We start from the raw sequence: 122,547 nt of genomic DNA on the forward strand, positions 1-122,547 counted from the left end.
GGAGAAACCCTGAAAGCCGGCCACCTTAGGTGACTGTCAGGAATAACTGACTGGGGCATTTGCAGTTGAGCACAACCCTGCTGGGTCCCCTCCAAACCAGGAAGTCTCTCCCCAGAGTCCTTGGTGGGAGGCCCAGGGCCCCTGAGAGATGCTGGGGACCATCTCCCTCGAGTCTTTAGGCTGGATGCCAGTGGTGGCACCGAGGAGTGGCATGGACAAGGGGAGGGCAAGGGGGTACCCGGGGTTTAGCACTCAGCAGCCTCTGCCGGCATCCCGCCATTCTTTGGTGTGTGTAAAATGAGCTTGCCGGACCCCAATGCAGCGAGCTTCTCTCCCATATTCCTGGGCGGGCAGCCCTGGTTCCCGCTGGTCTGACTTTCTCCTCCCTCTGTCCTTGCTCTCCTGCTGCCTGTTCCTCTCTCTCCTGTCTCTCCTCTGTGCTCCATTTCTATTTCACAATGTTGAAGACTGAGACTGGAGGCTTTTCCCACTTCTAGGGGCCATATTATCAAATCCAAAAATCAGAAATTGGGCTTCGGCAATCGGACTGAATCTTGGAAACTGAGACTTCGCCGACAGTCCAGAAGACAAACCCTGTTTGACCGCGTGAGGACGTGGCCACGGATTTGCAGTAGCACAACCCAGACATGTGTGGTGGGCTTCCTGGTAGAATCGGCTTTCCTCACCGTGGTATGAAAACGGTTTCAAAGGGCATGCTCACTCCTCCTCTAAGCCACGTCTTTTTCTTCCTCCAAATACTGGGTTTCTAGAAGCCGTCCATGATTAACCAGCACCCGGCTTGAGTTTCTCCACGTCCTGTCAATCTTCAGAACTCAGGAGAACGCACCCCACTCACCAATGTGAGGGAGCATCACGTCCAGTGGATGACAAGAGCTACCGTCTTTCCCCGAAAATAAGACCTAGCCGGACCATCAGCTCTAATGCATCTTTTGGAGCAAAAATTAATATATGACCTCGTCTCATTTTACTATAAGACCCGGTATAATATAATATAATATAATATAATATAATATAATATAATATAATATAATAAAATATAATATAATAATATAATTTAATACCGGGTCTTATATTAATTTTTGCTCCAAAAGACGCATTAGAGCTGATTGTCCGGCTGGGTCTTATTTTCAGGGAAACAGGGTACCTACCCCTTGCTGAGTCACACTGTGGACAGCACTGTAGTAAGCACTGAACAGACATCCTGAAATTCAATCCTGACTGCACACCACGCATTAGACACCATTAGCCTAATTTTACAGATGAGGAAAGTGGGGGGCTCAAAGTAAATTGCCTGGAGTCCATATGGGCCCAGAGCTTCCGCTCTTAACTACTGTGTCATGAGCCCATAGAATCCCTGAAGAGTCCTCAGTGGCTCATTGGCATTGGTGTAATTTTTATTTAGGTATTATCGTCTAATTATCTGCACCCTAAAATACTGTTCCAGGCTTCCTCATGCCGTTCCTACATGGAAATACTGATGTACATCAGCTTGTGTTCATTTCATATACTCTGCATCTTTTTTGTTTTTGCAATCTAACAACTGTTTTTCGTATTTAAAACTTAAATGCATGTACATAGATTTAAAAAATAAAAAGAAATAAACATACCACAGGTGTTTGCCAACAAAGTCTTATAGCTGACAGTTTTCTAAAAGATTTAATCCAGAATTTCATGCAAATGAATTAAGATTTGAATATCTGTAGGCTGTGAAAACCTCTAAAATTCCAAGCCTACATACTGCAATGCTGGCTGCAGAGACCTCAGGCAAATGAACATGTCTGAGCTTTGGTTTTCTCATCTGTAAGGAGGGGGCATACTATCCACCGCCAGGGTTGTGGAGATCAGATAAGAGAATCGATATACAAAAAGCCCACCACAATCCTCATTAAACATCAGCACTCTTGTTATTTCCTTCTCCAGTTTCCTTAAATAAGGTATACACATTTGTTTGCATGTTCTAAGTTCTTAAAAATAAAACATTTAATTAAATCCATGTCATCTATATAAACAACACATATGATAAAATTATCTACTGTGCATAAAATCATTTGAAAAGAATGACAGAATAACTATCATCCGACATTTTCCTTAACATGATAAAGTGCCACAGTCTCAGTACAAAGTGACCTTAACTGCTTTGAAATTCTTTCCTTACTTTTACTACAACAAATCATATGGCAAAGGAAGACCTTCATCAGGGTCACGCAACTCAGAAGAAATTCTTTGGGGATATGTGCAGGCATCTTGGGGGATTTTCGAGGAAAGTCTCAGGAATTGGTTTTAATGGGGCTCTTTCCGCACAGGATCTATCCTGTCTCCCCATTTTTATGTCAGGTCCTCAAGAATGGGGACCACATTTTCTCTGTATCCCACCCCCAACACCCAGTCAACTCAAATCAACAAATACATTTGGTGGCGCTTATCCACCACCATGTCGAGGCATAAAGAGAATATAAAAGAAGCAGACATTGGGGCGGCCAGATGGCTCAGTTGGTTAGAGTGTGAGCTCTTAACAACAGGGTGGTTCGATTCCCACATGGGATGGTGGGCTGCACTCCCTGCAACTAAAGATTGAAAACGGCGACTGGACTTGGAGCTGAGCTGCGTCTCCACAACTAGATTGAAGGACAACGACTTGGAGCTGATGGGCCCTGGAGAAACACACTGTTCCCCAATATTCCCCAATAAAAATTAAAAAAAAAAAAAAGCAGAAATTGTGGTTCTATCTATGAGGCACGGATAATCTCGTTAGGCAATTTTGGCAGAGCTGAGTTATTTGAATATTATTGCTGGTATGTGACTATAAGTTCCAGAAAGCCCAGTAACTTTTAGAAGAGTATATGATACAATAGGGAAAGAGAATCCATTCATTCATATGTAAATAAATAGATCTGTATTTATTAAGTCTTGATATGTGCCAGGCAGTGGAGCAACAACAGTGAATAAGACTTGATCCCCATCTTATGGGAAAGATCACTATTAAAAAAATCAAGGCCATGGGTATGATAAGTGCTAATGGACGGGCTAGGACCTGGGGAGGACCCAAGGGAGAGCATAGTGGAGTCTATTGGCTGTGAGGTGGTAGTAGGGGTGGGTCAAAAAAGATCTTGGAGACGAGGCGATCCCTGGCAGTGTCTTCCAAGGTGAATGCTAGTCTGGTGGAGAGGGAGGTGGAGCATTGCAGAGAACAGCATGAGAAACTGAGGTGTGTGGCAGCATGGCGCATGAAGAGAGAAGAGGAGGTGGGGACAGAAGTGGGACAGAGAAGGTGGAGGGGGTACCAGATCACAAAGCAAGGGCAGAGTTTGGAGATAGATGTGCCTTGAGGTTAAACCAAGAAGAAGCGCACCCCTCCCACCCGCCATTCTGGAGTGTGCACCTCATCCTGAAGGAAAGGGGATCCACCAAATGGTTTTAAATAGGGAGGCACGTGGTCAGACTTGCATTTTTAAAAGATTCCGGCAGCAAGCATGACAGACAGAGAGTCTGCAGGACTGTCATGTGTAAGGATACCAGATGAGAAAGCGTCTCAATGGTCAAGACGAAAAACAAGGGCCCAAACCAGGGCAGTAACCGTGGGAAGAGAAGGGGAGGACGTTCCTGTGAGACATTAACTCCAGGAATTCTGAGCTGCCTTATCTGAGAGGTATCAGGAAGTGGTGACAGGCAAAAAAGGATCACTCATTTCAACTACAATTAGGAAAGTTCTTTCTTGTACACCAGGTGAGCACAAGGAACCCCCCTTTTACCCGTTGAGTCCCTCCTGTGTGATAGAGTGACAGCTGGTTATGAGCAGGCTCGAAACCCCTGTTCCATCACTTACTGGCGGGTAACTAAGTGAACAAACCTAGTACACACTCTCTAAATGCTAGGTGCTATTTTACTCACTTGGTCTCTCTTCTGATGGCCTAGCTTGTCCCACAGAGGTTGCTGAACCTTATAGTGGTAAAGATACTCAGACTTGGCATTTTTAACTTTTGTCGTTTGGGAAAGGTCTACATGAAAGGAGCAACCACCAGCCAGAAGCCAGGCAATTAGCACACCCTGATTCTGAACATGGCAGTATCCCAGGTCCCCTCTGCATCAGCCTCATCACCACCCCTGCTGTGAGGGCCTTGTGCCCACAAGTACACACACTTCAGACTGTATTTGGAAAGATGGATATATATATACACCGGGGTGCCAAAAAAATGAATACAAGTGGACACTTTGGTCAACGTTGCTTAAGAGTAGTTCGCCATAATCAGAAGTGTCTGGACGCTGATGGTAACCACTTTGAGCACCTCTTGTAATGGCAGAAGTCAAACGTGACTTGTATTCATCTTTTGTTATCCGTATATATTATTACAATTTTAATAGGTTTTTCTTCTCTTAAAATGTGTATACATTTTTTTGGCACCCTGTTCTCTCTCTGTTTCTGTCTCTCTGTCTCTCTCTCTATGTGTGTGTGTGTATTTTAAATTAGTTTCAGGTACAACACGACATGATTAGACATTTACACCCCTCACTGATCACATTTTTTTTTTATAAGAGGTCAGACATATTTGAAAACAAAGAGAATCTCCGTTTTTGTTCAGAAGAACAAAGGGGAGTATGACCTTGAAGATCCGTATAGGGGACATAATGTCTGTTCAGAGACATTAGGAATCTTTTTTTGATGACTAGAGTTTTTAAATAAACATGTGATATGAAGTTCTGTTGGTTACGGAGGAAACTGATTTCCTCAAAATCCTTTCTGGAAAGCAATAAACCTCTCTACACTCCTGAAGAGAGAGTTGGATTTAGACAAAATACTGTGCTTGTTTTGATTTGTTTTAATAAAGTGGCATTTCTCTCATTTAAATTCCAATTTCTTATAATAACAGAGGTGTTCTTCAGTTGTAAGAGTGATTTGGACCATATATGCATTTCCTGCAAACATTCAAAAGTGAGGGCCCAAAAACTCACCTACAGTGACAGAAATCACACCAGTGGCTGTGGATGATGGAGAGGCAGGAAGGGAAATGAAAAGGAGGATGAAGGAAATGTCTGGGGTGACGGGCAGGTTCCGTAAAGATACAGATGTAATGTACGGAATATAATGTATGCATTTGTCAAAACTCATGGAACTATACACTTAAGCTCTTTGCATTTTACTATATGTACATTGTACTTTAACTGTTTAGAAGGAAGGGAGGGAGGATTTCCAGTTAAACATAATAGACTCAGCCATCTTCATTTTATCATCTCTGCTGGAAATCCCACTAAAATAAGAGGGATGTATTAGGTATAAACTCATGAAGACAAAGAGACCAGGAGAGAGGACATCAGGGACAAGAGCGTCCATCCCATTTTTGAAGATGGAAAGTAGATAGAAGAACAGGAATTGCCAAAGTCGAGCTGAGCACGCTCCACCTGAAGAGCTGACAGAAAGTGAGATCCGCCAGAGGCTGTCTCATTCATCCTGAATCCTGGGAGCCTCAGGCCATTCCCAGGCAGGGATTGAAGACTTATGCTCTGGACTCTGGGACCTGGAGCTCCGTGGAAGGGCAAGTCCCACCCAAGCAGAGTGCTTGTAAGGAGATTTGGGGTACCTCAGCTTAAACATAAGTGGACAGACACTTATTTGGGGAATACCTCTGCCATGTAAGAAAGAAACCAAAGGAACAACCGGAAAAGGAACCCAGAGGAAACAGAGACAAGGCGAGGAGCAGCATAACGTATTTAAACAAAACTACAGCTAACGTTTTCAGAGAGAAAAGAGAACACATTACACCCATAAAATAAGAAAAAGAAATAGAAAACTAAAAATCAAAAATTGAAAATGCGATAGCACCTCATGGACGGCGTAGATGCCTGACCACTGCGCTGTACACCTGAGGCTGAAGCTGAATAATGCTGAGTGTCAGCATAGGGAATGGTATCAATGGAATTGTAACAGCTACATACGATGTCAGAGGGGTAGTAGATTGGGGGAGGGTGGCTATCACCTTGTGAGGGGTAAAATGTCTCACTATTACATTGTTTTGTAAAACCAGAAGACAGAAGATAAGAAATCAAAGGAACAATCCAGGAAGCCCAATATCTGACAAGTAGAAATGCCAGAGAGAACAGAGAAGAAAGAAATCATCGAAGAACCTATACAAGAAAAACTCCCCAAACTAGACATGAGTTTCCAGATTACCCAGATACCCAGACAAAGACTTAAAATACACTCTCACCAAAGCACATAATTGTGAGACTTTAGCACATCTGGGATAAAGAGAATATCCTAAAAGCTTTTAGAGGAAGAAAAACCGTCTACACACACACACAAATAAAAATTAGAATGGGACTCTCCTTCTCAACAGTTTCCTGTAAGCTGAAAAGCAATGGGACAACGCCTTCAAAATTCTGAGCAAAGGTGTTTTCCACATAGAGTTGAATGCCCATCAACAGTGTCTTAGACAACAGACATTTTTAAACATTTCAAAACATGTACCTTCTATGCACCTATTCTTAGGAAATTATTAGAGTCTATGTCACAGCACAAGTGAGTGAAACAAGAAAGAAAAAGATAAAGGATTCAGGAAACTAAGAATATAGGAAAGCAAGAAAAGGAAGCCCCACTATAGTACTTTTACAGCGTATCTAAGAAGCAACCCACCCCTACTGGAGCAGGGGTGAGGTCTTAGGAAGTAGGTAGGGTAGAAGGGAGGTCAGAGGCTGTCTGATATGCTTCTACAGTTGGGGGGGGCGGGGAAACTAACAAAAGGCTTATGACCAATCTGATGGGAAAAAGTACGTTTGGGTATATATACAACTGTACAAGTATGTTTATGTATGCAGACAACCATACAAGTGAAGGGGAAAAGCATAATTTTTAAGCGCCTTAGAAAAAAGGCCCAATCATTAACAATGTAAACACTAAATGTTGACTAAACTAAAAACTGTTAAAACAGTGTGAAAACAAGGGCAGAACAGTGAAAGTACTGTGAAAGAGCTAAATCCTCACCTACCATAATAGGAAGTCAATAGATTCTTTCTGAAATGGACAAAACTAGGAAAGCAACAGAAGCATAATATATGAAATATGGAGTTAGATAGATAGCAGAGGAAACTGCTAAAAGAGTTTAAAATAGTTGTTTTGGGAGCCTGAGACTAAGGAAAGGAGTTAGGTTAAGAAACTATAGTAGAAGTCTTTTGGTACCACTGGATTCTTTTCCAATTTGGTAAAAATAAAATACACATATTTTTTTAATTCTCAAAAAAAATTATCTTTTGATAATTCAGGAGAAATTCGTTCTGTTCTCCACTTTTATTAAATTATCCTTTTGGTTGGTAACTGAAACCAAGAGGCTACATACATTGTTCTTCCTTAAATACTAGGTTGGGCCAACCTGGTATGATGTGTATGAATTTGCGATTCCAAACACATGTGAAAGAAATTTCATATTTCTTAATTTTCTTAAATCTGATTCCAAACCCCATCTGTCTTGAAATTCAATCTCAGTCATTACTGAGCCTCCTATCCTCTACTTCAAGGTTATGCAAAGGTCCTGGGGCAAAGTATTCCAGGAAAGTTTTTTAGTCTTCAGTTCACACTGGCTTCCCCAGAGATGGCTGTTGTCTCAATCCATATGTTCCCAAGAAGCTGAGCGACCTGGTGGCTCCCACACAGAGTGGGGGCCGGGGTCTTGAGTGGAGTGGCAATGCTTAGGGGTAGCTATTTCCCTCTGAGGTCAGGCCACCTCCCTGGAACACAGATAACTGCAGTGGTAGAAGCCACAGGCCTCCATACACTCCTGCCTTGGAGAATCACTCCAGCTCCAGCCCTCCACACTTTCCACTCCACCTCAAGCCATCTAGCAAAATCTGCCTGACCAGCTAAGGCTTTCAGTAAAGACTGAAAGACTTTGTCTTCAAGCTGCTTCTGCTTTCAGCCTTTCAAGCACCCTGGGCTAGGACAACAAAGAGCCCGCCTATCTTGGAATAAGAGGAGGGAAGAATACAGAGAGCCACATACAAATTCCTGTCTCAGTAAACTACTCTGTCCCTTCGACCTGGAGAGCCGAAGGAAGGCCAGTTACCAGGACCTTTGCACAACAGACCCCAACACGTTTCTATCAAATATGGGAGACCCTATTTGTGGTCACAGAATGCTCACTAGTTCAGGGAAGTCCCACTCAGCTCAGGACTGTAAGAATTTAGAAAAGGGAGAGCTGGGAGGGGTTGGACTAGCTCCTACCTCAAATAGACCATCTTAGGGGGTCTCCCCTTCTCTTTCCAGCTTCCAGGTTTCATCTTCAACTTGACCCAGTCTCTCCTCAGCATCTCAGTCTGGAAGTGTCTACAAATTATGGTGTATGCTTTAAAAAGCTGAGTGGCACGGACAGCACTGGGGACTGAAATTAGATACCAAGAGTCCCCAAAGCTATAAAGAGACCCACTCACAGGCACTGCTTCTAGCACCAACTCAGCCCTCGGCCCAGTTTTCTTCTGCCAGCCACACTCGAGCTGAACCGTGAAGAGAACCCACAGAGGCAGCTGTGCTTTTCATGGCACACCAGCTTTTCATTCTGTTCACTACCATAAAGTGATGCTTTGCAATTTTTAAAATAACCTAGAAACAAACCCAGGGTTTTCTGCAAACTATTCAAAGAGTTAATGGCATTGTTTAATCACATATGAGAACATCCAGCCATCAGAAGAGAAGAGAGACACCACCTCGTGTAAAATCATTCCCGCATCCCTGAGGGGGGAGTCAGCCTGCTCCACGGCTCTGGGCACTGCTTTAAAGCTCCCCTTTACACACGAAAAAGGATAGCTCCCAAGCCCTTCCACCCAACAGAGAGTACTATCTAATACATTGGTTGGAAAGGAATTTGTTTCAGCATCTCCCAGCTGCCAAACAAAGGAAGTCACCCATGATGCGGTGTATCTAGAAGCTTTTAACAGAGGATCTATTAAAACTTGCTTGCCACCTTTCAATCCTTAGCTTTAAAAAAATAACCTGCAACAAATAAGCAGGAGCATTGTCTGAAGCATTAACACATTATTGGTATTTGTGCTAAAAATAAGTAAGATTGTAGAGGTTTAAGTAGCTCAAGTTAGATATTGGCTTTGAAATAATTAGGCATTGACTTTTGAAGGAAATCAAAATTTTAGGCAGTAGCAACCACATGATTACTTTTAAACACGAGGATAACATTCCATACTATTTACAGGCTGGAGGTTTCGACATTCAGCTAAAGGACTGCAGGGCCGACCTGACAGGTGGACGGACCTTCTCACTAACACTGACAAACGGCTCAGCTCTCTCCACTCTCAGCCCTCTCGGCCCCCACCTCTCTGAGGCCCAGGCAGCCTCTGCTGACACCTGGTGGCAGACAGCAGGAAGCCAGGACCAAGTTCAGAGCAGATTAACCTTGACCTAATCGGCTGCCTGCACATCTAGTCTGTGTAATGAAAGTTGGCTAGAACAGCAGGAGAGGTGTTTTCCTGGAGGAAGAGCTGCTCTACCAGACCTATAGATTAATGGCCAGGCGTTAATCAGCACCAGTGAAGAAGCCTGGGCAGGCAGCTAGGAAAGGCAAACTACCAAACTTGCCTTTGCAAGATTTTTCGTCCCAAAGATTATATTGTTTCAACAACCTCTGTACCACCTCTGTATCCACTCATTCTATCATCCCCACCCCCACTCCTGTTTTGTTTTGTTTTGTTTTGTTAAAGATTTTATTGGAGAAGGGGAACAGGACTTTATTGGGGAACTGTGTACTTCCAGAACTTTTTCCAAGTCAAGTTGTTGTCCTTTCAATCTTAGTTGTGGAGGGTGCAGTTCAGCTCCAGGTCCAGTTGCCGTTGTTAGTTGCAGGGGGCGCAGCCCACCATCCCTTGCGGGATTTGAGTCGAACCATCAACCTTGTGGTTGAGACCCCACTGGCCCATATGGGAATCGAACCGGCAGCCTTCAGCGTTAGGAGCACAGAGCTCCAACCGCCTGAGCCACTGGACCGGCCCCCCCACCCTACTCCTGTTTTAAGCAAACTATTCCCAGAGAATAGAAAAAGGGATGGCCTTATTCTTACAAAAAAAGGAAATTTAAATTGTTCTTCTGTTGTTCATTAACTCAGTCCTAATTAGGGAACAATTCCAACCAGAAGAAAGGGGACATGCATAAGAAACATCTGACAGATAATACACTAAGGGATAGTTGCATCTGAGGGCAAAGCCACTCAGGACAGGGAATGGGAAGGAAGGATTCTTGGAAAGTGAAAAATGAGTCCTTCCCTGGGTCCCAAGAACATTGCTGGTGTGTCGTTGGAGCTGACAGGTCAAGGAGAGAGAACTGGCAAGCAGTGGGAAATGCCTGCCTTGCAGCAAAAGGCCTGGTTCCACTGCCCCAACGTTTGCTGTGGGATAACCCCTCTTTCTGCAGTAGGCTGCACAACAGATCCCAACACATTTCTATCAAATATGGGAGACCTAAGACCACAGAATGCTCACTAGTTCAGGGAAGTCCCACTCAGTGTAACAGGATGAATACTTGTCCTTCTGTGTAACAGGATGAATAGTTTTCTACGTGAAACAGCAACATGACAATTCTCCCCAAAACAGAGTATGCATGTGCCAGGCACTGAGCTCGGTCATCTTACCAAAGCCTCAGAGCAATTCTGTGAGGTCAGCGTTATTATTCCCATTTAACAGAAGAAACCTGAGACCCAGAGAGGCTGAGCAGCTTGCGCAAGGCTGTCTGACTTCAAAGCCAATGCTCTTTCGTCCTCATCACGCTTGCCTAAAGCAAACACTGAAAGATAAATAATTCCAATATATGCAAAAGTGTACCATTTGCCTTTTTCAATTTGTAGAATTTTAAATGTCACCACAAGTTCACTTCTAGGTCACTTTTCAAAGAAGTAACTTTGCTTTAAGGCAAGTGGGCGGGGGAAATCCTGCTGTAATTTGTACAGTCGTAGAATCCACAGTTCAGTTTTCTATTCAGCTTTCCAGGGACAGTTCAAACAGAACGAATGACAATCTAGGATATTCTCTTGCCTATTGTGAATAACCACCACAGCACTTTTCCTGGCAGGTAAAAAAGCCATCTCAGGAGGCACAGGATGGCCCGCAGGCATACACAGGAACTGCACGGCAGAAAAGATCTGTCACCTGCACAGACATGCAGGTGTGGCAGCAACCAGACTCAGACCAATAGAAACAAAGTAACACTTCACAACTTTTAAATGTTAACATCATTTCCTCAATTCCATTTGAAACACAAGTGCAGTCAGGCTTGCTGACCAATTACACCAGAGTCTGTCTACATCAGTGTATACATCTGGGTGACGATTTTAAATAAAGAAGTTTCTGAAATTTATCTACTCTACATGGGTCTACTTTTCTACGAGAGGAGCTACAAGAATCTGTAAGGTTTTGCTTTAAAATTCAAATACAATCTTCAAGTCAGTGATTCAAGAAATATTTATGCGGGGCCAGCCCAGTGGCTCAGGTGGTTAGAGCTCCATGCTCCTAACTCTGAAGGCTGCCGGTTCGATTCCCACATGGGCCAGCAGGCTCTCAACCACAAGTTTGCCGGTTCAATTCCTCGACTCCCACAAGGAATGGTGGGCAGCGCCCCGTGCAACTAAAATTGAACACGGCACCTTGAGCTGAGCTGCCGCTGAGCTCCCGGATGGCTCAGTTGGTTGCAGGGCGTCCTCTCAACCACAAGGTTGCTGGTTTCGACTCCCGCAAGGGATTGTGGGCTGCGCCCCCTGCAACTAGAAAATGGCAACTGGACCTGGAGTTGAGCTGCACCCTCCACAACTAAGACTGAAAGGACAACTTAAAGCTGAATGGCACCCTCCACAACTAGGATTGAAAGGACAAACTTGACTTGGGAAAAAGTCCTGGAAGTACACACTGTTCCCGAATAAAGTCCTGTTCCCCTTCCCCAATAAAATCTTAAAAAAAAAAAAATATTTATGTTGGTCTATTAAGTGCCCGGCACAGTTCTACATACTGGAGACATTCTAATAGCAGGAGACAGACCAGAAAAGGATTTTTTTTCAAAGTAGAGTTAGAAGAACAGGGAGTGCTGCAGGGGCAGACATTTGCTCTTTTATATAGGATGAGCAGGGAAGTCTTCTTTAATGGTGTTTGAGCAGACACTTGAGAAAAATTAGGGGACAACCCACAAAAATAACTGGGAGGAAAGGCATTCAAGCAGAGGGAAGAACAAGTGAAAAGGCCCGGGGGTGTGAGTATGTTTGGCATGGACCACAAAGAGAACCAAGGCCAAGGTAGTTAGATAGTGAGAGGAGACGCTAGATGAGGTCACAGAGGTGGTAGGGGCTGATCACGTAGGACCTGGTAAATAAGCCTCAGTAGGACACTGGTTTTTCTCTCTGAGTGAAGGTTTTAACCTAAGGCATGACAGGATCTGACTTGTGTTCTCGAAGCACTACTGTGACTGCTGGTAGAGAACTGTAGTTAGGTAGGAACGGGAGCAGGGAGCCCATGAGGAGCCTACTGCAATAATCCATGTGAGGGATGGCGGTGCCTTCGACCAGGTGGTAATAGTGAAAAAGGTAAATGAGGCTGGACACTGGATATACTTTGAAGGTGGAACAAACAGAACTGGCTGATATTGGGTATAGGAGGAAGAAGAGAAATGACCCAAAGTTTTTTGGCCTGAACAAATAGACAATTAGAGTTCTTTCCTTTGGTGGAGAAGACTAAGGAGGGACTAGGTTTGGGGAGAAACCTCAGAAATTCAGTTTCTGACATGTGAAAGTCTGAGACATCCTATCCGCCACCTTAGTGAAGATGTAGAGTAGCTGGTTAGATGAACAAGTGTGTGACTCATGGGAGAGATCTGGGCTGGGTATAAAATTGGGAGTCCACAGCATCTAGTTGCTATTTAAAGTTGTGAGATGCATGAGGTTATCAAAGGAGTAGATATAATTAAAGAAGGCAGAGGACTGAGCTCTAGGCAGTCCAATGTTGAAAGGTTAAGGAGATGAGAAGACCCAGCAAAGGAAATGAGGACAAGTTGCCAGAGAAGCACAAGGAAGCCAAATACAGAAGATGTTTGCAAGAAGGAGGGTGCTAATTGGTTCTCGGTGTTAAATGTTTGTGATAGGTTAAGTGATTTGAAGACAGAAAATTACATTCCTTTGGCAACAGGGGAACCACTGGTAACTCTGTCTAGAGCTGTTTCAGTTGAGAGGTGGGGACAGAAGACCAACTGGAGAGTTCAAGAGAAAATAAGAGGAGAGAAAGTGGGGGAAAGAGGGTGTGGATAAAGAATTTTGCTGTAAAGGGAAAATGGGACAATGTTGTGGGAGGGTCAAGATGGAAGACATTGCAGCACGTTTATATGCTGGTGGGAATGATCTGGCAGTCAAGAGGGGAGATGTGATGATGGAGGATAGAGAAAACGTGCTGTAGGGATGCTCATGAGTACTGAAGAGGCAGTGGGGTGGATGCACAAGTGTAGACGTAGAAAGGAGCACTGCTAGCTCGCCACTGTCACTAGGAGGGAGACACGATGGGGGAGCATGAGCAAGCTATTTTGTGATGGCTTCTATTTTCTCAGTGAAGTGGGAAACAAGGATGGCAGCCCAGAGTGAGGAGCAGAGGAGGGATTAGGATTGAGGGCCTCGGGGAACCTGGAAAAGAGAAGAAACTAGGGAAGTGTGGAACCATAAGGCAGCGTTAGGAACTTAAGTGAGCTTAGTAGTCATGAACTAAAGCTTTGCCAGTCAGTATGTTTCTACCCAGCCACGTGCAGCTATTCCAGGCCAGGGGTGGAGAAGACAGAGAGTGGAATTAAACCTGGGGGTGTGAGGGTGGTAAGGGAAGTGAAGGTCTGTACACAGGAACAATGATGGAGGACCAGAGAATCTCAATTAGGTTAAAGAAAGGGACACTGAAAAGATGGAAGAGTGAATGAGCTGTAGGTCTGGCGAGGATGAAGAACTGCTGGAAGGGGCAGCAGAGGGAGCGATGGAAACACAGGAGGTAGTGGTTGAAGAATGGAGGCACGACACAGATTGTGTTGTGGACCAGGGTGTGGATACTGATGACAGCTATGGCTAAGGTGTGACTGTGGGCTAGGTGGCTGAGACAGAGTAGATGGTAAGAACATTGCAGTGGGCTGACCTGACAGGCCCCATGGTTCTGGAAGGCTTGTCTATACTGAACTAGGACAGAGTATGGGAGAGAGCAAAGTGAGCCAGGAGCAAGGGGGACTGGCATGGGGCCTGCAGGTGTTTGCAACAAGGGGATGGGGATGTGGGGGATGTATAATGTGATGGCAGGAGGAAGGGGCCACGATCAGGGAGTTAAATGAGGTTTTTGGGGTGTGCTTAACAGCATTTAACACTGAAAGGATTGAAAATGACAGCTCTTGATCCTTCTGGCTCTCGTTTCCCACCAAGTGAGAAGTGGGGGTCAGAAGCCCTCAGGGTCTTTGTCCTTATCACCTGCCTCAGTCCAGATAGACTCAGAGCCTCCCGAAGACTCTGGTCACTGCTTTGATTGACACAAGAATATCTCTATTGGTGGCAGCGTTTTTCCTGTCTTGGACTAATAGGAATGAGGCTAAAATCAAAAGCTTGGGTCTCCTAGGCAGCATTCCCAACATGGTTTGCCTTCACTTATTTCGATATGACATCATCTGGGACCTGAAATGGATTTTCTCCATCTTAAATCTCACTGCCTTTGAATGACATTATTTACTGAATAGGTGAAGTGCCAGAAGCACAGAACAGAGTGGGGTCACCCCTCTCTAAAAACCCACATTGCAGAGCAGCACGGCACATACCGTGGATGTTTCTTTTAAATCATGACACATTATATGATCGTCTCACTGACTAATGATCAAAAAATGAGTCTCCAAAGGCCATTATCCAAAGTCAATGTTAGTATCATAACCCAAAATGCACACTGGGGATGGGAGACGTGGTCTCACATCTGATTCATTGAACAACTGCAACTCCTTTCAAGGAAAGAATGACAAAAGGTGCACTCTCCTCCGCCACGTCCTCACCTCCCACAACTGCCAGGAGTGCCCAGTGAAAGGTCAAGAGTGGTGATGAGTTTCATGCTGTGGGATGAACGTGCGAGGTGGGTGCTCTCCCAGCCTGCAGAGACCCAAGACCCACCATTTTGATAGTAGAGTTCAAAATATTAACCTCAAACCAATTAAGTAACTATTCCCCTTACTTCAATTACCTTTGCTAATCTGAGTAATCGTGAGAGTTTTTTGTTAAGAGTGAAACTGCCAGTAACCAATAATTAGAGCTCTTCCCCAACACACATGCATGCGAACACAATGAGAAAAGAAGGAGGGATAAGTGTCCAGATCCTCAGACACTGTCATACTTGGATTTCTCTGCCCACCAGAGATGTGGATCAGCGATCTCAGACCCGCCGCTTCTCCTCACCCATGCGGGAAACTGGCAAGCCTCACTCTTCCCTCCTCTCTTCTCAGGAATCAGCAGCAGTTTTCCAGGGGGCTCAGGCCAGGCCACCTCTCGGGGACGTCCCATATACGTGTAGGCAAGAGAGCATCTCACCTCTCCTGCATGCATTTGGAAGAGGAAATAGAAGGGAAATTAACGACCTCTGCTGTGGCAAAAAGATCCTCAAACTCACATAAAATTAGGCTTCGCTACTTAGTGCCTTTTGGGCCTGTATGTCTCTTTGGCACAAAAAGAGAAAGTAAATTCTCTTCGAGTGAGAATGGCAAAAAAGCATGTCGAAGGAGAGCCAACCAGCAAAAATGGGATGCTGTCTCTTGGCCTGTGGCTGACAGCCTTCCTACCATGTTTCTCCAAGCACCTGACACCCCTCATTTTCAAAGACTGGCAGAATGTGGGATTTGAAGCCAGAGGAAACCTGCTTTTTGACTTACCAGATGTTAGATCTTGGGCAAGTGGCTCATGTCTGAGAACATCAGGGTTCTTGACTCCCAAATGAAGTGGATCCTGCCGCACTGCTCACAGTAGGCATTGTGAGACATTTCATGAGCACTTGCTTCATGCTGGGCACTGCCGACGACGTGTCCTGTAGGCTACGTCTCACTTGATCCCCCAAACCCAGTGAGGGGGGCATTATCTTCTCCCCTTCACAGAGGATGCTACTCATAGCTCTATTCAAGTTGACGACTTAAATGGGAGCATTTATAAAACACATGCAGTGTTTGGCACATAGTGGGGATTCAAAACCACAATGAGACTTCTCAATCATTATTTAAGAGAATGTAATGTTTTCAAATACATCAAATGATGTTTTAAAAATGTATGCTTAAAACATAAGCAAAATGAAATACATAAAATGTATGTTTAAATAATATGTGCACAGAAAAAAAAAAAAAAACTCTGAAAGCATGAACACCGAGCTATACAAAGGAGTGAACTTTGAAGAAGGGGATTTTTACTTTTTTACCCGAGTTGGCTGTTTTTAACAAGTAAATATTACTTGTATAACTTAAAATTCACCAAAAAGATTAGAAACAATGAAAAACATACATAGAAAAAATATCCTAGATGAAACATGCCAAAATGTTAATGGCAATTGCCTGATGGGTTTTTTTCCCTGCTTCTTTTACTTTCTATATATGTATTCGTTTTTACTAATTCTTAATGCAAATACATTTTCCTTGTAAAGTTAAACATTACACATAAGGCATTTTAACCACCTATACCTCCGAATTCTAGTCCCCAGATTCTTCCCCAGAGGTAATCAATGTTATCGATAGGTGTATGTTCTTTGGTGTAGATGTATATATGTGTATATGTTTATATTCATACACACGTACATATATACAAGTATATATACACATCATATATTATCATGTTGTGCTTTTTAAAACAAATAACATGTTTATGAATCCCTCTACAATTTCATCCATCAAGATGGCTCAAAGATCGTCCCATGTCAGTAAATAATATGGATGTCCCTCATTGTTTTAAGTTAAGCAGTAATCCAGAATATAGAGATATCATAGTTTATTTAGCTACTCGCCTGCTGACATCATTTAGGTTGTTTATAGTGTTTTTCTATTATAAGTAACACTGCAGTGAATTCCCTTATAAACGCCTCCTTTTGCAGGCATGAGAGACTTTCTTTGGGGCAGATTCTAAAAAGTGAAACTGCTGGGTCTGTAGAATATGCTCGTTTGTTATTTTAATAGATACCACACCAAATTGCTTGCCTAAGTGACTGTACACGAATTTATACTCCCATTGGCAGTGTAGGCACACATCATTGCCAATACTTATTACCAAAACCCTTTACTTTTTGTCAACTTGATGAATAAAAATGTACCCCATTGTTGTTTTCATTTGAATTTCCATGAATAACAGGATGTGCATCTTTTTACATGTTTATAAGCCATATATTTTTTTAATGAATTTTTAAATAAAATGTATCTATTTTTCCGTTGCATGTTTGTCCTTTTCTCATTGACTTATAAATAGTTCTTCATATATTCTGGAAACTAATTTTTTGTCTACTTTATAAGTGCAAGTAGTTTGTCTCTCAATCGTTGTGATTTTTTTAAAATCTAGTTTTTCATATAGATACATCAAAATTTAACATTTTGTGGTATTTGCATTTTGTGTTTTAAGAAAGCCCTCTCTACCCTAAGGTCATACATATAATTGTATTTTTTTCCAATAAACTCATTATCTTATTTTTCGCATTTAGTTATTTAATCCATCTGAAATTTTAGTGAACGGTGGGAAGTAGGACCCTTAATCATTTTTAAATGCCTAGCCAAGTGCTAAATAATATCCTTTTCTCCACTGAGGACATATACTACCTTTATTATATACTAAGTTTCCATATACATTGGTCCATTTCTATACTCTATTCTAGTCTATTGATTTTTTTAGTCTATTTCTGCATCACCAAGCTGTTTTAATTACTTTAAAATATATTTTGACAACTGGTGGGCAATCCTCCCCATTTTTTGTTTTTCCAAATTGATCTTGGCTATTCTTGCACATTTACTTTTCCAAATCAATCTTATTTTTCCCTTGGTTTTCTTCTATTTCTTTTTTTTTCCCCAAACACATCTATTTTTTTTAATTAAATTTATTGGGGTGCCAGTTGTTCAAGTTACATAGATTTCAGGTGCACAATCTATATCACATCATCTATATATCACATTGTGTGTTCACCACTCAGTCAGTTCTCTTTCCTTCACCATATATTTGATCCCCTTTATCAAACGAATCTAAAAATCAGTTTTTCAAATGCCAATATAAATCCTTTGGGATTTTGATTGAGGCTTGCACTAAATTACAGATTAGGTAAAAATCTACATCTTTAGTACACTAAAGTAGTAAACATGTAATATCCTTCTCTTTATTTAGGTCTTTTAAATCCTCTAATAACATTTCTTTTATAGCTTTTGTGCACGCTTCATTTTAGGTTCATTATCAGAACCCCTGAAGTCTCTCATCAGTTCTCATAACCTGTCAGTTGATTCTCCTGCAATCATACTGTCAGCATAAATGTTTTGTCTCCTCCTTTCCCGTATCTGTGGTTCTTCCTACTTTTCTTACTGTATCCACTGCAATAAGACCTGCAGAACAATTCTGAGTAGTGCTGGGGAGAGTGGTTATGAGGTCCTCTTCATATCCAATAGGTTTGCTTAAACACTTCTCCAATAAGTAGTTTTCTGGGTAACCTTCATCAGGTTAAGGCCTTCTGTTCTCAGTTTTGCCTCATGCATGGCGCTGCATATCATCAATTGCTTTTTTGGCATCTGTTGAGATAAACAATTTCTTTCTTCTTTAACCAATAGATTTTGTGAATTACATTGACAGGTTTTCTATAATTTGGACCAATTTCCATTCCAGGTAAAAGCCCTTTATAGTCAATCTATTTCTATTTTTGATTTCTACACCTATGTTTATAAGTGAAACAGCCTATATGTAACTTTCTAATAAGAAAAGTAACTACACACCAAAACAAAAATTATGTCCATGTTCTTGCATTATTCATTACAAAGAAAATATACAGGTAAAGATATGCCTAATTTTTCTTAAAAAACGTAATTTGAATGTTTACAAAATGAACAAATGGAATATACTTTGACCTGTTCTACTTACTAAATTCCCTATTTAGGCTACTGCTGTCACTGTCAACCAGTCACTCACTCCAGCAAGAAACAATGAAGTCTCCACACCTCCTTCTCCTATGTCTTCCACACCCAGCCATTCATCAAGTCTCAAAGATTCTACCCATCATTCTGCTGCATCTCTCTACTGGGATATGGTCAAGGTCGGGATTTTAAGACAGACCTGGCTCCAATCCCAAAGCATATTACTGCACTGTCTTGGGTAAATTACCTCTCTGGGCCCCAATTTCCTCATTTACAAATAGGCACGATACTGTTACTGTAGGCAGAAAGAATAGGGCTGCAGGGAGAGAGGGGGAGGAAGGGATGGAGGAGGGGAGGGGGAACAAAGGAAGGAGGAGATGAGATCATCCTTAAGAAAAAATGAAGCTATCAGACCAGCCAGAACTAGGTTTCAGCATCCGAGAGCAGTTCCAGGACACCATCTTGCCACTTTGGGTGAACTTTAGCGAATTATAACGGATTACAATATTATTAGCATTGCGATTCAGGAAAATCTCCACCCATGTCATCAGGACAGTTCCGACAGAGCCAACCAAATAAGGACCAAAACCCCTCCTCCCCACGAGAAGGAGAGGTCAGCGAGAACCCCCTAGGAATGCCTATAACACCACCCGTCTTGAATATTTTGTGTCTTCATTTTTTTTTTTAATTTTTTATTTTTTAACTTTTATTTAAGTGAGTTTTCCCAGGACAGGACTCATCAGCTCCAAGTCAAGTAGTTGTTTCAATCTAGTTGTGGAGGGTGCAGCTCACACTGGCCCATGCGGGGACCGAACCAGCAACCCTGGTGTTATGAGCACCGCGCTCTAACCAACTGAGCTAACCAGCCACCCACCATTTGCGTCTTCATTTTAAGTGTAATAAATTCCCAGACCCCACTTTTCGTCAGGGCAGCTGCTCTTCTCCAAGCCTGCCCAGTTTTGCCATCTTGAGGGTGTACTATCCTTTTTAAATCTACTGGCTTATTCGGTGCACCTTTGAATTCTTTCCTGCAACAAACACCAAGAACCCGTTTTCCGGCAACAGTACTACCAAGACCGAAGAGTTGGGGTAAAAATTAAATGAGAAAATATATATAAAGTACCTAACACGATACTGCCATCTAATGCATGACCAAATGTTAACACCATCTCAAAAGGGTCTGTCCTCCTCTGCTGTGCCCTAGCCCAGGCCTTCCAATCTCCACCTGGTCTATGACAGCTGTCTTCCAGCCTGTCTGCCATCTGGGCACTGCCACCAAAGCTCACTTTCTAAAATACAAACCTAATCATGTAATTTACCTGTTTCAATCTTTCCACTGGCCCCTAGATCAAGCTGCCTCTCCTTAGCATGACTTACAAGGCCTAGCTCAACCACCCTCTGGTTTTATCTTCCTCCACTCTATTCCAAGTGCTTTACACTCCAGTGTAGTGAAATCTACACTTTCTATTGAACATCCCACGCTCTTTCACAGCGCTGTGCCTTTATATAGGCTGTTCCCTCTTTCTGAAAGCCTTTCCCTTATTTTCCCCTAAGCAAAAATTCCTATTAAATCTTTTAAGATAAAGCTCAACTGGTACATCTTTTAAAATAAAAACTAATCCCACACATATTACCCCATCATCAATGGTTCCATTGCAGTTTTCACTGTTATTAAAGTTACTTGCTTATAGGTCTTTCCCCACTCATTGGGCAAAAACTGTATCTTATTTTATTCTTTATTAACTCCCCAGAAGCCTCTAGATCATGTGTGCATTCAGCACTTTTTAATGAATAAAACAATGAATACATAAATAAGATTTCTTTTTAAAATAAGCCTCTAGTAAATCTTTCAACAAAGCAAAACATCTTCTGATTACGTTAACCAGACTTTCAAAACGAGTTTTTAAAAAGAATGGTTTTCTTATGTTAGCCTCTAACACAATGAAACCAATTCACCCTACTGGCAATTTGAAGGGTTCATGGAGTAATTCTAGAGCCAACTAACTTCGCTAGGAGTTCTGATTCAGGACATGCTGACTGACAGGCTCCTTTAAACTACGACTCTTGAAGCGCTGGTAGTCAGCCATTATTAGGAACTGAAAGTATTATTTTGAGAGAATGTCTCCCATGATTTAGACTTGTTCTCAATGAACAATTTTCTTCCAGAAGTGCAAACATCCTGTTACCTTCCCTCTCCAAATAAATGAGTTTGGTTCTATTATAGTTTGCTCATTAATTCAGGAAACACAACTCAGAAAAAAAATATTCCGGCCATGTTATTGTGTAGGCTGAAATACTGAAAAGAAAAGAAGAAACTCTCTTATATCAGGTAACTTCCTTAAAATATACACAGTTTAATTTCATGTATGGTGGTAAATATCACTGTGAGGGAAAAAAAAAAATGGCACTGATAGTCATAAGAGATTCACAATCGCTTCTAGCCAAAGATGGTAACAGTGGCTGTAATTAGAAACGATGGAAAAAATACAAAACAAACAGAATCACCTCAGTCTTAATAATCTTTTTAAAGAATCCAATATGCAAATCGCCAAAATAGCCCCTAATTTCAGGAAAACAAATTATGGCTGAAGAACCAATATTCCATGATGATTTCTGAATAACTGTTTCTTCACTTAACAAAAAAAATACACCATTTTCTCATAAATAAATATTTTACAACAAGAAAGAAAGAAAAATGAGACCTGCAAAGAGAGAAAATACCACAGATTTTAATTCAAACAGCAGAGGCTGGGATTAATTTTTAAAGTTTATTTGTCAATTTCAAAACTTACTAGTGGAATAAAGAGCTTAATATAGGTACACAAAAAGGAAGCCCCTTTGACTTGTCACCAGGATGAAATGGGATTAGCTTTGTAGTTCTTATAATCTTCTTCACAGAAGAATGCAATTTCAGTTTCATTAGCTGAAAAAAAAGAAACAGAAAATAGAAAAAAATGTTAACGGAAAATTGGATTTTAAACAAATATGGAAACCCATATTACTTTGATTCAGTTCTTCAGATACCTAAAGTGAGAAACATGATTTGTTTGGTTTCACATTTTACCAAATCAACAAAAAGTGTAAGTTGTAGTTATAAGAATCTAGAATTCAAATAATTTACAAGTAAAAAGAAGAAAAGAAACCAAAAAAATTAAAAACAAGAATTAACACAAGAATCTGGTTTTCAGGAAATCATAAAATTGCTCGTTTACAGTCCCCTTAACGGTCCTAGAAAATAACAAACCTTTATTTTTTTCAAATTCGCTACTCAATTACTGAAGGAGGAAAAACTATTTTTTCCTCTGAAATTAGCCTGTAGGTATAATAATTTAATACTCAGAGGATCAGTAGAATATTTTACAGATCACTTTACATTCTCCCTCATGACCCATCAAAATATGTGTCTGAAGAAGTTAATTTTTTGCCTGCTTATGATTAATTCATGAGGCTTCACCAATATGCAAAGTGAAAGACACAAATTGGCATCTACCGCAATACCTTCAAATACCTCTAATTATTCACAGGGGACATGGCGCAGCTAAAGGACCCACAAAGGTTCAGAGCAGTCACAATTCTTTCAACCTAGCAGGTCAAGGACTCTGTCTTCTAAAACAATAAGTCAGCAACATTATTAATTCAGACTGGAGACAAATCTGATGGAAAGCCTTCCAATTATTAAACATGCAATTCTTTAAGGTGTTGCGCCAACAAGTTCCACATTTGTTTTTTAAATTAAACCAGAAGTTAATACAGTCTGCTTAGCTTTTACAGAAAGAGCAAAAGGGCCTTCAGAATCTCGACAAGAAAACAGACAAGATTATTTGTAACGAATACTGATCACTCAATTAACATATCCTCTAAAAACAGACAAGTAAAACTCTTCAAGACAAATAAATAGGATAACAAGGAAGGACACCAAGGATTACCACTTCATTTACAACTCTCATCTCATCATTAGAGTTTGTCACAAAAGAAAATGAAAGACGTAGCATGACATTTCATTAAAAATGCTTTTGCTGGTTTTAAGAATATCAAATTTAATGCTTCTCAATCGTAAGTTACCCATGCTCATTATAGAAAATATTGCACCTTCAAGATTCAGTGAAGATTAATCTTGATGAAAAGCAGATTGCAAACTCTCATCATAATGAGTCTTGAGGGGCGTTGGGGAGCATACAGCAGAGAGAGACTGGTAATCAGTGAGGAGGGGTACTTTCAGTTAATGTACAGTTAAACCGTATCAAAGAAAAGCATTTAAAAGAATGGGTAAGAGGAACCAGGGAAATACTGAGTAAGAGGCTGCAAAAAATCCAATATTCAAAGATAAGATATTTTGAGATCTAAACTTTATATAAAAAGCTCCTGGGGGATTCCTTTTTTGAAGGGAAGCAAGACCAAAGGTAGACTTACATAATTTGCAAGTGATTCTATTCATTTCTGTAATGGAGAAGGAGCAAAAGCAGCCTGTTAATAATCACAACACAAGGTTTTCTCTACGACGTGCTATTTACATACAGAACTTTACACAGCGGTTTGCTCACACAGCAGTTCGCTCCACACACACTAACCATAATTACAATTTTCACTTAATGGCAGCTGACATTTATCTGTACCCCTTTTGACCATACAGCTCTTCAGTACAGTAATAACAGGTTTGGAATAAGCTGACGTAAAGAAAGGACTGACAAAGCATTTTTGTTTTGACACAGAGGTTCTCTTGGGTCTAATTAACTTATAGATCAATCCATTAGTTACATAAAGTATTTATGCCATCTCTTATGATACTGGCTCAAAATGAGATCATCTAAGATAAAGATTTTACTTTCAGATGAAGGCATTTTTTTTCAGGAAAAATAGATTGACAAATGAGTTAAACTCAAATACTTCAGGTTGATAAAAAATTTCACACTTAACAGATTGGAAAACAACACAAAAGTTAGTTACTCTGACCACTCATAAGTAAGACATAAAATGGATTTTAAACTGTAGTAACGTGGTCGTCAAACAGAAATAAAATATAATGTTTTTTTTTTAATCTGTAAACCTCAGTTGAAAATGTTTGAGAGAATGATTTCATGAACTTACATTGCAATCTACTTGCCAATTAAAATGAAAATGAATTACAAAAGATTTCCAAGACCTCTACATAATCACTCTTTCCCCCATTATCCCTTACATTCTTGCTTCCCAAATTCTATTTCAAATGGCTCCGGATGCACCCTCAGGAAGTCTACGCGTGGGTCCCCTAGGGCACCTGATTTTAAATTAAATGCGCTGCAGGCGACAGTGCACTCAAGTGCACAGTCCCTGGCTTGTGAGTCTGAAATGAATGTGCAATCTAAAATCCAATAAATACATTGCCAGTTCATCCCCCTTCGTCTTACTATCAAATGAAATCAAGTAAGAACCCTCCAAATACATCTGTGGATTATTTTAATACTGACTTTCAAGTTTAATGAAATGAGCACAAGCCAGGACATTCAAACTTTGGATACGAAAGGAATCATTTTATAGTGTTTCCAAACAGGTCAGACATACCCACACACCTTTAACAGGAAAATAATAAAAATGACTTTAAAAGAATATAAGAAAAACCAATTATAAACGTAAAATCTCAAGAAAAATTAAATACAATGTACTTAAACTCCTCAACTAACGTGTCTCAATAAACTCGCCTATTGCTGAGGGTGGACTGCATAGTTTCTAAGTCTCCAGCCTCAGACTAGTCCACACCAGAGTAGAAGGCAGAGTAAGTTCTGTCTGATAAAAGAGCCCGACACCTACACTGAGGCTTTGTGGTACAGATAAAGACCAGGACGGGCTGTCATGTGAGAATAATCGCAGATTATTGGCAAAAATAGTAATAATAAATACGGGGGCAGTTCACAGCAATTTGAGACCAAAAGGACAGTTTCACCCTCTCTCTCTCTCTCCTGCCCCAGGAATATATCCTATCATTTTAAGTTTCACAAAATCCTAACCTGCAAATCATTCAAAACTGTGCTCGCCGCTCAGTTGCCTTTCTAAGTTTTCACCGAAGGAGGTCAACAATTCAGAGAAGACTCCCCAATTATTGGTGCTTTTTATTTCGTATTTGCTCCAAGTGTTGGTTTTAGATCAGCTGGCAAAGAAGATTTCAAACCACAGTTTAAAGAAAACAAACAGTAAAATAAATGTGACCTTCGACAGGACACAGGCCTGTGATTTTCATGACGGCAAGGGGAGGATAAAAAGTGAAAAACAATCTATAGGAGGTTCGTTCTGACCCCTAGCTCTGGAATCCCAAATTCCCCAGGCCCTTTACCACCTCCTTTACCGAGTCCCAGACTATCTTTTATCATGTGAACATGAAGGACAGTTAACGTTAAAACGCTGTCAAAGGAGGAAAGCATGAACGCCCCAAGATACTACCGTGTTTCCCCAAAAATAAGACCTAACCCGAAAATAAGCCCTAGCATGATTTTTCAGGATGACATCCCCTGAACAGAAGCCCTAATGCGTCTTTTGGAGCAAAAACTAATACAAGACCCGGTCTTACTTTCGGGGAAACGTGGTATTACTCCAAAAAGAATAGGATAGGGACGGAAACCTTAAGGAAACACAAATCAAACATGATCCTAATAAAGAAATGGGAGGCCAGGTATCCTACAATATTAGCTGTACATATGAGATAACCAAAGGTGCCAGGCACAAAGACGGGGCTTTCTGGCTGCGGGCAGATGACAGGAATGGCACGCAAAATGAAACCAAACCACGGCGGAGGTTGGGATTATTATAGGATCAGGCTTGACATGAACTCCTCCCGCAGACTAACACTTAGGGTTTGGCCCACTGTATTTTGTTTTACAATTTTTTTCAATAAAACACAACTGGCTTTAGAAGAGTTATCCTGCCACAGTCTCTTTCCTAAACCAGAGAGGATTCAAAAGATGTAAAGAGATCTACAACGTAGAAAAATGAAAGACATAAAACATCACACACACACCCAAAAAAGAAACTTAACATGCAAATTTATTACTTAAGGAAATTAGTCCATAAAATTACAATGGTTAAAAACAAGGTAATAATCTTTAAATTATAAGTAACACTTCTAGGTAAAGCCTTCTTCCTTCCACAAAGCAAATCTTTTCACTTAAGTATTTTAGCACTAAGTCCACAAACAAAAACTTCCCACACGCTAGGCAGAATACACAATTGGGATCTGCAATGCAGATAAAAGGCCAGAACAGGGACTGGAGAATTTCTCTGTGAGAAAAATCTTCAAACAAGTTTGTTCCCCTAATTTCTCCCCTCACAGTCTTTCTTTTCCTTTCATGAATTTTGCAGAAAAGTCATAATGATAAATTTGTTACATTGGCATTATTCCCATGGCAACTGGCTGTGATAGCAGAGTGACAGCTCCACAGCAAGAGCAAGTGGTAAAAAGGGAGAGAGTGATGACTTGGAATTTTTCTCTTAAACCTCTTAAAAACCTAACTAGACACGGCACCAAAGAAGGGAAAATTCCCTAGAAAAATCACAGACTTGAAGGATGATTTTTACAGCCCTGCTCCCACTTAGAATTATTTGTCGCTCTCCAGGGACCATGACACCTCCTTCCCCTGTGGAACAGGCTTGTTCTCCAGAGCCCACCAACACTGCTCTAGGCAGGAGTGGAACGGGCAGAGGAGGAAATCGTTCCTGGCAGGGAGTGAAGCTGCCCCTGGCCAGGGCTGCAGGCCTGCCAGGCGAGAGGGCAGTGGAAGTTCTTGGACCACCCCGAAACTACTGGAGAACTTGTGAACAGTACCTCATTTCTATCAAAGGTTTATGGCCTGAAACAAGAAAGATAAAAAAGGGGATTTGATTCTCACCTTGATAAACGGTTCATTACATGAATCTGAAATGAATGACAATTACACCAACAACTCAGTATTTTAATCAATTCAAAACATTTGCCAATTGCCTCTCCAAAATGGTTTCCAAATAAAATAAGGATTTTTGAAGACCTCTGCAAACATTCTTCCAGATGCTTTCATATACTTTCTTTTACTCAACCCTTATGACAACCTTCTGAAATGGGTTTAATTATTCCTATTTTGTTTTTTATAGAAATCAAAATAGAAGTTGAAAGAGGCTAAATGGCTTAGAGATTGTCACAAAGCAAGTTAAAATGCAGAGCATTTGTTAAAATCAATTCTCTCTAACTTTAGGACTTCATTCTTTAAAATGGATTCCTTAATTTACAAGTAATATATGTAAATTGTAGGAAAAAATTTAAATTACAAGAACAATTAGCTAATATGGAGAAGAAAGGAAAAAAAACCAATTTCGGGCAATGCCACCTCCCAGAGAAACCATTTCTATAATTTTGGCAACTGATCCTTTCTCCCTATATGTGTAGAGACATGTAAATATATACATTTTTGAACAATAATGGTATCACACAATATATTCCATTTCCAGTCAATAAATAAAGCCCTACATCAGTGATTCACAAACAGGAAAGGTGAAAGAGAACACTGCCACCCTTCTGCAGGCACTGTCACAACCTCACAACAGTCACAGAGCTTGAGGAAGCATGCTCCTGTTGGCGTGGTAACAGATACGACAGCACGTTACACTTGAGAACACCTTATTGGTTGAATTGACTGACAGAAAGTTAGAGGTAATACACATTCCCAATAGCAGTCCGGGATGTGTGCTAGTCTTACAATTATTGCTGGTCCAAGGTCACTCAGACAGTAAGTGGCAGACTCAGGCTGTGAACCCAAGCACTCTGGCGCCAGGCTCTAATTCTTAACCATTAGACTAGTATACCACATACAACAGTATCTATTTTCATGTGCATTTCTCTTATGACTAATAAGGTTGAATTATTTTTCATATGTTAGTTATTTCTTCTATCAGAATTTCTTGTTTATCTTTTTCATACTAATTATTAGAGCTCTTTATAAAGTCAGGCTAATAGCTTTTTATTTGTCATATATGCTGCAAATATGTTTTTCATGGTTTATTGCTTCTCCTTTAATTCTGTTTTGTTTTTGTTTTTTTTCACTTTTTGTGGTCAAATCTATCACTTTTCCCTACTTTATGGCTCTATCATCAAGGTCTTGCTTAGAGATCTCTTCTCCTCCCCAACATTATAAAGCTATTGAGCTACATTTTTTTAATTTTAGGCTATAACATTTAATCCACCTAGAAGTTATTTTGGAATAAAGACTGAGATAAGGATTTAAACTTTATTTTCCCAAATGCTTTGGCAAAGGGCCCAACATCATTTTCTGGATAATATATTCTTTCCCCACTTATTTGAGATGTCAAAACTTTATCATATTGTGAAATCTTACTTTTTTTAATTTGCTTCTGGATTTTCCAGTCTTTTCCGTGGACCTGTCAATTCCTACACGAATACCACTCTGTTATATTCATTATAGCTTTATGCTTTAACAACAAGCAGGGCTACCTCCAGGGCCACGTGCCTCAGTAACACGGGAGCCACCTGCTATAATAATAGAATAGCATTCAAAGAAATAAATGCCAAAATAAAAATTGTCTTTTCAAATAACAGCAATCCACCTTATGTATTCAGAGAATAGTCAATCAAGTATTCATAATATGGAAAGACACTAAATCTAGCAAATAATATAGAAAAACACAGAAAACAAGTCTAAGATTTCTCACCATGTTATTTAAAATCCTATTTAAATTGGAAGACATGTCAGGAACTCATTTAGCCACATGTATCACTCAAAAGTGAATTCCTAACATATGTGATTAAAGTAACTCAACAGAACACCTGTCACAAATGTAAGGCTTCCTAACGAGTACTCCTTAACCAGTACACATAAAGGATTATAAAGCATGCCTCGTGCTGTTTCATTAGCGTCACCGACCACAAAGGCATGTCAGAAGCATAATGCTTTCAACTGCTCACACCTCTCTTAAAATCTCCACTCCTCCTGCCAGATAATCTTTAGGTGTACATGTAGGTAGAATTAGAGTGACATCTAATGGTCATACAATATGTCACATAGCATTTCTTTAAACTAGAACTGCATGCTTGTGCCAGGATGAGAGGCTAACTCAGGTCATTTTTCAACGGCACACACTAGGCTCCTATGTGAAATCCCAGGACTTAATCGGCCCTGAGGATTTGGACGACTAACAGAACCATGCCGCACGTTCTGCAAACCACATCTCACGTCATTATTTCACATCAGTTCTACCAGGTCCATTTCTCGCAAACCATCAACTCAAATGATGCTGATAAGAGCAAGTAGGTTATTAAAGGCGTCCTAACCTGTCAATCACTTAAAATAAGCTTCAGCAGAATTCTGAGCATAACTTCTGAAAAGCACTATTTGCATTTGGAACACTTGGTGAGCAGCTATCCACTGCCCTCTGTCAAGTGATCAGAATGTCTATCATTCTTGGCCTCTTCCTCTGAATAATCATCAGGTAGTGCAAAGAGCACCAAGGGTGGCATTTACTTTGAGGTGAGTTATCCCAGTGTCATCAGCCAGACGTCACCACGCAGGCCAGGACAGCCAGTGCCCCTCCAGCACCGCACCGCACTCTTTCTCACCGATTCCAGCTGCCTTCAGAGTGCTGTCTTCTTTCATCAGGAGTCTGTCATCCTCTTCCAAGCTCAACACAAGTTCATTTGTCTAGAAAGAAAAAAACCCTGCATTTTATTAGTACTTAGATGTGTTTCATATTTGGTAAGATTTCTCAAAGACACAGTTACTTAAGGTTGTAGCAATAACCTACGTCATGTTCTACTCCCACATTGCAAGGAAAGAAGGGAACAGAATGAGTACCTACTAAGTGCGCACAGTAGGCAGAGCACAGGGCAGACAGTGTGATAGCACAGAGCTTTGGAGCTAGAAGTGGGGTAAAATTCAGTCTCCACCAATGTCCAGCTGTGCGGGCCCAGCAAACTATAGCCTCTCTAAGACTCAGTTTCCTCATCTGTAAAAAAGGGGAAAAGAATACGTCTTCTCTACTCCTTGTGGTGAGGATGAAAGGAGGTGGAGCATGTGAAACCCTCACTCAGCAGTGGCAGGCGCACAGAGAGCACTCTCTGCTCGTTGTTACTGTTCTGTTGTTGCCACCACCACCATCGTCGTTGTCGTCGTCGTCATCATCGCATCCTCACGATATTCCAGGAGGAATCAGAGAGGTTAAGGTACGGCCCAGAGTTCATAGCTGGTAAGTCATGGAACTGAGGTCGGAGCTCTGACCAGTCTGACCTCCGAGGGAAACAAGTTTACCTTGACGGCCGGAAGTCCACATATCTAAACACTTTGCCCTAGCAATTAAACAGTTAATGCCATGTCACATGAACGGTAATTTCTCTGTGTGATTTGGGGCAGGGGTGGATGAGTTTGCTCTGCAATGATATTTACAAATCCAGGTACACATTATAAATACAGGAGAAAATTTTGAGTTGCGATCTGCCTCTGAATAGCACACAGAGGGGACCACCAGCTAGGCACACAGTACCACTTGTCAACCAGCACGCAGCGGTGTAGCAACGTCTTCTATTTCTAGAATATGGCTGAAAGGGCTCTGGGCAGCCCAAACAGAAGGCCCAGAAGCCACGCTCCACAGGGCCCTACTTCACTCACCAGGAAGCACAGGGCACACTCACCTCCACAGCACACAGATTGAAAGGGAAAGAAACTTTATTGAAAAAAATCATTTTAGTATCGGTAATACATATGCATGATACAAAATTCTCTAAGCACATGTGGCTGGAGAGTGAAAATAAGTCTGCTCCCACCTCTGTCCACCAGCTACCCGCTTCTCCCCCAGAGAACCTGTACCAATTCCTGTGTACCCTTCTGCAGACTGTCTCCGTGCACGCTCATGCAGGCAGAGATGTGAAATAGTTGCACTTTGTGCTGTGTTCTAACACCTTACTTTTTTCTCTTAACATATAGCTTAAAATCTTTCAAAATCAGTCTCAGAGCTGCCTTGTAATTTATCAAGGCTGCAGCATATTCCATTGAAAGAACAGATACACACACACACACACACACACACGCACACACACTCCCTACTGATGGGCATTTAGCTCATTTCCAACCTCTTGCTACCATTAACAACCCTGCAATGAATATCCTTATATCATTTTGCACATGTACAAGTTTTATCTGTAAGATAAATTCCTAGAAGTGGAATTGTTGGGTCAGAGAGTACTTGCAATTTTTATTTTGACAGATATTGAAATGCCTCTCCAGAGAAGTGGTAGTAATTTACATTAACACTACCAATCACTGAGAGTACCTGTTTCCAATACTCTTGCTGATACGTTCCATTATCAAAACCTTCTGATCTTTGCCAACCTAACAGGTACAGATTAAGTGTAGTCTTAATCTGTATTTATTTTATTATGAGTAAAGTTGTGAATATTTTCTGTTTGTTAATGAACTAGGAGCATAATTTTTTAAATAGAATTATAGAATATCATTATCTACTGAGAAAATTAGGCCTTTTCTGTAAATTAGAAAATTTTCCCCGTTTTCATTTGTTCCTTGATTTTTCTTATAGTGTTGTTTTAAAGAGAAGGTGCTGAATGTTTCGTAAATAAATTAATTAGTAAATGCAATAACATGTATCAATCTTTTACGGTATCTGGGTTTTCTATCATACTTAGAAAGACCTTCACTCTAAGATTACTATTACAATTCCATGTTTTCATCAAGTATTTTATTAATTTCACTTTTTAAACTTTAAATTATGAAAAATTTCAAACACGCAATGTATACAGAATAGCACAATGAACCCTCCATGTATCCATAACCTGGCTTGAACAAATCATCCACTCACATTCAATCTGTTTCACCTCTATCCCCATGTATGGGTTTCATTTTCACATTTAAGTCATTAATCCAATGGGTATTTATTTTGGCATAAAGAAAAGGATATGGATTCAATGTAACTGTTTCCTAGATGTCTACCCAGTTGTCTCAATAACACTTATTAAATCCTCCATAGATTTGAAATGCCATATTTACTGTAAACTAAATTCCCATATATAGTTAGGTCTATTTTTGGACTTTTAATTCTATGCCACTGAACTAACAATTCATGTGACAGTACCACACTGTTTTAATAACCATAGTTTTATAGTATGTCTAATACATGCTAGGGCTAGTCACTCTCATTTCTCTCTTTTTCCTGACTATTCCTCATTATTTGTTTTTTGCTCATTAGTTTTATAAATCAGCTTCTTTAAGATATCCAGACAGCCTTTTTATTATTATGGCAATGGGAAGAAATTTCTGTAGATACCTGGTAATTATAATTAAGAAAGTCTCTAAACCTAGAAAATTGGGGAAATGGGGAAAATGACTTTTGTTAACATGTTCATTAAGATACAGGAGTTATTTTAAAACTCTGTCTTTGGCTGAGGCCCTGCAGATGGGGAACAGAAGATGGGTAATGAGAAAAAGGTCTGGGAGTTGGATAAGGCACAAATGAGGGAATGAGGGAGAAGTCTTTCTGAGATTTAAAACTGTTTCTTTAAAAATATATTGACCCCTTTCTTTATAGAAGTTGAAGAGGAAACTTGAAGAATTATCTCCAGATCTGCACTTAACTAGAAGTGCTATGGTTTAGATGGAAGTTTAAAAAGCCAGATTCCAGAAATATTCTAAGTAATTTAATTTGTTTGGGGAAGCCTCCTTTTTGTTCAACTGGAAAAATAAGCTCTAATTATATACTACTCTAACATGCCAGGATGGAACATGTGTTTTAAAAATAAGAAACAATTCTATTTCCAACTATAGGAGGAAATTTTCCTTATTTAAAAATAATGCCACAATATTGATTATTTGAACATTATGAATTAGGTCTTCATGAGGATAAAAGAATAATTTGCTAATTATTCCTTTTAGGGAACATGAGCATATGAACAAGTCCAACAAACTAAAAGTGCAACATTGAATGGAGAATGACAGGACACACTCTACAACCTTTTCAAAGAGCATACTGCTTAATTTTAACTTTATTTTATATTTACATATATATTCCCCTCTACAATAAGACGAAGTTTCCTATTCTCCACATTGTAGGGACAAGGTTGTAAACACTCCTGGCCCGGAGAAGAGAAAATGATGGAGTCTGGGGCCACATACAATGGAGAGATTTTCTAGAATCCATACAAAGAGCAAATTCCACACCACAGCCCCAAGCACAGTGAACACTAATTTTTAAAGCATCTGACAGTGAATACTGTTCAAGTCGTACATACAATCTTGGGTATAGAAGAAAATTAAATTACTGGAAAGAACCAGCCCTTCCAACACCTTGATTTTAGCCCACTGCAACGGATTTGAGGATTCTCTCCTCCAAAACAAGAAGAGAATAAATGTGTGTTGTTTTAAGCTACAGGAAAAAAAAAATTTTTTTAAGTTACTAATTCATAGTCAACAGACATACCCTCATGCTGTTTTCTTTGTAACCTCTGGTATACATTTATTTGAAAGCTGATTAAGTTTATGGAGGACATCTATGACTAGAGAAGAGAGTGAAATTAAACACATTCACAAATAAATACTTCGTTCAAAAACTGTTATGGAAACACTCATGAATGAGGCACTGTGCTAGCTATTGGAGATATGAAGAGTAAGATACGCTCCCTTGTCCTTGAGTAGTTTGTACGAGGTGTGATCAAACAATATGGTGAATTTTTAATTTAAAAATAATTATTACAATAAAAGACACAATTGCCATTAATCCCCCTCAAAATACTCTTCCTCGCTTCAAACACACCTATTCCATCATTCTTGCAACTTTCTGAAGCAGTTCTGGAAGTCTTCTTTTGTGAGTGTCTTTAGTTGTGCTGTCATGGCTGCCTCGATGTCCTGAATCATTTTGATATTGGGGAAGAACCAGAAGTCACACGATGCCAGATCCAGTGAATAAGGTGGATGAGGACACACCGTAATGTTTTTATTTGACAGAAATTGCCATATACCAGAAGTGATGTGTGACACAGAGCATTTTCATGATGGAGGATGATTTAAGGCACACTTAAAAACACAACTTGTCTCAACAGTAGCTCACACCCAACTGACTGCACTGAACAAGTTGAAACTTGTCACACACTGTTACTAAGGTTTGACGCGCTGCTTCCTTTATTGAAGATCCCTGCCTGTCCACTGGATGGTACTCGGCAGCAACATTTACCGTACGTTGTGATTACAACGGAAAGGCTCCGTGTCACACTTTGCTTCTGGTATGGCAATTTCTGTCAGATAACAACATTACAGTGTGTGCTTACCCACCTTATTCATTGGATCTGGTGCTGTGCGACTTCTGGCTCTTCCCCCAAGTCAAAATGACTCTAAAAGGTAAACGTTTTTAATTGATTCAGGACATCGAGGCAGCCACAACAGCGCAACTAAAGATACTCAGGAAAAGAGGACTTCCAGAACTGCTTCAGAAGAGCAAGAGCAATGGGATAAGTGTGTTTGAAGTGAGGGGGAGTATTTTGAGGGGGATTAATGGCAATTGTGTCTTTTACTGTAATAAATTTTTTTAATTTAAACATTCACTGTATATTTTGATTATACCTCATATAATAGAATAAGATTACTGCTATAATGAGGAGTCAATAAAAGTTTATTGAGATTCAAGGAAAAGGATCACTCTCATCTGTCTGTATAAGAAGTGAACCTTTTACTGAGGCGTCATAAAGAAATTACTCTAAAAAAAGTAACAAAGCAGATATGTAAACACCCAATAAACAGTTCTCTTTGGGGCAGGTAAAACATTGTTAGGATGACAGGCCATGCACTCTGTGGAACTAGGTTTGTTCCCTAGAGCCACTGCCCTGGGCCTTCTCTTACACACACAGAGTCAAGCCAGAAAAAGCAGGTTATTTTTATTTGCTTTTGGCTTCTTTCTTCTGGTACAGAATTAAGAAATCTAAGTATACTGAACCTACACCTAATAAGTGACTTCCTTCATATGTAACATGAATTTACCAAGTTTTATGCTTATTATATGTTAAACATTTGCTTGATATATAACATGCAGGCCTTAAAAAAAATTAACACTTTTTTAAAGGATCTACTACTGACAGGGATATGACTTAACAGTTTTTTGTTTTTTCTTTAATGGAAAAGTAAAGCTGTGAAAAGAGTACTAGTAGAATAAAAAATGCGATTATGATGGAAAATATTTTAGAAGTACATGTCTTCATTCATTTATTCACTAAGTCCTCCAACACTGATTACTTGCTATGTGCCAGATACCATACATATGAAACATACCTTTGATTTATGTGCTTGATGAATAATCTTTAATTTATCTGAAAGAAAAAAACAAGTTGTCTTTTTACAAAGATTATTCTAAAACTTCATTTCAAATTATTAAAGTGAGATGAAGGGGAGGTGATTATGAAATGGAGAAATTTAAGTCCCCACCTTCTGACCAGGTTCTCTTAAAAATCTAGTATACAGTAAAAGAAAAATTACTTTTGCATATCATTAAAATTAAAGATCACTGTGGGAAGAGATTTTGAAGCCTTGGTCTTTGACACAAACTGTATGCATGCCATCACCTGAGGTCAACTCAGCACATTTTCCTTAGAATAGAAGACAAGACCTTACTCTATCCTGTTTTTTGGAGTCACTAACTGCTAGGATTAGCAAATAATATTTTTTAAATTGTCTTAAATTAAGACAGACATTAACAGAAACAGTTCCAAAATATCTACTAATCTCTCTCAGAATAAATACAGTGACAGGAGGCCAAATGACCACACTGAGAAAATTGTTACTACTTTCAGAATTCAAACAGGATCCCAGATCACCGGTAATCTGAATAAATTGCTAATGCACAAAGCGGACCAATATCTGCCTCCAGGATTTCAAACACCACACAGGCTTATACCATCTAACCTGCTTTATTCAATCCCTCCTTCACTCCTCCTAATCTGTTTATCTTGAAGTCACGCTACACTGTGCTTCAATAAGTAATTTCTCCACATTGGGTAAAATTCTAACTCTGCCAACAGCCAGCTCTTAATTATGTAACAGACATAGCATTTCACAGGTTTAAATTCAGAAAATTTCCAATTCTTCACTCAGTTTTATTTAACCATTTAATTAATTATGTTTACATGTATGTATTATTATAATGTGAACTCTTAACCTTAAACTAAAATTCATTTCTATTAATCATGCTGTTTGATTCAATAAGGAATTCCAACAGGGAAATGAAATGAAAGGATCTATTTAAAAAACAGACCTTGATTTAACTATATTCTAATAATACAGAAGAACAGGGTACCTATCCAGTTAAGAACTAGCATTCTGAATTACCCATTATTTTAAATAATCAACTTTCAATTATTTATTGCAATTCTTAATGCAGAGTCAGCCTGCTCCTAGAACTCTACGTGTTGTTAAGAAATAAAAATAAATCTAATCTAAGTAAACTATGCACATTAGAAATGTAAATATGCCACAACTGCTAAAAATAAACGTATAATGTAGACAATAAAATAAAGTAATGTGGCTTTTGCATTATCTACTATTCCGAATTACCCATTACACTCTTTTTTCCACTATAGATACATACTGGTTTACTACTGGAAAAAAGTTAGAGAAGCCTACAGTAGTTTTTGTTGTTGTTTTTAAATAAAAGGACCTTGCTCAACATCTGTTACAATCAACCTGCAAAACTGGAGTTTGATTTGATCTTACCAAATAGTCATCATGTTCTACATATTTTGCTAATGAGCCTTTAAATTAGAAATATCTTTGCTAGCAAGATCTGCAACCCCACAATAAGAAGGCTACATTTTTTTAGCAGAAAATAAATGCTTTGAACAGAAATTTTCACCAGATTTGTCTCTCCAATAGAAATTGGTAATAAGTAGGAAAAGCGTAAGAAAGGATAAATGACAAGCTAGTAAAAGGTGTTGTATTAATGTTCCTTTCTTTGTTAAATAATATTTCATTTGTTTTTATTCTGTAATAAAATCTCCATTATTATTAGAAACAACATCTGTGTGTATTGTTTCTTTAATGCAAATTCCCCGAGGAAAGTGACCTCATAAAATTAAAAATAATATCTTATATTTGTGGAGTATTTAATTTGCTCGTATGTGCATTGATTAATCTCACACAGCCTTAGGAAACGATGGGACTAGCAGCCCTGCACTACAACCGACATTTATTATACACGTACACAATGTCTAGGCAATAAGGATTTAAAAATAAGACAACATCCCGTGCTGTAGGAATACAGTCTGCTCAAGGTAAATCAATAATAGATGCAGATGCCAATTAAATGGGAGAAATACATTTATAAATGAATGAAGGGCTCTGAAAAATCTCAGACTCTCATTGGCCTGGCTGAGAGAGCCAGCTCTTTGTCCAAGAGCACAGGAGACCACATCTAACAAAACTGAAATTTGACTCTGTGCCCTTCCCACTCCCCAACACCCAATGTACCACTCCCATAGGGCATGTAGCAGTACAGCAGGACGATGACAGGTGAGAAAGCAACACTTGGGCCTTTCTTAGTGAACACAAAGCAGCAGATTATTAAAGAGCCAAACTCAGGCCTGAGTCACTTGAAGTCTGGCAAAACCCTAGTGCTTCTCTAATTTCTTCACAGATAAATAGACTCATTTTTTTTCTGCCAATTCCTCTAGAAATACTGAGACGAAGGGGTGATAATAAGGTGAAATAATATAAAAGGCACATTATCTACCATGATGATTAGCAGTCAGATATTCTGATGCTTTCATTACCTAAAATTTACCTTTCAACTTACATGGAACACAAGTTTGAATATACACACAAAAAGTGCAAAAAGGGAACCATTCTAATGTGAAATGGCTCTTGTAGGTTGATTCAAGTTTAAGGTTATATCTCAAGGCCTGAAAGCCAGAATTGAGGTTTCATATTTACTTACTAATGCTTTTTATTCTTTTCTCTTAACAGTTAGTATGTAAATTCTTTAAGTCCAATAAGTCAAAGTACTTTCCACTCAGAGCCATCAACTTCTGCTTGACTACTCCTTATAACCTCCCAATTAGTCTCTGGATATTAAAATGCATACACACGGTGAAGCTTGTCATTTCAAAGAATTTTAGGTCATAAGTTGCTCTACCAAATGGGAACAGAACTAAAAGCCACTCCAAAAAATGATCTAAGCTAATAAAATATTTATACGTTAAACTGTCTGCACCAATTAACAGAAATATTTATTAGGTGCGCCACAATTCTCAAGAGAAGTCTCAAATTCAACGTTTGGTGAGTCTCACTATGCTGAAGGTTTAATAACCGTGACATCTTTATAACGAACAGGGAAACACAGCTTCTTGCCTTATTACTACACGTTAAAATCAACAACCGCAACATAAAAAATTCCTATATAACATGCTCAAGTTACTGATATTTAAAATGTTAAATCTCTTCTTTTAATTCCTAGTCTTTAATCATTTCTCCTTTTCTGATTACCTGGCAAATAAATTCATTTTAGACACAGTTTGCCAAACATGTTATTCCTCACAAATAGGGCCACTTCTGTACACTGTTACAATTTACTTTAACAACATATTACTAGAATTCCTGTATTTCTAAATAAACTTCCATATTGGTTTTTATTTACAGATAGCAATTTATTTTTGAAAACCAAATTTAAATTCATACTAACACAAAACTAATGTGAAGTTACACTAATATGTTTTAAAAAGAATAAGAAAAAATGGTTACCATATTTATAATTTCTGAATGGTGGTGGCAGGCTGGTCCTTAAAGGAATATCTATAAGAAAAGATTATTTTTATTATAAAATATTCATATAGACACGTATAGTATATGCATCGTCTTTTGGTCTGTTCTCCTATATCTCCCAAGTTACTTTGAAAAAATTGACAGGACACAAAATGAAGCTAACATGCTAGCAAAATCCAAGGGTCATCTAAAACAATAGAATGACTGATAAGATGTTGAGCTGTTACTAGCTGAACTAAGAATTCAGTGACACTATTAAATGAAGTGGCATTTTATTAAACATAATCGCATCTACATACATTTAAAATACATAGTACAGGGCCAGCCCAGTGGCTAAGGTGGTTGGAGCTCTGTGCTCCTAACTCCAAAGGCTGCCGGTTCAATTCCCACATGGGCCAGTGGGCTCTCAACCACAAGGTTGCCAGTTCGATTCCTCGAGTCCCGCAAGGGATGGTGGGCTCCGCCCCCTGCAACTAAGATTGAACACGGCACCTTAAGCTGAGCTGCCGCTGAGCTTCCGGATGGCTCAGTTGGTTGGAGTGCGCCCTCTCAACCACAAGGTTGCCGGTTCGACTCCCGCAAGGGATAGTGGGCTGCGCACCTTGCAACTGGACCTGGAGCTGAACTGCGCCCTCCACAACTAAGACTGAAAGGACAACAACTTGACTTGGAAAAAGTCCTGGAAATATACACTATTCCCCAATAAAGTCCTGTTCCCCTTCCCCAATAAAAAATATCTTAAAAAAATATATATATAAATAGTACATGTGTGAGACATTATTTTCTATCTAGTTGATGTTCGTTTATCATATAAATCTGAGAACCCTTTGAGGGTCTTTGGCCAGTAGTGGAAACTAATGATCTAGAACAACCTTATTACGCTTACCAAAACTCAGATAACCTACACTATAACTCAGCAAAGAAAGCAAAAACAGAATAAACATTCTGTTTAAAACAGTGTTCCATATACCAGTATTAGTTTTAATTAATAACATCTGAGCTACAATCCCTACAGATGGCAATTTGTAACACATATAAAAATAACATATGCATATAGCTTTGACCTAGCAATTCCACTTGGAGAGTTTATCATATATACTTTGCACACTCATATGTGTGTGTGTGAAATGACATACATACAAATGTACTAACTTTAGCATTGTTCAAAATAGCAAATGCTTAGGAAAATTCAAATGTCCTTAAGTGGGCATACTGGTTAAATAAATTACAATATGCTGAAATAATGAAACATTTTTCAACTGTAAAAGAACCCAAAAAAGGAGAAGCTCTCTACTAGTATGTTAAGATCTTTAAGATATGTCAAGAGTAAAGAAGGCATAAGGCAGAACATTATTTTTAGTAAGCCACCTTTTGAGTAAAAAGGAGGAAAAAGAAGAATGTATGTCTGTAGTTGCTTATACTTTGATGGGAGGAAGCACGCTGCAAGGGTCAAATAGAGAAAGACATGGAAGGAGACTTTTCACTGTACTCCCTTTTACATTTTGATCTTAAAACTACATGAATGTTTATCTACCAAAGAAAAATTTTTTTAAAAAAACCCACAATCTGAATTAAGAAATGTGTTTTTTAAAGTACATTTGCCTTTTAGAGGTCAAACACATGCTAAAATTAAAACATAATTTATTCATTTATGTTACAAGCATTTAAAGTAGCTACTACCAGATATTTCAGGAACAGCATCAATAAGAATGTTTAAATATGGAACAGAAACCTCCTGAGATGATTCAAATTTACACGGGGCCAGCCAGATGACATAAGCGAGAGAGGTGGGTCAAACAGGAGAGGGCTGTTATGTCTGAGAGCATATACCTGTAGACCCCAAGAAAGAAGACACCCACCAAGATGGGCTCCTAGTGGCTAATGGCTCAAATTTAAAAGCAGAGCCTAGCAGTCATTTCTAAACGGGCCTCTCACACAAACCACACTTCAGGGAGAAGCTTGTCTGCACTGTGTTCCTGCCATCTGAGGCAGCCCTTATAAAGCAGTTCTGGAATTATATTTCAACCAATAGGACTGAGGCTTTCCCCATCCAATCAGAGCTGCATGGGTATACCACCCCCACCACCCCCATCAGCACCTTCACTGACCAATCAGAGCAGCTCCATTCTGACCAAGCAGGACAGTGCCTTTTGGACCAGTCAAACTGAGGGGATTTGGAGTCCTTAAATGCTGAGGACAGACCAATCAGGAGCCAGGGACAAGGACTTTTGTCTCTGTAAGTCAGCTCCCCTCTATCTTGGGGAGTGCACCAAAGACTGAAGACTGTTTCCTGCGTGGGGCTGAAACACTGAAGACATCTCTCAGGATCAGAGCACAGCAGAGCAGAGCAGGCTGGCATGGCACATAGCAGGTCAGAGCAAAATGGACCGGAGGAGCTGGTGCAGACTGGAGCAGAGCAGGGCCGGTAGGTCCCAAGGCCTTCTAGCCCCAAGGCCACGTCACAGCTGTGCTGTTCCACAACCGAGCTGCTTCACAATTGAGCTATAATGTGAGGGAGCTGTTCCACAATGGTGCTGTTCTCAGTTGAGCTGTTTGCATTGAATAAAGTTTTCTTCTTCACTGTACCCCAAACTGGGGATTCATGTTGAATTGGTGCCAGCGACTATTGGTTGACACACCCCATTAAAGGGGGCTGCTGTCATTCAGTTCTAAATGGTTGCCTAAAGACAAATGGAAATGCTACAAGTCTGGGGTTTAGGTGAAATTTTCTGACTTTTAAAACACTATAGGCCAAAGAAAAACTCTCAAGTCCAGATTCTTTTGCCCTACCCTCATTTGGCCTATCAGAGCACAGACACTTCATTTTATTCTTGTTTCACATTCACTTATGAATTATGGTCCAAAGAATTATCAATTAAACATCAGAAAGGAGAGTGAAATCTGTTTAATTTATTGCCATTTATATTTCCTGAACTGGATAATGAACGCCCCTGATGAAAGGGGTGAAGTAAAGAATAGATGGTCCATGAAACCACTGTCATTTAGAAATGTCTATAATCGAAGAAATCAAATCATTGTGTTACGTTCAATTTAGACTTCTGAGAGGAGAGAGGAGAATACAGAGCCCCTTTTCTCCTTCTTCCTTTGGGTCTCAGCTCAAGTGTCACGGCCACAAAGAGGCCTCACTGAGAAACCCGCTAGAAGAGGGGTCATCTCCTCTTACTATTTCCCTCATAACGGTTTTACAATTATAGTTTTGTCTGCTTACCTATTTTGATCTTTATTCCCTATTAACTCATATATTCCTTGAGATTAAGACACTATGGCCCGTCTTCTCCAAACCTACGACAGTGTCAGGCATGTAATACATTAATAAATACTGGTTCCAAGAGGGCACAGGGACCACAATCTACTTTCTTCATTGTGTTGCCAGTACCTAAAAGAGTGCCTGGTACATGGCAGGTGCTCAAAAATATTCATGAAGGAACACAGGTAATTTAATCCCTTCAATCAGCAGTTAAGACCACGGAGGCCCCAAGAAGGCAATTGGTCAGCCCACAGTGTCAAGAGCTAGGACAAGCATCCGGCCATCCTGAAAGCAGTCATCTTCTGCAGTGGCAGAAGAAAACAAAGATAAAATGTTAAACACATTATGGTGAGATAAGAGCTTTAGTGGAAATACATGTAAAAATGCTTGAAGAGAAAAAGGACAAACGCTTCCTTATGGAAAAAGCAATTTCCTATTTTGCACTACCACAAATAAGGGCAATGGTATTCATACGGGGACATACACAAGTACTTGCATTTCACCTAGAAGCTGGAAGGCTAGTTTGTATGGGAGGTGGATGTTTAACTTTTTAAGAAATCGCCAAATCAAATTCCAAAGTGTACCTTTTTAACATTCCTGTTATCAGCACATGAATGCCAGTTCTTCTGCAATCTAGCCAAGAACTTGATTTTTAATTCATAAAACTTTTTAATTTTGGCCATTTTAATGGGTGTGTCATGCTCTCATTGTTATTTTAGTTGTATTTCACTCAAGAGTAATGATGAGTATCATTGAATGTGCTTATTTGCCATCCATGTATCTTTTTTGGTGAGTGTTCAAATCTTTTGCCCACTTTTTAATTGGGTGTATGTCTTATTATCGAGTTGTAAGTTTGGGTTTTTATTTTTTTAATTATTATTACTATTCTAGATTCAAGTCCCTTGTTGGATATATGCTTCACAAATATGTTCTCCAAGTCTGTGGTTTGCCTTTTCATTTTCTTGAGTGTATTTTGAAAAGCATAAATTTTAAATTTCAGTGAAGCCCAACTATTTCTTTTATAGTTTGGGATCATTATTCTGTATTTGAGAAATTTTTACCAAAATCAAAGTCTCTAAGGTTTTTTCCTGTTTTCTTTCAGAAGTTTTATAGTCGCAGCTTTTACATTTAAGTCTTGAGCAATTCCAAGTTGCTTTTTGTGTACAACAGGAGATACGAGTTGGGGTTCATTTAACAGCATATGGATATCCAATTGCTCCAGCACCCTTTTTGGAAAGATCACCTCTTCTCCCCAAAATGCCTTGGTCAAAAATCAGTTGAACAGGGGCCGGCCCAGTGGCTCAGGCGGTTAGAGCTCCATGCTCCTAACTCTGAAGGCTGCCGGTTCAATTCCCACATGGGCCAGTGGGCTCTCAACCACAAGGTTGCCAGTTCAACTCCTCGAGGCCCACAAGGGATGGTGGGCAACGCCCCCTGCAACTAAGATTGAACACAGCACCTTGAGCTGAGCTGAGCTGAGCTGCCACTGAGTTCCCAGATGGCTCAGTTGGTTATGGCTCAGTTGGTTGGAGCGAATCCTTTCAACCACAAGGTTGCCAGTTCGACTCCTGCAAGGGATGGTGGGCTGTGCCCCCTGCAACTAGAAAACGGCAACAGGACCTGGAGCTGAGCTGCGCCCTCCACAACTAAGACTGAAAGGACAACAACTTGACTTGGAAAAAAGGCCTGGAAGTACACACTGTTCCCCAATAAAGTCCTGTTTCCCTTCCCCAATAAAATCTTAAAAAAAAAAAAAATCAATTGAACATATATGTGTAGGTCTATTCCCGGACTATTTTTCAATGATATAGATGTCATCTATGTATCAATACTACATGCACTATCTTAACTGATATAGCTTTATAATAAATAGGAAGTCATGAAATCAGATATGGTGTAATTCCTCCAACTTTTTTCTTCTTTTTGTGATTTTGACTATAGGTCCTTTCTACTTGCCTTATAAATTTTTTAATAAGTTAGAATAACTTATTTCTAGACTTTAGAATACGTTTGACATTATCTAAAGGGGAAAAAAAGCCTGCTGACTTTTTTTTCCTAATTATTTATTTATTTATGTTAGTGGAGAATATTGGGGGACAGTGAGTTTCTCCAGGGCCCATCAGCTCCAAGTACTTGTCCTTCAATCTAGTTGTAGAGGGTGCAGCTCAGCTCCAAGTCCAGTTGCCGTTTTCAATCTTTAGTTCCACTATCCCATGGTGTTGAACTGGCAACCTTGTTGTTGAGAGCTCCTGTTCTAACCAACTGAGCCATCCAGCTGCCCCTCCAGAAGCTCAGCAGCAGCTCGTTGTCTTCAAACTAGTTGTAGAGAGCGCAGCTCACTGCCCCATGTGGGAATCGAACCGGCAACCTTGTTGTTCAGAGCTCACACTCTAACCAACTGAGCCATCTGGCCACTCCAAGCCTGCTGACATTTTGATTGGGATTGGAATTATACGTCATTTGAGGAGACATGGCATCTTAACTATATTGAGTTTTCTGATCAATGAACACAGTACATCTCACCATTTATTTAGGTCTTTTTAACTTCTATGTTTTAGAGTTTTCAGTGCAAAAGTTTCACACTTCTAGCAAATGTATCCTAAGTATTTCATATTTTTTTGATGCTATTGCAAATTTTTTTTCAGTTTCCAACTGTATATTGCTAGTAACACAATTGATTTTTGCATATTGATCTTGTATCCTACAACCTTGCTAAGCTCAGCTTATTAGTTCTAGTAGTGTTTTTATAGATTCCACAGGATTTTCTATATAGATAATCATGTCACCAGTAAATAATGACAATTTTACTTCTTCCTTTCTAATATGGATGCCTTTTATTTCTTTTTCTTGCCTTAATGAACTGACTAGAACCTCCAGTGCAATGTTAACTAGAAGTGATCGTTAGCTGACACCCCTACCTGATTCCTACTATTAGGAGGAAAGTACTTAATCGTTCACCATTAAGTATGATATTGGGTGTCAGTTTTTCATAAATATCCTTAATGAGGTAGAGAAAGTTCCTTTCTATTCCTACTTTACTGAGAGTTTCTAACAGGAATGGATGCTGGATTTTGTCTTCATCTACTGAAATAATCATATGGGTTTCCTTTCTTAATCTATTAATATGATGAATGATATCATTTGACTTTTGAATGGTAAAGCATCCTTGCATTCCTAAGATAAACCCCACATGGTCATGATGTACCTTCTTAAATACTGTTGTAGTTGTTTTGCTAAAATTTGGTTAAGAATTTTTACACTGCATGAAAGTTATTGGTCAGTACTTTTGTCCCCCCTTTCTAATTACTTCCTCTGGTTTTGGCATCAGAGAATGAGGTCTCAGAGAATGAGCTGAGAAGTATTCCCTGTTCTTTAATTTTCTGAAAGAGTTTCTACAGAATTGGGATTATTTCTTCCTTAAATGTATGGTAGAATTTACCAGTGAAGGCATCTGGGACTGGTTTTCTTTGTGGAAATGTATTTCAACTACTGTTCATTTTAAAATACTACAGAATGACTCGGGTTGTCTGTTTCTTCTTTAGTGAGCTTCGGTAGTTTGGGTCTTTCAATGAATTTGTCCACTTACCTAGGCTAACATATTTATGGCCTAAAATTGTTCAAAATATTCTATTATTATTCTTTTAATATCTGTAGAAAACCTGCAGTGACGTAACAACTCTCATTCCTGATACTGAAAACTTGTGTCTTCTCTCTCACATGCTCTTATTTTGAGACTCTGTTGTTAGGTGCATACATATTTAGGATCATTATGTCCTCTTGACTAATAAATGCTTTATCATTATAAAATGATAGCTTTTATCCCTACTAATATTCATTACTCTGAAATCTACTTTATATTAACATAGTCACTCCAATTTTCTTTAGATTAGTATTAGCATGGTATATAACCTTTTCACCCTGTTAGCTTTAACTTATTTTTTACCTTTATACTTAAAAGTCCATTTCTTGTAGGCAACATATAAGCAGGACTTCGTGTCATATCTGCCTTTTAACTGGGGTGTTTACACCATTTACACTTAACGTGATTATTGATATGGTTGGATTTAATTCTACCACTTTGCTATTTTTCATTTGTCCATTTGTTCTTTATTTACTCTTCTATCTTTTTCTGGATTGACCATTGGACAGTTTTGTTGGCTTATTAGCTGTAACTCTTAGGTTGTGTGTGTGTGTGTGTGTGTGTGTGTGTATGTGTGTGTGTGTGTCTTCTTTAAAGTTTGTGTGAACATCTTTAACTCACCAGTCTACCTGCAAGTGATACCGTGTTTCCCCGAAAATAAGACCTAGCGGGACAATCAGCTCTAATGTGTCTTTTGGAGTAAAAATTAATATAAGACTGGGTCTTATATAACATAATACAAGACCGGGCCTTATATCAATTTTTGCTCCAAAAGACGCATTAGAGCTGATTGTCCAGCAAGGTCTTATTTTTGGGGAAACACAGTATTATAACACTTCATATGTAGTAAAAAAAAATCTTACTACAGTTTGCTTCCATTTCCTTCCTCCCAGCCTTTGCTCTATTGCTGTCATGTATTTTCCATAAACCTCACAACACAGTGTTGTTTTTCTTTAAATGGTCAAATAGCACTTAAAAATATCTTTAAAAGAAAAAATGTACTTTATGTTTACCATTTTTAGTACTCTTTATTTCTTTGTGTGCAGATTTCCATCTGGTATCACTACCATTCTGTTGGAAAAAGGACCTTTAGCATTTCTTACAGTTCAGGTCTCTTGTCTCTGGTGATAGACTCTTCCCGCTTTTGTATGTCTGAAAAGTCTTTGTTATGCCTTCATTTCTGAAAGATGGGAAAAGAATCCTAGGTTGACTTTTTTTTCAGTACTTTAAAGATGTGGCTCCACTATCTCTGTCATACACTAATTCCGATGAGAAGTCTACTGTCATTTTCATCTTTATTCCTCTTTATGTAATGTGTCTTTTTTCCTCTGGCTGTTTTTAAGATTTTCTCCTAATTACCAGTTTTAAGCAATTTCATGCAATGCCTTGGTGTACTTTTCTTCAAGTTTCTTTCTCTAGGGATTTGTTAAATTGCTTGGATATGTGGGTTTATAGTTTTCACCAAATTTGTGCAATTTTCAACCATTATTTCTTCAGACAGGTCTGTCCCAGTTCCTCCTGTCATGGCTTCCAATTACATGTATATTTGGCTCCTGGAATTTGCTCCATACCTCCTTACTGCTCTATTTATTTTTATTTTATTCTTTATTCTCTCTGTGCTTTACTTCATATAGTTTTTGTTGCTATGGTTTTTATCCCCCCCTTTCTTCCGCCTACCCCCACTCCGGTTCAAGCCGTTGTTTCTCAGTGTAGTTGTGTAGGACACAGCTCCCTGGCCCCTGCTGGTGTTATGAGTCTTGAGTGTCCCCCCCACCCCCACTGAGGCAGTCGGTCGTCAGTCAGCAGCTCAAGGCAGCTCTCACTGGCCGCCGGCCACTCACGCTGGCCACCAGTTGCTCATGGCAGCTCACAGTAGCCCGCGGCAGCTCATGCAAACCTTCTCACAATCTTATGGCAGCCCATCTCACAATCTTAGCTGTAGAGGGCGCAGCTCACTGGCCCATGTGGCAATCAAACCGGCGACCTCGGCTTTAGGAGCACAGTGCTCCAACCACCTGAGCCACCGTGCTGGCCATGTTTTCAAGTTTACTATCTTTTCCTCTGCCCCATGTGATCTACATGCTAATTCTATCCACCTCAGAGATTGCATTTTTTCATCTCTAGTTCAATCTGTTTTTTTTTTCCTTTGTATCTTCCATCTTTAATATGTAGATTATATGGGGCCCAATCTTTCCTCTACCTTCTTGACCATTTGCAAAGTAGTTACAAAAACTGTTTTAATTGTCTTTGTCTACTAGTTCTGTCATCTGCAGCATTTCTGGGTTGGCTGCAGTTGATTGATTTCTCTCCTAATTATGGTTAATATTTTCTTGCTTCTTTGCATGACTGGTAAATTCTGATTTGATGCACGATGTTGTGAATTTTACCTTGTTGAGTGCTGGACATTTTTGTGTCACTATAAATACCCTGAGCTTTATTCTGGAATAGTTAAATTACTTGGAAACAGATCCTTTTGAGTGTTGCTTTTGAGCTTTGTCAGGTGACAGCAGAGCAGAATTTACTTGTGTTAATTTTGCCCTACTATTGCAGAAATACCCGTCTAGATACTCGACCCAATAGCCTGTGAATTGCAAGGGTCTCCACTCTGGCTGGTGTGCGTAGAAACTATCGCCAGCCCTTGATGATCTCTGAGCATTTTGCCTTTAGGCTACCTTTAGGAGGTTCTGTACCTGGCTTCTGGTAGTTTCCTTACACACTTATGCTGATCATATTCAACTGATGACTCATACTCCCCAAATCATCCAAGATGCTCTGCAAATTTCAGAGCTCACTCTTTATACAGCTCTCTCCATCCCAGCACTCTGCCCTTTGAACTCTCCAGGCTCCACTCCAGACTGCCAGCTCTGACTCGTAAACTCATGGAACTTGCCAGGCAACTGTCTGGATTCCCCGCCCTGCTCTGTGGACTACACACTCTCTGTAGCACAATCATACAGGTCACCTGTTTGTTTCCCCTCTTCTGGGGACCCCTGTCTTGTGCTACTTGATGCCTAATACCTGAAAACCATTGCTTCATATATTTTGCAGAGTTTTTTAGTTGTTTCAAGTAGAAGACTAAGTCCAGTCCCTGTTGCTCCACTTTGGCTGAAAGCAAAAATCTTTGGTATATCTATTATAGTCTGGAAATTATTTCCCACTTTGCACTGAGTTTTTCTCTCATTTTATGTTCCCCCTACCCCCAACCCCTTTGAACTTAACTTTGGAATCTAATGAACTTTTACCGAAGAATTCAGGATGTCAGAATTCTGCAAAAAAACAATTTAATATTTCATTATTGGAACGTTCACAAGAAGGTAACCACTAACTTTAGTCATTCATTTAGGTCTCCAAAGAAGGGATCTATCGAGAAATTAATTATTAGAAAAATAAGACAACTTAATAAATATACTGCTGGCATTAGGATGCCACAAAGGAGTCTGAAATGTTAAAACATTTGAATATAAAATGTTTGAATATAAAAATCAATAAAGTCTGAAAATTATTAAAATATCAATGGGTTATAAAATAGTTCCTCACTTCACAGTAAAAGCTCTAAAAATAGAAGCGGTACAGTTTGTAACTTATTATGAGATGCTGGATCTACATGTGAAGGCTTTTAGGAAAGCACAAACGCCTAAGGAAAAAATTTACTCACTCAGGGGCTAATTAGTATTGGCAAGAACACCAAAGACCAAACCTCAGAACAAGGTGCCAACATTCTAACCTGAGAAGGGGTTCTACCAGATGTTATAGTAAGATTTTAATGTTAAGCTATAGCAGGACGCTTTTTACTTTAATTGTGAAATAATCTAAACATTAAAAAACATAGAGAAAAAATTCATTTAACCCACCAACCAAATTTAACAAATGTTAACATACTATCATAACTGCTTCAGATCCTTTACTTTTTTATTAAATTAAACAATATGAATGCAGCTGAAACCTCCTTTCTGTCCTTCCCTAATCCCTTCACCCCTCCCTTTCTGCAGGTAATTCCTAATTTAAGTTAGTACACTCTCTTCATTGTTATACTCTTATTCCGTAAGTCATAGCCACAGAGAATAGAGAATTATTTGGTTTTAAATTTATAGAGTTAAGTATTTAAACTAAAGAATCTACAGTATATTTTGTAGTACAAACAAGAGAGCATTACCTCAGCACTGTTGAAGGAATAGTCCCTTTGTGATAAGGTGATAATGTGCTATGACTTTGCTCCTGAGAAGTATTCCTTTCTAAAAAAGAAAGGCATCAAGGAAGTGCTTCCTTACAGAAGAATTCCAGATAATAAATATAGAGGGAATCATAGAGTAGGGAAAAAAATCACGATTTTACGACACCAATGATTCAGGTATAGATCATTCATAGATGCTAAAACCATTAGAAACAAGATACGCAAATAGTCTGAATGTTTATCACTCCATACACCACTTATTAATTAGAAAGATACTTTACAATAGAGAAATCTGGTAGACAGCTTCTTAACCAAATGGTTTAAATCTATATCAATAATGCAACAAAGTGACATCAAATGCCTCCTGAGGAGAAACCACCTATATCAGGGGTCAGCAAACTATTTCTGTAAAGGCCAGCTAGTAAATAATTTAGATTTTGTGAGTCATAGTCTCTGTCACAACTACATGCAGCACACATGATGTGTAAACACATGGGTGTGGCTGAACTCCAGTAAACTTGATGAAAACAGAGGCAGGTCAGATTAGCCCACAGGTTGTACTTTGTCAACCTGCAACCTACAAAGTAATCTTGCCAAAAATGTTTAACCTGAATCAAATCATAAGAAAAGAATCAGACAAACCCAAATTGTGGGATATTTTATAAAACTCTATCCTAGATTTTCCTTTAAAAAAAAAAATCAATACAATTAAAGACAAAAGAAGGTAGGGGACTATTCCAGATTAAAAGAGACTAAAAAGACAAGACATAAAAAGACAGAGGGGAAACTTAAATGCATGTTTCTAAGTGAAAGAAGTCAGTGTGTAAAGGATTCATATTGTATTAGGTTGGTGCAAAAGTAACTGTGCTTTAAAAGATTAAATTGCAAAAACCGCAATTACTTTTGCACCAATCTAATATGATTCCAATTATATCGTATTCTGGAAAAGCAAAATGATAGAGACAGGAAAAAGATCAGTGGTTGTCAGAAGCTTGGTGGGGGATGGTGAGTAGGTGACGCACAAGAGATTTTTAGGGCAGTAAAACTATTCTGTAAAACTATCCTAAATAAAACTATATTTAGGGCAGTAAAACTATGACATTGTAATAGTGGCTACATGACATTCATTTGTCAAAACACATAGAACTTTACAGCACAAAGAGTGCTGTAATCTATGCCAAGTACAAAAGAAAAACCCTTTAGTAGGTCAGGGGATCCAGGAAATAATGCAGATAGTGACAAAGGATTCTAGCTGTATTACAAATGTATGAAACAACCTTACTAAGAGAGGGTGGACGAAAAGGTGTTGATCTAAATAACTTTGGCAATAAACAGATTTTTGTAAGATTAAGGAAAAAGGAAGTGCACAAAAGTACTCTAGTTAATATCAGGTTTCTTCCCACAGGATACCAATGAACAACTCTGATACTGCTACACATATCTACGGAATTAACAAGTAAGTAAATGGATGGAAGATGATGGGACCAGGTTTCCCACTGTTTGCATGAGAATGTACAGTTAAGCAAGGGGATGAAGCTAGAGTGATCCAAGCGATGATGGATTAGAGTTGGAAACATCAGTAAGAAGTCTTGTTTAACATACAGATATAGGTAGTAACATGAAAATATTTATTCATATGTCTAGATACACAGGTTGATGTATTTCCTTGCTCTGTCAGCTGAGAGGGCCAAAAAGCAATGACACCCCAGCAGTAATGAGCACACCTGGCACCCCAATGTTGGTTTCTTTTTTCTTTTTTTTTTAAAGGAAGTTTTTTGGGTTTTTTTAAGATTTTATTGGGGAAGGAGAACAGGACTGTATTGTGGAACAGTGTGTACTTCCAGGACTTTTTTTCCAAGTCAAGTTGTTGTCCTTTCATTCTTAGTGGTGGAGGGCGCAGTTCAGCTCCAGGTCCAATTGCCGTTGCTAGTTGCAGGGGGCGCAGCCCACCATCCCTTGCGGGAGTCAAACCAGCAACCTTGTGGTTGAGAGGACAGACTTCAACCAACTGAGCCATCCAGAAGCTCAGCAGCAGCTCAGCTCAAGGTGCCGTGTTCAATCTTAGTTGCAGGGGTGGAGCCCACCATCCCTTGCGAGACTTGAGGAATTGAACTGGCAACCTTGTGGTTGAGAGCCCACTGGCCCATGTGGGAATCGAACTGGCAGCCTTCGGAGTTAGGAACATGGAGCTCTAACCACCTGAGCCACAGGGCCGGCCCCCCTCCCCCATGTTGGTTTCTAATGCCAATTTCCAATAAAAGGAACCAGGGCTCCTTGGAGAAATGACTGATTCTAGGACTGGGGCAGGAAATACAGAAGATGAGCTTGGAACATCTTAAAGTACCAGAAAGTAAAAAAGAACTAAAAAGACACATACACATACATACACACACCGCAAACACATGTCAAAGGGGCACAGAAGCCAACTGAAAGAGTTTCCAATGGCCAAACAGAAAACAATTTGAGCAACAAAATAAACGAACTCTCTCACGCAGGAGCACTCCAAGTAAATTACATAAATATCCCACTCATCCCTCCCTGCTCCTTAACTGTGGACAGTGCAGAGTGACTTCCTTCCAAATGGTAGGGGACAGGTTTCAGTTCAAGATGGTGGCATAAGAAGACCTTAAACTCACCTCCTCCCATGCAAACAACAAATTCACAGCTACACACGTAATAAGTTTCCTCTGAAAACTACCTGGGACAGGCAAACAATGCTTCCAGAACAAAAGATAAAAGAGACATCTCGAGAAGGTAGGAGAGGCAGAGACACAGTCTCGCCAGGGACCTCACCCCAGGTGTGGTATCCTGTGCCCAGGAGGGATACAAAAAAAATTATGGAACTCTCCCTTGAGGAGTAAAGAGATTGTGCCTCACACCAGGCACCCCAAACCTTGGATCCGGCCACAGTCAGATATGCCCCCAAAATGTCTCGTTTTGAAAATCCATAGGGACTAAGTCCCGGAGAATCACAGAACTGCAGGGAAACAGAGAAACTGCTGTTAAACGGCCCACTTGCCCTGAGACCCAGCACAAAAGCAACAGTTTGAGAAGTGCCGAGATCGTAAATGAGAGAGACCCACTTACTAAACTTAGAGCAGCTACTGGGGAGGCAGGGACCTACTGGGTCTTTCTCTGGAGATGAAAAACTGGCAATAGCACTGTTGCAATCTCATTCTCATTTGCTGGTGACGGAGCTGGCACGCACCATTTTGGTGCCCTCCCACTAGCCTGCTAGCACCAGTGGGTGTGCTCTGTCCCCTCACGCCACAACTGAGCTAGGCAGTAGCTCAAGCCGCGCCTACCTGGCACAGCGTCTACACCAAAACCGGATCAGGCGAGTGCCCTGCGCTCCGCCCACGTATTGCAGCAGCCATGCTGTAACGAAGCCAGGGGAGCACTCTGTGCTCTGCCCTACCTGCAGGCCAGTCACACCACAACTGAAAGGGGCAAGTGCCCCAAACCCCTCCCACACCACACAGTAGCCATGCCACCACCGGTAATGCGAGCGCTCGCACGCAGCCCTTCTGCACGACAGCCACACCCCAGCACAGACAGCGGATGCACACAGCTCACACTAGGGGCTCCCTGGAGCGCCTGGCTCTGGGGCCCAGAAGAGACGCTGCTTCTGGGACCCCTGGATCATCTCCTACACAAGACCACTCCCTCGGGACTGGGAGAAGTAGCTGATTCACCTAATACACACAGATGAACACACAGAGTCAGGCAAAATGAGGAGACAAAGGAATATGTTCCAAACCAAAGAACAAAATAAATCCCCAGAAAAAGCCCTTTATGAAATGAAGATAAGCAGCCTACCTGATAAAGAGTTCAGAGTAATGGTCATAAAGATGCTCACCAAAGTCGGGAGAAGAATGGACGAACACTGTGGGAACTTCAACAAAGAGACAGAAAATATAAAAAATGCCAAACAGAAGTTATAACTACATTAAAAAAAAAATACACTAGAGGGGTTCAACAGCAGACTGGATGAAGTTGAAATATGAATCAGTGAGGCAAAACAATGGCACATCCAGACAGAACTGCAAAAATAGAAAAAGAATTTTAAAAAGTGAGGGTATCTTAAGGGACCTCTGGGACAACATCAAGAGGACAAGGAAGGGCATTACATAATGATAAAAAGGCCAATCCAACAAAATATTTACAAACTCACCTTTGTAAATAGTCACACCCAACACAGGAGCACATAAATATATAAAGCAAATGTTAACAAACCTAAAGGAAGAAACTGAAAGCAATACAGTAACAGCAGGGGACTTGAACACCCCACTCATAGCAATGGATAGATCATCCAAACAGAAAATCAGTAAGGAAACATCAGCCTTAAAAAACACTTTAGGGGCAGCCGGTTGGCTCGGTTCGTGAAAGCGCAGTGCTCATAACTCCTAGGTTGCCGGTTTGATTCCCACATAGGCCAGTGAGCTAAGCCCTCTACAACTAGATTGAAAAAAAAACAACTTGACTTGGAGCTGATGGGTCCTGGAAAAACACTGTTCCCAAATATTCCCCAATAAAAAAGAAAATTCCCCAATAAAAATAAACACTTTACACCAGATGGACTTAATAGATTTATAAAGAACATTACATCCAAAAGCATCAGTATACACACTCTTCTCAAATGCACATGGAACATTCTTCAGGATAGAAAAATGTCAGACCACAAAACAAGTCTCAATAAATTAAAGAAGACTGACATCAAATCAAGCATCTTTTCCAACCACTATGGCACGAAACTGAAAATCAGTTACAAGAAGAAAATTTTAAAAAACACAAAAACGTGGAGATTAAACGACATGCTGCTGAACCAATGGATCATAGAAGAAACCAAGATGGAAATCAAAACACACCTAGAGACAAATATAATAAAAAGAGAAATATGGCATGCAAAAATCTGTGGGATACAGTATAAGAGGGAAGTTTACAGCAATATAGGCCTACCTCAAGAAACAAGAAAAATCTCAAATAAACAATCTACCTTTGCACCTAAAGGAACTAAAAAAAGAAGCACAAAGCCCAAAGTTAGCAGAAAGAAATAATAAAGATCAGAGTAGAAATAAATAAAACAGAGACTAAAAAGACAATAGAAAAGGTCCATGAAACTAAAAGCTGGTACAGCCAAAGACAAAACTGATAAACCTTACCTAGACTAACCAAGATAAATAAGTAAATACAATCAGAAATGAAAGAGAAGTTATAACTAACACCACAAAAATGCAAAGGATCATAAGAGACTCTTATGAACAATTTTATGCCAACAAATTAGACAACCTAGAAGAAACAGAAAAATTCCTAGAAACATACAATCTTCTAGGACTAAATCATGAAGAAATAGAAATCCTGAATAGATAGATTACTAATAAGGAGATTGAATTAGTAATCAAAAACCTCCCAAGAAACAAAAGTCCAGGATCAGACAGCTTCACTGGTGAATTCTTCCAAACATTTAAAGAAGAATTAACACCTATCCATCTCCAACTTTTCCAAAAAAAAAAAAAAATTTGAAGATGAAGGTGCCAGTACGTACAGATCCAAGGAATGGTCCTAAGACAAAATCTACTTCTGTAAGCAGAGGGCAGGAAAAGACCGAAGAAATATGCTGGCCACTCTCGCCTGGTAATTAAGAGTTTATTACAGGAAACTTACATATGACATATGTCTTGGGCTGCAAGATGGAATGGATCCTCACTCCAGTAGGCAGGTGCCAAAGAATTAACTGATAAAGAGGGAAAATAGTCATTGGTACTAGTATATGAATACCACCAGGTAAGGGAAATGACTTTACATGCTTGACCAGGTCAAGACAACAACCTGTTCCAGAAATAGCACATAGTAGGAGACAAGGGAGGGGGCTCATTTATATCAGAATGAACATCAGTTACGATGAGACAGTTTCAAAGGGAGAGGTTGCAGCAAGCAATCTCCATTCTGGTCTGCGTCCAGCTCACGGGACAGACCGTGGTCATGTCATGGAACAGTCTCTCCTCCACAGAAAAAATGCTCCCAAACACATTTCACCAAGTCAGCGTTACCCTGACAGCAAAACCATACGAGGACATCACAAAAAAGAAAATTACAGACCAATATTCTCGATGAACATAGATGCAGAAGTCCTCAACAAAATATTACCAAAATGAATTCACCAATATATTAAAAGGATTGTACAACCACAATCAAGTGGATTTGGTGGGTGCAAGGAGGTTTCAATATCGGCAAATCAATCAATGTGATACACATTAATAAAATGAAAGAAAAATCATATGATCATCTCAATAGAAGCAAAAAAAGCATTTGAGGGGGAAGCCAGATGGCTCAGTTGGTTAGAGAGTGAGCTCTGAACAACAGGGTTGCCGGTTCGATTCCCGCATAGGATGGTGGGCTGTGCCCCCTGCAACTAAGATTGCAAACTGTGACTGGACTTGGAGCTGAGCTGTGCCCTCCACAACTAGACTGAAGAACAATGACTTGGAGCTGATGGGCCCTGGAGAAACACACTGTTCTCCAATATTCCCCAATAAAATTTTTAAAAAAAAGCATTTGATAAAATTCAACATCCAAAATTCAACTACCCAAAGCAATCTACAGATTCAATGCAATTGCTATCAAAATTCCAAGGGCATACCTCACAGAACTAGAATAAGTCTAGAATTTATATAGAACCACAAAAGATCCTACATAGACAAAGCAATCTTGAGAAAGAAGAATAAAATTGGAAGCGTCATGCCCCTGATTTCAAACTATACTACAAAGCTACAGTAATCAAAACAGTATGGTATTGAAACAAAAACATACACACAGACCAATGTAACAGAACTGAGAGCCCAGAAATAAGCCCATACATATATCGATAATTAATATATAACATAGGAGCCAAGAATTTTTAGTATCCTAGAAGTACATGATCCTAAAACAGAAGAAAAGACATTAGGTAAAAACTAAGGAAACCTGAACAAACTATGGAATGGACTTTCGTTAATAATGCATCAATACTGGTTCATTAATTGCAACAAATGAATATAAGATGGTAAAGGGAAAACTGTAGTGGGGAGCATTAGACATAAATACATAAAATAAAAAGTTATAAAGAAAATATTTCTAAGTTTCTAGTATTCACCCAATAAAATAGACTGTTTTACAAAGTAACTTATCACCAGGAATAACTTTGAATTGGAAGGTTGGACAAAAATTTCCACAGCTTCCCTCTTTTTCACAGGTGAAATGATTTGATATTTAGAAGCAAGATCTGAAGTATTACAAAGTATTCAAATGCTTCCAAATCAAAGAAAAATTGAAATGTCTTATAGATAATTGGTTTGTATAGTATTCTGAATCTAGAGAAGTAGTCATCTATACAAGGTACTGTTACCGAGTGACAGGCCTGCAGGGCCTGCCTGAAGGTCTAAGAGGCCTAACTGAACCTCTCCCCAGCTCTAAGTCTATCTCTGAGAACACTAACCGGTTGAAAACTTATCAAGACTAGCTGAAACCAACCAAAACAAAAATGACGGTCTAAATGATCTCCAAAAGATTTTAAAGCTCATTATAATATAATCCTCATGCTAAATAACACACCTACCAGCGGCATGACTGTTGACAACTTCATGACAACAGTGGAAGAGACCATAAACGAACAAAAACACGGTGGAATCTTGATTCCAAGAGAGATCCGCTGCCCCTTTTCCCCAGAAAACACATGAATATTCCTCCTACCTTTTTACCTAAATCTCCCCTTCATTTCTACTATCCTTCCTTTCCACTGCTAAGGGATGAGAAGTTGATCTGAGAGCTGGGCTCTAGCATCTCCATTCTCTGATTAGAGAATAAATGCTTGCACTGTTAACACTCACGTGCGGTCTTGTAATATCACTTTGTGACAGCGCGGGGGGCGGGGGGGGGGGGGGGGGTTGGGTGCGTAAGGGGAAGAACCCTGCTTGGGAAAAGGGGACTTTCATCCCCTGGAAACAGGAATATATGGTTTGTCTGTGATAAGAACATCTGATTAACATCCATTCTCCATGTGTCGACAATAGGTTTATTTTATTTATTTACTTGTTTATTTTTTATTTATTATACTTATATACTCATATATGAGTACAATGTTACATTTATACAATTTTAGATTTTAATGGCATGATACTGTGGTACAGTGATTCTCATTGGAGAATGCATCAGATTTAACCAAAGTTTCTTGGCTGAGGGAGAAATACATACAATTGTGTCAGGTAACTAGGTTAAGCTATAGATAGCAAAAAGTGACTATTAGAAAAGAATAATTAGAAAAGCAAGAAGGCATTTAAAATAACCCCCAAAAGATCGTTCATCACAATATCTGTGTGAAAAATTCACTATGCCACAATGTCAAATCATCCTTCTAGCTTTCAACGTTCAAAACGCTAGAGCAAGATGAACAAAACTCAAGGACTCTTTTGACACTGAATGAATCCACTGACTTCAGAGATCACACTTAAGCAAGTGAGAAAGTAGAGAAAAATAAAGCAGCAAGTTATGTAGTGTTTAAGAGTCCATCCTGTACTGCCCGGGGTGAAAGGCAGCTTTGCCTTTCATCAGCCATGTAATCTCAGGCAAGTTTCTTAACCTCTCTGTTCCTTAAGGGATTTTTTACCTGTAAAATGAATGTAGAGGGATGTTGTGAGGCTGAAATGAGAGAATCTAGTTAATGTTCCTAGCACAGTACATGATACATAGTGATTTCACTATGATGTTTACTTCAAAAATTCCTCAGTATGAAACAGTTTGCTCTTTGTTACGTCCTCAGTTCATGAAGGTAAAGGTGTGCTCCATCCATCATTCAGAGCTCCGCTGTACCTCAAACCAGATGACAACGATAGGCTTGGGCACAGATCCCACAACTCAAAAAAGTCTGTACCCCAAAAGTTTACTTTTCAGCCTGTGGAACACATTTCCCACATGTAACAATTGCATTATTACTAACACAGGTGAAATTATTACTAACACAGGTGAAAGATGAGACTGAAAGGCAGGACTGAGCAGCTATAAGATTGGTGCAAAAGTAATTGCGGTTCAACAGGTTAAAAATAATTGCCAAAGCCGCAATACCTTTTGCACCAGTCTGATAGGTGCGCTCTGTACCGCGGCGCTAAGGGGCAGGCGTTCTACGGCTCCTGGGAAGAGAAGAACACAGTGACCCTGGGGAGAACACCTCGTTCCCTGCCACTGCAACAGCGTGGAGATTACATTGCATTCTCAAGGACTTCAAGAACCACCTATTCTGCACTGTACCAAGAACGTCACAGCACTTACAGGATTGACACAAAAACACCCTAACACATAACGCACATAAAGATTTGAAAAGAAAAAATGTAGGGATTTGTTATTTCAAAATGCAAATATGATATCCTTTCAAAAGTGGGACACTGTAATCGGTATTACAATATCTTAGCACCACCTCTCAATCTCCCCCTAACAATTAAAAACACAGTAATAAAAATATATACTCTAATGTAAGCCTGTAGTTACTTTAAGAAATAATTATGTTCTTCTAATGAAATCTTTTATAGTCACTACCAAGTACACTTGGCTAATCTGCCTTCTCTATGGGTCTATGTAATTCACTCACTCCCTACTCAGGTAATACACATCAGTAAAACGACCCAAAATTAAAAAAAGAAAAAAAAGAAAAGAAAAAAAGAAAGAAAAGGTGCAGGAGAAGAGTTTAGAAATTTACAAAGTCCGTCAAGAAGTAAAACATCAGGGGCCAGCCCGGTGGCTCAGGCGGTTAGAGCTCCATGCTCCTGACTCCGAAGGTTGCTGGTTCGATTCCCACATGGGCCAGTGGGCTCTCAACCACAAGGATGCCTGTTCGACTCCTGCAAGAGATGGTGGGCTATGTCCCCTGCAACTGGACCTGGAGCTGAGCTGTGTCCTCCACAACTAAGACTGAAAGGACAACAACTTGACTTGGAAAAAAGGTCTGGAAGTACACACTGTTCCCCAATAAAGTCCTGTTCCCCTTCCCCAATAAAATCTTTAAAAAAAAAAGGAAGTAAAACATCAAGGATTCAGTTTTAGAAGTTAGCTATACACACTTATGCTGCACATATATCAACCAGGATCTTGGTTTCCCAATACCATTCTCCAGTAATTGGATCAGAGCAAATGCCTGATCCCAGGATTGGGGCAGGGAAAGAATAGGATACATCTGGAACACCTGGTTGTACCAAAAAGTAAGGAGGTGCTCAAAGAATGATGAGGTCAGATTTAAGGGGGTTACCTCAGGCCAAAACAAGAATAATTAGAGCATCAAAATAAATAATAATCATAAAGAATTATAATCCTTTCAATAAAATAAGCATCCATAAGTCCACAGTGATATAAACAAGTGTTTAAATAAATGGATTGGGGCAGGGCAGAAAGCTCTCCCTTACTGTAGAAAAACAAGTAACTCATAAAAGAATGATGGAAGAAGAAAAATCACCATTTGCCAATCATAATTGATTCAGGCAAGAATCATCAAAGATTGTTAAACTAGTAAATGAAAGTATAAGAATAACAGGATATTCACATACATAGTCTCAGAATATATCCATACAAGCTACTTTTCAATTAAATTGAAACTTACAGAGGAGAAACCTGGCAGACACCACCTTAACCAACCAAAATTCCCACAGCCAGTAATGGGGCTAGTGGACGGCAGCGCTTCCTGGTATATGCACTGAGAAGTCAGCATCACTTCTATGATTTCTCTGCCAAAAGGCGTAACCTAAATCCAATAGTGAGAAGACATCAGAAAAACCCACCTGAGCGGCACTCTACAGAATAACTGGCCTGTATCATTCAAAATTGCCAATGTGATGAAATACAATAAAAGACTCCAGACTGAAGAAATTAATTTCAGGTTAAAGGGACTGAACTGTGGGGAGCCATAATTTCTTGTTATTCTGTAGCCTTGCAGACTGGCTCAGTTTATGGTTAACTTGTTTTAGCTCTTAAGGCATTGTCTCTGCCTACACCTGGAGGGTGCTTGCAAGCTGCTGAGGAATGAGGTGGGAGTGGCCGGTTCCCGGACACAGAGGACTGATGATTATCAGGGTAATTGGTGGGCTTTGTCATTGAGAAAATGACTTTGGGGAAGTTTCAGTGATTTTGTAGTTTCTATGTAGAAGTTAAAAATTTACTCTCAATGAGGTAATGCACACTCGTGATTGTTAAGCTGCACGTACACAGGTGGTATAAATTGGTAAAGGAAAGTAAACTCTGGGCTTCAGGATCACTGAAGACCGGCCGCATCATCATATGTGTGAGTGTCTTTTTTCATTCCCACTCCCCTTTTCAGGAACTGTTCGATTTGTGGCGGCTGGCTCGTCACACTTGGCGCCCGGACAGGGACTGAATACGGGTGGAAACAGTGAGGAACACCGCGTGGTTAGGATCCGGCTCATATTGAAGAGCTTATTTCATGGATGCGCGGTGAGTAAGGCACTGTCCCCTCGGTCGAATGAATGTGTGAGTGAATGGTAGCTCCACGACTTCGTGTTACGGAGCTTGTTTGGGCCCTAATCTGAGGTTCCGGTTCTGTCATCGCCTTTGTTAAGACAGATTTGGTCCCGAGAGGGGCACGGCCAGACGGGCATCTGCTTGCTTTTCTTTGTTTGAAAGAAGGGCCGAGTCAGGGAAAAGGGAAATGGGTCACGCTAGCAGCAAGGACCTGTTTGTTAGAGGACTTAAGAAGCTACTCGCCGCCCGAGGCAGCAGGGTGAGCAGAGAACAATTAGGTAAATTTTTAGAATTTGTAAAGGAAGTTTGCCCGCGGTTTCCAAATAAAGGTATCGTCAGCTTGGAAACTGGGAAAAAGGTTGGAGAACAAGTACAAGGCTATTATATTGTCCAACGACCTCCGCGGGTCCCTATAGAAACATTCGGGTTATGGACTCTGATCAGAGATTGCTTAAATCTTAAGCGTGAGAGCTGTAGACTAGAGAAAATAAAACAGGCTGGAAATAAAAAAATTCTTTCATCTGCCGCCTCTCCGGAGGAGAAAGAGGAGGGGGAGAAAGTCAGGTATGCAGAGGGACTTGCTAAGCACAATAAAGAGCTGGGAGAAAGGGAGGGGGCTGATTACTCCGAGGAAGCTCCTATGCATAATAAAGAACCTGTTAGCCAGGGACAATTAGTCGAGCTCAAAGTTGCTGTGGGTGAGAAAAATTGTCCTCTGGATCCCCAGATTTCTTTAAGAAATCAGTGGGATCCTTGGGGTAAAGACCCCCCCATAATTAGTCCTTCTACACCGCCTCCTGAGGAGCCCCGTAAGTGGGACCCTCCGCTGCCACCACTGCAGCCACCGATTTGGGACATGTTTACTAAGCCTCCGCCAGGTTATGTTAAGCCAGGTTCAGATTCTGTTGTGCGCTCCCCTCTTCAAATGGCTTGTGAGGAGGCTCGCAAGCAGGGGGAGTCTACGGAACAATTTGGAGTATATCCTCTTATTGAAAGAACTGATCAGGCAGGAAATGTGTTTAGAGAATGGAGACCTTTTCAGTGGAAGCAAGTAAAGGAATTAAAGGAAGCTTGCGCACAGTACGGTCCTATTGCCCCTTTCACCATGGCAATTTTAGATGCTTTGTCCAGTGAGGCTACTCCTCCAGAGGACTGGAAGAAAATTGCTCATGCTTGCCTTTCCGGAGGCGATTATCTCTTATGGAAATCAGAATTTTATGAAAATTGTAAAAAGAAGGCCAATGAGAATGCCTTAAGACAGATCCCTATTACTTTTGATATGCTAGCAGGAGAAGGCATGTATGCTGACCTAAGAAATCAAATGGGATTTGCGCCAGGCGCTTATGGCCAAACTGCCACAGCAGCTAAAGATGCTTGGCGAATGCTGCCTGACACCTCCCGTAAGGAAGAACATGTTTTTCAAATAAGACAAGGTGCAGATGAGCCTTTCCAGGAATTTGTGTCTCGCCTCAGCACAGCTGCAGGACGGACTTTCGATCTGTCAGTTGCTACTCAGTCTTTCATAACGCAGCTTGCCTATGAAAATGCTAATTCTGTTTGTCAAGCGGTTATTAGACCGTTTAGAAAAAAAGGAACTTTATCTGATTTTATCCGTTTGTGCTCAGATGTGGGACCGTCTTTTTATCAAGGTATAGCTATAGCCGCAGCTATACAAGGAAAATCTATAAAAGAAGTAATGTATCAACAGGCAAAACTCCATGCAGGGAGTCGTTCTGGGGCTTGTTTTACTTGTGGAAAATTGGGACATCGAGCGGCTCAATGCCCTCGCAAAGCCGAGCCCGAGAATTCAGCAGCTCCCACAAAAAAGCCGCCAGATATATGTCCTAAATGTAGGAGAGGAAAACATTGGGCCAATGAATGCAAGTCTAAGACAGATAAAGATGGAAAACCCATCCAGGGAAACTGGGTGAGGGGCCAGCCCCAGGCCCCGAATCAACAATGTTATGGGACACTGCAAATTCCGGAGCAGATACAGGGACAAAAAGGGAACGGGTCCCTGAGAGAAAATACATCACAGATTTATTCAGGGCCACCTCAGACAGCGCAGGATTGGACTTGTGTTCCACCACTGACATCGTATTAACTCCTGAGATGGGAATACAAGCGTTGCCCACAGGGATCTTTGGGCCATTACCACCAAAAACTGTAGGTTTATTATTAGGAAGAAGTAGCACTACTATAAAGGGGATTCATGTTTCCCCGGGAGTTATTGATGAGGACTTTACTGGAGAAATTAAAATTATGACCCATTCACCTTTAAACATTTCAGCCATACCTGCTGGGACTCGCATTGCTCAGCTAATCATTTTGCCTCGTATAAAAATAGAAAAAAATAGACAAAATCAGAAATGTGGAGACCAAGGATTTGGTTCTTCTGATGCTTATTGGGTTCAGGAAATAAAAGGAGATAGGCCAGTTTTACAGCTTAAAATAAATGGGAAAAGTTTTCAAGGGATTGTTGAACGCACTACTGGCACATTAAAAGTCAATTTACAAAAAATAAAAAAGGGGGAGTTGTATCCCCTGACGCCCCATAATTACCTGTCTCATTCTCTCTTTATTCAAAATTTTTTGACCTTGGATGCCCATGGTAAGAGTGCTGCAGAGCGCTTTTGGCATCCTTCTACTGCCACTCAGGCTTTGGTCAAATGGAAAGACCCACTTACAGGCTCTTGGCAAGGCCCAGATCCAGTCCTCATATGGGGCCGAGGGCATGTTTGTGTTTTTCCACAGGATGCAGAGGGCCCTCGGTGGCTGCCAAGACGATTGGTGCGACATGTGGACCCTCTACCTGCTGATGACATTGATGACCCTCAGCAATGCAGAAGAAGACCAGACGTATTGGGCCTATGTTCCTGATCCACCAATCCTCCACCCTGCTGTATGGGAAGGTCCTGAGATTCCAGACTATGTCAATGACACTCACGCCCTAGGATTGCCTTCTGATGGACACATAAAACAACATTTGGAAAGTTTTGTAAATCAGGCACTCCCTGCAGTCAGGTGACTGATTTACAAGACGGGACTAGAGACTGGTCTAAGAAATCTGTTAATGTATCTGCTTGTGTTCCTTCCCCTTATACACTTTTGATTGGAAATATTAATGTACCTTTTGTAGGAGTTCAGTTTATGGAAGATGTGATTCAGAGTAAAAAAGTTAAATCTTATTTAGAATGTCATTCAGAATATCATTGGATATGTGTTACTTCTAAAAGGTATAATAATAGTCAATATGATTGGAATCGGGTTCGTTTACATCTTCAAGGAATTTGGCATGATGCTAATGTGTCTTTAGATATGTTTCGGCTTCATGATGAAATTCAAAATATGAGAGAAGCTGAACCCTTGAAATTTGATGCAGCTCAGGCTGCTTCTGAGTTTGTTGATGTTCTTAGGAATGCTATGCCATCTATGCCTCATATTACCCATTCTGTTATGATTTTTCTTACATTGGGCATCTGTGTCTGTTTGGTTCTGTGCCTTCTCCCCATTCTTATCAAATGTTTCATCAGCAGGATGTTAGACTTGCGAGCCGACATCCATCAGCTTGAACTTAAGACAAAGCCCTGAGCCTTCCTCCCCAAGCATTCAGAGGGACAGGATAGTCAAAGACGGGTTGTACTTAGGCACCGCTTCAACACCTAAGACAGGGCTTGTATTATAAAATATAAGTTCCAAGGACGGGTAAGTTGAAGTCGGCATCCCGAGACACCTAAGTCAGGCGCTGTCACCTCGCCATCCTAGCCGGATGGGTTTTGCTCCTATAAAATAAAAAAGGGGGAGATGTGGGGAGCCATAATTTCTTGTTATTCTGTAGCCTTGCAGACTGGCTCAGTTTATGGTTAACTTGTTTTAGCTCTTAAGGCATTGTCTCTGCCTACACCTGGAGGGTGCTTGCAAGCTGCTGAGGAATGAGGTGGGAGTGGCCGGTTCCCGGACACAGAGGACTGATGATTATCAGGGTAATTGGTGGGCTTTGTCATTGAGAAAATGACTTTGGGGAAGTTTCAGTGATTTTGTAGTTTCTATGTAGAAGTTAAAAATTTACTCTCAATGAGGTAATGCACACTCGTGATTGTTAAGCTGCACGTACACAGGTGGTATAAATTGGTAAAGGAAAGTAAACTCTGGGCTTCAGGATCACTGAAGACCGGCCGCATCATCATTTTGTGTGAGTGTCTTTTTTCATTCCCACTCCCCCATTCAGGAACTGTTCGATTTGTGGCGGCTGGCAAGTCACACTGAACGTATGACCTTGTTTTCTTTTGTTACAAAAAGACCTTATTGGGGGCCAGCCCGGTGGCTCAGGCAGTTGGAGCTCCGTGCTCCTAACTCCGAAGGCTGCCGGTTCGATTCCCACATGGGCCAGTGGGCTCGAGTTCCCGGATGGCTCAGTTGGTTGGAGCGCATCCTCTGAACCACAAGGTTGCCGGTTCAACCCCCCCCAAGGGATGGTGGGCTGTGCCCCCTGAGACTAGCAACAGCAACTAGACCTGGAGCTGAGCTGCGCCCTCCACAACTAAGACTGAAAGGACAACTTGAAGCTGAATGGCACCCTCCACAACTAAGACTGAAAGGACAACAACTTGACTTGGGAAAAAAAAAAGTCCTGGAAGTACAAACTGTTCCCCAATAAAATCCTATTCCCTCTCCCACAATAAAATCTTTAAAAAAAAAAAAAAAAAAAAAAAGACCTTATTGGGACAATTAAAATTGCAATAAAATCTGCACATTAGATAATAGCATTGTTTCAATGTTAAGTTCCTGGTTTTCATCACTGTGCTGTAATTCCTTGTGTTTAGAAGTACACACTGACATATTTAGAGGTAAAAGGGAATCACATCAGCAACATACTTCTAAGTGGTTTGGGGGAAAAAAATGTGAAAGATGAGTAAGAGACAAAAGGAGGAAGAGAAAAAGGTGGGGGTGAGGGATAAAGAAAATATAACAAAATGTTGACATTTGGGAATCTGTGGAAAAACCATCCAGGAATTCTTTGTCCTCTTTTCGCAACATTTCTGTGTCTGAAATTATGTCAAAGTAAAAAATAATAAGAAGTTGGATATAAAGTGACATATTTGTCAAAACTCATGGAACAGTACACTAAGATTTGTACATTACATTGTGTATAAATTACACTTCAGTGAAAATAATGAATGCTTATTCTAGATGTTTTATCAAATGTTGATGATTAGAACACTTCAACAATTAAAAACAGATGTTAGAAACCCACCAAGGACCTATCAAAATGAAGCTAACTTCATGCCTACTGTTTTCAAGCTCACAGGGATACACTGGCACCAGCCAGGCTGGTCGTCGTTTCTGTGCCCACAGGGACCAACCGCTCTCACCACTTCCTGGTTGTACAGACAGAGGCCCGCCACCTTCCTGCCACACTCCCCGTGAGGTCCTGGGTGTGCTCAGCCAGGTAACACACTTATCTTATTAATCAACCTCCAAATGCACAAGCCTATTACCAGCAAACCTAGACCTTAAACTTTTTAATTAAAAAGAGAGAGAGAGAGAGAAAGAGATAGAAGGCAGACATGGTGTAACAGCCCTCATGAGGGTACACACGGCTAAGTGAGCCCTGGGGAGCCACCCCTGCTGCTGCCAAGGCCAGCCCAGCACATGGCTTACAACCTTGATTAATACCTTTCAAAGTATTTTTAACAGATGACGATCAGTGTAATAACCAACCACTTTTTCAAACTATTAATAAGACAAAATGACCAAGGTGTCTCATACCTTGCTTTAGAAATACTATAAATTCCTTTACAGTTTGGTCCAAATTAACTCCGTGATATACCACAGGTTTGAAATTGCGATGCTCAAATGAACGAATGAGGCGAACTGTGATGGTCACTTCTTCGGAAGCCATGGAAAGAAACTCCTGCAGCAAGGGACACGAGAACAGGGTCAATAGCATCAACTCACAGTTCTCCACAAGCCTGCATTTCCGCCATCAGCCCCTCTCTCCCACACTGTCTGACAGAGTCCCCACACCACGGCCAGGTTCCGGGGTACACACAGGGGGCCCACGGTTACTTCCACTATGACATGGACAGTTCTGTCACTGCTGTTCTGATGTTCTGGCGGAAAACTGACAGAAGGACACGGAAGATGAACACCAGTGACATGTTGCGGGAGATGTATGAGGACAAGTGGGGGTTGCCAAACACAGATACAGGGCATATACACATCCGCTTTGCATTGCTATGCCAGTGGTCTCCTCACTGGGCCCTGGCAGGAAGTATGTTTATAGCGGAGTCAACTTCAACAGGTCGCATTTTAATTTCACAAATGCTGGCAGATTTCAGTGTTAATTACCATGTTTCCCCGAAAATAAAACACAGCCAGACAATCAGCTCTAATGTGTCTTTTGGAGCAAAAATTAATATAAGACTCGGTCTTATATTATATTACATTACATTATATTATATAAGACCCAGTCTTATATTATAGTAAAATAAGACCGGGTCTTATACTAATTTTTGCTCCAAAAGATGCATTAGCGCTGATTGTCTGGCTAGATCTTATTTTTGGGGACACACAGTATATACCATCGTATTAAACATCTTTCACACTATTGTTTAATGTATGTTTATTTCATCCCTAAACTATGTGCTATGTGCCAGGTGTTAATGTTATCTCATTTAATTCTATCACCAAACCATGAGTTATAGTCATTTTAAGAATGAGGAAACAGACTCAGAGAGATTGCTCAAATTGCCCAAGGTCATAAAGCTGATAAACATGAAGCCAGGATTCAAGCATCAATTTATTCCAAAGTCCATGCTCTTTCTAATATACTATCAGAAAATCACCCCAAGTTATTTCCTCCAAAAAAAATCTGCAAAGTTGCCAACGCGTTAAAGATACAATTATGGTATAGTACTAACTAGCAGTAACTACTTCATGCTACTTTCAGCTTACATACAACTTTCAGCCATAACAACCTATGAGTACTAAGGAAACAATACCTGTAATACTAATACACATAAGATGTCCAACCTCACTATCATCAGAGGAATTCAAAATAACAATGAGATAGATCACTTATCAAAATGACAAAAAGTCTGACAATACCTAGTCCTGGCAAGAGTGTAGAACAATGAGAATTTAATCAGTGAAGGTGGGCATCCAAATGGTAGTACTTTTGGAGATGACTGGCAATATTTAGTGAAGCTGAAGATATACATACCTTTCGATCTAGCAGTTTCATTCATAAGTAGGTACCCCACGGAATCTCTCTCCTATGTGCACAGAACTGTAAAAGAACATTCATAGTGACATTATTTAATTGCAAAAACTGGAAACTAAATGTCCATCAAAGGAGAAGAGATAACTGTGGATAGTACAAGCAATAAAAATGGACTGGAACTATACACATCAACACAGATGAATCTTAAAAATATTATGGTGAATGCAAAAAAAGCTAACTGAAGAATCCGAGTACACTACCATTTATACAAAGTTCAGAACCATAGCCCTTGTTATGTTATGTTTAAAAGGAGATAATTAGTTATCTCTGAGGCAAAGGAAGAATTATGCAAGTAGGGAGAAGAACACAAGTGCTTGATTATACTGGTAGTATTTTATTCTTAGGCAGGATGTTAGATATATAGATAGCATATTATATTTTATGCCTTTTAATGTGTCTGGAATATTTCATAACAGATACCAACAAGCCACATTAATTTGGCCTAGAAACTCTCTCCAAATCATAGAATGCTTAAACAAATATTTTACTAGGTTTGAGAGAATATACAGCACATTATGTATGGAAATCAAAGGTTCAAATTGGTTTTTTTTGTTTTTGTTTTTTTTGCTTTTTTTTTTTTAAAGATTTTATTGGGGAAGGGGAACAGGACTTTTATTGGGGAACAGTGTGTACTTCCAGGCCTGTTTTTCCAAGTCAAGTTGTTGTCCTTTCAGTCTTAGCTGTGTCAGGCGCAGCTCAGCTCCACGTCCAGTTGCCGTTGCTAGTTGCAGGGGGCACAGCCCACCATCCCTTGCGGGAGTTGAACCGGCTACCTTGTGGTTGAAAGGATGCACTCCAACCAACTGAGCCATCCGGGAGCTCAGCTCAGCTCAGCTCAAGGTGCCGTGTTCAATCTTAGTTGCAGGGGGCAGAGCCCACCATCCCTTGCGGGACTCAAGGAATTGAACCAGCAACCTTGTGGTTGAGAGCCCACTGGCCCATGTGGGAATCGAACCGGCAGCCTTCGGAGTTAGGAGCATGGAGCTCCAACCGCCTGAGGCACCGGGCCGGCCCCTCAAATTGTTTTAATACATAAAATAATTTGTAATTATAATTAGTATATACTATTTATAATTAAATGAGTGGTACCTAAGGAACTGAATATTTGCCCTCTAATAAGGTAAGGATTTACTTTATAATCTTGTTTAGTGGTTAATGAGCTTAAATTAACGTATCTTTTGATAATCCCAATATTAGCTACAACGCTATTTGTTATTAAGTCTGGTTTACCAGGTTCCTCCCAATTTTGATCCTAGAATCTACAACATAGTAGCAGTTCAGCAGACATCTACAAAATTACAATTAAAATAGACTGAGGCACTTGATAAAGAATATCTCTTTGGTTGCTAGAAGGGATGGAAATTGGGAGGATGAGTGAGAATGATGAAGCGAATAGGAAGTACAAATTGGTCATCACAAAACAGTCATGGGGATGTGAAATACAGGACGGGGAATACAGTCAATAATATTGTAAAAGTTATGTACAGTGTTCGATGTGTACTAGACTTATAGGGGGATCACTTCATAATTATCTAATGCCTAACCACTACACTGTACACCTGTAACTAAAATAATACTGAATGTCACCTATAATTAAAAAATGTATAGTCACGGGATGTAAAGTATAGCATAGGGAATATAGTCAATGGTATTGGAATAGCTATGTACAGTGTCAGAGGGGTAGTAGACTTGAGGAGTTATCACTTTGTGAGGGGTGTAAATGTCTAATCACTATGTTGTTTTGTACACCTGAAATTAATTTAAAAAATTTTAAAAATGTACCTCTTGAGAAAGGGGTATTATAAAAGAATTCTGTATTTCAGAAGCAGTTTTAACAGCTGTGTTAAAATTACGACCACTTCTTCCTCCTCACATAGCCCCCCAAAACAACAAAGACGCCCTCCAAAACACACACACACACACACAGGCTGGAGGCTAGAATGCAGTCCCGGTCCCCACAGAGGTAAGAGCTGGACAGATCTAACTTAAATGTCAACTCTACCTCTTAGCCACAACACACACTGGAATCTCACGTAGTAGGAGCTCAACAAATAGTTGCTGCTTTTATCATCTCCTTAGGATAAAATAGGTTTGGGCATAAAGACAGCTCATATATACTAGATCCCCAGGTACAATGAAACAAATCACAAACTTCTAGCCACGGAGGCCAGGCAGGTTCACTCACGCATGCCTTATGAAACTGCTTTATAATTTATAGGTGTGTTTTTTTCACTTAATAAAAAGCTGCCCAAATGTTATACTTAAATAGCTGAGGTTTTCAATTTTCTTTTTAAAGATTTTATTGGGGAAGGGGAACAGGACTTTATTGGGGAACTGTGTACTTCCAGGACTTTTTCCAAGTCAAGTTGTTGCCCTTTCTATCTTAGTTGTGGAGGGCGCAGCTCAGCTCCAGGTCCAGTTGCCGTTGTTAGTTGCAGGGGGCGCTGCCCACCATCCCTTGCGGGAGTTGAAGAGTCAAACCAGCAACCTTGTGGTTGAGAGCCCACTGGCCCATGTGGGAATCGAACCGGCAGCCTTTGGAGTTAGGAGCATGCTTGTCCAGGGCCATGGAAATGTTTGAGGCTGGGGGCGGGGGCGGGGGGAACCTTATAGCTCTAGAATGTGAAAATTTTGAAAAATCAAAATTAACATTTAAGTAAATACCTACAACACATAACATTTCAACGGCAACTCAGCTCTACTCATAATTATATATATATTAGATTTAATACAGAATACTTGTATATTTTATATGATTTAGGGTGGAGATTTGAAAAGTAACAGTGCTTAGGGCTTAGGAAGCTCTTTAAATCTCCCTGCCTGAAAAACCTGTCTGCCTGGTACCTTCCCCAGCTCGTTTGGGATAATGCAGGAAAAGTCACATCCAAAGCAAAGCAAAACGTAACAACAAAGAAACAAAACAAAACTCTCAGGTCCCTGAGTTACCAGGGCATCGTCCGAGCCCAGAGCCCAGTACCCTCCCAAGATCAGAATTCCCTGGTCCTTACAAGTCAGTTCGGAGCTGGGTTTTAGGGCCCAGGCTCCGGCAGTGCACACAGGGGAGGTAGGAATTCAGCATGGAATGGTCAGGGGAAGCCAGGACAAGCCGCATGCCAGGTTCCCCAGCAGGCCTACTGCTCTCATTCCCAAACTGGCTCTTCTCCCCACGGCCAAGTTCCAAGCTGAAAATGGGAAAACCAGCGGGGATGGGCTCCAGAGGGCAAAACTAGGCGCAGTACACAGAAACTCAGAGCACAGCATTATGATAAGCACGCAACATGCAGACTCACAAAATACTTGATTATTGACTTTAGATGGATCTCTATCGGCTCAAACAAAAAAAAGGAAGGTAACTACAGCTGATTCTGGTTATTCGCAGTGAATGTAACCTATAAAATGGTTCCAAACACTGAATTAACGAATACTGAACCACTGCTCCTAGGGAATTACAGGGCTAGGTTCCCCTGAGTTTCTGGTCACAACACTGTCACCAACAGATCAACACGTAACCTTGTCTTATGTGTGTTTCTGATTAGAGGCACCTTATTTGACATGTACTGGTGATTCGTTACCATTAAACTCACAGCCAACAGCATTGTAAGTCAAGCCCTAACAAGGCTTATCAAATACACATATTTTCTTCGTAAGGCACAGCACATCAGCACTATGCCTAGGAGTCGTTTTAAACAGCAAAATCACCGACAAAAAGCCTGGCACGACACAGCACCAACTGGCCATTTGTATGTAGTGTGAGAGCTGGAACAAGGAGGCAGCAGGTCGCCTTGTTTGACCTCAGCTGGGAACGTGAACTTCGTCCATTCCAATTTTTCAGTGCTCTACACAAATCAGGGAGTGACCGAGAAAGTGCCATCAATGTTGCTTGTGGGATTACAAATAACTTTTAGTGAGTAGGCAAATTCACAAATAGAGTCTGAGAATAATAATTGACCAAAAGAAGTTTCAAATGTACATGTGCCTTCCAGTATTTGAAGAAAGCATGTTCTTGACCTTTTTGTACAAGAATGGAATCCACACTGAGCTAAGTATTAGAAGCTTGAAGTGCAGAAAAGCACTCACCACTTGGGCAGTTAGCACTCTCTAACTGCCTGGCAGAAAAATGCACTGGCTGACCTTCCTTCCTGTAACAGGTAGGTTTCTGGAAGTGGTATGTATAACTTGAATTTTAACAGTCTCCTAGAGTAAATCATTTTAACTATTTTCTAAAGTTATATCAGCTCCCTAAATGTAAGTACTATAACATCACAATTGTCATCAAGTATGCTTTAAAGCTTGTCTTACCCATGTGAAAAAGGTACAGCTTTCAAAAAAGTAATGTTCTAACCACACACACAAAATATGTACGTTTATTACTCATACTACATGCTTAATTTTCCTCCAGGTTTAGAAACTAATATTACGGGACAAAGAGTCCATTCACTTTCCTTTGGAAACAAATCAATAAAAAGAAGCTAAGAAATACAGTTTATTGTTCTTTTATGTGAGGAAACTAAACTGGCATAAATGACCAGGTATAAAAGTAGGAAAAGCGGGCAACCAGTTAGCTCAGTTGGTTAGAACGCGAGCTCTTAACAACAAGGTTGCAGGTTCAATTCCCACATGGGAGGGTGGGCTGCGCCCCCCCCACCTAGATTGAAAACGGCGACTGGACTTGGAGCTGAGCTGCACCCTCCACAACTAGATTCAAGGACAATGACTTGACTTGGAGCTGATGGGTCCTGAAAAAAACACAGTTACCCAATAAAATTTAGAAAAAATAAAATAAAATAAATAAAAGTAGGAAAAAGAGTACTGCTGAGATGAAAAAATTACTGAATATGTAAATGATACTCAAATTATACCTGAATGATTTTGAGTAAATTATCCTATTGTACTACTAAATAACATCCAAATATGTAATTAAAAGAAAAAAAATGTTGTTTAAGGCCAGAGGAGGAGGAGGGAAGAAATCTACATTCCATTTATTACTCTTCTTAAAAATACTGAGCACCTAGCATGCTGCTAAGTAAGTGAATGATCAGTGTTCCCCTTTTAAAGAGAAGTTAACCTTGGCAAATAAATAACTTTATGTAAAATTTCTAAATTAAAGTTCTTAAGAATGACAAAGTATAAGCAAGCCACATTTAAGACTATGACTAAAAACGAAATGTTAATTCCATTTTAATCTATTCTGGCCTACTTCAAAAGAATAATTTTCTAAAATGCTTAGATGGAATTATAAAAATATTCTAAAAATAGGTCTCAGTAATAATGAAATAGCAAAAGCTGGTCGTTACAATAAAAAGAGAATAGTTAACAGGAATTTGCTTTAAATTTTTTCAAAAGTGTAATTTTTAAAATATGAAACTAGGTATATATTTGTAAACAAGGTCCGTGTGAGGATTAAATAAATATCTGAAAACCTCCTGGCCTTTTTTCCCCCAAGTATTCAGTTGTATGATTAAAATCAAAGCACTATTATATTAGAAAATTCAGTTTATTCATCTTTCACTGACATAACACTTTTGAGAAAGACATCTTCAATGGATTAATTTAGGAATGATTTTAAAGTCTTTAACAACCATTTTTTTAGACAGGTTAAAAAAATAGGGGCGGCCGAATGGCTCAGTTGGTTAGAGCGCGAGCTCTGAACAACAGGGTTGCCGGTTTGATTCCCACATGGGATGGTGGGCTGCGCCCCCTGCAACTAGACTGAAGGACAATGATTTGGAGCTGATGTGCCCTGGAGAAACACAATGACCCCCAATTTTCCCCCAATAAAATAAATAAATAAAGCCTTACACCTTAAGTATTTAGATAGCACAGGCACAAAACAAGTATTAGCTAAATCTGATAGCTGCACACATGCTTCTCTATGCTGTGACTGTTTTATTGCATGATGACTGCCCTTTCCTGAAGAAGGGTCATAATCAACTCTAATAAATAAACCACTGATTGCTGTTCACTCTGAGGATACCACTCACTGACAAATCAACACCTACAATCCCAGAGACCTGCTTTTGTGACCTTTAATTTGGGTCAAATACACAAAATCATGATTTGTTTTCTCTGGTCAAGGCAGGTAAGACGCTCAGAGAACTAACTATTGTGGACAGTTGAGTTCTCCAAAGGGTTAGCGATTTCACCATTTGGAAAGAATATTTCACACACAGTTTCCTTCTTCAACAAAGTATATTGACTATAAATTCGATTTTTCTTGATTCACAATCATCAGTGGGAATGTCAGCCTTTGTCCAGTGTATTGAGAAACAATTTATGGGTCTCTCATGCTTCTCCGCCTTATGAGCAGAGGTGCTGGCTGCCTTAGTTCTGAAGTATCTTTTCAAGGATACCTGTATAGCAAACAGCCTAGGAACACTGAGCTATTGTACCTCTCCAGAGTTAGAGGGCAGATGTATTCACTGTCCAGTATAATAACAATAATATCTCCCTCAGGGCTAAGGTTGGGCAGGTTTGCTTGGATGACCTGAACTCAGGTCCTACAGCTATGGCCTTACGGGACAAGAGGAAATAACGCAATCTTGAAACTCACACTGCTGACGGTGCTGTAAGCAGGAGCCTCAGGTCTTCTGCCAGCACCCAGCACACGGACAGGCTGACTCGTCAGCTGTCAAGTAGAATAAAACCTCAGACTCTCCACAGTTCCTGCTGACAAGGATGGGATGCTGTCAGAGACATGGCTTTCTGGAACAGAGAAGACAAAGGTCCCGTGGGCTTAAGGAATATAAGAAGTTTCCCTGGGACGTAGCAGCAAACATTCTGTCCAAGGGATGGGTGTGGGGAGATAAGGGATCATGAATCTTCAGAGGATGAGCAGCAAAGGCAGGACTGCAACAAGCTGCCTGATGGGGCTTTGGTCGTTGTCACTCTCCTCAATGAGGCAGCAAGCCCCCTGGCACCAGACGGGAGACACTGTGGCTGCAGCTGTTACGGAAAGGAGTCCCCAGAGCTGAAACAAATGTCAGCAGGAAGGTTCTAGAGCTTTGGGTGACGGAAAAGTTCATTAGGCGGAGCCATGAACAGCCACCGGCCACTTGAAACTAAAAGTAAGTGTGCTGTGCTTACTGGCACGGGGCTGTCCTACCCTTCGCAGCCCCTCTGATTCCTCCCTTCAACCGCTAAGGGGGCTTTAAAGAGGGCGATTAGGAGGGGGCCGAGGTCCCCCTGTCCCCAAGAGAGACCGAAAGCCGTATGCACCCAGGTATGCTGGGGAACTTCAGGGAGGGGAGGGACTCAAACTTTTAGGGCTCTGTAAATACAGACAGCCAAGTCACCATGCTACCTGGCCCAGTGTGGGGAGGGTAGTCAGATTCAGCTAATGGGGGTCTGGGCAGGATTCCCGCTGGGGAAGGATAACTAACATGACCTAGTGGATGGGGCCCTTCGGGCCAATTCAAGTACTATTTCAACATCTGAATGCGTAAATTATGCGTTATATATATTAATATTTATACTTCTCTGTCCATAGTGCCAGGGGAGATCCCTCCCCATTGGGAAGAGTTACAGGTAGAGAAATACTAGAAGGACAAGCTCCCCTATTATTTGTCACCAGTGGATGAGTCCGGAGTTCACGTAATTGCCCCTACTCTCCAATGTCCATAGTTTTCAATACATAAAAGATGTTCTGTTCACAGGCAAGTCAGAAGGCGCACTCGCTCTCACGCTCTCTGACTGTGCTATTATCACCAGCAGAATCCAGGGCCCTACTTGCCAAGTCAAGTTCCTTGGGACTGTGTAAGTGCATTCACAATATCCAATCCCTTTGGCCACTAAGGAACAGCTAGCTCTTCCGCCTCCCATCACCAAAAGGAAGCATAGCACCTTGTTAGGCTCCGGGTGCTGGAGGCAGTATGGCTCTGCGCCTTGCCAGTGTGGCTCTGTGACATGTCAGTGTGGCTCTGCGCCTTGTCAGTGTGGCTCTGTGACATGTCACTGTGGCTCTGTGACATGTCAGTGTGGCTCTGTGACATGTCAGTGTGTCTCTATGACATGTCAGTGAGGCTCTGTGACATGTCAGTGTGGCTCTGCGCCTTGTCAGTGTGGCTCTGTGACATGTCAGTGTGGCTCTGCGCCTTGTCAGTGTGGCTCTGTGACATGTCAGTGTAGCTCTGTGACATGTCAGTGTGGCTCTGTGACATGTCAGTGTGTCTCTGTGACATGTCAGTGTGGCTCTGTGACATGTCAGTGTGGCTCTGCGCCTTGTCAGTGTGGCTCTGTGACATGTCAGTGTGGCTCTGCGCCTTGTCAGTGTGGCTCTGTGACATGTCAGTGTGGCTCTGTGACATGTCAGTGTGTCTCTATGACATGTCAGTGTGGCTCTGCGCCTTGTCAGTGTGGCTCTGTGACATGTCAGTGTGGCTCTGCGCCTTGTCAGTGTGGCTCTGTGACATGTCAGTGTGGCTCTGTGACATGTCAGTGTGGCTCTGACATGTCAGCGTGGCTCTATGACATGTCGGTGTGTCTCTATGACATGTCGGTGTGTCTCTGTGACATGTCGGTGTGGCTCTGTGACATGTCAGTGTGGCTCTGACATGTCAGCGTGGCTCTGCGCCTTGCCAGTGTGGCTCTACGACATGTCAGTGTGGCTCTGTGACATGTCAGTGTGGCTCTGCGCCTTGTCAGTGTGGCTCTGTGACATGTCACTGTGGCTCTGTGACATGTCAGTGTGGCTCTGTGACATGTCAGTGTGTCTCTATGACATGTCAGTGTGGCTCTGTGACATGTCAGTGTGGCTCTGCGCCTTGTCAGTGTGGCTCTGTGACATGTCAGTGTGGCTCTGCGCCTTGTCAGTGTGGCTCTGTGACATGTCAGTGTGGCTCTGTGACATGTCAGTGTGGCTCTGTGACATGTCAGTGTGTCTCTATGACATGTCAGTGTGGCTCTGCGCCTTGTCAGTGTGGCTCTGTGACATGTCAGTGTGGCTCTGCGCCTTGTCAGTGTGGCTCTGTGACATGTCAGTGTGGCTCTGTGACATGTCAGTGTGGCTCTGACATGTCAGCGTGGCTCTATGACATGTCAGTGTGTCTCTATGACATGTCGGTGTGTCTCTGTGACATGTCGGTGTGGCTCTGTGACATGTCAGTGTGGCTCTGACATGTCAGTGTGGCTCTGACATGTCAGCGTGGCTCTATGACATGTCGGTGTGTCTCTGTGACATGGCAGTGTGGCTCTGTGACATGTCAGTGTGGCTCTATGACACATCAGCGTGGCTCTATGACATGTCAGTGTGGCCGGGCTGCAGTTCAGTCCCCAGAATGCCTTTCCTAGCATGCTTCTGGTTCACAGACCATAAGGGATATTCTTTCCTGAGAGTCAGAGAACAGAAAGGGGCAGTGACCACTTTGCAGCATGCATATTCTACAGATGTAATTAAAATCCATAATCAGTTGACTGTAAATTACTCAAAAGGGACATTTTCCTGGGTGGGCCTGACTTCATCAGTTAGAAGCCCTTTGGGAGGACTTAGGCCTTCCCCGAGCAGAGACTCCACACCGCAGTGGGGGCTACAATTGCTCTCCCTTCCCCTGGACCCCCTCCTAACTGCTGCCTGGGACCACGGGCTTCGGCTGGTGTCTGGGGGGTCCAGCCTGCCCCTCACCGGCCTTTCCTAACCACCTGCCTCCGGACCTCGGATGTGTTTGGCCAGCTCCCTTGATAGAGTAAGCTGACTCTTTGCATGGTATGTGCGTGTGTGTTTTATGTTTTGTCCCTATCGGCCCTGCTTCTTCAGCTGAACTCTGACGCTACAATCCTCACTTGGACCTTCTACTTGGTCTTTTATACTGGCAGCCCCACAGGGTAGCACCCAGAGTGGTGACAAAATCAAATGCCTGCATGGAGAGCTGTCCCGCAAGCTGCAGCATGTTCTCTCCCTTTGGGCCCCACAACCTTAATGGGCCCTTTGGGGTACCAGTCTCTGTGGCTGATGATTTTGCCAACTACAGCCTCTAGCAAAGGGAAGCAGCCTGTCCCCGGAGGCGCCCCTGGAGATGTGGGACTCCCGGTCCCTGGATGCTATTTTTGGATTCAAGAGCCCAGGTCACAGGAGAATGACCACTCGAGTACAGTGCAGGCCCAATGGGGGACATAATGGGCTTCTGTTAGTTTTGTAAAGGTCCCTTCAGGGAACAGTTGTTAATTAGAAAAAAAGTGAAATTATAACTATTGGAATGGGACACACAGATATTTGGGGAGGTGGAGGAAGAGAAACCACCCCGGCATCTACGGGGAGCACAGTGTGTGCCCCAGAAGATAAGGGTGGGGAGGATGACTCGTTAATGACCTTGTCTTTCACAACTGCCCCCGGAACAGTCCTCAGGAAGCAAAATACCCTGGAGAGGGTCCCCCAAACTGGTGTAAGCACCTTAAATGTAACTGACGCCTGAACCTGCCAACCCAACAGATGGCTCTGTCTACAATACGATCAGCATCACCAACAAGTCTCTCAGAAACAGGTACCCAGCTTCTGTACCTCTCATGCACAACACCTGTCGGCACCTCCAGGTATCTTCTCCATGCCCCCCTAAAGCCCCATTCCCACAGCCATAGCACAGGCATTCCATAGGGCAAATGCCACTCAGCTGGTAGCAAAACAAACAAGAAGGATTCGACTGACTGCCCTCCGGCAGTCCCTCCAAAACCAAGATCTAAATGCAATGATACACACTCAAGTGAAAACCCTAATGACAATCGAACTTACTGAAACTCATTTTTAATGGTCAAACCAATAAGTATCTGACTTGGCTTCTTAAGAAGAAAACAGTCCTGCTGTTAAATTTGGTAGGGAGTAACCTTCAGCCACAGGAAACAGTTTTCAAATAGCCAAAACAGAACTAATATTCTCTGGAAGAGAATGAGGAACAATGACTCTTTTTTTCAGCTTTAATAGCCACAACTCTAAGTTATAAATTCAGGATCCATGGTAATTCAGATAAAATAACAATAAATTTTAAGTGGCACTGTCCTATACTTCCACTTCTGGAAAGATGGAGTTGATGTACTTTTCCCTGTACCCTCTGCTAAGTACAACTAAAAATCCTGGACATTACAAAACCAACATAAAAAGGTCTGAAAGGTGGCAGACTGGCTAGGGACGTCGAGACCCGAGGAACGACACCGTGGTGAGGTCCCTAGGTTTTCATATACATCAGACATGAAGCTGATGAAGTCGGGAACCTGTACCCTCCAACAGATGCAGGGGGGAAAAAAGCCTGCACAAAAGCCTGCTCTCCCTGGCCACAGGACCAGGCAAGAGGCAGCCTAGTGAGACAGAAAACTTTTAGATAATAAGCACTCTACTCCAGCCAGAAATCACAGAAGAAACTGTGGCCCCACCCACACTAGCAAAGGTGGAGCTAGAGCCTAGATTTCCACTTTCGCAGGCTTTAATGAGGAGCCCCCCACCCCACCCCACCCACAGGGTGATGTCAGAGAAGGCAGCGTAGGGAGCTGAGCAATGAGCCTGACCCCAATCCCAGAGTCAGTGGAGACCACCTGGGAGCTCGGCTGTCCACCTCCACCAAAAGTAATGCAAGACCCCTTCCCCTCCACGCTGGGCGGGTGCTGAGCCTTTAGCAGGGTTACTCCATTGTACTGCTACCTTGCCATCCATTCTGCTTGGCCCGTCGGCCTGCAGGGACCTTAAACTGACACTGGTCCCTCATGCAAGCACATACCCTAGATAGCAGCCTGCAGAGTCACAAGCTGATAGAAGTTCCTGATCGGAGTCCTCAACAGCCCTTGTGATCAACAGTTTCCCCTACCTTTCAGTGCCTTCCCCTGGGGCACCCTTTAGATAAGACCCCCATGGGGCTGGGGCTGACAGAGCCCCTCACTTGTGGTTTGAATTGACCCATCAAGCCTTAGCCTAGAAACCCCAAAGCACTCCGCCCACAGACCCTAATACAGGCACGCAGCCCAGGTCCTGCCACGCTCTCTGCACTCTGCCTTGACCTCACGTGTCGCCCCTGAAGAGTGCCATGTACCTCCTTCAGGACTTGTGAATAATAACCTTCTCTACTTCAAATTCTCTTGCAATCTTCGATTGAGCTCAGCATCCCGCATCCTTTGCTCCATTTAACCAATGTTAATTTAACTAAGTCATAACAGTGTCAGAGGAAGCCTGGCAGTGAGTCAGGACTTTCACAGACACCCATCCATAATGAGGCCACCCTCACCTGCACCCAGTGTCTGTGGAAGACATGAAGGAAGCAGTAAAGAGGTACTCGTGCCCCTCCCAACAGAGAGGTATCCTGCAGAGGCCTCGCGGGGATCAGAACTCCCACCCGACCTCAGGTGTCAACAAGGACCAAATCAAGAACCTGAACTTCAATCCCCACCTATAGTAACAGGTCAGCAGCTCCCCTTCCTCTGTCAGAGGGGTACCAGAAAAAGTCACTAAAATAGGATATTTAAATAAGTTCAAGTTTCAGAACATAACACCCAAAATGTCCAGGTTTCAACTGAAAAATCACTCAGCATACCAAGAACCAGGAAGATCTCAACCTGAATGAAAAAAGGCAATCAAGTGATGCCAACACCAAGATGACAGAAATATTAGAATCATATAATGAAAGTTTTCAATCATAAAAATGCTTCAATGAGCCATTACAAATATGCTTGAAATAAATGAAAACTTAAAAGGCGTCATAAAAGAAAAGGAAGTTATAAAGAAACAAATTTTAGAACTGAAAAATACAACTCTGAAATTGAAAAACTCAATGAATGGGCTCCAAAGCAGAATGGAGGAAACACAGGAAAGAATCAGTGAACTGGAAAACAACAGAAATTACCCAACCTGAACAGCAGAGACAATACTTAAAAAATAAATAAATGAACAGATCCTTAGAACCTGTGGACTATAATAATCCTGTCATTAGAGTTCTGAAAAGATAGGGTAAAAGGTAGGGTTAAAAAAGAAATAGCTAAAAACTTTCCACATTTGGTAAAAGATAAAACCCTATAGACTCAAGAAGTGAACCCCAAACAGGACAAACCTAAAGAAATCCCCTCCAAAAATCTTGAAAGCAGCCAAAGAGAAAACAAATTCAAATGACAGTAGATTTTTCATCATAAATCATGGAAGCCACTGAAAGTGGCACAACATTTTTCAAACGCTAAAAGAGAATAATCATCAATCCAGAATCCTATGCCCAATAGAAATATTCTTCAGAAATGAAGAGGAAAACAAGGCATTCTCAGATGAAGGAAAACTAAGAGAATTTGTTAGCAGCACAACTACCCTAAAAGAATGGATAAAAATGTCTAAACAGAAAGAAAATAATAAAAGAAGAAACTTTGGACCAACAGGGTCAATTCACCAACAAGATACAGCAATCCTAATGTGTATAAAAACAACAAAACTATTAAATATTTGAAGAAAAAGCTGACAGAATTGAAAGAAGAAATAAGACAAACCCACAATTTCAGTTGGAGATTTCAACAACCCTTTCTCATCAATTGATAGAATAACTAAAGAAAAAAGCAACAGGAATATAGAACTCAACAATACCATCAACCAATAAGGTGTAACGGACATTTATAGAACATTCCACTAACAACAGCAGAATGTATATTCTTTTCAAGTGCCTACAAAATACATACCAATAAGACCACATCCTGGGCCATAGAAAAACACATAACAAATTTAAAGAAGTGGAGCGGCCAGTTGGCTCAGTAGTTAGAGCGCAGTGCTCTAACCTCAGGGTCGCCGGTTAGATTCCCACATGGGCCAGTGAGCTGCGCCCTCCACAACTAGATTGAAAACAACGATTTGACATGGAGTTGATGGGTCCTGGAAAAACACATTGTTCCCCAATATTCCCCAATAAATTTTTTTAAAAATTTAAAGAAGTGAAATCATACAGAGTGTATTTTCTGACCTCAATGGAATCAAAACAGAAATGAAAAACAGGAAGATATCAAGAAAATGGCAACACTTGGAAACTAGACAAGCAACTGCTAAACAAACTCTGGGTCAAAGAAATTAAAGGAAATTTAAAAATACACTGAATTGAATGAAAATAAAAAGTACAACATAAAATTCGTGGGACATAGTTAAAGCAGGACTAAGGGAAACTTACAGCATTAAATGCATACATTAAATAAGAAAAAAAAATCTCAAATCAATAATCTAAGCTCCCACTTCAAGAACCTAGAAAAGCAAAACAAACCGAAAGCAAGCAGAAGGAAAGAAATAATAAAAAACAGAAATCAATAAAATTGAAAACAGAAAGACAATAGAGAGAAAAATCAATGAAAAAATAACTGGTTCTTTGGGAAGATTTTTAAAATTTGACAAATCTTGCACAAGATTGGAAAAGAAAAAAGAAAATACAAATGACCGATATCAGCAATAAAACAGAGAATATCATCACAAACTCTGCACACATCATGAGGGTAAAAGGGAATACTATGAACAAATTTACATATGCAAATGTCACAACTTAGGTAAAATGAAACAATTTCTTGAAAAACACAAACTACCACCACTTACCCAATATGAAACAGAAAATTTGAATGACCCTGTGTACCTATTAAGAATATTGAATTCATAATGCTAAAGCTCCCAAAAAAATAAATCTCCAGGCCCAGAAAATTTCATTGGGGAATTCTACAAAACACTTAAAGAATTAACATCAGTTCTACAGAATCTCTTCCAGAAAACAGGAGAGAAGGGAACATTTTCTAATTCATTTTATGAAGCTAGTATTTCCATAACAAACCAGACACTTGATAAACACATTATAAAAAAGAAAACGAGGGGCGGCCGGTTTGTTCAGTGGACTTGTATGCTGAAAACTAAAACTGCTGATGAAAGAAATCAAAGAAGATCAAAATAAATGGAGAAATATACTGTGTACATAGATTGGAAGACTCAACATAGTAAAAATATCAATTCTCCCCAAATCAATACACAAGTTTAACACCATTCCTACCATCACAGCAAGATCTTTTGTAGACATAGACAAGATTATTCCAAAATTTATATGTAAAGATAACTAGAACACCTAAAATAATTTTGAAAAAGAAGAATCAATTTACCCAATTTCAAGACCTATTATATAGCTACAGAAATCAGGACTGTGTGGTATTGGTGGAGGAATAGATGCATGGATCAACAGAAGGCAGAATTCAGAAAAAAACCACATAAATATGCCTAGCAGAGTACTGACAAAGGTGCAAAGGCCGTTCAATAGAGGAAAGATGTCTTTTCAAAAAATGGTTCTGGAGTAATTAGATACAGGACAAAAACAAAACAATGAATCTCAACCTAAATTTTACACCTTATTTAAAAATTAACTCAAAAAAAATGGATAATGTTAACTGTAAACCACAAAACCTTTACCAAAAAAAAAGAAAAAGAGAGAGAGAGAGAAAAGTACTGAACGCAAGATGCCTTCATAAGGTGCTCATTATTCCTGCCCATAATCCTAAGTATTTCTAAACAGCAAACAGGCAGCACCTGACCGGTGAATGACCGATTTACGTTTAAGTAATTCTAAGAAAGCCTCTTCCCTTGATTACTACGAGGCAGTACAGAACTCGTCCCCACCCGGACCCCCTGCTCCCAAGCCCTGGTCTCCCTGCCTCACCTCTGCCCAAAGCACCACCTACCATGTTGGCGGGACAGAAAGAGGACAGGGGAAAGGAGAGGATCCTACACTTGTGTGACACACACACACTCACTCTTCTCTCATGCACAATTCCTCTGAATCTGAACCCCCAAAGAAAGAAGAGAATGGCACAGGGGAGGGACTGGTGAAGACCACCAGCTGCCAGGCTCCTCTCACTACAGTTACACTTTCAGAAAAGGAAAAGAGACAAGGGAGCAGAAAAGAAAGGGGGAAAGGAAAGCAAAGCTATGCTGTATTCTCATCCCACGTCCTCAGCTCTTACCTCCGCCTTCACAAAACAAAGGCCCCCAACTCAGCTCACCTCTCTCCGCTCCTTTCCCAGGAGCATTTCCCAAGGGCCCCCTTCCCTTTAAAACACACAAGTCTCCTCCCAGCTTTGCTGGAGCCAGGCCTTGGGAGTCACATTCTATGAAATCAGAAAATAAATACCGACTGAATATAATTCACCAATTGTTAATATTCTAACCCTTGCCTTCTAATAAAGCTTTGCTGTAACTGTAGTCCATTTTTTAATGATAGGTTACTTTTAGAATTAGAGGTTTAGTTTATACCAAGAAACCTAATATTAAACTACTATTCACACCCACTGGGCAATAGCTACTTTCCCTGCTGTTACAATATATCTTGCCTGTCTGGCTTTACACTGAGACCCAGGAAGTAAAGCCTCTTGAGCAGTCAAAATTGGAATCCCAAGAATGTGAGGGTTAGCTGCTTTACTCCAGCCCTGTAGTTTCACATTCAGTTCTAATAAACTTAGTTGGTTTCCAAGTTCACGGGTAATGAGAAGGAATACATTTCACAGAGAAAAGCACTGCCATGCGCTCACCCACCATTGGCTGAGTGCCTAAGAAGTGCCAGGCCCTTGGAGACAGGCATCGACCAATATACTGTGATCCCTACCTCCCTGCCTTATGTAGAGTGGGCTCAGAGAGGACAAATGCAAATACAAATGACTGTAAATAAAATAATTACAAAATGTGACAGTTGCTAACAAGGATATAAACAGAGTTGAGGAACTTGTACTCTCTCAGGATACGAAGCGCAATTTCCTTTCCAACACTGTTGAAATCCAGAATAAAACATTGCATAATTGATTGACCCTCAATATACTCTAATTTTTTTTTTTTTAAGTTAAATCCTAGATCCTGGCTTGTTACCCCCTCCTTATGTTAAAAGCAGAATGCCATTCCAATCACCTGGAGTAGAAGTAGTAAGTGGAGGGCTTAAGGTAGCATTTCCATAGGTGGTGATTACCAAAAATGGGTCACTGAGAAGTGAAGCAGGAAGTAGCCTTCAGCTACTTGGAAACTAGGCGTAGGGTGGGCCCTGACAGACACTCTTCCTTCACCTTGTCAAGATCACTTAGCAAGCACCGTGGTCCCTGGGATCTATAATCCTTACTAGTTGCATACTTAGTTGCTTTGGGCAACTTTTGTAAACTCAGGTGGCACAAAACCATATTGTGGAAAGCGGGTTTTTTAGCAAAGTGGAGTATATTTCAAACAAGGAACCAACAAATCAACCCCACTTAAACTGGAGACTGCCAAGTTAATTTAAAACACTAATCTCGCTTTCTACAATATTTAATTCCAGTCTAAACTCGATCACACCAACCAATCTTTGAGGAATATTTTTCAAATTATATTATCAGAGGTACCTAATCTTTTCAAAGATGCCAAACACAATAACCTAATGTCAAAACCTACTAAGAGATACCGCTGACTGCAAATCTGACCCACAGAGGGAATCTGAATTTCCATCAAGAAAGCTGTAAGCCCAGAAGCACCAAATAATGGAGCAAAAGTGAATCCAGGCTTCATCTGGGCCTCAGAAGGAAAAAAGCAGCTCTGAATTGTCATTTTGGAAGAAATCTACATTTCTTACAATTCAAATATAATTTCTCCAAATTTAACTCCAAGACTTTTGTTATTTTGCTTGGTTTGCTTTGTCAAACAAAATTATTTCATAGACTAAAGATTCTAGATTTGTTCCTTGTTACTGTATCTCCATGTCTTCCCATAAAAGCCTCATCTACATTAAGTTAGTAGTCGGAAAGCTTCCACCTGGCCTTTCTTTCTAAACACTGCAGCTGTAATTGGGGGGAGAGGGGAGAGAATGGGGTTTGAGATTTGTAGTTCAGTCCTCGTTACAAATTAGGAATTGGAGAGGAATGATCTCTCTTTTTTAATGATCTCCAGAGAATTTTCCATCAAGCACCCCCCTGCACCTAGCTCCTCCGTAACCACCAGGAAATTCTCCCCTTAGTTTCTTGGGCTCCGTTCTCAAACTCCCCCATCTACCTGTGCTGCTCCCCTCTGTTCCAATGGAGAACACCAGCCTTGCAAAGACCCGACCCCTCAGACTCATCGTCCTCTGCTCTAAAGGCTGTGACTTCCAGTCTCACTCAGAATTAAAGTCCAAGTCCCTATAAAGACCAAGCTCTGCATGATCTAGCCAGCCTGCCACCTCTTTAGCTCTCCAGCCTCATCCCCTTCTACTCTTTCCCTCACTCCTTGCTCACATCCTTACACTAATTTTCTACCTGAAATGTTCCTTCCTCTCCTTTGGAGGCTTTCTCCAATGTTACCTCCCCCTCCACCCCCACCTCCCCGTGTAAAACTATAAACTTCCAACTTCTTAGCACCCTAACACACTTCCTATTTAACCTATTTTATTAACTATTTTCCCCAATCTAAGTTCAAGGAACGCAAGGATTTGTTTTGTTCACTGCTGTTATCCCCAAGGCCCAGAACGGTGCAAGTCACCTGACAAAAGTTCAGTAAATATTTGTGAATGAAGTTAAGATTCATTCACTGAAGGAATGTTTGCTGGGCACCTGGCTCGGGCCAAGATGGTTCAAATCAAGACAAGTGAGCCACTATCCCTGACTTGAACACCCCAGATGGAGAACTGAACCACAAACAAAAATGTGCAATACAAGGCTGGAAACTGAGGCCACGTGCAGACATGCCAAATGCTCAGATTGAGAGAGACCTCGGCTTCGCCTTTCTGGGGACCAGCCCAGCTCCCCACCATCGCGCCGTTCTCCAGGGATATCCTCTCCGTAACCGGGACCGAGAGGTTACTCGTCCAGAGGTGCTACTTCCGGCCTCTTCACGCCGGGCACAAGATTTAACGACACAAACTTAGGTCTCTACTCTTCAGCCTCCGCCCCCTCTCCTTTGCTCCAAGGCCCGCTCCCCACAGCGGCCTGGGACTGAAGCCCGCTGGTCCCAAAGCACTTTCCCCCGAAGTGCTCCCTACTTCCGCGGTCCCCACCTGCTCCCGACGTCCCCTTCGGCTCCTCTCTGCGCGAGCGCGAGCGGCCCCACGTGGGATCCGGCTAAGTGGGCAGTGCTCAGAGACTGACCACGCCCCCAGAGTAGAGCAGGTTTCTGATTGGCTGCCCCTCGCTCGCCCGAGCGAAATTTGGGAGGCTTCTGACTGCTCCTCTAACGGCGCTGCCAGTCGACTCTTGTGCTACTGCTTCTTCCTCGTCGCCGCTTCCGCTGGCTCCCTGGAATTCTTGCAACCAACCCTGCCGGCATGTCTCAGGTATAACGCGTGCCCAGCCTGGCTGCGAAAGTGCAGCGGGGCGGGAGGCCGGTGCGGGGACCATTCTGCGGGCAGAACTCCGCAAGGTCTTTCCCTGCTTGGCTCCGCTTTTTCTCCTGGATCCATGCCCAGCCCTGACTCTGGAGAGAGCCTTGTGAGGGCAACTTGGCGGTTTGGGACTCCCAACACTGCTACCGACCCCGCAACTGCTGGGAAGTTGCCCGTCCGGTGGACTTCGCGGAGAAGCAGGGATAGGGGTCGGAGGCGAGGGTCCCAGGTAGAAAGATGGGAAGTAGAGAGTTGCGTGGATTGAAGGAGCAACGGTAATGAGTGCCCCGTCCGGAAGGACTAGACAGGAATAGGGGCACCATGCGGAGTGCGGAAGCAGGGAAGCAGTGGCTGAGAGCTTGGAGGTCAATGAAAGTTGGGGCCGAGTGTCCGGCGTACGGGAAGGAGAGAGTGCGCCTGGGGAGGAGTGACTCAGAGGCCTTTCCCTCCCTCGAATGTAGACGCTGTGTAGGCGGACCTCTGGCTCCTCTCACCTCTCACCAGTGCGGCACTGGGACAGAGGTTGGCGCTGGACGCCCCAGCCCCAAGGAAAGGGGGCTAACGAACTCGGGCCACTGACCCCGATGTACTCATTCCCTGTCCCCTTCTGAGCTGTTTCACGCACGCTGTGCGCCACTATCACAGGTCAGGGCTTCACTGGGACATCAGCCATTCCCCAATCTGACCCGGGTGTGGCCGGGCAGTTTGCCATGCTGCTTTTCCTGCTGAGTATACTTCCACTGCAGGCAATCTTTGCCTGCCTCCGTCACCACTGTATTTCCAGTGCCTGATACCTGGGAGAGTTGAGAGCTCCCTATACATAGATGTTTATCAATAAGTGAACCAATGTGCTTCCCCTCTTTGTTTTGCTGAATCTTTCTAGGTGCCCTGTTGAGAGAGGAGGGGGCACCCTCGGGGGTGGGGGGAGTGCTGCTTTTCCTCACCTACATTGCAGGAGGAGTGCTGCCTCCCCAACCCGGCCTCCCCATTACTGAGCTCTAATCAGGCCTTTCCTCTCCCTCACATTTAGGCCGAGTTTGACAAAGCCGCTGAGGCTGTTAAGCACCTCAAGACCAAGCCAGCAGATGATGAGATGCTGTACATCTACAGCCGCTACAAACAAGCCACTGTGGGTGACATAAATACAGGTATGCTGAGATAAGTTTGGGAGGGCCCCTGTTCACAGCAGGCTCAGCAGCCTTGATTGGTGCTGGAACTCTTAATCAGTGGGAATCTCACTCAAAACCACCCAAGGTCCTACTCTTGGGTGGCGCGTGGTGATGTTTCATGATGTTCCTGGGGATTATGCTGGGAGAGGTTCCCCAAAGATCATGTTCCTGGACGGGGTTCATAGACCCTGTACTTTTCCTGGTATCTTGGTAGCTCAGGTAGCAGAACTAGTTTTTTTAAATCCTAGTTTTAGAAGGACTTTACTGATTGTCAAGAGCATCTCGCATCTACTTGGGAAGACGCATAGGCCCCAGCTGGGAAGAGACTTGCTCCAAACTCGCAGCTCAGTACTAGGTATCTTTGTTGAAACATACTGCTTCCACCCCAGATGGGCAAGATCAAAGTCTGGAAGCACTTGGCAGCCAAGCCAAGCCCAATATCAGGAGCCGAGAAGCAGCTGGCTTCTTGGGGCAGGTTAGAGCAGTTGTGCTGAAACAGTTCCCGCTGACCATTTATTCCCTGCCAAAATATCTTGGTACAGATTTTGAGACCATAGTTTTGGACTACCATATTCTATAATACTGCCTTTCCTGCCCTGGCTGGTTTTCATTCTGCTCCAAAGTCCCTGAAACTTGTGTATGTACTGAGGCTACAGCAGAGTGCAGTCCATGGCAGGACAGAAGGAAGTCACCCCTACCCCTGTTCAAGAGGGTGAGCGTGACCCCCAATTCCTTTGTAGTTGGGGTGGAGAGTAGAGCAGGTGTGTTGGCTGCCAGCCAGCTGGAAGCAGGAGAAGGTGCCAGATCAAACTTGGGTTCATAGCAAGGGCTGGGGTGAAAAAAGTCTTGTGGCAAAGGTGAGTTTTACACTGGATTTATAAACTCTATCCTCCCATGGAGGGGAAGGAGAAATAAATTGGGGTGGGGGGGACTAGATCAGCCAAGACGCTTTTCTGCCAAGCAATATTTTCACAGAGTCTGGCCTCTGCCCTGCTTTCACAGAAGATAAGCACGCTGGCTCGGGAATCGATCGCTTCCTGATCGGGGAGGTATCAGCACCCCCTAGGACTGCATGGTGCAGTACAGTAGCCACTAGCCACGTGTGGTGGTTATCTGAATTTAAACTGAAAATAGTTCAAATTTTTAAAAATCAAAAATTCAGTTTTCAGTTACACAAACCGCCATCCTAGGTGCTCAGTTGCCACAAGTGACAGGTGGCTCCTGAATTGGACAGCACAAGTTACATTTCCATCGTCGCAGAAAGGGCTCTTGGGGTGTGCTGCTGTAGGATTTGGATATGCCACTGCAGGTACACCTCCCAGGTATCCCAGAATGCTTTCCTGAAAGCACTTGGGAAGACTCAGTGTTCCTCAGACACGGTGGTCCAGGCTTTGGGCACCACGATTGCTCCCCTTGCCTTTGTTCTCAGTGTGGCAGTAAAATCGTCAGCAGGGAAGTAGTGTGTTTCCCAAGTGCCACTGATAACAGGTCTGTAAGAATTAAACCATGATATAACTTAAAGAAAACTTGCCGTCAGGGAAAACCTCCCACACATCAACAAGAAATAGACTAACAATTTGGTAAAACGATGGGGCAAGGATATGAACAGACGATTCACAGAAAAGAACACCCAGGTAACCGATAACAAAAATGCATGAAGGAAAGAAATGGGGTGGGAGGGAAGGAAACTTCATAGTAGTCCCCTGTGTAGCATCTGAATTTCAAGGCATATGCATGGATGTAGTACTTATTTTCTAATTACACTTTTTAAAAGGAGAAATTTGGGGGTTATTTAACTTATAAGACAGTATTCCCTAGTAATGGGAATAGTTTTCCTCCTATTTCCTCTAGGTTTTAAGTTTGGATTTCTATATACTGTTCTAGGCCCATTTAACTCCATGACAGAGAGTAGATGGAGTAGATGTAATAAAAGGTGTCTTTCATGGCAAGAAAGTTGATAACGTTCTCCATTAGAACGCGAAGCGGATCTGATGTCTTTCCTTTTCTTGTTTAAGAACGGCCTGGGATGTTGGACCTCAAAGGCAAGGCCAAGTGGGATGCCTGGAACGAGCTGAAAGGTAATTGTTCTACTCGGCTTCCTGAGTTTGTGAAGCCCAGTAATGAAACACTCTGTATTAGGGGTGATTAAAGGGGTGAAGAAAGAAAACAAAGTGCATGAGGCACATGTTGGAAACCAGGTTGACCGGTGTCAGAATGGAAAAAAACTGGGCCACCTACTTTTTTTCCTAATGTCATTTCTGCCTTTTCCAAAAGCACCATGTCTGAGCAGTGTATCATCTGGAGAGGATGAGCTGGGGCTAGGCCACTGAAAAACAGATTAGAAGGTGATATAGTTGGCAAGGGCTTTCTATATTTATTCGGAATAAGGGGTGGTTCCCTTCCCATACCTTCCTCTCCCCCACAAGGCCAGGCAGTAACCCCGTAGACCAAGCAGCTCTCCCACTTCCCTTCCAGCCAGAAAGGCACAAAAAAAGAAGGGAATGAGCTAATGCATGGCAAGTTTCTGGCACCTCACAGGCTCAGTGAATGGAGCTATTATATGCTAAGCAACAGCAGCCAAGAAGTGTTTCAGCTCCTACTAAATCACGTGCCACCTGTGACAGTAAGACCCAAAAGTTGGCACCAAAGTGCCTGCCAGCTTTTGTGTTCTTGCTAGCTAGTTTCTGAATAAGCCCTCTGTCTTCCTGCAAATGAGAAACCCTTCAATTCAAAAAGGGCCAGAATACAATAAAAACACTCCTAGGATTTGCTAAGTAACTAGAACGGGAATGCCTGTCCATTTTCATTGAGCATTTCCATACCATCCTCGGGCCCCATGCTCTCCAGTGCTTTAGAACGTGCTCCAATTCCCGGCAGGTATCTCTCCTTCGCTATGGCATCCAAGAAGATAGATGTTGCTCTCTTTCAGGGATATAGTCAGTGTCCCTTGTACAGCAGCAAGAAAGCAAAGATTTGCCTTATTACCCTCTAAAAGCCAGCTACTTTTGCTCAGAGTTCTCAAATTTTTTTCTTATAACTTCTCTCTGGGGAGAAGAGGGTGCCAAGCTTTGCTTTTTCACTGCCAGCTTATCAGCTCTGGGAGACAAAGCTCAACAGAGAAATGCTTGATAGGCCAAAGCCAACCCTGAGAGGCAGCAGGACCGGTAAAGTCACCTGGCTCCCATGTTAGAGTTTCCTGCCTGTCAAGAGGGCCCAACCTTTCTCCCGAGGCTCAGGTTAAACCACTCACTCATGACAGGGGGTGCCTCACAGTGCCAGCAGGCCAGTGACAGGCCGCAGGACAGCCCTACACACATTGGTTCAGTGCTCTATGGAGCATTCGCTGTTGGCCAGACTCTTCAAATACCTCAAGTCAAACCCTGGCCAGGTCTCTGAGATGTAGTAAGTAGGACCCCCCACTTCACAGGTGAGAAACTGAGCCTCAGAGCGTGTTAAACCAGGGCTGTCTGGGTATCTAAAGATGCTGCTTTTCTACCATGCTGCTTCTCTGACCGACAATCCGCTTGATTCTTTACAGGGACTTCCAAGGAAGATGCCATGAAAGCTTACATCGACAAAGTAGAAGAACTAAAGAAAAAATACGGAATATAGGGACTGGATTTGACTGCCAGGCACGCATTTCATCTAAACTGATATTATGCCTTGTTTTTCTAATACTGTGGATGAAGTGAAATAACAGAAATAACCTGTTAACCCGCTTCCTCAACTCTGTCCAGGGTGTGGCTCTAACAGATGAGGGGCTGAAATGGTTACTGACCTTGCTGACTAGTTTTTATCTGTAGATCAATTAAAAGTGCATTTGTTACTTTAAGTCTTTGGCAATCTGGTTTCTTGAAATAATTTACTCTGTTCCGATCTCACTTCCTCACTTCCTTTTTCTAAAGATTTTCTCTGGATGTGTTTGAGCTCACCCTCCACTGTATTCTGTGGGAGGTGTAAGACAGGTGGTCCCACCTGTTCCGGGCCAAGGGCACTCGCCTGTGGGGATGTAAAGGGTCTTCTCCACTTCCTTCTCCCTCCCAATTCCAGCTGCACCCATCAGGCAGGCTGGCTGAGGCTTCAGTCTGCAGGTAATTCCAGCCCTCTGTCAGAAACATTGCAGGCCTCCTGCACAGAGGAAGGCAAGATTGATGAGTGTGAGGTTTGTCTCAGGTCTAACCAGTCCATGGTTACAGAGAAAATGAGCAAGGGTAGAAGCCCCAGTCAGGAACGAAATGTGCGTCTGCGGTAGGGCCCACAGGGTGCTTGGCCACGGGCAGGTGGGCCACCAAAAACGAGTGGGAGAGAGATCAGGACCCAGGGTAGGCCAGGGGTTAGGCTAAAGAGAAGACCCTGGAGCTTGACCCTGGAGAATGTAGTTGCTTAAAAGTAAGAAAGAAGGGCCGGCCCGGTGGCTCAGGCGGTTAGAGCTCCATGCTCCTAACTCCGAAGGCTGCCGGTTCAATTCCCACATGGGCCAGTGGGCTCTCAACCACAAGGTTGCCAGTTCAATTCCTCGAGTCCCGCAAGGGATGGTGGGCTCCGTCCCCTGCAACTAAGATTGAACACAGATTGAACACAGCACCTTGAGCTGAGCTGCCTCCCAGATGGCTCAGTTGGTTGGAGCGCTGCCTCTCAACCACAAGGTTGCCAGTTCAATTCCTCAACTCCCACAAGGGATGGTGGGCTGTGCCCCCTGCAACTAGAAAACAGCAACTGGACCTGGAGCTGAGCTGCTCCCTCCACAACTAAGACTGAAAGGACAACAACTAGACTTGGAAAAAAGTCCTGGAAGTACACACTGTTCCCCAATAAAGTCCTGTTCCCCTTCCCCAATAAAATCTTTAAAAAAAAAAAAAAAAAGTAAAAAGGAGGAAATGAGATAGCTGTCAGATCCTGCCTGCCAGATGTTTCCCTTCAGTCTTTTCCATAGCCCTGCAAGGGAGATAATACTTCTTGCATTTTTCAGGTGAGGGTGCTGAATGCTGAAAGGAATTCAGGAGAAGCTGTCTGAGACCAGTCAGCTCCCAGTTCTTTCCTCCAAAGCCCGTGCCCTGGTCTTAAACATAGTTCAGCCTCACACCAGAAGAACACGGACCTGAGCATTACAGAGACTCGCCCAAGCTCACTCAGCTGGTGAATAAACTAAGAACGAGCACTTCAGTGTACATCTCCCTGGTTCAGAAGCCTGGACTCCCCAGGGTGGCTTCTCACGCATGACCAACACTGTAGTGGGAGAAACGGGAACAGCAAGGAGGGCAACTGTCTGCTGTGGCTGGAGTATGGCATCCCCTCAATGTAAAACGGGCCTGGGTCGTGGAAAGTCTTAGTAACCAAGTTGTGAAGTACAGAATGTCATATAGGTGATGAGGGTTGTCAGCTTCTGAGAACAGGGATTCCTGCTGTCCAGCCCAGCCTGCCCGTGGAAAACTCGCCCAGCAGCTCAGGTGTAGACAGGGAGTTCGTCCCAACAAAGCAAGGGGGTCAAGGCCCAGACATGCGGCCCAGGTGAGGTGACTTCCTGAGCAGCAGTGTCATTTATGTGAGAGTTAGTCTTTCCCGGGTGCTGATGTGACTGAGGACAGAGGGGGCAGGAAGCCTTGCCCTGCTCTCCCCCCACCCAGCTCCACTGCACCCAGACTGCCAAGGTCACCAACCTCAGGCATCTATGAGCGCCAAGGAGGCAGAAGGGAGCCACAGACTCTCACGTGTCCCCATATCTAGGTCACCTCCTTCGTTTAGTCACTGGCTGTTTCAGGAGTAAATCAAAGGAAAAACAACGTTAAATGAAGTCCAAGGAGTGGTTTTTGTCCAAACAGACCTGGCTCCAGGGTCAGGCCAAGCACATTTGCCCAGAGGGTGGCAGTGAGCATCAAATGAGGTTCTGTGAGAAGCTCCTGGCATCGAGTGGGTGCCCCGCGTGTGGCACTTCATCAGTTTTTCTCACACCAGCTTTCAAACCAACGCTTGTCCCCGGCACATCCCTTGCAATATCTATGGGAGTCAAGGACCAAGTACAGGAGCAAATTATCACTCCTTCGGTAACACCGGAGAGGGTGTAAATAAGAGAAGCTTCTGCCCTATTTCTAGCTTGTGAAAGGCAGCCAGGGCCTGTAGGCGTGTGCTCAGGCACCATCGCTGCCTCACTGCTGGCCCGAGTCAGAGAAAAATGGGCCTCTGCCTAGGGGAGCCCTGATAAAGGCCGTGCCGTGCCGTCTGCTGCTTGACTGACCCTGCTAAGACTGTGTTATGATACGGGGTAGTTCTCCCACAGAGGCGGACGGGAGAGAACCACGGTGGGAGTGAAAAGCTTAGATCCAAGGCCCATCCGCCCACCACTGGTGTGGCCTCTGATTAATGGTTGTCATTTGCTGAGAACTTGCAGGGCCCCTCTCCCACTCAGATTCTTTTTGTGGTTCTCGAAGTTATTCCTATGGTGCCTTGAGCTGGGCGTTACCACTCAATGCTCATTATTCAAATGAGGAAATTAAGGTTCGAGCGATAGGAAGTGGATCCAAACCCCGGGCTCTCTGGTCAGAACGGCCCTGCTCAGCCCCTTCGCTCACGTTCCCTCTCTGACTACTGGCTGCCACCCAGCTCTGTATCTCCACAGCCCGTCAGCTGATGAGGTTGACCCCATCTCACTAAGCTAGCGTAAGAGTCTCCGAAATCCCTTGCCTGCTGTACAACTCCTTCCTGAAGAGGGGCTTGGAAACACAGGTCACATCTCCAAGGGTGAAGTGGGGCCCTGATGAGCTGTACTTTTTTGAGCACCTCAGGTCATTCTGAGGCTCTGCCAGGTTTGGGAGGGGCCCTTGTCACTCACTGGAAAGTAGTGGTACCGGTTTCTCAGAAACTAATGGTAGTGTGATGTTGTGAGAACATGTCCCCCGTCGCCTCGGGGTCTGTGCCTGCTCCCATGGCTCTGCAGACGTCCATGGACAGCCCAGGGGTGTTTCACAGGGTGTTACTCGGGAACACATGAGGCAATGGGGAACAGGGTAGGACACAGTCTCACCCTCCCCTCTGTGGGGCGCCCACAGTATCCCTGTGGTACTTCTTACACCAATCGGCTTTGGTGACAGACTTACCTGTGAATCCCGCTTTGGTCTCTCAAGTGCTAAGTCACGTATCTTCTTGGAGCCACATTTCCTTCATCCAAAAAATGTGCTGATAAAGTGAGTAAAGTTTTAAGCACAATAGTTAGCAAACAGCAACTTGCTAGCAACCTGGAGATCTTTCTTAGGGTGCATAATTTACACTCAGTATTCCCTCCCCACTACCTGGACACGTCTTGGCCTGGAGCCACAGAGTGGTCTGCTCTCCACTTTGGCAGTGCTCCAATAATTTGGGGATCCACCATGCGAGTAAGTGTGGGTTGTCCTAGAATGTTCTCCCCACAGCAAAGTAGTTCCAGGATCCAAAAGCCTGGGAACCAATGCTGTAAATCAGGAGCAAACATCTCGTGGGACATGGAAAGGCCACTAATTACAAGCCCAGCGTACATCGACTTGGGGCACCTTATGTCACCTCTGTAAGGCTCTGTAAGTTCCTTCATCAATAAGATGGGATGAGTAGAAGGGCATGTGTCCAGTGTACATAGGAAGGAAAGGCACAGGGGGGGAAAGAGAAGGCCCTAGGGGTGGCTGGCTTGACAGAAGTCAGGCTGGGAGGTTGAGAGGGGGTGGTTTAAGCAGCCAGGTGATCAAAAGTGCTTAAATTTAAATTACAGGTATTTGGAGTTGAGGGTGAGCCAAGAGAAATACCCAGAGGAGGCGAGCTATAGTGGAGTTATGCCTTTGGGACCTGGGTCAGGGCAAGATAACACCTCTGCCCTTGGCAACTCCCACGGAAGACAAGCTCAGAACTTTTTTCCCTTATTTATTTGTGTGATTGCACATGACCTCTTTTTTTTAAATAATTTTTTATTTTTCAACTATTTTCAATAGTTGACATACTTATAAATGCACTTGTTTTTTTTTAAAGAGGGCGCAGCTCACAGTGGCTCATGTGGAGATCGAACCAGCAACCTTGGTGCTATCGGCACCACACTCTAACCAACTGAGCTAACTGGCCACCCCCATGACCTCTCTTTTGAACAGACTTGGGAGAGTTAAGAACAGACCAAAGAATAAGCAGAGCCCCTTCAGGATAGATGGCTCAGGTGCCATCCTTGCCTGATGGAGCTGGGGTACCCTCTCTGCACTACGTCCTGCTTTGCAACACCCCCCCGTCTTGGATACAACTCAACCCTTAGAAGACCAGGAATCGGTCAACCTACAGCTTTTTGTTATGTTTTATAATTTTTGCTAAGTATCCTTGCTAAGTAATAAATGTACATGAGTCGAGATTGCAAATATTTTCCTTTTCCTGTAGCTGTAAAGATAACCCCACAAAGCCTTTCCAGGGTGAAATACCAAACATCGCTGAGGACTCTTTTGCACTTAGGGGAAGAGGGTAATCTCAGGTAGACTAAGGGTGTGACTTGTGGGGCCCCAAAATGCCCTCCTGTAGTTGGTTGAATTGTGTCCCCCAAAAAGATATGTCCAAGTCCTAACACCCCACATACCATACCTGTGGATGTGACCTTATTTGTAAATAGGATCTTTGCAGATGTAATTAATGTAAGTATCTCAAAATAAGGTCATTCTGAATTTAGGGTGGCCCCTAATCCAATGATTGGTGTCCTTAGAGAAGAGAGGGAGATCTCATTGAGGCACAGAGACACACAGAGGAAAAGGCCAAGTCAAGATGGAAGCAGAGATTGGATTTACGCAGCTATAAGCCAAGGAGGGCTAAGAGCTGCCAGCAACAGCACAGGGAGGCATGGAATAGATTCTCCTCAGTTCCCAGAAAGAACCAACCCTGCCAATACTTTGAATCCGGACTTCTGGCGCCCAGAATGGAGGGAGAATAAATCTCTGTTGTTTTAAGTTACCCAATTTATGTGATTTGCTATGTCAGCCCTAGGAAATGAATATTCCTGCTGAACCCTGCCTGTGGGCTGGTCCCTTCCACTAGTAGCCCTTCTTTAGAAGTAAGACCCCGAAGACCTTTGTCAAGTACAAATGTGACACCATTACCTGGGGGGCTCTCTTGTGAATATGTGATTGGGTTCCTCTCTGTGAGAGATCAGGGGTCTTAAAGGAACCAGAGCACAGTTTTAATGGAAATCATAACAAGATAGAGCTTGGGTTGACGCCAACGTGTCCACACTGACCAATCACCCACCAACACCAGGCATTAGCAGTCAGTAGATGTGCCAAAAGAAAGAAAGTGGGGACTGCAAAGTGGGATGGGGTGATGGGGCAGATGACCTGGGCCCTTAACACAGTTTTGCCCAAGTGTGGCCCTGCAGGACGCTGCCAATTCATCAAGCCACATGTTGGGCTGGAAAGAGCATGGGCTTTGCACATAGATTCAAATTGAATCACAGCGTGGCCACTTTTGGTCTTTGTGACTTTGAGCAAGGTTCTTATTTTCCCTGAGCCTCAGATATTTTATCTATAACATAAAGATAATCTCTAGGTTGCACAATTGAGTGAGGATTTAATAAATGTCTAATACACAAAAGAAAAATGAACACATGATAGCTATTATTAATCAACAAAAGACTTTGAATAAAGAATGAATCAATCTTTTTAGGGCTTTAAGATTTAAAAGGTTCTGTTGAGGTAGCCCAGACTTTTCCCCAATCTTAAATTGTGTATCTTTTGTGCTTATGTGTGCTTAGACCAGCCTCCCTTCTTTTGAGAAATAATTCCTCCCAGGAATAGCCTGGGGAATTAGCCCATCAGAACTCTAGCGTATAGGAGGAATCATTGTTCCTGAGGGTCCCTGCATGAAAATCCTAGGGAAGAATGATGGCTTGGGTTACCAATCCCATGACCAGGGGCAGGGAGCACCTTGATTGCCAGGCCTCAGTGGAAAGTTCACCCATCCTCCAGAAACTTTAGTTGTAGGGACATTATCAGCTAGAACTACTTGCTGCCATTTTTCCCAGCAGCATGGAAGAAGCTATTTGCTGTCGCAGTTGGTGTCAACATTCAAAGAGAAGCAGGAACAAGACATAGAAAGAAACACAAAGCTCTGCAATATTATCTGGGTTCTGGATTCAGCTGCATAAGATGCCAGATCTACTCCTGGGCTTTTCATAAATGTGAGCCACTGCATTTCTTTTCATACTGATATGAGTTGGCTTCTTGCCATTTTCAATACAAAGAATATAAAACAGTATCCTTAACTCTTTTTCCTGAGTTGGCCAGCCTGCTGGGTGTGGTAGTCAGATTTTTGCTATTATAATCTTCTGTAACAAATAATTCCCAAAGCTCTGCCTTATAAAAATAAGCATTTATTTCTCACTCATGGGTCTGCAGCAGTTCAGGTATGATCCCGATGGACTTCCACGAGATCAGCTGAGCTTGACTCTAAGTTGAAGTTTGGGTTCAGGTCTGTTCCACATATCTCTTCATTCCTGAACTAGCAGCTATCTTGAACATGTTCTTCTCCTGGAAGTTTGCAGAAAGTTCAAGAGGCCGAATCAAGATGTCCACACACATTCAAAGATTCTGCTTGTGTTATGTCTGCTCACATTTTTCTTAATCAAAACAAGCCTCAAGGTCAAGGCCAAGTTCAACAGGACAAGGATGTTCACTCCACTTACTCCAATGGAAGGCACTGCAGAGTTTCATGGTAAACGACATGGATAAATAATTCTGTTATAGGGAGGAAGGGAAAAATTGAGAACAATAATCTAGAGAAGAGAATAGGCTTGGGAGCTAGGAAGTCCTAGGTCACAAAATACCTCCACTACTCATTCCCGTTGACCAAAGGACCAAAGGACCCCTTCGTCCACGAGGGTCATCCTCTCCAACTAAGTCTCTAATTTCAGAAGAATATACATGGCGGGATGAGGGAGGTAAAGGACACCCAAGCAGGCATGATAGAGGGAACTCCAGCAGCCATATTGAACCATGAGGGGAACCTAAGGATGGAAACATAAAGATAGAAGGATCCCGATTCCTGGCAACTCTGAAGAATTGAATTATCCGTGGGCTGCTTAGCTGAAGACTTCTTTCTGTAAAAGAATAGTCCCTTGTATGTTTAAAGCACCTTTGTTCAAGGCACTGTTACTTGCAGCCAAATGCAATTCCTAGGTGATACAAGAACTGTGATTAGTCAGTACTGTGTCCATATAAGGCAAGTATGGTAAAATCCTAGTGTACAGGAACCGGGATTCTGGAACAGAAACTACTGCATTTATCTGAGGGTCTCAAAAATTTGATGTTCCAGGAATATAAAAATAGAATACAAATTTGGGAATTCTTTGGAGTAAGAAAAATTTCTTAAATTTGGGTTGTGAATACATATTTCAGTTTGTGTTCCATTAGCCTCTGAACTTGTCTATATGTTTAAGTATTTTTTTTTTAAGAGTGGGAGGAAAAGAAAATCACTTTAGTACTCCTCCAGATCAGGTGGACATAGAGAAGAATCTTGCAAAACTCCCCCACTGGTGAGGGGAGTGGTTTGATTTACACCACTGCAGGCAATTGGATGGTTGTTCCCAAGCCTTTACACTCTCCCTGTAATGGAATTTTATATCCGTGCCCTTGCTGAGTCCCTTGAAGACCCTCCCAGTAGAATGGGTGGAGTGTTCACCTCCACCCCATTAACACTGGGTTTGGTCATGTAACTTGCTTTGACCAATGAAATGTGATGAGACATGATGTAAACAAAGGTTGTAGACGTGCTGACTTGGCTTGGTTTGCCCTCTTGTACTTCTGCCACATGCCATGAGGAGAATATTCCTGAGAAGCAGCTGTCCCAGGTGGATGCGAGACAGGTAGAACACACCTGAACCTAATCCACAGCCTAAAGTCAAGACCAGTCAATCCCAGACAAGCATAGCAGAACCACTATCAACTGAAGACCTGTGAGCGAGACGTAGATGAATAAATGTAAGCTTCTGAGTCTGGGTCATACAACATTTTCGTAACAGACATTTATAAGGGGATATTTGATGTTTTTGCCTGCCCAGCATCCCTTCTCCTGTTCTACTGATAACAATTTCTTTTTCATTTGAGGAACTGCCAAAGGGTAGTTCTGGTAGGCTGCCGACACAGTACCTCATCCCAGAAGTGTGCATGAGTCCATTCAAGGCCGTAGGAAGGAGGAGGAAAGGAAAAAGAGCACTCCTTCCCTTCTAAGGATCTGTGGTAGACAAACTAATGGCATCCCAAAGATGTCCACATCATGATCCCCAGAGCATGTGAATATGTTAGGTTACATGGCAACAGGTAATTAAGATTGTTAGCCATCTGACCTTAAAATAGGGAGATGATCCTGGATTATCCAGATGGACCCAATGTAATCACAAAGGTCCTTAAATGTGGAAGGAGAAAGGAGAACAGTCAATGTCACAGTGAGGTAATCTAAGAAAGACTCCACGGGTCATGGCTTTGAAGATGAAAGGAGCCATGAACCAAAGCATGTGGCAGCCTCTAGAAACTGAAAAAGGCAGGGAAACAGATTCTTCCCTGGAAACTCCAGAAGGAATGCAGCCCTGCTGACACCTTGACTTTAGCCTAGTGAGATCTCTGTCCGATTTCTGACCTCTAGAACGGTAAGACAATAAATTTGTGTTGTATTAAGCTACTAAATTTGTGGTGATTTGTAACAGGAGCAGATGATGCAGGGTTATAGGAAACAAATACAGGATCTGTCCCTAAACAACCACATACATCTCTGCTTACATCTCATTGGCCAGAATTTAATCACCATCCATGCCTCGCTACAAGACTGGGCACACTGTCAACTCAAATGAAATTGGGATGTCATCAACAGGGGAAGGGGAGAGTGTATATGGGAGTGTATTAATATATTAGGCAGGTGACAACCTAAGTCACAGAACTCCACTCCTTGAGCCACAGTGATTACCCAAGCGTGGGCATGTGACTCAACAGACTCGCTCTGACATGCAATTTTATTTGGACACCGGAAGAAAAATGTTATCTGTTTGCTATGTAACAAGTCACCCCCAAAATTAATAGCTTCAGATAACACTAATTTCATTATCATTCTCCTGGTTCTGGGCTTGATTAGGTAGACTTAGATGGGTGGCTCTGTTCAGGATGGCTCATGGGGTTGCAGCCAGGTGACGGTGGGGATGGAGTCATCTCAGGGCTCCCTGACTCAGGGGTGTGGTCGTTCGTGCTGGCTGTCGGCCAGAACACCTACACATGGCTCTCCATGTGACTTTGGCACCCCTCACAGCATGGTGGCTGAGTTCCCAAAGTGTCTGAAGAGACCTAGGCAGAATCTGCATCCCCTTTTGTAATCTAGCCACGCAAGTCACATAGTATCACTTCTGCCATAGTCATAAGCCCAACAAAATTCAAAGAGAGAGAACACAGACCCCAGTCTTGATGGGAAGAATATCAAAGTCACATTGTAGGAAAGACCTGTGGGATGGGAGACGCTGTTGTAACCATTTTGGGGAAATGTAACTTGCCAGATATTCATATCTTATCACATGAGGCTCCATCAAGCTGTCCTTATGGATAACTGAACCATTACTTCCCTTTTTGCTTAAGCTAGTTTGACCTGGATTTCTGTCACGCCCTGGCTACAACATTATAATGCACATCTCACTGGGCTGCTTCAAGGATTAGATGACTGATAGTGCTTGCAAAATTCCCATCACAGCGCAAACTGTAGGAGCCCCATGAGTGAAAGTTCCCTTCCCCTGTTTCCTCCCTTCCAGTGACCCTTCACTTTCTTAGTGGATGGTAGGAATTTGCAGCTAATGCCATCGATGTTGTAAGATGGCAGTAGCAGCAACCTTTCCCACTATGGCTATTTCATACCCCTTGCTTGCAATTATACTCTCAGGAATTTTGTAACACATTTGCTCCAGTCCAATACAGACAGAACTCTGCTCTTTAGCACTAGTCTTTGTTCATTTTACCCACTGACTTCATGTTTCTCTCAATAAGATCCTAAACAGGGAGTTGCACTGTCTGCATACTCTAAGGAAAAGACTTTTCAAACTGAGTTTTAAGAGTTCTTAAACCAGTGTGGGGGAGGAAGAAATTTCCTCTACCCTCAAGCTTCTTCTGTCTGGTCTAATAATCAAACAGACATGAGACAGATTAAGAGAAAATAACCAAATTTAATCCATACATACGCATGGGAACCCACATACATGAGAGAGTCAGAGACCCCACATATATAAAAGATTCAAAGACCAAAAGGAAAAGCGTGGTACATGTGACATTCTGAGCTAAGCATGAGTTAAGGTGTCTTGGGGGCTTCAAATGGTCATTGCAGGATGACAAAAAGAGCAGATGTTTAGTAAATAGAAGTTTGTTCCACCCTATAGATAGGCTATAAAAAGGTTATCTCTGATAATATCTTATTATGGGCACGTAAATTCTTCCAGGTAGTTAAGTGGGGGCAGAGTTTCTCTTGAACCCATAGGGTCTTAGTTGCCTCTAGCTTTCAAAACAATCTGTATACCACAGAGGCACATCCTAGGGTGACTCGTTCTGAACCCTCACACAACCCTCACATAACCCTCACAAACTGTGTCTTAAGACACAGTTTATTTAAATACATCATATCCCAAATTCCCAGGCAGATATCTCCACATACCAGATTGCTGCATTTAAAATTTTTTTTCTAATTTGAAAAACAATGTGAATAATTTGCAGAAAACGGGAAATACCAGAAAGTATGAAAAAGAAAACAAATAGTCATTTGTAATCTTTTAGCATTTATAATAGGAGTCACATTGAGACAGGGTAGTTAGAATGTTGTTAGGTGGACAGGGAGGTCTCTAGTAAAATAAAAAGACAGCCATATCCTGAAACTTCAGGTTTTGAAATAACTCCTTCACTCCAGGACAAATTGCAACATCGCCTTAAGGTTAATAGATTATCTCATAAAATTCCTTTTGGCTGGACAAACGGAGCAGATCTGATAGATAGGAGTGCGCTATTTTGCTAATTCCTTCAGGATGGGCAAACAGAACAAACCTGGTAAATGAATTTCATCAGAGGGCACCAGTTCCCTTCTTCAAAAGGGCAAGAGAAGACATAAGAATAACAGCCTTTGCCCCAGGTTGGGCACCCCCATTCGGGACCCCCTCCCACTTAGGAGCTCTGACCCTTTGCTTTCAATAAACTATCCTCTTTTACAACTCCTTGCCTCTCCTTGGTCCATGTTTCCATTCTTGAGTTTCAGGAGACTCGATCCCAGCACTCACTCACAGAAAAATCTCATACATCAACATTGTGTATAAAGTTCTAAAACCTGGTTTTCTCCCTTAAAAATATATCATTAAAAATGTCTACATAATATTTGCATCACATTGTTGAACTATAATTTAATTTAATTAGTTACCTGCAGGCAATATCCAATATTTTTCTGTTATTTTAACTTGTTGAATATTTTTATATGTAGATTTTTGAAAACATTTTGATTTTCATCCTTAGAATAGCTATACTCTTGAATATAACTTACTGATTCAAAATGTATGATCTTTTATACATTATTGTTAAATTATTTCCATAAAAAGCTCTTACTGGTAGTGTCGTGCGGGGAGTCACGCAGGATCTCTAGTCCCGCTCCCCACATGAGAACGCAGGACATGGTGAGGCCAAAAAGGAACACCCACGGAGCCATAGATAGGGGAGCCATACCACTATAGTCTCGCTGGCAGCATCTGCCTCTCTGCAATCCGTGCTTGCTAGCTCAGCCACCATCTTCTTGCTAGCCCCCATTTTCCGTTAGCGTAGCCATGGCAGTTATATCATGGCCAATGGCTCACTGGTTACAGCTGACGGACGGCCAACTAGCCACAGCGGATGGCCATCCAATCACAGTTGATGGCCATTTACTACCTGAGCCAGCACCTTTCCACGTGAGGCCGAGAGCCTGGAAACTGCACTCCTGGCTATGTCCCCACAGGTAGTGTATACAAGTACCCTTTCATCATCACATCCTTGCCAGCATTGAAATTGCTTTGTTTTTATACGTAATTTGGCATGTGAAAAATAATACCTGAACTTTCAGACTTCCTTAATGTGAAGATTTGAGAGTTGCCTTCTCCAGGGTCTCCTTCAGAGTCTCTCTCTCTCTCTCTCTCTCTCTCTCTCTCTCAATCTCTCTCTCTCTCTCTCTCTCTCTCTCTCTCTCTCTCTCTCTCTCTCTCTCTCTGCCATTTTGCACAATCTTGCATAATTTCTGATCATTTGTTTACCTTCCTGTTAGACTTTGGAACTCTTGCAGATTTTTCTCTTTCTCAGTTCCAGCTTTGGTCTCCAAAGTCTAACTCTACCAGGAAGCAGAGGGCCAGATGTTTCCCACTAACCAAGGTCGTGTGTTAAATGGTTAACCAGGAAGCCCTGGAGGCAGCAGAGGTGCTGCGTGGGGCTGCCACCCACACAAGGGGAAACCCAGTGCCCAGCCTTTTCAGGCCTCAGTGCAGACAGTGTATGAGGAAGCAACCCTCCAGAACCACACACATGGTCAAGACTCATATGCCTACACAGGAACCTGAGCTCTCGTGTGGGCAGAGGGAATGGTGTCCTGGGCCCTGATGGAGGTAGCTGCCTTCCAGCAAAGACAGGACAGAACAGCTTGGGGAGCAAGGACCTGCAGAAAAGCAAGTGACTGCAGGGTGAGTACAGCTGGCCAGGACCAGAACAGACTATGCTTTTAGCCACACTGAACTTTAAGTGACTTTAAGGACTTTCAACTCATTTATTTATTTCTGTCCATTTTGTTATGAAACTTTTCAAACGTACAGAAAAGTGGGAAGACTTTTACAGTGAATACCCATGTATCCGCTACATAGATTTTGCTACAGCCTTTTGCTCTAGTTGCTTTATCATATACCAATCCATCCATCCACTCCTCTATCCAGCAACCTGAATGATTTTTCTTGATGCATTTCAAAGTAAAATGCAGGCATCAGTAGGCTTCCCCCTAAATGCTTAAGCACGTATATTATTAAGTATAGTTCAAAATTTGTTTACAGTTTTATTATTTCTTTGGGGTAAAATTTATATCCAATAAAATGCAACTATCTTAAATGTACCAATTGATAAATTTTAACAAATGCATGTACTCAGGCAACCCACATCCCTATCAAAATATAGAATACTACCATCAATCCAGAATGTTCCTTCATGCCCCTTCCAAATCAGTATCTCTCATTATATTTCCAGATGCCAACACTGCTCTCATTTTCTTCCACCATTGATTGGTTTTGCCTGTTCTACAACTTCATATAGACGAAATCCGACATTTGTATTCTCTGTGTGAGATTTCTTGCACTCAATCTAAGGACATTTTATTATGTAAGAGGAAACTGGCAAACTGTAGGGCCTACTGGAAACGAGTTTTCATTCAGGCACAAGAGAACAACTTTTTGCATTAAACAAAATTTTAAAATGACAGTAGGAAACACCATTAAGAGAGTACAATGGCAAGCCACAGAGTGGGAAAATATGCTTATAATACATCTATCCTATAAAATTCTCATATACAGAATATATATAAAGTATTCCTACAAATCAATAATAAAAAGACAGATAGCCCAGTGGGAAAATGAACAAAAGACTTGACTCTCTCAAAAGAGGCTATCCAATGGACAATAAACACATGAAAAGGTGCTCAACCTCACTAGTCATCAGAGAAACTTAAAACTAAAATATGATACAAGTACACAGCCACCAGAATAGAAAAAATGAGAGAAAAAAAATGTCAAGCGTGGCCAGATGGCTCAGTTGGTTAGAGCTGGGGCTCTGAATAGGATTGTCAGTTCGATTCCCGCATGGGCCAGTGAGATGCGCCCTCCACGACTGAACTGAAGACAACGAGCTGCCACTGAGCTTCAGGGGGCGGGTGAGGGACGGCCAGATGGCTCAGTTGGTTAGAGAGCGAGCTCTCAACAATAGGGTTGCTGGTTCAATTCTTGCATGGGGTGGTGGGCTGCGCCCCCAGAAACTAAAGATTGAAAATGGCAACTGGACTTTAGAGTTGAGCTGCACCCTCCACAGCTATATTGAGGGACGACAATTTGGAGCTGATGGGGCCTGGAGAAACACATTGTTCCCCAATATCCCCCAATAAAAAGTTTTTTTAAAAAAAGAAAGAAAAAGAAAAGAGCACAGAAACCAAAATGCATACTTAAAAAAAAAAAAACGTCAAGAGTTGCAAGGATGTAGAGCAACCCAAACTCTCATACACTGCTTATGTTTCATCACCTCAGATATTTTGTACAACTGTTTGGCACTATCTAATAAAGCTAAACATATGCATACCCTATGGCCCGGCAATTCAATTCCTTGTTATATACCTAATGAAATGCATACGTATGTTTATGAAAAGACTTGTACATAAATGTTCATAATATCCAAAAACTAGAAACAGCCCAAATGTCCATGAACAGGAGAACAGATAAATAATACGGAATATTCACATAATGAAATAATATACAGTAATGAATGGACAAACTACAACCTTATGCAAAAATATGGATGGATCTCACAAATATTAGAGTGAGGAAAAAGATACAAAAGATAGCAGAGCTGCAAAAATTCTTAACAAAATATTAGTAAGTCAAATCCAGAAATATATAAAAGGATAAAGTGAGATTTATTTCAGGAATACAAGGTTAGCCTAAAGTTTAGAAACTTATTGCTGTAATCCATCATAATGGCAAATGAAAAAAACAAAATGTGATCACCTAAATAGATGCAGAAAAGGCATTTAACAAATGTCATCCCAGTCATAATAAAAACTCTCAACAAACTAAGACTATAAGGAACCATCTTCAACTTGATAAAGGGCATGAACAACAAAACTATAGCTAACATCATACTTCATGAAAGACTGAATTCTTTCCCTCTAAGATTAGGAGCAAGGTACAGATGGCCACTCTTACCCCTTCTATTCAACAATGTACTGGAGGTTCCAGCAAGGCAATGTGACAAGTAAAACAAATAAAGGCATCTAGATTGGAAAGAAAGAAGAAAATCTGTATTTATTCACAAATGATAGGATTATCAAAGAAAAACCTAAGAAATCCACAAAAGAGCTAGAAGTAATAATTGAATTTAGCAATATCATAGGATTAAAGGTGAATGTTTAAAAATCAATTATATTTCTATATATTAGACTGGCATCCGTGTGCGTGTTTCCCCAAAAATAAGACATAGCCGGACCATCATCTTTAATGCGTCTTTTGGAGCAAAAATTAATATAAGACCCGATATTATATTATATTATATTATACCCGGTCTTAGGGTCTTATATCAATTTTTCCTCCAAAAGACGCATTAGAGCTGATGGTCTGGCTAGGTCTTATTTTCGGGGAAACATGGTAGCAATGAACAACTGAAAATTGAAATTAAAAAACATTTACAGTAGCATCCAAAAACATGAACCATTTAGAGATGAATTTAACAAAACATTTGCAATGAAACATCATATAATAATGAAAACATCACAACATCGCTGAGAAAAATTAAAGAAAATCTACATAAAGAAATATATATTAATGAATCAGAAAATTCAGTATTGTGAAGATGTCAATTCTCCCAAAATTGATCAATAGAATCAACATAATCCCAATCAAAATCCCATCAGGCTCTGACAGCTGATTCTAAAATGCACACGGAAATCTAAATCATGGAAAAAAAAAAGTTAGAGGACTTGTGTTACCTTACTCCAAGACTTATTGTAAAGCTACTAAAATCAAGGTCGTGTGTGAGGCGTTAGCATCAGGATAGACAGATAGACCAATGGGATAGAAAAGAAATTGGCCCACACTTACACAATCAATCAATTTTTAATAGACTATGAGCATTTTTCAGTTTATAGAAAAATCACACAGAAAGTACAGAGCTCCCTTATATTCCCTTCCCTCTGCATACCTGGCCCCAATTTCCCGACTATTGATACACTGTTATTAACTAAAGTCCATAGTTTGTATCACACTTCACTCTTGGTGTTGTATGGTTCTGTGGTTCTATGGATTTTGCCAAATACATAATGTCATGTAACCACTGCGTCATACAGTATGGTTTCTCAGCCCTAAAAATGCCCTGTGTCCTAGCTATTCATCCCTCTCCCCAGCCCCACTCCCTGACAAGCACTGTTTTTCTGTCCCTATTGTTTTCTTTTCCAGAACGTTATATAGTTGGAATCATTCAGTATGTAGACTTTCCAGACTGGCATCCGTGTGCAGATTTTTTGTGTGGGCCTCAGTTTTCACCTCATTTGGGTAAATACTAAGGAGAGCAATTTGTGGATCATGTGATAAGAGTATCTTTAGCTTTTGTAAGAAACTGCCCAATTGTCCTCTAAAGTGGCTGTACCATTTTGTATTCCCACCAGCAATGACACAAAAGGTAACAGAGAGTTCCTGTTATTCCACATTCTTGTCAACATTTGGCGTTGGTGTTTTGTATTTCAGCCATTCAGATAGGTGTATAGAGGTATCTTGTTGTTTTAATTTGCATTCTCTAGTGACATATGATGTTGAGCATCTTTTCATATATTTATTCGTCATCTGCTTATGTCCTTTGGTGAGGTGTCTGTCCAGATCTCGTGTCCACTTTCTAACTGAACAAAATCATGTGAATGGTATCGGCTTCAGCGTGTTTGTTTTCTCACTGTTACGTAGTTTGGATACAAGCCCTCCATATATGTGTTTTGCAAGTATTTTCTGCCAATTTGTGGCTTCTCTTTTTATTGTCTTTACAGGGTCTTCCACAAGAAGTTTTAAATTTTCTTTCATGGACCATGCTTTTGGTATTGTATCTAAGAAGTCATTAGCAAATTCAAGATATCCTAGAGTTTGTCCTATGTTATTTTCTAAAAGTTTTGTAGTTTTGCATTTTACATGTAAGTAAAATGTGAGTGAACTTTGAGTGAATTTTTGTGAAAGATGTAAGGTCAGTGTCTAGAATAATTTTCGGGGGCATATGTACGTGCAGTAGCTCCAGCACCACTGGTTAAAAAGATCACCTTTTCTCCATTGAATTGACTTTGCTCAAGATCAAATTAGACAAAGATCAATTAATTGTATTTATGTGACTCTATTTGTGGGTGGGCCCTATTCTTTTTTTTTAATTTTTATTAAATTTATTGGGGTGACATTGGTTAGGGAAATTACATAGGTTTCAAGTGTACAATTCTGTACTACATCATCTATATATCACATTGTGTGCTCACCACCCAGTCAGTTCTCCTTCCATCACCATATATTTGACCCCCTTTACCCTTTTCTACCAACCCTCTAATAACCACTAAACTACATCTATGAGTTTTTGTTAGTTTGTCTTATTAATTTGTTGCTTTCAGTTTTATATCCCACATTTGGGTGAAATGATATGGTTCTCAACTTTTTCTGACTTATTTAGTTTAGCATTATAATTTCGAGATCCATCCATGTTGTCTCAAATGGCAGTATTTCATCTTTTCTTATGGCTGAGTAATATTCCCTTGTATATATGTACCACATCTTCTTTATCCAATCATCTATCGAAGGAAACAACTTTGATTGTTTCCATGTCTTGGCCACCATGAATAATGCTGCAATGAACATTGGGGTACATATGTCTTTACAGATAAATGTTTCCAGATGTTTTGGGTAGACACCCAGAAGAGGGATTTCTGGGTAGTATGGTAATTCTATTCTTAATTTTTTGAGGAACCTCCATACGGTTTTCCATAGTAGCTGTACCAATTTACATTCTCACCAACAGTGTATAAGGGTTCCTTTTTCTCCACAGCCTCTCCAACACTTATTATTATTTGTCTTGTTGATAATTCTAACAAGTGTGAGGTGGTATCTCATTGCGGTTTTGATTTGCATTTCCCTAATAGCTAGTGAAGTTGAGCATTTTCCATGTATCTGTTGGCTGTTTTTATGTCTTCTTAGGAGAAGTGTCTGTTCAGGTCCTCTGCCCATTTTTTTAATTGATTGTTTGTTTTTTTGTCATTGAGTTGTATGAGTTCTTTACATACTTTGAATATTAGCCCCTTATCAGAGGTGTTGTTTGCAAATATCTTCTCCCATTTGGTTGGTTGCCTCTTTGGTTTGTTGACAATTTATTTTGCTATGTAGAAGCTTTTTAGTTTGATATAGTCTTCTGGGCTCTGTTCTATTCCATTGTTCTTCTTGCCTGTGCTTTCCCTAATACCATACTGTCTTTTTTATTTTTTCAATCGTAATGCTATTTTTATTTTTGAAGGCCCTCCAGACTCTTTCCATAGTGCCTACACCATTTTATATCCCCAACAAAGCTGCACAAGTGTTCTTATCTCTCCACATACAAACCAACACGTGTAATTTTAATTTGAATTTTTCGATTATGCCATGATACTGAATGTAAAAATTCCATGTGATTTTTTTTAATACTTAGATGTTTATCATTTATATCCCTCAGACTGTGTGAACCCCCCTCCCCCCATCCACTATCCCTCTAACATCGCACAGAGCCATTACATTTCCACTGTCTCTATTCCTAATGCTGTACTCCACTTCTTGTAAGTATATACATACATATATATACATATATATATATATAATATTATAGTTGGCATTCATTATTGTTCAGCTTCAGGTGTACAGTGCAGTGATCAGGCAATATACCATACTGTCTTGATTACTGTAACTTTATTGATCAATTGATTTTTGACAATTGTTCCAAAATAATTCAACAGGAGAAAGGATAGACATTAACAAATGGAGCTGAAACAACTGTAATCCATACAGGGAAAAAAACAATATGTCCCTTATTTAACACCATATGCAAAAAATTAACTCAAAATAGGTCATTGACTTAAATATAAAAGGTAAAACCATAAAACTACTAGAGGAAAACAACATAAAATATTTGAATCTTTGGGGTAAGCAAAGATTTCTTAGATAGGATATAAAAAGCACAGACCATAAAAGAAAAAAGTTGATAAATTTCACTTCGTCAGAATTAAACCTTTAATTTTAAAGACATAGTTAAGAAAATGAAAGGGCAAACTTAGATTGGGAAAAAGATATTAGCTATACACTTATCTGAAAAAGACCTTGTATCTAGAATATATAAAGAGTTTTTACAACTCAATAAAAAGAAACTAAGCAACCCAATTTCTAAAAACGGGCAAAAAATTTGAAGTCACTTCACAAAAGAAGATATACAGAGGCCAATAAAAACAAAACAGATGCTTAATATCATTAGTCATCAGGGAGATGCAAGTAAAAACCACAATGAGACATCATTATATATCTACTAAAATGGCTTAGATTACAAAGACTAACACTCCTAAGTGTTTGAAAAGATGTGCAGCAACTGGAACTTCCATACATTGCTGATGGAAATGTAAAACGGTGTAACCACTTAATAATTTGGTAGATTCTTATAAAGCTAAACAAACATTTACCAGATAACCAAGCAATTTCTCTCTTTAAATATTGACTAAAGACAAATAAAAACATGTCCACAGATTACTTCATACACAAAGGTTCATAGCAACTTTATTCTCAATAGCCAGAAAAACAACTCCAATGTCCATAACAGGAGAATGGAAAGGAAAATTGTGGTATATTAATACAATAAAACTACTATTCAGCAATAAGATGGAACTACTGATACACAAATGAATATCTAAAACGTTATGCTGAATAAAAGAAGTCAGACACAAGAGTACACACTTTATATTTCCCTTGTATGAAACAAAAGACAAACCTTGTTTCCTCGAAAATAAAACCTAGCTGAACAATCAGCTCTAATGCGTCTTTTGGAGCAAAAATTAATATAAGACCCGGTCTTACATTATATTGTATTATATAAGACCCCGTCTTATAGTAAAATAAGATTGGGTCTTATATTAGTTTTTGCTCCAAAAGACGATTAGGGCTGATTGTTCAGCTAGGTCTTATTTTCGAGGAAACACGGAATCTAATCTATAGTGTCAGAAACAGGATCAGTGATTGCCTAGGACGAAGGCGGGGAATTGGTTGGGAAGAGACACAAGGGAATTCTTTTGAGTGATATAAATGTCCTCTATCTCCATTGTGATATTCTAACACGGTTATACAAATTTGTCAAAACTCATCAAATGTACATTTAAAATGGGTATCTTTTATTGTTATTAAATTATACTTCAATAGTTGATATTTTTAAAGTAACTAAAAAGCACTATTAGAAACAAAAACAAAGTTGTAGTGTCATTGCATCTTACATTTTAAGTCTATGAAAATTTGGATACAGTTCCAAGTCTTGCTAAAGTAAGAAAGGCATGTGTATATGTGATAACTACACTAGAAGAAATTACTATAAAAGAGGTGTCTTGGGACAACATATGATAATTCAATTAATTACTGTTCCAACAAAGGAGAGAATCAGTGATCCAAAGGCAGAGATCTTTGTGGGCCAGGAAGTTATTACCCCAGAAAAGGCAGAATTGAGGAAGACATTAGATTGAGTACAATTTGTGTGAGAGCCAGAAGAAGGCATTGGAGGTGGGAGAGACCCCAAACCTAAAGCTGTGCAGGTGACAGTGGCCATGCAAACTCTGCAGTAGAAGGCTGAGTTGTCACAAGGAGACCTGAGCGCACAGCACTCCAGGAAGAGGACAGGCAGATCTACCCACTATTGCGTAGGCAGATTAGGACTGGAGACAGTCCAGAGAGAGCCAGCTCCACTTCTCAGAGAGACATGCAGAGAGATGACGTCATTGCTCCTGCGGTAGAGGGAGTCCAGGTCTGGAGGAAAGAAGGCCTGGGAGCCTGATGAACAAAGTGCAGGCACCCAAGGGAGCCCTAGGATAAAGTGCTTAAGGCATGGGTGTTACTTCTCTGCCAGCGGCACTGGATTCAATCCTGGCTCTGCCGCTTACTACTTAAGCTCTCTGAGACTCCATTTACTCATCTGGAAAGAGAGTTGTGAGGAGGATTGAATGAAATAAACTACATTCAGAAGTATTAAGTGCTTAGCACCCAGCATCTGCTCAATAAATGGGGCAATTTTATAGTGTGGAGGGAACAAGAACTTGATGCAAATTCCAGAAGGTGAGGACAAGAATTCCCTACCTAATATAGACACATAGCCAACCCCTCCTCTGAGTTCTTATGAAATTCTACACATATGTCTCGCGGTGGACTAATCACATGCATGGAATTGAAATGATCTGTTTCTGTGTCCAGCACCTGCATTGCCTACCAGACAGCGGGGTTGGAGGTGTACCGAGCACACGGTAGACATTCAGTGTGTAGTGAAAGAATGAACCTTCATGGGAAACGTTGGGGCTCCCTCTGGAGGCCAAGGGAAGAACTATGACGACGTCAACCATCACTGTAGAGGTTCCCACAAGCTAACTGACTCCAGGCCCGTTGCCCAGCTCACTGTGCAGCCTCTTGTGGTGTTACCGTGCAAAACGTCCGGCTGCTCACCACATGAAAAGCCAAAACTCGAGAGGCAAAGTTGGTAGAAACAAAAGCAGGTTTTATTCCAAAATGCCAGCATTAAGGAAAGACAGTGGACTCCCTGTCACAAAGACTGCCTTTCCTCTCTTAATACTGCCAAAAGGTTTTATAGACACGCAAGCAGGAGCAGAACAAAGGAAGGAGAAGTTGGCCAGGCAACTTCAGGAAAAGTCGCTTCCTAGAGGCTATTCTGCCCCCGGGTCAGGAGTGAATCCCATACAGATGCAAAAAATCCTCCCAAATTACTGGGCCAGGTGTGGCCAGGTGTGCACACTGGTCGGAAGTAAACAGAACCATTGGAACTGGTACACGTAGTAAAGGCACAGTAAACAGTCATCGACATTTGGGGGGAGGAGAGGGAAGCAAAGAAAGGAAAGAAAAAAAAAACTTTCAAAAGGTTCCAAGCCAAACCACTGTCAAATGGAATTACGTCAAAGGTTTAAATTTCACAAACAGAAGATATAGGGTCACCATTACGGTGGTGGCTGGAAAAGGCATTGTGAGGATACATTTCAGCTGAATCCTCCACTTTTTATGTAAAGCTCAATCCTGTACCCCACCACCTGCCTCTTGCCATCTGCCTGGTGGGGCATGAGGTGTGTCTGTTTTTCTGGCCCACTTCCTGGTTCTTCTTCCCACCCTAACCTTCCCCTGCCCAACTGTAGACTGAGCTGGCCCCACGCTGTGACACCCTTGTATACCCTTGAAAAAGTTGTTCCTTTCTTCCCCCAACTGGTAACTCCCTCCTGTACCCCACCCACCCACATGGATACAATTCTATCACAGGGCTCCAAGTGCTGTATTAGAATTATTTCTTAGCACAACTGCCTGGTACCTCCTGGGTGAGGACCCTGAAGACAGGGACGGTGCCTTCTCTACCTCTGTATCCTCAGAGCTTAGCCACACAAATCCTCAGTAAATATTTGTTAAATGGATGGACAGGTGGATTTCAAAATTCCATCTTCTTCTTGCCTTTCTTCACCGTACCCTTTCAAAGATATTTTAAAATAAATTATATTAATAAATCTTCATTGCTACCCACATTACCACAATTAAGGTAGTGCTATTTGCTATGACAGTTAAGTCAGACATCTCAGTGGCTTAAATCAATAGAATTTTATCACTCACTCATGAAAAGTCCAAAACAGATGTCCCACTTAGTGGATGGCTCCTTCTAGGTGCTGGCTCTGCCCTCCCCTACAGCTGTAGAATCCTCCGTAGTCAGCCTGTGCCCTGGGAAAGACAGGGGAGGATTTTATGGGCCAGGTCTGGAACTGACATGCATCACTTGTGCTGATAATTCTACTGGCTAGAATTCAGTCATGTGGCACTTAACTGTAAAGGAGGCTGGGAAATGTAGTTTAGCTGTGTGTGTCCAGTCTCTGCCACACCACCCTAAGGGGAATTCTTTTACCAATTGGAAAATGTGGGAATTTAGATTCAGCTTTGTGGTTTATATCGGTAGATGATTTTAATAGCAGAAGGGCTTTTGTGAGTAGAGAGAAACACTTCTCATCACTTGTATGGGAATGAATGCTGCCTTTATTAAAACACAACACAATTTTAATAAACCACACTTAGAAAACAATTTTACATACACATTTATTATGTCTATTACAGACTTAATTCAATAAATTTCCTAAACAATTTAGACTAAATTATAGTCTTATCATGACTGACTATTTGAAACTTCAGATACCCTAGTCCAGGAATTGGCAAATTATGGCTCACTATCTGCTTTTATAAAGTTTCATTAGCACACAGCCCTGCCCTTTATTTAGAGGTTATCTGTGGCTGCTTTTGCTCTAACAGCAGAACTGAATAGTCACAACAGAAACCGTATAGCCTGCAGAGCCTAAAGTGTTTATTATCTGGCCCTTTAAGAAAAAGATCTGGACTGAAATAAAATAAAACACAAATACAATGACTACAAAACTAACTTTTATATTTACATTGAAACCCGATTTAAAATATCAACACCATGGGAGGACTTTTCAAGATACAGGGGCCTAATGGGGATCAGAAAGAAAAAGAAATAAAGGAAGAAATGACGAGAGAAGGAAATAAATAAAACAGTGAGTACATATTCTCTGTCTCCATTTACCTCCGTAAATTATATACCTAAAATGTTCTATCAACATATTATGTAAAATACAAAATAGGCACCAAAATTTCTAAATAATAAAATAAAATGAAGAGATATTCCAACAACAAAAAAATATCAACACTGTGGGATTCATCTTATGATCAGCACCCTTATACTTGTTCTTTTTTTACCTTTGTAGGGTTATGGTGGGGCTTCTTTTGTTACCTGCTAGAAATACAGTAAAAAAGACCCTGAAAAAGGAAGAGGGGAGTAAAGGAGGAGGAAGAGGAGGGAGGCAAGGAGGGAGAGGAGGAAACATATGCCTGCTTTATGAGGACTCATTTTAATTCACTAGAACAACTAGAGATTCCATCTCCCAGAACTCAAGGAATGAAGTCTAGGCAGTTAGTTTTCTTTTGGAGATGAAGGGAAGCGGAGCTTGCCACCCAAAAATATGCCTTTTGAGATACTGATTTTAAGCTGTTTATTTATTTATTTTTTTAAACTGTGTTTTTCCAGGACCCATCAGCTCTAAGTCAAGAAGTTGTTTCAATTCAGTTGTGGAGGGTACAGCTCACAGTGGTCCCTGCAGGGATCAAACCGGCAACCTTGGTGTTATGAGCATCGCACTCTAACCAACTGAGCCAACTGGCTGCCCCATGCTGCTTATTTTTAAGAAGCAAAAGACTCAGGAAAAACCTTTGACCTTTTCCCTAACTGCCCAAAGAAGACCTGCTCCAGGAAAGGAGCTCTCATCACAGATAACCAGAGTTTAACATAAACTAGTGTGTGACAGACAGGGAGGAGCCTAGCAAGGGCCCTTTGATCGAAGTCCTCCCTGTGTCCCATTTCAAAGATGGCCCAGCAAACTTATTTACCAAACATTTGCTTCTCCATCTCCTTGTGAATTTCCTTCCTGCCCTTTGAAGTCCCAACCCACAACCCTCCTCCCTTCTCCTTAGCACCAGAATGACATATAAGCCTCAACTGCCCGATCTGTCCTTGGGTCTCCTATTCTTATGGTACCTCCACATGTATATCCGTAATAAATTTTGGACATCTTCCTCTAGTTGGTTGCGGGCTCCAGGAGTGACCAGGCAGAGCGGGGAGGGGAGTAAGGCGGGAGCCTCCAAGGTGATTCAGGCTGTGCTTTGGGCTCCTGGGCTCCAGAGGACACACCAAGGCCTCGACCCACCAAACCTTCCTCGCATTTTTCAAGCCTCATTGAAACCAAGGATCCCCTTCACGGCCTCAGAAGTGTGTTCCCCATCCTTGAAAGCTTATCCCAACTTCACCAATGTTTCGTGTCTGGCTTTACGTTTGTAGGATGCTGTGTTGCAACACAGTAGGATTTTTTTCCCTCTTCCAAACATAAGTTCTTATATTTCAATGTGTTTTCTAAACCTGCAAGTCCCATCCTATCCTGCAGATCTTCATGTCCCCACACAGCATGCCCACGCGATCCCATACACACACACACACACACACACACACACACACACACTCACACAAACACACACACATCTTTGAAAATGACTCTGAAGGCCTGTTCTCCCACATGGTCATTCTCTGGGACACCCTGGAACAGCCCCCATTCATTTCAGCAGCTAAATCCGCTCAGAGCCTCTCTCTTGTGAGCTGCTCTTCTCAGGATGTAAGACGGATTGGCCTTTACAGACACTCCTTCCCAGGTCTCCATTTTCTGGATTTTTTTCTCTTCCTTTCAGCCCCTCTGAAGAAATATTTAAGTCTTAATGCTCCCTAGGAATCTTTGCTTTTCAAAAGGAAAAAAGGGAACCGCAGTGCTTACCCCTGAGAGACGACTCAGTCCTAGGGCATCCTCAGGCGTCAGAGAGCCAGGAAAGCTGTTCTGGGGCGGGGCGCCTTCCCAGGGTCTCAGCCCTCCCCACCTGTACTGCCAGAGGGCCTCAGCACTCACCTGGGTGGAATAGCTGATGCTGAGAAGGACCACGTGTCCTGGGGAGCATTTGGGGGTTATGTATCAGGAAGTAGATACTGTTATTATTCCCACTTGAAAGATTATGAAACTGAGACATAGAAAGGTTCAGTAAGTGGCACAAGATACCCAGTAAGGGGCAGAGCTGGCTGTGAGCCCTCACCCTACCTCTCTACATTGTCTCCTCTTGGGCTTTTTATCAAGAGAAAGAAATGGTGACAGAGAGAGTCTGGGCAAGAGCTGCGCTGGAGCTGACTCAACCACCTTGCCAGGGGTTGGGATGGGGCCAGGTTAGGAAGAGACATTGCATGCAGACGGAGCCCCACATTGACAGGGAGAAAGCCCCACATTGAGTCCCTTTCACCAGGAGATGGAATACAGGGGCCTAATGCAAACGGATGCCAGGTTGTCACCTTCTGAAGGCGGCTGCTGAGATTCCAGACCTTTGCACACAAGGGTTCATAGAGGCCACACATAGATCCATAAGCCTTGTCCCTGCTCTCAAGACTTCTCAGTCACCTGAGAAAGATGCAAATAGAGCGATTGTTCTACTTCTGGGTCTCCTTGCAAATAATCTCACCCCAATCTGATCAAGGCTCCAGATCTATCAGCTTATAGGAAATACACCGTGATGCCTGCTGGGTGCAGCTGGGATATGAGGTGTTGATGGGACAGATGAACCAGCAAATGGACCTTACAGTGCAGGGACATGGCTAGCCCAAGTGGAGGCGGCCCAGCCCAACCCCGGGAGTCCAAGACACCCATCGAGTGAATGCTCTGGGCCCAGCACCATCCACCTGGATGCGGGGCTTGTCCCCAGGGGAAGATCAAGCGAGGTGGACTCGCATTTATAGAATGGCTTAGGGGAGTGACCGGTCCCATCCAGGCCCCACGGCTCCTCACATCAGCTGTGTCATCCCCGTTGTTCCCACGAGGACACAGGTCGGCTGAGGGTCTTGCCCAAGATCCCACAGCTAGGAATCCTGTTCCTGTCTGTCTGATGGCACCACTGGCTGCCCCTTCACTCTGGCCTGCCTCCGTAAGGAGCAGATGCTGGACCTTTGCCTCCATGATATTCCTAAGAGCTGCTTCAGCATGAGCAGTTTTGTGTGGGAATGAAGAGCCTTGCAACAAACAAATAAAACAAAACAGAAACGGACTCATAGAAACAGAGAACAAACTGATGATGACCAGAGGGTAAAGGGATGGGCGATGGGTCAAAAAGATGATGGGGAATAAGAGGTACAAACATCCACTTATAAAATAAATAAGTCACAGGGACATAATGTACAGCACAGGAAAAATAGTCAATATTATCATAATAACTTTGTATAGTGACTGATGGTTTGTAGACTTACTGCTGTGATCACATCCTAAGGAATATAAATATCTAGTCACTGTGTTGTACACCTGAAATTAATATAATATTATATGTCAACTAAGAAAGAGAGAGAGAGAGAGAGAGAGAGAGAGAGAGAGAGAGAGAGAGAGAGAGAAGGGGAGGGGAGGGAGGGAGGAAGGAAGAGAAGGAGGGAGGGAAGAAAGAGAGAGGAGAGGAAAGAGAGAGAAAAGTATTCTTTTCACCAAAGGGAATTTTGCCACCATCCCTAGAATGCAGAAATGGCACAAGCCTGAAAATCTGCATTCTTACTTGGTCTTGCTGCATCTGGGACTCCCAGATCTAGGGGAAAGGAGAGCCAAACCACTGCCCTTTGTTCCTCCGCTAAGGGACGTGTGGGACATCTGCCTCTGTAGGTTCCAGCATCACCACAGGCAGCAGCTATGTGGACGTGGGGAGAGGAGAGCTGTGTTCCTGCCATGGGCCGCCAGACATCACATGACTGGGTAAACTGAGGCTTAGCTTGAAAACGCTGGACCAGGATACGATGAAAGCATCAGGAGGGTTGAGAGAGTTTCGTGTGTGTATGTGGCAGGTGGAGGCGGAGTGGACAGAAGCACAGACTCAGTGAACACCGTGCAAACTGAGGGTCTTCCCAGTTCCATACAGTCATTTGTCCAGTCACATCCACATGGAAGGCTGAAGGTGAACTCCCTGGGAGCCCCCTGCTTCCTCCTTCGGTGCCTCCTCCTCCACTTAAATTTCAACACCCACAGCAAACCCAGCTCTCAAGAAGGGAACTGGTGAGCCGGCTCAGACTGGATCTAGAAATGCACGAGGTTCCCCTGCTCTCACCTGCAGGTTTCTCTGTCCATTGGCCTCTTTCCTCCTGCAGTGGGTGGGCTTCCTCGTGCTGGGAGGACGGCCCAGGCCACAGACAGCCCAAGCTGACAGCCCCACCCAGGGAGACCCCAGAGGAAGGAGACATATATAATGCCCTGGACTGCCCTGTTTGGGTTATGCCCGCACCCCTCAGTCTCGTCAGTGTTGCCCCTGGACCATGGGACCAGTGCTATGGCCAGGGGCCATGGGATTCTGAGACTGTGGCTCCTTTGGGATGGAGCGACATGGGCAGTGGGAGAGAGCCTAGCACCCCAGGCCCACCCCCCAGAGAACTGAGCGGTGTTACCAGGGGTGTGTGTTTAGGGGAGGCTGTGGGGGTGCCGGGCTGGTGGGGGAAGGAAAACATCATCCTGTGATTGTACTCCCAGACAGATGCCAGCAGAGGGAGACGTTACAATTTCCTGGGATTTGTGGGTTCCTCTGCCCATAGACAATACTTGCGAAGCCAAATTCATTTCCAGTCGGGACACTTCTGTTGGTGGTGAACTGGGATGAGTGGCAAGGGAGTAAAAAGAGACAGAACGCTTCCTGCCTTGCCTAAAGCATGACGCAGCCCAGCCAACCTGCCCAGGGGTGTGGGGCAGGGAAGGCTGAGAGCTGTAGGTCCACAGTCCTCCGGCACAGTCCAGTCTCTGCTTACATTTTTCCCCAGAAAGAGGCATTTGCTGGTTCTCTGCTCACCATCTTAACAGCTAGGCATTCTTGACAGTCTCTAGAAAATATCTACGGGACATCTTTGAGACACCTTGAAAAACACAGGCCTTTACAGAGCACCCAGGATGAGAGCATTGAGTTCTTGGTGTGGGTGCCATGCTGATGTTCAGAGTGCCGGCCCTGCACAGCAGCCTGGATCTGAACCTCTAAACTGCCATTATTGACTGTGTGTGCCTGGGTTGATTGCCTGACCTCTCTGTGCTTCGATTTCTTCTCTCTAAAGTGGAGATAATAGAACCTGACTAAAAAGGTTGATGTGAGTGATGTAGAATATTTTCTTTGTGCTGGAATCGTGTCTCATGAAACTGAAGAATGGAAGCATGGACCAAGGAGAGGCAAGGAGTTGTAAAAGAAGATAGTCTGGGGGCCGACATGGTGGCTCAGGTGGTTAGAGCACCATGCTCCTAACTCCAAAGGCTGCCGGTTCGATTCCCACATGGGCCAGTGGGCTCTGAACCACAAGGTTGCCGGTTCAACTCCCGCAAGGGATGGTGGGCTGTGGCCCCTGCAACTAGAAAACGGCAACTGAACCTGGAGCTGAGCTGCACCCTCCACAACTAAGACTGAAAGGACAACTTGAAGCTGAACAGCACCCTCCACAACTAAGATTGAAAGGACAACAACTTGACTTGGAAAAAAACGCCTGGAAGTACACACTGTTCCCCAATAAAGTCCTGTTCCCCAATAAAGTCCTGTTCCCCTTCTCCAATAAAATCTTTAAAAAAAAAAAAAAAAGAAGATAGTCAAAACTAAAGAGTAAAGAGTGGCTGCTTTCGGAACAAGAGGGGGTCCCGACAGGGTTGCCCAGTGACTGAGGCAAAAGTTCTTACTTTTATACCTTCCTTTGCCTGTTTGGGGAAGGGGGCTGGCACCTTCTAATGGGATTCATCTATCAGGTTTGTCTGGTTTGCCCACCCT

At 41.8% G+C, this 122,547-nt stretch overlaps 2 protein-coding genes across 3 annotated transcripts; one reads left to right on the forward strand and one right to left on the reverse strand.

Moving 5' to 3' along the window:
• Positions 1-21,701: 21,701 nt before the first annotated feature.
• C8H2orf76 (chromosome 8 C2orf76 homolog) lies at positions 21,702-115,849 on the reverse strand. 2 transcript variants are annotated; one of them, XM_033112435.1, is made up of 7 exons: positions 115,759-115,849; positions 88,527-88,529; positions 68,648-68,713; positions 67,192-67,336; positions 35,371-35,408; positions 29,670-29,751; positions 21,852-22,025 (listed from the first exon to the last, which is right to left on the reverse strand). In XM_033112435.1, the coding sequence occupies exons 3-7, from the start codon at positions 68,666-68,668 to the stop codon at positions 21,949-21,951; spliced, it is 363 nt and encodes a 120-aa protein (XP_032968326.1). In that variant the 5' UTR covers positions 68,669-68,713; positions 88,527-88,529; positions 115,759-115,849; the 3' UTR covers positions 21,852-21,948. The 2 variants fall into 2 exon arrangements, with proteins under 2 accessions (XP_032968325.1, XP_032968326.1); XM_033112434.1 differs by lacking the exons at positions 88,527-88,529; positions 115,759-115,849 and adding an exon at positions 38,830-38,880 and having other exon boundaries at positions 21,702-22,025.
• On the forward strand, positions 87,759-92,964 carry DBI (diazepam binding inhibitor, acyl-CoA binding protein). Its single transcript, XM_033112437.1, has 4 exons — positions 87,759-87,915; positions 88,994-89,111; positions 91,148-91,210; positions 92,671-92,964. Exons 1-4 carry the CDS (start codon positions 87,907-87,909, stop codon positions 92,742-92,744), a joined length of 264 nt encoding a protein of 87 aa, XP_032968328.1. The 5' UTR covers positions 87,759-87,906; the 3' UTR covers positions 92,745-92,964.
• Positions 115,850-122,547: the final 6,698 nt, after the last annotated feature.

Source organism: Rhinolophus ferrumequinum, chromosome 8 (assembly GCF_004115265.2).
Source record: "Rhinolophus ferrumequinum isolate MPI-CBG mRhiFer1 chromosome 8, mRhiFer1_v1.p, whole genome shotgun sequence".
Classification (NCBI taxonomy): Eukaryota; Metazoa; Chordata; class Mammalia; order Chiroptera; family Rhinolophidae; genus Rhinolophus; species Rhinolophus ferrumequinum.

Excerpts from the sequence above, each read along its gene's own strand:
- C8H2orf76 (XM_033112434.1), bottom strand. The coding sequence starts at position 68,668 with ATGAAACTGCTAGATCGAAAG. Across the intron at positions 38,881-67,191 it reads TATAGTATTTCTAAAGCAAG|ATATTCCTTTAAGGACCAGC; the intron begins GTATGAGACACC and ends CTTTTCTTATAG. Across the intron at positions 35,409-38,829 it reads ATTCAGAAATTATAAATATG|ATAAATTAAAGATTATTCAT; the intron begins GTAACCATTTTT and ends TTTTTCTTTCAG.
- DBI (XM_033112437.1), top strand. Across the intron at positions 89,112-91,147 it reads TGTGGGTGACATAAATACAG|AACGGCCTGGGATGTTGGAC; the intron begins GTATGCTGAGAT and ends TTCTTGTTTAAG. Across the intron at positions 91,211-92,670 it reads TGCCTGGAACGAGCTGAAAG|GGACTTCCAAGGAAGATGCC; the intron begins GTAATTGTTCTA and ends GATTCTTTACAG.